Source organism: Salvia splendens, chromosome 21 (assembly GCF_004379255.2).
Source record: "Salvia splendens isolate huo1 chromosome 21, SspV2, whole genome shotgun sequence".
NCBI lineage: Eukaryota > Viridiplantae > Streptophyta > Magnoliopsida > Lamiales > Lamiaceae > Salvia > Salvia splendens.
Window position 1 is genome coordinate 25,312,995 of NC_056052.1, and position 111,342 is coordinate 25,424,336.

Below are 111,342 nucleotides of genomic sequence, written 5' to 3' on the forward strand. Positions count from 1 at the left end.
CAAGCATAGTTTTCCTAATATTACGATTGCTAGTGAGTATTTCATTTCATAAATGTTAGTTTTACAATAGGCAATTCTAACCAAGTATTTCATGTCTTCAAATCCAATTAGTAGCTCCATCACTCCATGTCGCGACAAAAATCCATAAATACATGCTAAAAGTATATATAAAAAAACAATGAAATCATGGAGGGACCATATTCCAATTAAGGAAAATGACTAAATGGTGATAATGGTGCAACAAGAATCTTTAAAATAGAATAAAATTGGAAATTGAAAAAAAAAACTGAAGGGGTTAGTGTAGTCACCGTCGTTGAAATGGGTTGACACTATTTTCTAAATCATGTGAGAAAATTATCAAACTGATTTACTCCACTTTACTGGATTCCCCACACATGGCTCCCACTTTTAATTACATATGTATATAACCAATTTATCATTAATTTACATAAATTAAGTAAAAATAGGGAAGATATCAACTATATTTTTATCCTTGATTAAAGTATAACTTGATATTAATTTTAAGATATATATAATTGTCATAAAACGAGACATTATTATTGTTAAAAAGGTAACGTGGAAGCGAACACAATACAAAACGGAGATGAGCTTAAGACTAATGAAATAATGTAGGAATAAGAAATAGTTTAAAGAAGAATACGACTAAAGTCGACGATCAAATTTAATAGAAAAAAATTAATATTCATTATTCACGTATTTTTTTCATCAATTAATTAATCTAGCACCTTAATTATTTGGATTAATTTTGTAATTTATCTTTGAATAGGATCATGTCCTTGAATTCAGCAGAATATACTCCTTAGTAGTAGTTACTATAAATAGTCAATTATGCATGTGAGATGCCATTGAATTTTATGGAGATGAAATTTGACCTGAAATTGTGGAACATTAATTTGGCTTGTTATCGTATTTTTATTCATTTCTCTTGAGTCAAAGGAGAAGATTTGTGTTTATTCAATATATTCATAGTATTTTTTTTTCTATGTGAATGATATATAGATTAAAGTATTGAAGACAAAAAGACAAACTTTGATATTAGGGCTGATGGAATCATTAATTAAATAATACTAACATCTTGATGTAGCTAGTTCGACCAATCAAACAGCAGTGTCTACTCATTACACCTGAAGTTTTGTAATAACAAAAGGAGACAGTAATTATGAATTAATTAAATAATAAAACTACTTCCAGAACCCTCCCTCTCAATATTTCCACCTATATGGAGTAGTATAGAGAAGGGGAAATAAATAAATAAATAGACGAATGAATAAAACAATTATTAATAGTAGTAAAAAATATTCCAAGTGTGAAGGGTAGACTTACTCTTGAAGTAATGAATGAGTAAATTTTTATGAAAGTTTGTGCACTGACAAAATACCTATGCAGAGGTGTGAATTCTCACACTAGGTATCCAATTTGTCGCGATCTAACAAAGATGATAGTAATAATATTTTCTTTTTTATGCTATAGTTTGATTGTTTTTATGAAATCGAAATTTAACTATTACTATTTGTGACGTACACTATTACTTAGTGGGAAAATGAAAAACGTTTGTAATGAAATTGTCCGAATCCACCTTAGTTGATTAACACGCCCACATACGCCAAATAAACCCAACATATTATACTTTGGAAAAAATTAAATCACAATCTTTTATCAAAATTCAGTCTCACAATTTTAAATTATTCTCTGTTATCTCACGCTAACAAATATGACCATCCAGATATAACGTATAAATGATATTTTTGAACCGAATAACATCTTTTTGTTTATATCTAGTCAATATATCTTTCACCAATTACAAAATTGCTAGTGGGTATTAAAATACCAATTCGTTTAAATCCATTAAATATTTTAAAAATCGAATCTGACTCACAGTTAATTATAGTACATTTGAAGAAAGGACGCTAGTTAAAAAAATGAAAAAAAGAATGTCAATGTGGAATAGTAATTAAATAAGGGCGTGACCATTATATTCCTCATCATTAGCATCATACCCCTCAATTATATTCCAAAATATACTACAAGTTGTAAGTAATAATTTAGAGATGGGCAGTGGACATCATCAAGATTCAAAGATGTAGCACATAGTTATAAATATGGAGATAAGTGGTAGGTCCAACTAATTTAATTGGCTAGTGTCATTTTATAATATTACGTACTATAATAATTTATTGGGAGCATAATTGAATAGTGGCTTAAAGGTCAAATCTGCACTCTGAATTATTCTATTGAACACGAAATTGGAATCACTTGAAGATTTATGGAATCACTTTTTATTTTGAAATATTTTTTAGCCTAGATGGGATCTAAATTCAATGAAGCACCAGTGAAATTACAAGAGCTAGCCAATTCATTAATACACGACATTTACTTTTAATATGCCAAATTTGAAGGGGCCACTCAATCACAGTGAGTTGGTCTCAGCACTTTGTGCGTGGATCTTTTCGCACTCTAAACGACTCGTTTGCTTTTATTCATAAACACGATCACTTTTAGTTGACGATAGAGATGGACTGTGTTGAAATGTGACCTGTGTTTAGCTTGTTTGCTAAACAAGTTAATCCCTTCCACATTCTTCAGTGATACATGAATTTAGGAGAAGTTGTCAGGTAATGTAAGTAAACGTAAGTAAAAAGAAAAAGGTACACTTGAATATTTTAAATATGGACAAGAGAGGAGACAAAAACTTATTTCTAAATATATAAAGTGGACATTATGAATAAGACAATCTAAAAAGAAAAGGTTGATATTTTAGTTACTTTTTCTTTTTATATCTCTTACTTTATAAATTATACATTAAAACTCGTGTCCAATAAAAAAAATTGCATACTCTTGTGGGACGGAGGTAATAGTAATTAATAAAATCATAGAACCCCAAAGAAACCCCTATGATTTCTATTTCTCTAGTTTTCTATCAGTAGTTAATTGCAAAAGAAGCTGAGACATATCAATATCCAAATCCATATTTTATTACACAAATGATTAATAAACTAAAAATCATATAAAATTAAATAAAATAAAAAAATTCCTCTAGCAACTTCGTTGTTAGACAAGCATTTTTTTGTACAGCATGCCCTGTTCAAATCAATGCAGATACATATAAAAGTTTTCTCTACAGTTAAGTGCTTAGCCAAGAATAAAAATTAAAATAAAAGAGGCCAAAAAGGAACAAATGAAGTCTGAATATAGCAAAGGCTGAAACTATATTACATGGAAGAAGAAGAAGAATATGTGGAGAAAAGCACTGAAAAGGAGGAGCATTATACAGTCGTCCGACATCGGATAGTTAGTGGCTCTACCTGTTAGATTACTTCCTGTGGTTGGTGTCTGAGGCGCGTATGGCTTTGTCTTCTGCAACTTTGGTTAGAGATGTATGTATACGAGATATCACATCACACGGGCATGCTGTTAAAACACAGGGGGTGGCGAGTCCTCCACTGGATTTTCTGAGGTAAAATGTGGAACTGTTGCGGTTGGGATGAATTTGTCAACCCTCATGTATCAAGAGATCCTTGGATATCAAGGCGATTCTCTGCTTAGTACTGTCTGACCGGAGAACGTCTCCTTTGAGTCCGAGCTGGAGCCAATTTCATGTTCCGAGAAAAATCAGAAACACATACAGCGGTCTAATGGATTGATATTGTATAAGCCCAAGTATGGCATCGTAAGCAAGAAGAAAAGGAGATGGGGGAAGGGAAAAGGTTCTATCATTAATTCATTATTACCTCAACTTGACTTTCGGGAGAAAACCAGCGCAACAAGATACCGAGGTGCACGACTGCTGGTATGAGCTTGAAAAGCAATGGAGTAGTTACCTGCAGAAAGATATTCGCCATTAACCATCTATGAATAGGTTGAGAGGCATATTAGCAGCAGCGGACATAAAAATAGTTATCAGCATATGTACTAAAGCCGTTGGCCGTCTTGCAATCTCAAGTAAGCGTCCATAATGCTCAATAGGAGTACTAAATGAACGAGATTAAGCAGGAGATTATTATTACCAGACTGAGTGCTGTAGTTCCAAGAAGCAGCAGGTACACTTTCCCCTAGATATTAATAAATAGAAAAGAAGAAACACCTAAATTAATATACAGTAGTACTAATTTCTAAGGAACACCAGAACATCTCATAGTAGGGAGACAGCATAGTATATAGTACTAGTATTTACCTCAACGAGATGCAGATTTGAGGCACGACTAAGAAGCACAAAAGCGAATTCCCCTATTTGCGCCAAAGACATGCCGACCTACATGGCTCAAGGACCAAGGTTACTTTTGTTAATGAGTGGTATATGTGGATTAAATTCAAATTTTTACAAATAAGAAAGCAACTTACAAGAAGCGAAGTTTTGTTGTTGTAGCCGAATCCCTTGACAACAGCAGAAATTACTATTGTTTTCACAATTACGACCAGTATAACTGAAGCCAGCAGGATATCAACATGATTCCATAGAAAATGAACGTGGATGAGCATGCCAATGCTAGCCAAGAAAAGAGCAGCAAACATATTGCGAATAGGTTCAACCTGGGCCAAAAAGATCAGCAAATCAAATGTAGCCAAGCAAATGATAACAGTAGATGCTATAACAATCACAAAAGGTCTTCTTATTTACATAAGCATGAACATTTGTGAAAGGAATATCCAGCTACATAGTAAGAACAGATATGAGCATCAGAGCATGTAGTAATTTTGTCCACTAATACGAGAAGTGCGAAAATCAATATTACTTGTTCAAGGGTGTGCTGACCAAGATCAGTTGTAGCTATCATTACTCCCGCTGCAAATGAACCCAATTCTAAACTGAGACCAAGCTTGTCGCTAGTCTGAACACATAACAAGTATATATGATCCGTCAACTTAGAGGTTTCATGGCAAACTAATGATCAAGGACAAGATAAGGGACAAAGCTACAGAAAGAAAATTGTCAAGGAAACTAACCCAAGCAACAAGAAGGCAAAATGCAACTGATGCCAATTGATAAAGTTCATTGGTCTGCGAAATGAGAAAAGTAATCAAGTATGTTATGGTAACTTTGACCAATTGATGAAGCTTGCATGCATGTATTCGTGCTACACAACTTGTCTTGGTGGATGAAAACATCTCAACTCAATAAAGAAAACACAAAGAAACAAAACAGTAGAGCATTTCAGTTTACCTGTGATGACAAACTTATCATGAGTTTCAAGAACCAAGGCACACATGTCCGGGACAATATTGTTAGAGCTGCCAAGAATGCAATCAACACTACCAACCTGGCTAATGGATATTGCAGTTTTTAGCCAACGAAAAGAAGAATGCATTCAGCTCAAATAAACAAAGTATAAGGATGACATTGGTCAATCAAATATGCAAGGAATAGATATCAGGACCAGCTTCAGAGAGTGCTCTATTAGCATGGTTTTCAAGGTCTGATAAGCTGACGTTTAAACACTCTTAGGAACAATCATGGAAATAAGAAATATCCTCTAAATACATCATTTTCTGCTAATCTAACTATTCATATAACTTATTATGAAAGCTTGAAAACGTCCTCCAACTTAAAACGGGAATATTTTCTCTCTGTTGTAAAATATACTATAGCTCTTTCTTTCATTTAACCAAACGGAAATACTCAAACTTCCATTCCTTTTCCAAAATTAACTTTTTAATTGCTGACTAATAGTCCTTTTAAATTAGGCATGCTAGTTACTCTGGCTCTTTCAAGAATATCCAGTGCAAGGAAAGAAGAGGATTGAACTTACGATTTAGTCATAGAAATTACCCCCTGCATAACACCAGAAGTTCCACCAAGTACTGGAAGCATAGCAAAAAGCAATCCCACAGCACAGTCCTGACGATAAAATAGTAGATTTTATTTTTAAAACATTAACCCTTGCAGACAAGATATGGATTAATTTTAAAAATAACATGAGAGCACAGGAAGCTGTAATTAGACTATCAGAGCTGCTGAATAGAAGCCTTCAACTGTTATGCCAAACAAGGACATATGATATTCCTGATTTAGGATTGGAGTAACTAAGGAAACACAAAGGCTTTATAAAAATTAGATTTGTGGGACATTAATAAGAGAGCCACGCAGAAAGGAAACAGTAGTCATCTTACCTGTAAGATCAGTGTGCCAATAGTCACTTGACCATGAAGAGCATTTGTACTATTCTTCTCCATCAGGAACTTATATACCTAATAAAGGAACCCATGGATAAGGAAAGAAACTACATGGACAAGGAGAGTGGAAGATGTTATCCCCACCATAGCATTTTATATCTTTACAGAGAGAAATTATGTTTGCAGCAATGCTCAACCAAGTGACTGGGTGCACTGAGCTTACCACTGCTGTAGACGACATTGACAGGAAAGCGCCAATAAACACACCCTCAGAGGCTCTGCCACCACATGCCTGGAAACAATGACATGAAAATTAGTGATTTCAAATTTTCAATGATAGGGTCTGAATTTTTGAAGACAATAGATTCCAAAGATAAGATCTGAACTATCTCATGCCACTATGTTGCTATGTAGTCAATTATCAACTTAATGGATATACATTTCAAACTTTTGGCAAGCAATAAAGTAGTAGCAACTAACACCCATCTGATGAACATACCGAGGCTATAACTCCACATAGGCACATGAAAAAGAGAATTTGAAGTAGCCCTCCAAGAATAGCAACTGCCCGAACAACTCGTAGCTGTAATGTTGAATATGTCGTTAGCTTAAAACAGCTAATTGCTTCATATGTAAATACAAAGGGACAAAACCTACTAGTACTCTGTCATTTTAAAGCAGCTAACCCTACCTTTGTTGTGGAGAACTCCAGGCCCAGAGCAAACAGAAGGAAAATTACACCAAACTGAGCCACTGTCTCAACCTGTATGGATAAGTTAGCCCAGAAAGAAAATGAACGATCTCAAAATATCATCACATGATAAGTCAATAAACTAATTATGAATGACAGGAAACAGAGCAGTTTATGGGCGATCCATAAAAAAACTACTCTAGAATCCCTGCTAAGGCATCTATATTGCAAACTATGGCATTTAACTGTCAAGAGTTGGTTTAGAATAGTAACATACTTGCACCATTTCACTGATGACATTTAGACCTCCAGGTCCAACAAGCGATCCTGCTAATAAGTATCCAGTAAGCACCTGCAAAGGGTTCCATGGGATTAGGAACTATAGTTGAAGTGTTGAACACAGAGAGCATAAACAAAGGATCCAAAGTTCGAGATCAGACCGGTTGTCCAGCACAAGCAAAAGCAATTCCACCGCAAGTTGCAGAGACAATGACGACAACCAGGTCTGATATGAGCCTACAAGACCATTGCATCAGATAATCTAGAACCCAAAAGGATGAGATAGGAAAGACTTATAAAACTTGTTACTATACCTCAAGTCTAGCTGCAGCACAGGGTATTTGGACTTGAAATTTGATATGATAAATACATTATCCTGAAAATAAACAAAAAATGTTCATTCACACGGAGCATGGTTAGATTGTTTCTGACTTAACAGTCAGTATATCTCTTTTAAGTGTACCCTATTTCTTTTGAACTCTCTTAGAGATAACAATGCTACTACTACTAGAGAAAGATTCAGAAATTAATGTCACTATGGAACTAAAAGAGCAATAACATTGTTTACCTTTCTATCGATTAATGTAGGGGTCTCTTCAGCTCCATTGTCATTATCCAGATTGAAAACTTGATTAAATTTAAAGGATCTATAATTACAAGAGGATAATGCATATAAATAAAAGGAAACCAAATATGTTAGGAGGAAAAATATGGTGCAAGAATGGTCATATACGTACTTTTCTTCTTTCGTTTCATTTTTCTTTGGCTTGACTCTAGCTACTGTTTCCAAAACAGCCTGATAATGAGATAAAGTAAGCCAGAAATAAACCAAAAGCAACATTCTTTGCAATTCAAACCGTGTCAACATGCCAGTGTTTACTCATCATGATTTTATTTAAAAGTTTGGTTCATTACAAAATAACCAAAATTTGGATCCTGATAGCTTCAACTAACGCTACTCACTTTTAGCCTTCCATTTCCCCTGGGTCAATCATATGGATGTCAAGTTAACCTAAGGACCTCTATTCGAGAAATATTAGTCTTTGAGGACAATGACACTGATACAAGGCTGAGCAAAGGTCTCCCAGCTACATTATCCATAAACATAATGTGTGTGAAATGATAAGAGCTTAAACCCAAATCCAGACACCATTAAGTCATTTCTGTTTCTGGAACAACTAAATGCGGCATTAAAGAAGACAGCTACTATCCAAAAGAGATGTAACTTAGCTTTCATACCATACCGAGACAAGAGATTACTATTTACTTTTTCCCACTTATTGTGGAGTCCTACTCTTTTGCACTTGTTATTAAATTCTTAGTCATTGATGACAAGCATTTCCAAATCCCCAGAACATGTTGCAAAATCCAATTGAACCCTCCAAGTCCAGGGTCATTTGTCATATGCAATTAAATCCATAACTCTCTTAACTGAGTTAATCAAGTTATGCTTAAATGAATAGAAACGCTGTTCAAAGAGCTGGAGTTGCAAGGCACAAACCTGCTGCTCAGCCACACTGTTGTTGAAGCTACCAGCATCGTTCACTGTCATGTTAAATCAAATTAATTTCAGGCGGTAAATCATCAACTAAGAATCCACCATCACATTAATCATATGAAACTCACAACAACCAGTGGAGCTGTCTTAGTCTACAGTAGAACACAAACAAAATGCTATCTAGATTCGAAAAAATGATTAAGATAGTAAAACATAAACAAAAACTTTAGCTCAACAATGACTCTTACTGGATCAATAAATAGATGAAAACCTATAGTAGCCGAGTCCAACAAACGAACTACAGAAACCTTCCCCCAAAATAATGAAAAAAAAGCAGCTTAAAATATCACATAAATCTCATAAAACCTCTAGAATCCAAACTTTACTTTAGTATACTACTAATAAGAGTACATTAGCTTCAAACAAATCTCTCATTTCTCATTTAGAAAAACCAGAGCCGAATACTAACCCTAAGCGAAACACGTATCATTAAAAAAACAGAATCCGAGCAAATTCAGAAAATCAACCAAGCTAAGTAAACGAGATCTAACAAAACCTTCATTATGATCCTCATTCTCCGTGAATTCCTTCTCGAGCGCGCGATCGATCATATCAGCAAACGTGTCCTCCTTCGGCCTGGTCCCATTCCCACCGAGCTCAGTGCCGGTCGCATTGGAGAAGGCAGCAACCTCAACATCCCCCTCCTCGACCAGCTTCGAATCCTCCGACGCGGCGGCTACCAGCGCCACTGCCAGTAAGGCAACGGCGGCGGCGGCTAGCGATCTACTCATCTGGAGGCAGCACCGGGAAGCAGGCCCCCGGCGCTCGTCAGATTCAGCTGCGGCGAGAAGTGTCGGTTAGCTTGGTTGTCGCTATCCGCAGCGCAGGCGCAAGTTGTGATACAGCTACTACACTATACCCCGGAGCGTGGGGATTTCTAGAGAGAGAGAGAGAGTGTATGAGTGTGTGAGGTGGTGAGATGTAGAGAGAGAATTTGGGGAAATTGGTGGGTGTGTTGTGTAAAGGAATTTTGTAGTAGTAGTAGTTGAGTGATTAGTTAATGCAGAGGAGATTATGAGTGTAATTAACACGATAATGAAGGGATGTTTTTTTAGTCTGCGCGGCGCCCACCACGTGACTGTTTTATTTGTGTTTGTTTTTTTGCTATTTTTTGGTAGAAATTGTGATAATTCTTTTTGTTGCTATAATTGGGGACCTGTGGATGTAGTAATTGTAACTATATTTTGTTGCATAGTCTTAGATTTTGATTTTGATTTTGATTTTGATTTTAATTCGTTTTGTCATTTTTTTTGTTGCAATAAATTATAATCCACATTTGGTTAGATTTCCAATAATGATCCAATAAAAAAAATCAATTTTTAAAAAGCGGAACATAAGCATTTTCTTTGTTCATTTTTTACTTATTATCTTGTTATATCCTGTATAGAATATGGAAAAATAATCATAGAAAAGTTCAACATTTAATCTATCCGTATACTTTTCAAGATATCACAAATTAAATGATCTCTGTACTTTCCAAAATATCACAGACTAAATGAATAATTTTTTGAAACCAAATCTTTTGATCACTTTTATTTTATTTTTTATTATCTTTCACATGCATGTTTTTTTTAATTTCTACTTTGTTCTTTTTACACTCAACTCACAAACACAAATTTTTAAGCTTCTTGTCGAAAATTAACACTTCACTTAATTTGAGACCAAAGGAGTACATACTATTTTTAAGAAAATTAATATAAGTGTCATTTTATTTCTTGAAGGTGGTTGGGTCAGTTCATAAACTCCGAATTAAAGTCATTGCGTAAAATACAATTAATCTATTTTTAACTATAATCAATTCTATCTATGATAGTAACTTGTAATGTTGTAAACAAAATCGTGAAAACTAATTAATGAAATTCGGAAAAGTAAATAAGCTCTTGAGAATTTTGAAGATAAAATTACACTCACGTAAATAAAAATAAATGGAACAATAAAACAAATCAATGATTTGAGGTTATCCAAATTCGTCAAAACAACGCAATTAATCAATCCAATAAATAAACGACATTAGTCAATCGACCAATTTAATGTCCCATACTAACATGGAAACCTCGTAGCCAGAACAGGGGATTATAGATCTAATCATAATGTCAAAACTTGCAATCAATATCGATTACATGATCAATCAACATTCACTTTCAAATGAAACCAATTAATTCAGTAGGCTTCCTAATATTACTAATCATTAGTGGACTTAATTAATTATTAAATCCTTAGTTAACATTTTAATTTGAATTTGTTAATTATAGTTTAAATTCAGCTAAAACATATTCAATCCTACTTCAAGTACTGACACTCTGGAAATCAAAAATCTTGTCGACAAAACAAGTATATACCTATTACTTGTACCGTTTCACCTGCTCAACGCAACACACCTCATCGAGCCCGGTTTGTAGCTCGGTTTGCTCAGGAGTCGAATTTCAGGAAACACGAGCAGAGGTCTAATACCACTTCTGTAGGCACAGAACAAGACTACACAAGCACAAAGTTATATTTACAGTGGCAACATATGACAATTTATTTATTTTTGAGCAAGTAGTTGAAGTTCGCCACCGTCTCGGAGGAGAGCTTCATGTGGTTGTGATGTTTTGATCATTCCCGATGGTTATCAGTGATTTCTTCGACAAATTTATGATTGAATCTGCAATCACTCTAGCACTAGATTTCATGTAACCACCTGAGACGGAGCTGGTGTAAGAGGAGTACCTAGCAAACAAAGTGTATTATACGAGAAAGAAACTGAAACCTGATGTGAGCATTAGTAGAGGAACACCCCTCTCGCGAGCAAATGTGAAAATCTTTTCATCTCTCGTGGCAATTCCTTCAGGGCTGATCTGCACGCAGATTTTGCATACGTCACATAGAATGATAGACAAGTGAAACGTGCAAAACATGGAAGATACAAATTCTTCCAGCACGTATAGGTAGTATTGCAACGTGCTTTTATCTGTTACAGAGACATCTTCACGATTCTTATATCAATACATTTCTATTGACGCATGAATATCACAACTGAGCTCTCGCAGACATCTCTTTTTGTAAGACGAACATCCCAAAGTTATTGTTGCAAACTTACACACATAACAGATGCTCACACACACACACAGCATCTTACCTTCAACTTGCCCAAAGGATCTCCATCAAGGATATCAGTTCCAGCATTGTAGACGATCAATTCAGGGTCAAATGCGCCAGCAGCAACCTACAGGTTCGGTACAAAGCAACAGAATCTTATATCTCAACGAAAGAGAAAATTCAGACCATGTTCCTTCAGAGTGCAATTTCAGTCCAATACAAATGTTCTTGTCTGAAATTAGAAACAGGTGAGTAGAATGATGGGCTGCCTGAAGTACCTTGAGTGCCCCATCGAGTTTTGACAAATATTCGTCAGTATTTGTTCCACACTGTAAAAAAAGAGTAACAGAACATATCAGTCTCAGTAAAAAGGGTAACAGATGAACTCTTCTCACTTCCTATAGATGATCATTCTTACCGCTACTTCAACTTTCTGAGTGATATACCTCCTGGCTTCATAATCCTTAATGTAAAGAAAATTAAAGTTTAATCATATTGATAAAAAAAGGTATTGCTCATGTAGCATTGATCTTCAAAGACCTCAGGAAAATATATAAACCAAAATATAAAGAAACAAAAAAATTAGACAGAAAATAGAGATGACTGTCTATTGAAAAAATCTTTCCTATAGATATTTTTCCTCTTTAAATTTTCAGAGCAAAAATGGAGAATATTATGAATATATTATTAGGTTACCTACCAACGGATATATATCTGGATTGTAAATATCAAGGATATAGACTCTTCCTGCATTAAAACAAATACACACCATAAAGAAGTGTCACTGCAAGCTAACCGAAACAAAGCACTTGAAGAGTATATGATGAAGGTGAAGCTATAATATCTCATACTATCGTTAGAAAAATCTTTTTCATGGCCATTTCCTTGGTGCGCATCAAGATCAATTATCATCACCCTGTGTGTTGATTAGAGCTAATGAGCAAAAAATGAGTCATAGTTTTGAATTCAAGAATCTGCTTCACTTTGGGGGGGGGCACTATTTAGTGAATTGTTGAATACCTGGAAATATCTAAACGGGTGAAAGCAAACTGGATACAAAGAGAAATATCAGCATAAGCACAAAATCCACCGCCGTTTGCTGCTGAACAGTGATGGAACCCACCACCGACATTGATAGCCCATCCTCGTTCTTTCGCAAGCTTAGCAGACAAAATAGTTCCCCCAACCTGCATGTAAATTAGGTATTGTCAAATGGATCCTGAAGGATCAGAAGTGAAAAAGAAATTCAAATAAGTGGAGTACCTGTTTGCGGAAGGGGTGAAGGACGTTCTTGTCCACAAGACAGTTTGGCAATAATGAAACTGGCGGAACCTACAATCCACGGCCACAGAGGTGTTAAGAAATCAGGATCAAATAGAAAAATGAATAGCTGATAAATCGAATTTCATGCTAAAAAATTACAAGTCTGGCAAGAGCTACAATGTGATCCTAATGTGAGACATTTTTCTTTTCTTTTAAAGTGGAAACCTTCACAAGCTCACCTCAACTATTGTTGCCACATTTAAGCTGCTTTTTAAACTATCCAAGTATGATTCTGGATGCACCTGTCCCCAAGTAGCAAAATAATCATCTAAACATAGTACATTGAAGGTAGCCAGACACGGACAATGTGAACAAGAATAAATACCACTAGAAGATCTTCCCGCTTAGCCTCCAAAGGCTCAACTATGTGCTTCTTGTCCAGAATGCCCTCTGCTATCAGAAACCGACATATGCGACCCCATTTAGATGAATCAAAAGGGTGCCTGAAATATATTCACAAACATTCCTTAGCAAATGAACATTCATTTATAAATGTCATCCAAGTGAACTGATGCATATCACTTGTCATATTTTTCTGAAGGCCTGAATAATAGTACTCTCTTCAGATCATGGACAAACTCTAGAAGACTGAGACGAACACGAGGGAAATCAAATAACAGACAAAGCACAAAGCAACACAGACACACACTAAGACTACAGAAGTTAAAACCAAATATTCGTTATCTTGTTCAGAGGCATGCCACAGATGTCGCTTCCTTTTCCCACTCATGGTATAATTTTGATATTATACGTAAATAGTCACTACAAATTCTTCCTGTTATAATCATGATTAGTTATTTAAAACTGATATGAGCTGAATAAGAACAAATGCATAATGCATACAAGGAAACCTCTATAAATCCTATTTTGTTTTGCCACGAGCTAGATTAACAGAAATTCGATTGCTAGGTGGCGAAGATTACTTACAACTTTTCCATGCCGAGAAAGGCGATATCGTACGAAGACGAATAAATTACCGGAACCTATACACACCAAAAAACAGCAATCGAGATAAATTACCTAAAAGTTTCATGGTCCAGCACTATATGAAGCACTACAATAGCGATTTGAATCGAACTTCAATCGATAAATCTGCTATCAACACTCAATTTTTATGAATTTACCTTAGAATCAGGCACATCGAAGTAGAGCTTGCTCGAGAGAATTCGGCTGCGGCGAACGGACTCGCCGCCGTCGTTATCGGGTGCTGCGGTATTGGATGATCCGCCGCCGCTAGAAGTCGCCGCTGCCATCTCGCCGCCGGAAAATCCGATTTTTGATCGAGTGGCGGAGGTTGACGAGGTGGAGGAGAATGGCTGAAGATCTGATCGGTGGAGAAGTGTTGTGGATGGACGCCACGTGGTGCACTCTGTACATAGTAGGAGTACTCCATATATCTGGGCGTGGACTCGCTGACCAAATTTAGCAAAAGGTTGCGAATTAGGGGTAGGTTATCTATTTAATTTTTTTTATAAAACTATTACTCCCAACATCCCGAATAATTCGTCTCATTTTGACCGGGCACGGGTTTTAAGAAATGTAATGAAAAGTGAGTTGAAAAAGTTAGTGAAATGTGGGTCCTACTTTTATGTATTAGTTTTATAGTAAAATGTGAGTAGGAATGAGTTAGTGGAATATTAGCTCCACTACCAAAAATGGTAAAAGTGAAATGGGACAAATTATGTGGGACGGATCGAAGTGGAAAAATGAGACAAATTATCCTGGACGGAGGGAGTATTTATATTGGAAACAATGATCTATATATACAATTGTATAATTCTGAAAATTTATGTTTGCGTTCTAAGTTCCAAATATATTTAGACGCTGCAATAATAATGTGACATGACATTTCTCGAGTATAGAGTATTTTAATAACATATGTTGCATTCATCGTACTTTCAATCGAGAGACATTTTCATAATCTTCTTGGATTTCGATGATAAATAGTAACAATTTCATGTTACACTAATCTTTTATTGAATTTTTGAAATTTTGAATACTCATTTGTAGTAACTTATAATGGACAACATAATATATAACTGCGAGTTATATCGGCACGATCGATTTTCCTTGTTAATAGAGATGGGGTTGGTACAACATACAGGAGTATTATTATGTCATTTTAGTCACCTAGCCGAATGATTAATATTCTTTAGTAAAGTGTTTACAAGTGGTTGATCTTCCTTAATAGTTGATTTTACTCTCTTGTTTGATTCTTACTCGTTGATTTGTTGGTTTTTATATTGAGTTGGGGTTGTTTTGTGGCTTAGTTGGGGCCTTGCAGGTCACAAGCTCTTGTGCGTTGTTTGTTGGTTGTTGCCGATTTCGGCTCTTTATAAAACTATCTTGCTCACCACTCTATTTTGGCTTTGAGCATTTTTTCCTCAATCAAAATAAATTATTACGCCATTTTGAGTTGCCAATATTAAATTATTACGCCAAGTCGCCAATATTATAGACGAAATATGATAACCCATTCTCTAAAAACTTAGCTTATTATAAGAGACAATTATCTTAGGCATATTAGAGTTCGTGGAAACTGGAAAAAACATTTTCAAGATGTTTTCAAGTATTTCATTTGAGCAGGATTCTTCGAAGTGGCCACCAATAATTTTGAGTTGCCTAGAATATATAATTAATATCATTGAAAAAATGTTGTGTCACTCAATCTAATCACTGTTTTGTCTTAAAAAATTATGACATAAATGAATATAAACTAAGTTAGAATCACGCAATCAACAACTGTTTTTTCTTTTATTGAATAAATGCTCCTTAGCCATAAAAAAGTTACTACTAAGAAAGATAGTGAATTTAAAATTTGATAATTTAACGGTTTTATTGCATAACATTTTAAAATTGGAAATTGATACTCACGAGTCATGACAAAACTATTGAAAAGGTGAATATTTGAATGGTTTATTTTCGATTTATCTTGCATCTTTTAAATCAAATAACAGATTAAGAGAATTTAAAAATCTTCAATTATTCTGTCTCTAATCAAATTACTAAGGCCCCCCACAATAGGAATAGCCCAGTCATAGCCTAGCCACTGCCACATCATCAGCACTAAAAATCCTCCTGCCACATCATAAATAGCTCAGCCACATCAATAGCCACATCACTAATAACAATTATATAAAATGACATAATTAACAATCACACAATATACGGAATTAAATTTACGCCACAAAAACGAGAAAATTCACTAATATTAATAAAATTTAAAAAGTACATTAATTAAAAAAATTACATAATTAAAAAAAACGTCGTGCAGTCCTTCGCGCCCATAACTCTTCAATTAAATCCTTTTGGAGTCGAATATGAGCCTCCGTTTGGCGCATGTCGGCATGTGCTTGGAGGCGGCCGTCTTCATCGTGGGGTACCCCACTCCGTACGTTAGGGGCGGCTACGCCGTGGCTTGGACCAGCTTCATTATCGTCGTTGGCCCAATCAGTCAGTTGTCCACCTTCATCTTCGACAATCATGTTGTGCATGATTATACAGGCGTACATTATATCAGCAATGCAGTCGACGTGCCACAAACGCGTTGGCCCCTTAACTGCCGCCCATCGAGCCTGGAGCACACCAAATGCGCGTTCCACGTCCTTGAGCGCCGACTCCTGCCGTGCCGCAAAGTAGGCCTTCTTCTCATCTCCTGGGCATCGGATCGTCTTCACAAAGACGGGCCACCTAGGGTATATCTCATCCGCCAAGTAGTAGCTCATATCATGTCGGTTGTCGTTGGCGACAAAACTGATGGCCGGACCGACACCCTGACAATGCTCGTTGAAAAGTGGCGACGAGTTGAGGACGTTGAGATCGTTGTTCGAACCAGCTATCCCAAAACACGCATGCCAAATCCACAGCCGGTAATCAGCTACGGCCTCGAGGATCATCGTGGGATTCTTTCCCTTGTAGCCGGTAGTGTACATCCCCTTCTAGGCGGCGGGGCAGTTCTTCCACTCCTAATGCATACAATCTATGTTGCCTAACATCCCTGGGAACCCATGCTGTTCCTCGTGCATCCGCAGCAAATCCCGGCAGTCATCGGTGGTAGGGCTTCGAAGGTACTGATCACCGAATATTTCAATCACGCCCTGACAGAAATACTTCATACACTCCAGGGCAGTCGTCTCACCGATGTGGAGGTACTCGTCCCACATGTCTGCAGCGCCTCCGTAGGCCAACTGCCGGATTGCCGCAGTGCACTTTTGAATAGGAGTGTGGTCGGGTCTGCCAGCCGCATCGTGCCTAAAGCGGAAATACAGATATCGTTGCTCCAATCCGTTAACAATACGCATAAACAGGGACATGTGCATCCTAAAACGGCGCCTGAAAAGGTTGGCGTTGAACCGCGGCTCCTGTGCGAAGTAGTCTTCGTATAGGCGTTGATGTGCAGCTACGTGATCACGATCAATCACCGCTCGGCGGTGTACCACTGGTCGAGGTCGAGGTACTGCCGGCTGCAAGGCCCTCTGCATCCATTGATCAATCTCACGGTTCGTATAAGCCTCTAGCGCTTCGTTCATTATACGCTCGTACTCCTCAGCATCCCCACCACTCCCACCACTACCACCGGCGTTACTCATTTCTAGGTGTTGATCTTGTACAGAAATTAAGATAGAGAGAGTACTCGTTAATACAAGTGGTGCGAATGAAAATGACGGGCAAGTCGCGTATATATAGTGTTTCGGAAACAAACAAACAAAAAAATTAAAAATTCGCGCTAGGCGATCCGGACGCTGCAATAGCGCCGCGGAACCGCCGAGCGCTAGGCGGTTTTTTTCCGCGAAATCGGCTAGGCGGCTGCAATAGTTTGCCTAGCGCACCGCCTAGCGCCGGCGCTCGGCTAGGCGGTGCGCTAGACGCTATTGTGGATGCTCTAAGTAGTAGCAATATGTTTTTTTTTTTGTTTTTTTTTTCACTTTTTAGCATTACAGGTTAGAACAATCCTTCTACAACACTAAAATTTTGTATGTGTACGCCCACTCAACACCGAAGTTGGCTAGAAAAAATCTCATAGGATAGCTTTAAATTAAAAAAAAATGTCATTATATTTTTAAAGATAATAAAGCACACTCCTATCATATCTAGACCAAATTTTGTGCTTTCACAAACCAATCAACCATTTTCAAAATATTAGTAGTACAGTATAGTACATTAGTATTTTAAATATACAAAAAAAGTCATAAAAATGAGCATGCACACAAGGATCTCTAGATAAAATTAAATTAAAGTGAACCACAATAATTATAATTTTAGGATAATAAAAAGAATCAATAAATTATAAAAAATGGTGTAGCGACAGTTCATTCGATGGCATGTAGTAACCAAATAAAAACAAGCACACAAACATATAAAATGCGCACTCGAGAATATTTTATTAGTATAGTTAAATAATACCTGATGTTTCATTTTCGCACATAAATGATACATGGTCTTTTTTTATATCGTTTTTGGTATCCCATGATAAAAATAACCCTAGGTACCAAACATACGATTTTTTTGTCATGGAGGATATTTTTAAAAATTTCAATTAAATAGAACCAAATATGTGATTTTTTTTCTTCCTTTCTTATTTCTTTTTTTTCTTCTTTAGTTTATTCTTCTTTCTTTTTTCTTCATTTTCTTCTTTATTTTTAGTATTTTATCTTCTTTTCTTCTTTCTTTTTTCTACTTACTTTATGTTTCCTCTTTTTTCTTTTCTCCTCATAATATAAATCAATAACAAAACACCTAATTAATTTAATTATTTAAAGTAATTAAAATAACTGAATATTTTTAATTAAATTATTTATACTCATTTTAGGGTTGAAACACCTAACTAAAAATATTCAACTCTTTATCGTTATGAATACTATTCACAATTTTAAATTTTGATTAAGACTATATTGATTAGTTATTAATTTAATATAAAATAATTATTATTTATTAATTACTACTAGTTTTTACTATTATAAAAATAATAGTATAATAATTAAATATAATTATAACTATAATTATGATTAAGTATATTTAAATGATATTAAAAAATAAATTAATTATTAATTTATAACATCAAAATAATAATATTAATATTGATTAATAATAATAGTAGTATAAAGAGCTAGGAGAATGAGAGAAGATATTATAATATCATTTTTGGTACTAGTTTGTTAATGCCTAAAATATCCTTTATGACACAAATGGAAAAATAAATTTGTTTAGAAGGTATTTTGGGGTGAAAATTGCATCAGGTACAAAAAATGTGATTTATAGGTACAAAAACTGATATAAAATAAAGATCAGGTACCATTTATGTGCAGGAGATTGTGCACCACAAATAGGAACTAATAAAGAGACCCGCAATCCCGTAGAAAGACATCACGATCCCCTGTGGAAAAAAAAGGATTTGCTGAGACGGAACAAAAGATATCAAATTTCTACCAAAAAAATTGGAAGTTCCAACCAATAAGAATCCTAATGAACCTAAAAAAACAATAAGGGCCCAGCAAAAATTACTTTGTTTTTGAGAGCCCATTATAAGTTCTATCCATATATGTTCTGATTGCCAACTCATACTTCATCCGATTGGTCAGGTACCGTTTATATCATTCACTCTTATTCATAAAATTCGAGGAAGCGCGGTTCTTCGCATAGCGAAAGTGTGAATTCCAGTTGACATTTTCCTCCCTCGCGCTGGAATTCGAATGGATTCAACCGCCAATTCGCTGGTAAGTTTTCCAATTCAACAACTGTTGAGATCTAGTTTTTGCAATTATGCTAACGTGCATCGATAAAATTCGTTTAATTTAAATCGTTGTTGTTGAATGTTAACGGTGATGATAAGCAGAGCTCAAGCACACTGAGTACAGAGAAATTCTGCGCGGCTTTGTTTCCTATCGTTGCGATGATCGACGCGCTGATAGTCGCGGTTTCCGGCTGTTTCGGTTGTGAAAATTGGAGTCGGAAGAGGAAGCCGCGCTTTGGATGTGAGGAGATTGCTCGACTCTCAGAAGAATCTCGATGTAAAGTACTCAGATCTTTTTTCTTAATATTTTATTTTCTCTGCTTGTTTAACTCTGGTTTAATCGGTGCTGCACACGTCTACATGATTGTTGTGAATTTAATTGATTTTTACAAACTGCTTCATATTTATTTTTGGTTAAATTTGCAGTTTCCTTTAATGAAGTGGAGGCATTGTATGAGTTGTTTAAGAAGCTAAGTTGTTCCATTATTGACGACGGATTGATTCATAAGGTATAATTACTGTAGATGATTGCTGTATCTAAGCACTCTTGGAGGCAACTTTTAAGAGCAGTTGTCTAACTTATATGTTCTGATTGTGAATCCATTAATTAGTTTTTTTACATCTTTTGCATCACTTTTTAACAGATCCACATGTATAATATCATCACATGGATCCACTCACAGATTTTAGTTCACATGTAGGAAGAGCTTCAGCTAGCTTTGTTCAGAACTGCAAGTGGCGAGAATCTTTTCGTCGACAGGGTAATCGCAACATTCTTGATCTGTCATGAATTAGTAATATACTGTATAAAGTATAATAAGTGCTAGTGCACTGAGATGGTTGACTAGACAAAACATTTGAATATAGAGGCAAACAGGTTTGTTAGTTTATGGCTTCTGTAGACCTAGATGCATACTGTGGTGAATTCATGTGAACCCAATGGAAGTGGGAAAACTATTGAATTCAATAGGGGTATTTCTTGATGGAAAAATTTGACCTATCTGTTTGTGCTACGGAGAGTTACCAGGTTTCCTGTTTTGCTTGCAGGTTTTTGATATTTTTGATGAGAAAAAGAATGGAGTGATTGAATTTGAGGAATTTGTCCACGCACTTAATGTGTTCCACCCTTATGCCCCTGTGGAAGAGAAAATAGATTGTAAGAATAGTAGATAAGAATTTATTTCTCTATTTCTATCTTCACTAACCTTGAGCTATATGGCATTCCTCATCTCGCAGTTGCATTCAAGCTGTATGATTTGAGACAAACTGGTTTCATAGAGCGAGAAGAAGTAAGCGTCTAGCTCTATGGAAATTGAAGTTATGTTTGTTAGAATCATGAAATGTTAGTTTGTTAATAATTAGAGCATGAAAGTTGATGAGATATTTAGCCGAACTGTTTTCTAATTGATAAACGTGTGTGAAGATTCACAAGTGTTCAAATATATCGAACAATTGACATATACATATCAGAAAATCACAGTTGCCCTAATTATCTTCCAGCTATTTCTAATCAAATGTTCAACTCATGTTAAGTAGACTTCACATGTTACTTCAGGTCAAGCAGATGGTGGTTGCGCTATTTGTTGAATCTGAAATGGAATTCTCTGAGGAAGTCTTGGAGCAAATAATTGATAAAGTAAGACTCTTACCAAAAGTTTACATAAGTCTATAACACGCCTACTCAAAAAATGCATTTTTATCATTACATCTTTGTTAACAGACATTTGAGGATGCTGATGCTGATGGAGATGGCAGAATTAGCAAAGAGGAGTGGAAGGCTTTCGTGCTACGACATCCCTCCTCACTCTTGAGGAACATGACTTTACCCTACTTGAAGTATGCCACTTTGTTCTTCCTCTGTCTAAGTTATCTTATTCCTTCCACCTTTCTCTGTAAATGGTGGGCTCAGTCCTCTCTCATGTTAATGATCTTTCAGGGACATCACCACTGCTTTCCCAAGTTTCGTATTCAACACTGAGGCTGATGATTGAGATGTACAGATTGTTTCTTGGATCAGTAATACTACTCGAGCCCTTGGTTGAGAGAATGGTCGCATTGTGAAATGATTGATTTAGCACAGGTTGCTTCTGGTAATTCTCTCTGTCGTTGTCAGAGACGGAAACACCGCACCACTCTCTCTCGGGATAACCGGAAGGGCAAGGATTCTTTGACCGCTCATCAGGTCCAATCAACAACAGAGCCCATGGTCGCTACTGGGAATTGAATTTCAACTTCGGTGGCAAGCTTTGGGTTTAGCTTAGTATATTTGATGCATATATCAGAGCAATTTTATGATTAGTAAGAATCAATTTTTGTGTTGATGCGATTCATGAAGCATAACCTTCTTTTTTGATATTTTTGCCTTCCCCGCTTATAACAGGTACAACTAACAAGAGAGTTTGCCTTTCTCAAATAAAACGAAAAAAACAACAATCGTCATTTTTTTCTTCTTTTGGTACAAAACCTACTGAGACCTTTTTTTTACAGTTGCTTCTTTTATGGTCTCAACAATACCCAACAACCCCTCACCCGCCCAACCCATCCATCTCTAGCTCTCTCTAAAGTAAGAGATTTATTATACATATATACTCAGCTACATTGGTGAACCATAAACCTTCTAAACTTTTCTCAAGAATTTTAGTCCCAATGTTTTTCCCTAACTGCACTTAAGAGCCACCGGTTGATGTGAGGTGAGGTGAGGTGGGTTTTGATTCTGGTTGCATTGAGCTTCACAAATGAATCACTGCCGAATCCAATTATGTTCCTCAGCAGCTGTAGCTCTGACAATTTCTGAAAACCCACTCCTGCTCTACTGGTTCTTTGAACAAGTTCCGAGCTATTGTTACATCGGAGATGTGTTTTCACGACTCTCAGTTGTTCTCTGCATGCTAAGGCGATGCACACCTTTGAGTCGAGCAATAATCTGTGCAAACGAAGGGCGTCCCTGTGGGTTTCTACAGACACAAAATTAAACTCACTTCTTAGTGTGAGTTACAATTTTATCTTCTATTCTGAGTTTGTCACATGCACACAGGAAGAGTGTGTGTAAATCATGACAAGTATGGCCAGAGAATCAAGAAAAGTTAGAAACATTACCTAATCCAGCAGTCGCGTATTATATTTGCCACAAGTGGATCAACCATGGGCGGGATGTCAAGGTGTCTGTCTTGGAATCCAACGGCTCCAACAACTTGCATCGAGTTCATTTCTGTCCATGGCACTCGGAGGGTTGCCAGCTCCCATAAAATAACCCCAAAACTATATACATCAGATCTGCAAAGATGAAAAACTGAACCTATTTAGTGAGGTGTCATTCATAATTGCTCTACGATTAAGATTACAGATGGGTCACAAACTCACTTTTCATTAGATGGTTCATTTCTTAAAACTTCTGGTGCCATCCACTCTGCCTACATATAGGATTAAATTGCGGAGTTAATATTTTTTTCATAGATATTCTAGCTTTTAACAAAACATTGGGTCGGTGTGTCTTACCGTCCCAGCAGTTGATTTAGAAGATAGGAAAGTATTGTGCTGCAGGCGTGACATCCCAAAGTCACAAACCTAAAAATAGTCAGTTATTAGCATAGATAGGAAAAAATACACTCTGTAGTTTATAACTGACGGGAAGTAATGCACAACGGACCAAACCTTAACAACCCAATTTTTATCAACAAGGAGGTTCGGAGTCTTGAGATCCCGATGCACAATGATTGGATGGCTAGTGTGTAAATAATTCATTCCCTTGGCCTGTGGAATACTAGAATATTAACAAAGGGCAAGAAACTTGATAGGAGAAACAAGTGGAATGCAACACCTAAAACAATACCACATCCATGGCCATTCTTATTCGCCTTTTTTCATCGATTTGGATATTTGGACGGTGCAGCAACTTATACAAGCTACCCCTGAAAGTAGCCAATGACTATATAAGATAGAAGATATCACTAAAGATGTTCCATTAGCCAGCGAGAGATTTTAACCTTGGGAGAAATTCCATCAGTATGGACATATTTGGGGGTCGTAACACAGCGCCCATGAAAAGAACAATATTTGGATGTCTCAGCCTCAACATAATCTCAACCTAAAACAAGCAACAAGCATAGAAGAAAAAATAAATCATTGGAAATTTTCTCTCTAGCATGTAGAATGTCATGCATAAGATGCATGATAAAAAATTCTTTGCTTACCTCACATCTAAACTGTGCTAGTGCATCACCTGATATATCTTGTTTCATAAACCTCTTCACTGCAACTTCCTGTAAGGAAATAACAATAGATAGATACATTAAAACAAGTATATTATGTGCATACTTTTTAACTTCAAGAAGAGTTACTCATTGAAAAAGAAGGATAGTGAAAAAACTCACTGTGCCATTCCATTCTGCTCGGTAGACCTCACCATAAGATCCTGTAGGATAAGCATGAGTTCAGAATACAAAAATAATATATGAACTTGATCAAAGATTCCATAATCTGAAGCATGAGCAAAATTCCTTTAACATTGCAAATCCAAAGCAACGCATTATTATAAGATGAATCAAATCTCTACACTTAGTTAGGGAATCAGTACATCTCTGATCGAAAAGCTTCAAAAAGGTAAAGCATCGGAGTTTCCAATATAATATGAGAGAAGTACATTGACTCACCCACATATATCACAAGAAAGCCACACCTTCAAAGAAGGATAAAATCTATAATAATAGAACTCTTACCTATACCAATGCGTTCACCAATCTGAAGATCCTCCCATAACATTTCAGAAACTCCATTCATTGCCGAATCAAGTTGCATATTTTGAATCTTGTTAGCATTAGACTGGTCAGTGCACGCTATGTCTACAGCTTCCTTGTTTCCAGAAGCATCAATAAGTTCGGTACCAATTGCCGCACTGTCATTTGGAATGACTTCATCCTTTCTGTCTTTGAAAGTCACTCTTTGATCATGTTGGGTATCAAAAGGTGACATATATCCCACCAGATCTAGTGGCACACGCAATTGTTCAGCTGCGTGTTTCCTGCAAATTATGTAAAATGTTGTCAGCACTACAAGGATATCCTTAACCCGTGGTCAGCTTCACACTCACCAAAGTAAGTTTTATCCTGATGCAAGCAATAAAAACATAGTACGAAGGCTCAAGAAAAATTGGTTTGCTAGCAGCAATAATATGTACCTGGGAACATCTTCCACTCGCAACTCTACTAAATTTGTGTTCTTGCCAGCAACCAATGGCATTTCACATGTTTCGCTTGAAGGTAGATAATCTCCAGTAGAATGCACCAACGGGTCCGGCTGGATTATTCCAGCAAATCTGCTTCTGTTTCTATTTGATGCAGTAGCAACCTGAGATGAGTCCAAACTTGTGCTTCCAGTTTTGGCCGTTTCATCTCCAGAAGTTGAAGATGATTCAGCTCTGGCTCCTTGGTCAGGTGCTGAAAATGAACCCATGCCGTTTGCTGCAGCAGTTGTGATATCCAACCCAAGGTTTTGAAGACGCCCACTAGGTGCTTCAGCAGGAATGAGAGCCCCAGGAGCGCCCATTAGATCAATAATATATTCACTGCACCCATTCAGAAGCATTATGTGCTATTAAGGCAACATCATATTCAACTAAAAAAGCTACTCCCTCCGTCCCCTAAAAATAGAAACATTTGAAACGGCACGGGTTTTAATGCAAAATTGGTAAAGTAAGGGAGAGAAAGAAAAGAGTGTTAGTGGAAAATGGGTCACACCTTATTAGAGAGAAGGAAATTTCCTAAAAAAGAAAGTTTCTATTTTTAGAGGGCAGACCAAAAAGGAAAGAATTTCTATTTTTAGGTGGTGTTCGGTTTCCTAGATAAAATAATACCAAGATATAATCTAGAATTGAGTTGCGAGATTATTTTAATCATAAGTGGTAAGCTACGACTAATTATCCCATGATTATCCATCTAGGATTGAGTTATCTCATGAACCAAACACACTACATATTTAATCCGGTATGCAATCTTGCAATCCGAACACCCCATTAGGGGATGGAGAGAGTATTTTTTACCAGGATAAACACGAAGATAACTCGTTCAGAAAGTCAATCTATGGGCTGACAATACTTTGTAATATTTAGTCATAACATTCAAAGGAATTCAAACTTGAACGAAAAAATTTCTTCCGTAATGGGTTTAATGGCAGGGAATTAATGATAAAATAGAGCAAATAAACGCAAAGTGAATTTGCAAAACAACCTAGGATCCTCACAAAATATTTTAGGCCTTCTGGATTTTTCCCACAAGGCAAGACCTATATGGTGAAATACAGAAAAAGCATAAAACCAAAATTTGCAAACTAGCAATAATCGAGCTGTTACCTTCCACTATCCAATTTTATCAAGTTTACAGCTCCTTCATCGGTGCCAGTATGATAACTCCCTTTGACTAGCTTACATGGAATGTCAACCCTATCAGCAAGTACCTAAAAAGGCAACCTTTTTATCAGAACTTAGTTCAGGTATTGGAAAATTCTAATCTGTAAATAGATAAGAATAAGAATCAAGAATCAGCGGTTCACATATACTGCATTACAGTAAAAAGGGGAGAGAATATCATTTACAACCTTAAAAAGTAAGGCCCTTTGGCGTGAATGGCCAATGTCAAGAGAACCCAGGGGAAGGACAACTGTATTGAAGTTGAGTCTTAACTCCTGACTCCGTGCCCTCCACCTCCAAAACATTTCTTCAACATCACTAACCGGACCTCCCATTCTTTCAACAATAAGATCAGCAATTTTTTGAACTAGAGAACTTGTTCTCTGGCTCATATTTAGAGCAAGATACTCCATGGACATAAAATGCACTATTTCTTCAAGTCTCCGAAGTTCCGTATCAGCGCTACGATTGACTGAAACCACCTCAAAGTCAACATTATTCAAAACAGATATCGCTTCGAGATCTACTAGGGATGGCATTTTGGTTTGGACCATCGAGCTGGAATCAATTCCACAAACATCATAGAATCCATCTATTACTTTCTCATCATAATTTACAACATTACAGCTCTGCATTAAGGAAAGACAAGTATTTCATCAATAGTTTGATAAACAATTCAAGACTATAGCATTATATAGGTTTTCCTTCCTTTGTTAGGAAGGGATGAGCTTTGACTAGCGCATGAAATGGAGATGAAGCAGAAGATGATTGTAATCAACTATACCATATAACTAGGAAAGAAAAAAAAATGAAACCAGAAAAAATGAAAAGATAGAAGAAAGACACAATTCAAAAGCATAAAGGCCTTTGAAATTTACCCTTAGGTGCAAATCTCTAAATGAATGTCAAATGTATATGGCAATTTTAGCAGGTTTATCAACTAAACTGTTCCCAAGAATCATATAGTAATATATTCTGGAGATGATGCGTGTTATATAGTTTGCAACAAAGTAGATAGAAACTATGTGTAACTTGATTTTCATATTACTCCAATTGAATTAATCAGATGCAAGTTTAGCAGGTTGTGACCAAACTACCAGAACAATATATATGTGTCTTCTTCATTCCAGAGAAAAATACAACCATCCCATACATGACTACATAAGAGAAAACTAGCATGCAAGCTTAGAATCATGACACTTTCACAAGTTTCTAGTCAAACACACATATATAGCATTTAATAAACGGTGTACCATAGATGACGGTAAAAAAGGTAGAAGAAAATCTTTCCCGTGGCTTGATTTTAGCATCATTCCTATAATGCCGGGACAGTTATTGTCATTAAACATATTACCAACAATGGGATATGTTAAGAAAACTCCTTTCTCCACTACTCCATTCCACAACTCATACAAACATAACATAGCAGCCTAGTCCCAACAAAATGTAGTGTACTAAAGTAGAATCCATTGCTATGTTCCCAGATTTAACTCTTAAGCACCAGTCCATCTCGCAACTCAGGCACAATGAGAAGTGTAGAACCAATAATCGTATAGCAATGAGCAAAATATGATCTGCTAAAAATAATCCACCCTTAAATAGCAAATTCACTAACCTGAATATTATAATACAAATATCACTAGCCAAAATATAGCTGACAACACTCAAAGGATCAACTCCGCAGGTATCTAAAAATTTTAGATACACTCCCAATCAACGATGCATGTAACAACTGAAACACCTAAAATTCACCTCCTCCGAAAAAAAGGCACAAAGCTAGAAGATCGATTACTCACCCAATATCGGAGCGCTAGAAATTCAGCAAGGCTCTGCGAAGGAGAGCGGCCGAGACTAATCTGCTTAACCGCGTTGATTTGAGCGGTTTCCGAGTCAACGCAGGTTTGACCTGGATCCGAGACGCTAATTGCCAGCGCCAATTGCATTTGGAACTCCTCTTCGAGGTAATTGAAATTATTGCCCGTGCCCGTTCCATCGTTCTCCGACGAAGACGCCGTCTGCGGCAAATCTGGAAGCGGAGAGGGAGACGGCGACGGCGACGGCGACGGCAAAGACGACGCCGTTTGAGCCGGCTGATCGAGCACTGGAGGCGGCTGCCGCTCCAGATTTTGGTGATCGCCGATGTGCAGCTTCCGCAGCAGGTGTTTCATCTTCGACATGCTCGAAATTATCAATTAATTTACAGAAATTATGAATTAGGAATCAAAATTAATCGCGGAACAAGGAGGAATTAATCTATAGGTTGTGAATTGGATTAAGGTTAGGGTTTATGGAGGTGTGATTTAGGGGAGGAAGTGGGGAGCGGTGGGTGAAATGGAGAGGAGTGAGAGAGCAATGAACCTTCATCGTCAAGCTACACGAGTATTTTCTTACTGCTTCCCTCCAAACCAGACACACTCTCTCTCCTCTCTCTGTATATAAACGTGTATGTATTTATGTTTGATTATTAGTACTCCCTCGTATTAAACGTTTTTCTTTTTGGTCTGTCCCATTAAAAATGAAACGTTTCTAAAAATGGAAACAATACTCTCTCTACTTTTTCTTCTCTCTTACTTTACTCTCTCTTCATTAACTCACAAAACAACACTACATAAAATCTCGTGCCGAAAAGCAAATGTTACATATTTAATGGGACGGATGGAGTATTTACATCCCCAAATTATTTTTTTCATTAATTTTGATAGATTTTATAAGTATATATTTTTGTCGGTTTGCAGCAAGTACTTGAAGTTATATCCACTTAAATATTCTAAATAATCTCTAATTTTTTTATTAATTTGTAAATATGTGTGTGTAACATTTTCCATGTCAAGAATGCCCATAACATCATTAATAATTTTCAAATATTAGTAATGAAAATAGCACATAAATACAACGAATTCAATCAATTAAACAACAAATTTTGTTTTCCAATCCGATTATTTTATCACCAATTGTACATTAAAAACTAAAATAAGATAGATAATTAATTTCAATAGTACACTAAAACCAATCACCAATCACGTTCTTGGTTTTTAGTAAAAAAATACTTGTTTTTAGATTTACACTAAACCAAAATTCAAAACTTTTTCAAATTTTATGACTAAAAAAGATACTCCCTCCATCCCAAAAAAGATGACACACTTGAGAGATGACACGAGATTTTAAGAAATGTTGTTTTGTGTGTTAAGTGATGAGAGAAAATATAATTTTATAATTGATGTGAGAGGAAACTTTTTTCAAAAGAGAAAATGTGACATTTTTTTGGGACAAACTAAAAAGGAAATTGTAACATCTACTATGAGACGGAGGGAGTATAATATAGAGATAATCTTTTAAGTTTGAATTTAGTGAAAATGTTTAGAGTAATATGACATTGACACTGAAATAGTTTGGCCTCGTTTGATTGGTCTGATTGGGATGGGTCAGATAGTGCTATTGCAATCAGTTATTCCATGACTGTTGTTACTTCACCATATATCATGTGAGTTTTGGTTGGTATGATTCATAGGACCAAGACAGTTATACTTGGTTTGATTCAGCCTTCACAAACCCTTGATAGCATATGGATTGGACAAAATTGTCCTCATAAAAACTGCTTTGTTCCAACTTTGTCCTCATCCACCCTAATTCACATACAAATTAAACACGGTTCCCCCAAATTTAGATCTACGCGCGCCAAACTCCCGCTTCACAAAAATCGGAGGACCGCTTCTCCCGAATCAACTTCCGATAACGGGCTACGTCAAGGTATGTTTTCTATCAACATTCACTTCGGATAGGGCGACAATTTCGATATGTTTTGTATCAACATTAACTTCGAATCAATTTGACTGCAATATACTTGTCTGCAAAATCCTTGAATCACCAGCGGATCCCTCCCATCCTGGCAGAATGTAAGTGTAGCGTAGGTGTGGGTCACATACGGCAAGTGTGTTTGTCGTGATTTGCCCATTCCTATTTCTGTAACGAGGTGCGTCAGCAACCGGAACTCGGACGTTGATATAGGTTCCATCTAATGCGCCAAGACATCCCTGTATTGAATAACCAAAATTAATTACACGGAGATATATTAATTCTGCATGTTTGACTAATCAAAAAACATTGTGTTTTAGGGTGCAAACCTGAAACCAATTCCAACGCCGGTCAGAGCAAGCCTCAGCTATAGGAGTGGGCTTCACTAAAAAAAGATTGTGTAGCGTCAGCAGCCCCCGTAGCACAGTGTGTATGTACTTTGACACGGTTTGTGATGACCGCATGAATCTGAATCCAACTATCCGAGCTTTTGTGTGGTGGGAAAGAACACACAGAAACATAGCAACTTGTTCTTCTACAGTGACGAATTTCTGGTCTATCAAGCCTACACGATCACGAAAAATACGACAAAGACGCCCAAATGTGTTCCTATCCATCCGTAAGTTATCCACACATGCCCGATCAGTGACACGAACAAGTCTGTCTAAATGCTTAACATGAGCAGGTATTGTGTCGAGCACAGGAGAAATTCCAACCCTATCCAATCGTTTGCGCTTGCGAGTTTCTGGGCCAATGAGGGTGATTATAAAAGATATGAGCACCATATTGATTTGATGATTCAGAAGTATTTCCTCCAATAAAATCAACACGGTTGTCAATTCATGACGCCTACGTTCACCCTGATAAAGCCAAACACAGATTTGTAACTGAACGAAAGGTGTCGGAATTAGCATAAAATCTTTAAACATGTTCGATATCAGTACAAGATCCTAGCTTCAATAAAAAAAAGACCGGCACCATTCAGAATAATGAATATACATAAGCACATAGGTGCAGCCAGTCAGTAAATTACAATCCAAAAAACACAATCGAATACAACAATCATTTATAAAAACTGCGGTTCAAACAAGTTCAAACTAGCACGAATTAGACATTCATTCGGGAAATTTCCTGAACTAATTCACAAAATCAAATTAGCGACCCTTCAGAAGGTTGAGATGAAGACGTGTATAGCAATTGAAAGCCCGTAAAATCTACAAATCAATACAGCCCATGAACCAAGATCAACGTGTGCATCCTAATCTACTGCTTCGAATAAGTTCAACCAAAACCACGTCGAATTGGGAAAAATTGGGTACGTATCAAACTAATAACGAATTAATGAAATAACGACGCACAGTGAGTACCTTAGGTATGTCGTCCTCATTAGCCATGAAGAATCGAGCAAGATTCGACGCACAATTTGAAGAGCTTTCAATGCAAAACAAAGTAATACGCTTTCAGAGAGGAATTGCAGTAAATGGGTGCCCCTCGATTCGTTGGCGTCGTTGTTATTGACAGCAAATTGCATGTCGTCGTGGGAAAAATTTGCAGCGATTTCAGGATCTTGTTTTAAACCCCCAATTGAATCGATTTCAGGACCTTGTGTTATATCAAATTGAAGTTGAGGTTAAATTCGTAGAATGAGGGAACAAGGAGAGGGATGTATTGGTCATTTGAGCAGAACACGCCTAACCAGAAGACCGACATAGTTCTTTATCGGAGAGGGAGGGTGGGATTGAAAAATATGGTTTTGGTAGGTTGCTGTCTTAATTTCTATCGGGTCAGTGGGTATATCCCGGGTATTTGGGGTTGTGTATCATACCAAACAAACCTATGATAGTGGTAAGATTGTGTGGCCTATCAAGGCCTAACAGACCAATCAAACAAGGCCTTTGAGTTTAGTGTAAATGATTGGAGATGCTTTAAGGTAATGTGGTTGAAACCTATAATTTTTTTTAGAGGGAACATCATTTTTGGTCCACCAACTTTGCCAAAGTATCATTTTAGGTCCGTGAACTTTGAAAATATCATTTTAGGTCCGTGAACTTTGAGTTAGTATCATTTGAGGTACTTTTTACTATTTCCAAATTTTTTTTGACGAAAATACCCTCAATACCTTAAAGTGTATATATTTTTAATAAATTTATCATATACTCATAATTTTTTATAAATATCTTTACAATATATTTTTGACAAATTTTCTAAATATAATTTGACCTTAAATTTTATCACTTAATTTTGTGACATGAAAGTAAAATTGCTTCTTCAATTTTTTATATTAATTTTTTTTAATTGAATAAAGAACTTTTCTTTAATAATAAAAAATTAAATAAAGATCTTTTCTTGTATGTCACAAAATTAAATGATAATATTGAAGGTCAAATTATATTTAGAAAATTTGTCAAAAATATATTGTAAAGATATTTATAAAAAGATCTTTATTCAATTTTTTATTATTAAAGAAAGTTCTTTATTCAATTTAAAAAAAATAATATAAAAATTTGAAGAAGCAATTTTACTTGCATGTCACAAAATTAAGTGATAATATTTAAGGTCAAATTATATTTAGAAAATTTGTCAAAAATATATTGTAAAGATATTTATAAAAAATATGAATATATGATAAATTTATTAAAAATATATACACTTTAAGGTATTGAGGGTATTTTCGTCCAAAAAAACTTGGAAATAGTAAAAAGTACCTCAAATGATACTAACTCAAAGTTCACGGACTTAAAATGATATTTTCAAAGTTCTCGGACCTAAAATGATACTTTGGCAAAGTTCGTGGACCAAAAATGATGTTCCCTTTTTTTTTATTATATTTTGTACTCCATATATTTTTAGAAACCAAATTATACAATTAAATGGCTAGGATATCTATCGTGTGCCGCAATTACAAATTAAAATCATTTGCTGTTATAATCAGCCTTTAAACTTTATTTTGATTAAATATTTAATTAGTTAATAGTGTATGTGGTTTTTCCAGCCTTTTAAATATTTCAAAACCTTTAAGAGCATCCGTAATGGGCGGACAATAGGCCGCCCGGTGCCCGATGCATCGTCCGCGGACTATACGCGGACGATAGGGCATCGTCCGCCCATTGTGAGCGACGCGGACGATGGTGCGGACAATGCAACGCGTAGGGATGTCAATCGGGCCAGCTCGTCGGGTTTCGGGCCAACCCTACTCGGGTTGCGGGTCAATCGGGTGCGGGCTAATCGGGTTGTGATTTCTTTCGGGTTATAAAAGCTCAGCCCTAACCCTAAAAGCTCGGGTTTCGGGCTAGCCAAGCGGGTTAATCGGGTTGCTACCGATAATATTAACATGCGATCAATCCAATAAATTATTATTAAAATTATTAATATTCATATAATGTAAAACATTTAATTATGATATATTTGAGATATATGCTTAAACTCAATCATAAACATGATCAAATACTAATATTTGAGATATTTCGTAGAATTTTAATGCATGTTTTAGAAATTTAAATATTTTTTTTGTGAATTTGAAGTTTTTAATTTATTTATCAATTATTATATTAATAAAAATTCAATATATAATTTGTATATTTAATATAAAAGTGAAAATTATTTTTTTAGTTAAAATTAATCAATGAAATGTCGAATTAGGAGTAAAAAAAAAGAATAATAGAAATTTTATCGGGTTTTCGGGTCTGACACTAATGTGTTGCGGGTTAATCGGGTGAGGGCTAATCGGGTTTTGATTTTATCGGGCTAGAAATTTCCAACCCTAACCCTATAAATTTGGCGGGCTATTCGGGCTAGCCCACGAGTTACGGGCTACATTGACATCTCTAGCAACGCGTTTTTGTTTTTATTTTTTATTTTTTAATTCCGAAAAATTTATTTATATAAATAACCCCCTACCTCACATTCATTTGTAACATTTCCATTCACTTTTCCACACTCAAATTACACTATAAAATGGATTCCAGTGAATACTCAAGTCCGAATAGTCCGATGTTTGGGGGTGGTGCATGTTGGCCGGGTACAGACCCTGACGAATATCCTTGCTTTTTTAATCAATGTAGGATTTGCCGTTTTTAATTAATCATAGTATTTTTTAATTATTTTGCATTGACATATTTGAAAACATTTAAATTAATTAACAAAACAATAGTGAAACCTATAGGGCGGCTTATAGGACGTCCCACTCCAGGTGGAATGATAGGAGGATAAAATGCTGACGTGACGGTGCATAGGGCGGGCTTTAGGGCGCCCCACTGCTAATGCTCTAACATCATTACTTCATTACTTCATTACTATTAGTATTATTAACACAATAATTATTTTAATTATGAAATAGTAAAATAATACCGCAAATAAATACAAAAAGCACATGTAAATGGGATGGGATCACTGCTGTGCAAAATGTCACATCCAAACCATTCATTTGTAAAATGAAAAAAATAATACAAGTAAATGAAATTAATCTATGGTGTAAATCACACGGCATCTCCTGTTCTGGCATTTTGCAAAGTAGAGGATCCCAGCCCATGGAAATAGTAGAGGATCCCACGGCATCACACGGCATCACACGGCATCTCCTGTTCTGGCATTTTGCAAAGTAGAGGATCCCAGCCCATGGAAATAGTACATTCAATTTAAACACCAAATTTTATTTTAAGCCGATTATTTTCTTGCTGTATAAAATTAGTTTAATAGCGAAAGGGAGGGTAGACTTTAGAAAAATAAATTTCCATTTTAATATTCCACTAGAACCATTTGAGAAAAACAAATCCACTAGAACCATTGAAAAACAAATCCACTAGATCGATGCAACATGACTTCAATTACATCATGTTTTCATTTATTCTTTTTGAAGTTTGTAAATCAACTTGTAATTGTATAGTAGTATATGATTATATTTCTAATCTAAAGGAATATAATAGAAGTGTAAAAAAAGTCCTCACCGAGCACTGATTGTACGCCCATTAAAATACAACTTAATTCATAAGACATTTTTCTATTTTTCACTTGGGGATAATTGAGAAATTATTATCAACCTTCAATTATGTACAACAATTAAAAGATCAAGAAACAAACAAGTGAAGCAAGAAATTCTTGGTCATAATCATCTCAAGAAGTTGCTCCATGTATAAGAATAAAGATTTAAATTACAACAACAATTTTCACTTCACATAGCTTCTCATCAACTAACTAAGCCCACAATGCTAACAAAGACATCAATGCAGCCCCCAAGAACAAGAGCAAATACGAAACAAACTGCAGCCTCGCGTTGCAGCTCATTCGCTTGCTCAAGAAATCAGCCGCGATCAGATCGACGAGCGCCATGTACACAAGGATCCCAGCAGAGATGGAGTCCAACACGCCCTCGATCACCAGCGCTCTCGGGCTTCTGGCGTTGTAGAACGAAGATATTCCGATCCCAATACCTATCCCCATCGGGGTTGTTATAGCGAAAAAGCATGCCATCAGGGTCGACTGGAGGGTCCGTAGCTTCGCCTGAGAGATGCAGCCTCCGAGAGCGAAGCCTTCGAAGAACTGGTGGAACGATAGTGCTCCGATCAGAGGCCTAATCGTACACGGACTGTGTGAAACTCCAAGCGATAGGCCGATGATCACCGAGTGTGAAACTATGCCGAGTTCAAGAACCTGCATATGCAAATTTAGTCAGAAACAGAGCGTTGTTTTACAAAATTTGATTTCCCAGTCATGTTAATTGGTAGAGATGAACATGCCTGTGAAACAACAATGTGGCGAGCGGTATTATCTTCGCCGTCCCCGCCCCGAAAGTTGAACGAATGCGAGTGTGAGTGACCGTGTTGATTCTCGCCCCGATGCCCTTGGCATGACCCTTGCTCTTGCGAATGACTGTGCCTGTGATGCGCCGCGTGCGCGTGCATCCCAACGATGTGCATGACACCCCCTTCCTCTTCTCCAAAGACCTTTGCGCCATGCCCACTCGTCTCGACCGAAACTATCCCGGATTCGTCTCCGGTTTCCGACAAATCAGCCTTGGCAAGTTGGCTTTCTTCCTCCTGTTTCCTCTGCTTCCTCTCGTAGTACTGTGTCCCGACAAAATCAGCTAGCAATGTCCCCAGAGCGGCCATCATCGCGATGAATCCCGAGAAGGGGAACTTCAAAAATGGGGATTTCGGTAGGCAAGCATTGGTTAAAGCCTTGGTGGCATCCGGTAGCATGTGTACGAATCCCGTGGCGAGGATGACGCCAGCAGCAAAGGCTTTGGCAGCAACGAACAAGTTAGAATCTGTGCGCAAAAACCGACGCTTCTTCCCAACTAATGGAATGGCCACGCCACCGACTCCCATAATTAGGATGGCAGCAATCGCAATGAGCTTAAGGATAAGAGAGAATGAGTCGTCTCGACATCCTTCATCGTCTTCCCTGTAGGATTTACACGCAGCACTCGACAAAGAATGGGATATGTTCTGCACAAATGAACCTTCACCTCCACCAAAACGAGTGGAACAAGTGTCAGTCTTTCTAGTTCTACAATAATTCAAAGTAAATGCAAGAATTGCGTTTGCAACAAGCGAACACCGGTTCAATCACAGATAAACAGAACACATAGTTACTAATACTAAAGGAACTACAAACAACCTGACAACATTGCCCGATACAAAAGGATAAGGCTATATAAACAAAAGGCAAAAGAAAAAAACCAAAATCTCATAAATCACAAGCCTCATCCAGCCAAAAATCCAAAGAAAAAATCACCAGAGTAGGAAGAGGGCCAAAAGTGAGTACTACTAGTTCTAGTACGAGAGAAACAGTACATATCACAAAACTACGCCGGAAATAGTAACTCAGCTAGATACACAATCAAGTTGTAATCTGCACTAGTGAAACAATGGAAATGCTAAATTCCAAGAAGAGCAAAATTGACCCAACAAACGCTCAAGAATGTACAGGAACGATTCACTAGTTGATTGTGAAGGTGTCCTACAAAAGCAGAGGATTCAAGCAAGAAAACAGCAAACTCAATAATCAAAATCATTTCCCAGATTACATATTAAAAGACCTAAATATGCATATACTCTTTAAAAGGAGTCACTCAGCTAAGCTACAGTCTCACAGTTGTGAACTTAAAATCAGACTTTTCACCTCAAAATTCACCACTTAAGCCACACCATAAAACACTATATTCCATGATCAAAAGCTGCAGGTTTTCATATGTCAAGCATAAACTTAAGCAAACAACATAAACAAAATTAAAATTCACTATTTCCACATCAAGCACAAGACCAAAACCCAAAGAAGGCAGCTTAAATTTACCAGAATAAACCCGAACCCTCTCCCCAAATCCCCCTCCCCACACAACCGGCAACTGATCCTGCACCACAATTCAAAAATCAAGCAAACATCAAAACCAATCACTCATAAATCCAATTAAACCAAAACCCTCTATCGATTGTAACGCCGAAGGAATTTACCTCGAGAAGCGACATCAGAAGCAGGTGAAAACCCCCTATAACCAAGATTTCCACCCTTAATTTGGAGCTTTCCAATTCAATTCCACAAAAAACGCATCGATTCAAACAGCAGAAGTCGTAGCGAGTCGCAAAACGCACGGAATGCGGCGAAGGAGATCGTTGAAAAGCGGAGGAATAAAAGTATTTATAGAGATGACGTCGAGATGCGAGGATGTAGTAGAGATTTGCAGAGGGAGAAATGTTGACATTTTTAGAGAGAGAAGGCAGAGGAGAGGGAAGAAACAGGGGATGCTGAGAGAGAATTAGAGAGAATGTGTCGACACTTTACGTAATGTTTATTATTGTTTTTATTTTATTTTATTTTATTTTATTTTATAATCATTTTTGGCATTTTCAGTTTGGGTTTATGTTTATCTCACTTTATCTTCTGCATTAGTTATTTTCCTATTTTATGACAATCAAATCTAGTTTTCTCAGATATAATTTTATTAAAAACGATAATTATGTGTATAAATGTTTAAGAAGTAGTAGTAGTAGTGTATATATGGTTATTATCTCATATTGTGATAAGAAAAATCTCGTTTTTTTAGGATACAGTAGTACATATTTTTCTTGAAAACCATAATTATGGGTATATATATTTTAAGAAATAAAATTGAACTTGGCATTGGTTTGATGGATAAGGTAGTCATTTTAAAATTAATTTCTCAAGGATGAGGGCTAGTGATTAGTTATCTATGATTTTAACATGTACTTAAGTTATGAAATTTGATCACGTTAATCTCGTAAAAATAGAAAAATAAAATAGGAGTATTCAATTAAGGAATTTAGTTTTTCATGATTTTCTAATTATATATTCCACGTCTTTTGATAATGTTTGAAAAAACATTATTTTGGTAGAAATTAAAAAAATTGTGAATTTTCACAATAGATAAATAGCATTTAAATTACAAATTCCGTAACTGAAACACTATATCCTTCCATTCCAGCTAAGATGACACGTTTATTTTTTGCGCGTATTTTGAAAAAATGATATAAATAGTTAAAGTAAAGATAAAGTAAAGTAAGAAATAAAATAATAAAGAGTAGAGTCTCTTTTATACTATTTTCTCTCGTACTTTAATTTATTTTCACTTTAACTATTTATTAGTATATTTTTTAAAAATAAGTGTGAAAAATAAATGTATTATCTTATATGAGACAAATTGAGTATTATCTTTTTTAATTGTGTGCAAGATTCCTTAACTCAATTTATAAATAATTTATCTTGTATCTTGGATCCTCTTAAGCTTATTGGACGTCCACTTAATCCAAATGAGCACTGACTAATTTTTAAATACACATAAATAAAAAACTTTGATGTAACTTGCGTCTAATTTGCGTGATTTATTGACTTGTCACTTGATGCCAAGGCACAACTAGCTAAAAACAAATAATTACCCGTTATATATATCAAATCTCATCCTATAACATGGTTGGTGTGACATCATATTATTTGTGAAAGCAAATAATAATATATACTTTAAAAAATATTGGATGCTCATAATTGTAATGTTAGGTCTCAAAATTAATAGTGATACTTCAAATCAAGGAGCAATTATTGTAGTATAGGTATATTCCATGCGTGACTAAAAATAGTACTCCCTCCGTCCCGGACTACTCGCACATTTCCTTTTCGGCACGAAGATTAAGGAATGAGTGTATAGCAAAGTCAACAATTGCGGCTGTAGGTGATAATTTTTACTAAAAATGGAAATGGTGCAAATAACTTGGGACGCCTAGAAAGGAAATAAGTGCAAGTAGTTCGGGACGGAGGGAGTACGTTGCTTGTAATAAAAGTCAAGTATGCGGATGGTTGCATTAATTTTTTATTTACAATGCTAGCTCTAAACCTAATGTGGTTTTAGTGATTAAGATATGTGTCTTCCCACCATTTAAAAATTAGGAAACCATACTAGTTTTTTAATGCATAATTGTATATCACTTATAAAATCACATATTTGAGTAAAAAGTACTAGTACTAAGAAATATAAGCTTCAGTTTATATATTTTGGCTTTTAAGTCATGTGTTATTTCTCACAAATCTATATCGATAAGATAATTAAAAGAAATGTCAATACTATGATAGTAATTGGTTATTTCGAAAGTTGCAAGATCAACTAAAAATTGGTCGAATTCGTGATTTTCTTCTGATATATCCGAAATTAAATATATTGAATTTGGTGGATGGAAATAAATATTAGGCTCAAAGAAATTAATTAACCCTGGTCCAAATAAATATTGGGCTCAAGATGTTCATTTAATTTGATGTGTCGATATAAATTGGGGCCACCCTCAACATAAATTACAGGGCCTAGAAATAATTCAGATTTTTATAAACGAGAGTATAATGGAGTAATACAGAGTACTATTATCATTTTTAAATCTAATACGAATATGATTTATAAAAATTTGTTTTGAATCACAGTAGTATTTAATTAAACCTTAAATTTGACTTTATATTAAAAATACCATTTCTCCATTATTTTAACCTCATTTGTAAATGAGGTTAAAAGGGAAGCGCAATATTCAATATATCATTTAGAAGTGACTCAAATGACCATGAAAATATGCAAATAATAAAATATATGGAGTAACAAACAAAACAACAAAGGGACAACAAAAATAACAAAAAAAACTAGACAAAATGTCAAGTTAAATGTATGCTGCAGTAAAATTCGATAACTTTAATTTCTTGAAATGAATATGCATAGTTATCATTATTTACCAAAAATTTGGACTATTATTGCTCTGTCCAGTATAGATGATACTTCAAAATTGTTTCCTATGTCAAAATGTTGTCAATTTGAGGGGAAAGTAAACGGCTATTGTACAATGATTAAAAACAATAAAAATAATTATGAGTATGTAAAATTCAGTAGAAAAATACTGAAATAATAATTTCTCTCTTAAATCAATAAAAGCCAATGAGGGTTTATCTAAAAAAACAACTCAAATCAAATAAAGTTCAATTCCATTAATACATCTAGTAATTATCATTATTTCATTATTCGTGTGTCTTATTGCTTTTTTACAGCGCTCATAATACTTCCAAATTATTACCTTTATTGTCAAAATATTGTTAACCCTTAAATAAAGGGTAAAGTAAACGGCAGGTGTTTTACTATACATTGAGCAAAATCAAAATATATATTTATAGATATTTAAAAATTTTGTAGAAATATAAAGAAATCATAATCTCTCACTTATACTCCGTCCCAAAAATATAGACAGTTTTTCCATTTTGGTTCATCTTATAAAAATAGTCGATTTAGTTTTTCTATTTTGTTTGGTCCTAGAGAAATAGTCGATCTTTAATTTGCAAAGTTTTTCTCTTTAATAAGTTGAGCAAATTCTTAATTAACAATGCTTCAATCATTTTTCTTCTATATATGTCTCCTACTTTATCATTGGATTAAAACATGTGTTTCTCAAAATTATATATTTTTATGGAATAGGGAAGTATCAAACTGAAGTGGGAGAAGAAGCTTGGATTAAAACATGTGATAGTGGAATAAAGTCTTTTGTATCGGAATCGGGAGGGGAAGAAGGTAGCGATACTCTATCTAATGGCAACAATCACAGTGTTGATTTATCAAATGATAGTGAGGAATCACTAGACTCGGATTTGGAGTATCAAAAGGAGATTACACCAGAGTTTACACGATAGTTAGTAAATAACAGATGTAAAGCTCAATTACAAACGACTACTATAAAACCCATAAAAAAGAGCAACCAACGATATGACACTTTAGTAATTTTTTACAACATTTAGGCCATCCACAGCGCTGTTCCCCCACCGTTCCTGAACCGTTCCTTAAACTACTATTTGCGGCCCTACTGTACCTTTTTACTTCATTCCTTAACTAAGGAACTAAACCTGCAACCCTCCGTTTCTTATCCGTTCATTAACCGTTCCTTAAATTACTATTCATTCAATTTCATTTTTTATTTTTATTTCCAACCCAATTAATTAAAACAAACACACTTCTTTAAAATTAAAATAACATTACAACTTAAAATTCAAAAAAATAGAAAAAGACATAATTAAAATCCTAAAAAAATAAAAAATGACATAATTTAAAATACAATTTTATAGAGACAACCAAGAATGAGTTTGTCCCACATCGAAAGTGGAACATAAAACATTCAAGGATGTCTCTATAAAATAGAGATAACCAAGAATGAGTTTGTCCCACATCGAAAGTGGAACATAAAACATTCAATGATGTCTCTATAAAATAGAGACAACCAAGAATGAGTTTGTCCCACATCGAAAGTGAAACATGAAACATTCAAGGATGTCTCTATAAAAGAGAGACAACCAAGAATGAGTTTCATAAATTCGCAAGCCCATCAAATATATATGGGCTAATACGAATTTCTAGTATTCATTTATTTGTAAAAATTGTTTTTAAATATAAAAAATAATTTTTATAAATAAAAATATTTTTTAAAAAAATGAATTTATTGCGTCAGCATGACGACGCCCACTCGCGGGCCGGCGAGTGGACGTCACGCACGACGCAGGGCGAGCCACGTCGCCGAAGCGCATGGCGGCACGGACCGTGCCGCGGGTCGTGCCGTCGGCACCCGGCACGGCTTGGGAACGACACGGAGACGGAACGCACCTCCGCAACGCGTCGCGCGCCGGTTCCGTTCCGCCGGCACGAAACGCGGAACGTGGGCCCGCGTTGCGGGTGCTCTTAATATTGATTCAACATAATTCTTGGTGATAAACTTTTCTCTGTTTCTTTCTTTGACCGTGTACAGAAAAAATCATTTCTTTTATTTCTTATTAATTAAAACTTCACATATAAATATGAGGTGATGATGTAAAAAGATAGATAAATGATTCAAAACAGATTAAATTATATCAAATCCAAATCTAAACAATAAGTATATTCTAGATTTATAGAGAATTATATCAGAAAATAATCTAGCAATATATTTTAGATTAATGTAGAATTATCAATTATATATGCTATTTTACATTTCCACATAGTTATATGAACAAGAAAACACGTATATTCAATACAGTAATGTCACATTACGGTTATTCTTTTTATTTTATCTTATTGTAGTGGAATTTGTAAAATATTGGTGATAGAAAAGAAGTCACTTTGATCGGCCATTACGAAACAAAAAAATATTCATTTTTGATTACCAAACAAAATAAAGATAGGGGATACCTTGCCCTTATAAAAAAAGAAGTGACATTGATTTCAAGTAAAAAGTTCCACAACAGAATCATTTTGTCCAACTTTATGTTAGTGATATTTATTCTTTCATCTATTTTTAATTATCACTAGTACGCCCTGCAATAAAATAAAAGAACACTTCAATTGACTATTGAAAAAGGAAAAAAATATTATGGCTATTTAACAACATTTGATAATTTTCTTCTAAAAAGAAAGTTTCATTTTGAAATGTTTATATCATTGTGCTCTCACTCTAGTAGTAGGAGTAGTGGAAGCTCTACTTCTAAATTTCAAGTTTGAAATTTAAAACAAACTATGGAGTATGTATTATCATAGGATTTGATTAAGGGATTTAGATTATATTGCACAATAATTTACAAAAAATTTCGATAATTTAATGATCATATAATTAGCGGGAGTTTCCTCTCGATTCTACTTTGCTCTTACGATAATAAATTTAACGTAGATTCATATCTGTAATACACACGTATATTTTCACTATCGGATCTAGCATGTCATAAAGATTCTCACTTTAATGTGTCGTCTAAAATACATTCGATTATCGTCTAAAATACATTTGATTATCGTCTACTTTTTGCCACAAATCAAATAATATGAATAAGATTACTCAAATAAATGCAAAATATTAACAAAAATAAACTACTGCTACTACTGTACTGTACTTGATACATACATATGCATTTTTAATCCCCTCATTTTTTGTTACAGAAATCAACATATTTAATAGTAATTATCTCTTATTTTAATCTCTTTTTTTACTTTATCTTTTTTGAATTATATTTTTTTCTGTTTTATTATTTTTCTACTTTAATCTTTTTCACTTACAAAATTTAGTAAATTAAATAATACCCCACTTTCTTAATTATCAATACTAAAAAAAAATTATGATGAAAGGAGTGTTTTATTTATCTAACCACCCACTATACACCATTTCACCATCCAATCTCCCACAAACAAAAATCTCAAACACACACACACACACACACATACTCTTTCTTTCTTCTCTCTCCACCAATTCAAGACAATGCTGGAAGATTCAGCATCTGCAATCCAATCCTCATCCCTCTGGGCCTCCATGAACAGCTGGCTCACTCCCACAGTCCTCTTCCTCCTCCTCAACCTCATGATCGCCACCATTGCCTTCACTTCCTCCACCTTCTCCCACCCCCCAAATCCCCCTCCCAGATCCCCCTCCCTCCTCCACCGCATCAAATCCATCAACCTCCTCTCCTCCCCTCCCCCCCAACGCTCCCCCCTCCTCCACAAACACATCCCCGATTCCGACACCCACTACTGCTTCCCCAACCCCCAAGAATCCCCCACCTCCGCCCAAACCGGCCGGGAAACCGAGGCCCACTTCGATTTCGAGGAAAAAGCTCCGATCTTTGCCGATTTCGAGGCGGCCCACGAAGGGGAGAGTGAGAATCTTGAAATGAGCTTGGATGAGGTTTGCAGCCCGCTCAATAAAGACAGTAGCCACTTTAACAGAACGAAATCCGACACGAAGCCCGCCGGCGGCGAGATTCCGGCGAAATTGGCGGCGAAGATGCGGAAGTCGGCGAGCGTGAAATCGCCGTTCAATCACTTCGAGGAGGGGGACATCGTGGAGGCGCGGCGGCCGGCGACGGTGAGGGAGGTCCGCGCCGCCGTGGCGGACGAGGGCGGCGTTGATGCGAAGGCCGACGACTTCATCAATCGGTTCAAGCAGCAGCTGAAGCTGCAGCGGCTGGATTCGATTATCAGGTACAAGGATATGATTGGAAGAGGGAGGTAAATTTGATTTAACCAAAAATGGAAAAAAGTTATTAAAAATTATTTTGAGGGGTTGTTCTAGAATTTATGTTAAGTTGTGGGGTTCTTTTGTAATTTTTGGATTTGTTGGAGTAAATTGTTGATGGTGGAAGTTGGATATTGTTGGTGTCTTATTACCATGTGGTTGGATAGTTGGAGCTTTGTGTTGTGGCTTGAATTTGGGATGGGTATTTTGGTCATTTCTCTTGGTGTTTTTGCATTAATTTGTAGTGATCATATATGGTTGGTGAATGGACGGCTAATTATTCTTATTTACTAGTATAATTGTATTTGCTTTTTAGTGATAGAGAACATGTTTTCATTTCGAAATGGGAAAAAAGTTGAATCAGTTTTAAGTAAAACAAAGAAAGTTCTCCTACATACTACTCCATGAATTTTGCTTTTGTAGCTTGATCTTGAATTGAATGAGTTTTTTATTTCAAAATTTTACAAGAAAATGATGCTAATAGAGTAAATTTACTTGTTCTTTATGCATACTGTTTATTCAGCAATGGGGAAAGCATATTTTAATTGAATTAGATGTAATTTAATTGTCAAATTATCCCTTTAGAATTAAGTTATGAGATTATTTTAGTTGGTGAGATATTGCTACAATTAATTACCATATAATTATTTATATATAATTAAGTTATGAGACTTAATTTTATAAATCAAAAGATATATTTAATCACGAGATACATTGGGTGAAATATAGTATGGTTGTGTTGATGCTATGTCGAGTGAAATATAACATGATTGTCGGTGCTATGATGAGGGTAAAATACCGTTTGGAGAATAAATAATTCTGGTATGATAATTTTGAAATTGGATAAAGTGGGCATGTGCAATATAAATGTTGCTATAAATGCAATTACTAGATGCCATGCCACTATCGACTGTGGTCCAATAGGGATTTAAAGATGATAAAGGTCGAGACAAATACAAATCATACTTTTTACTATTTGACCAACATGGCCCCACCATTACAAGAGATTTTACTTCTATGATTAGTTTTATTGTCCCAAATCTTTGGTTTGAAATGACATAACAAAACAACTTTGTCTTTGTGTATTTGTTAGGATTGGAGAGTTTTTAGGCATTTAGATATGAAATGTACACGAATATGGAAACATTCATGATTCAACTATAGAAATATAGAAACATAAGTTGCATGATGTTGGAGCTTCCACCATATTTTTCACAATTTATCGAATGAGCTATTTATAATGATAAATAGGATACTAACTTATTATAACAAGTTTTTCCAAAATCTACCATTTGTGTTTTTTTTTCCCGATAAGTAGAAATGCTCAAGCCACAAAAACGGTGAGCCGCGAATACATAAAAAAATCTACCATTTTTGAGAATAGATAATTAATGGTTCATCATTTAGCTTAATTACAAGGCCAATGGCCGGAAAATAGATTAATTATAGGCTAATTATGGTTTTTACCCACCAAATTTAAATATTGTAAAAGTATAAGTAAAACTTCAATCTCTTATAAAATCAATTTCCATCCAAATTGAATCCTAGATGAAATGTCAGAATGATCAAAATATTGTTGCCTCGGTCTAATTTGAATTTAGACCGAGGCAACAATATGGCATGTTAGAATGTATAGAATTAGTGAAATCGATGTCATCTTGACACAAAATACATAAAAAAATTCAAATTAAATATAAAAAAATCCTAAGACATTGTCAGACTGTATTAACTTGTCATTTCAAACATTAACTGTGTCATATCATTTTCACGTCATTTAAAATTGCCATTTTAGACACGCATATATGCTTTAATTTCGTCAAAATACATGATCTCGAAAACTTAGCTACACATTAAAATTAGCGTAAGGATCTAATTGACCTATAATTAATTTAGTATTTTTCCAGCTATTATCCATTACTAAGAGTATAGTCATGTGGTTTGAAATTATGCTTATTTCCGCCTCTCAAAATGTACACTAATAACCAACTTATTGGGCCGTAATTAGGCCCATTAGTTTCTATGTAAAAATTTCAAGCCCAAATTCGGACTGCCATTTTGGTTTTTGGGGTCATCTTATAAATAAAAATAGAACATGGGCTTTTCTGCAACAAGTTTGAGAAATTAAGAATATCAACTAAAGCAACAAAATTATATATAGGGAAAGATTTTAATCAATTACAATCCACTAATAATATAGACCTCACAATCCACTAATATTACTTCTATTATCTCTCTCTTACTTTGTCACGGCATTCTCTTAATTTACCAATTGCACATTAAAATTCGTGTCATTTACAAGTTTGTCGATTGTATTTATGCGTTAACCTATACATGCAAAAACTTTTGGTAGCTTAGTTGCTGACTTACTGCGGAAGAGACACGGTTGGTACTTGGTAGGAATGTAGGGGATGAACCTTCATTGAATAATTTTTAATTTGTTTGTATTATACACGAACATATAAAGTCATATGTTGGAGTTGGGTTGCATTTCTTGAAATATTAATACTAGCAAATCTATAACAACAAAATCTTTTATTTTCTTGAAGTGAAATCACTTCTGAAATGAAGTATTGAGTCGAAAGGGTAAAACTAATTATGGAATGTTTGTTGTTTTGCTAAGTTTTTGAGTAGGTTATGTCAATTGCCTGTAAAACTACTACGAATAGGTGAAACTTACTTTTCACAAAATGAATGATAAATCAAGTTCATGATGGACTTTTCTAGGCAAAGGGTCCATCAGTCTTATCAACGTCCATTAGGTCGAGCACGAGGGCTCGATTAAGATGCCACCGGGGCGGTACCTTTTGCTTGGGCTGCGGCCGTTGCAGCAGCAGCTGCTGCCGCTGCTGCTGCAGCGGCCGGATTGGGTAGTGACGGTGGAGAGGGCTTTGACGTCGGAGTCGTGACATTCTGCTGCTGCTTCTGCTGCTGTGTATCTTGAGCTTTTAGGCTATCAAGTAGCGCTTTAACCTGAGCACCCGAGAGAGTCTCCTTATCGAGCAATTCATTGGCAAGGGCGTGGAGCTCCTTGCTATGCGTTGTGAGGATGGTCTTGGCATTGTTGTAAGCATTTTCGAGCAAGTCTTTCACTTCCTGCTCGATGAGGAGTCGGGTCTCGGTGCTCATGCTCCTGCCGTTGTCATTGTAGTCGTGGGTGACGAAGCCAACCTGTTTGCTCATGCCATAACGGGTCACCATTGCTCTTGCAATTCTGGTTGCACCTTCCAGATCGCTTGATGCACCCGACGTCACTTCACTTTCCCCGAAAATCAGCTCCTCAGCAACTCTACCGCCCATGCTGACGTCGAGACGGGCAAGCATCTGCTTTCTTGATATGCTAGTCTCGTCTTTATCCGGCAATTGAGAGACCATTCCAAGAGCATTTCCCCGTGGAACAATAGTAGCTTTGTGCACTGGTAATGCCCCATCGGTGAACATGGCTACAAGGGCGTGACCGCCCTCGTGGTACGCTGTCATCTTGCGTGATTCATCAGATATAACTGCAGATTTGCGCTCGCTTCCCATCAGGATTTTATCCTTGGCATGCTCAAGATCAGCCATACTCACTGCTTTGGCGCCATCCATAGCAGCCTTAATGGCAGCGACATTCACCAAGTTCGCAAGCTCCGCACCAGAAAAACCTGGGGTACCTCTCGCGATGATCTCTATATCAACATCCTCTCCCTTGAGAACCTGTGAGATGCACCAAAAATCTGCATTAGTTTAACAAGAGGAACTAGACAATCAAATTATACAACTACTCTTTTCGAATTCCTGATGCATTTATCATCACCAGCATATGCATCACAGCAAATCAATTACTCTTAACATTGGCGGGGTATTATAGATTATTAGAAGCTACGGCTGATTTAAGATGCCGCAACAACACATTCCAAATTAGCAACATGAGATATAAAGAACATTTCAAAAACATCAAGAAAATTCCAGCCGCAACCCTGTTACCTTTGACATGTGAGACTCCAAGATCTGCCTCCGCCCTTTAACATCAGGATTTGGCACGACAATATTGCGATCAAATCTTCCAGGTCTCACCAGTGCCTTATCCAATGACTCTGGAAAATTGGTTGCACCTATCACAATAATCCCTTCGTTCTGCTTGAAGCCGTCCAGTGCAACAAGCAACTGGTTTAAGGTCATCTTCATGTACTGCTGATCCCTTGCATTACGCTTACCCCCTATGGCATCTATCTCATCTATGAAAATAATACATGGTGACCTCTTTTTTGCAGCAGCAAACAGGTCCCTAACTCTACGTGCTCCAACACCAACATACATTTCCTCAAATTCACCGCCACTGCTACAAAAGAATGGAACACCAGCTTCACCAGCTATGGCTCTTGCCAGCATAGTTTTACCAGTGCCAGGAGGGCCAACTAACAGAACACCTTTTGGAAGCTTGCCGCCAAGTCTTGTGAAACGCTGTAATGAAAAAGATAACAACCATGAAATCAACAATCCTTTCATAACCTAGCAAAAGCATGTCCCTAAACCAACCCTTCTCCCAATAAAGGGTGAATACTAAGCATCATTTTGTAGATTAAGAGAGAATGGGGTAAAAGCCAAAATAATGTAAATAAAATTCAAACAAGTCATCTTAACTTAAGACAGCTTTCTAACATACTTCAGGGTGGCTATCAGGCTATGAAAATATAACAAGCTGATAAAACACTAGATGTAAAGATTACTTTTCCAATTTCCAGGTATCTCCACATTCTCGCTCTGTGTACTGCACATTCATAATAGGCTCATGCAGTTACCTTGGGATCACGGAGGTAATGAACAATTTCTTCCAGCTCAAATTTTGCCTCATCAACTCCCTTCACGTCACTAAACCTTGTTTTTGATTCCATAATGGGTTGCACCTCTTCATTTAAACCAAGTCCTGCTAAGTCCAACCAATTATGAAAGCTCGAACACACATAAATCAGTCAGAAAAGCATTAGTACAAACAAGCACTTCTTAAAATGGTAGCTATCAGTACCTTTACCAATTCCTCTATCCTCGATGAGCGCACCAAGTCCTGACATGAGGAGGAAGGCCAAACCTAAAGCACGGATAGTACGCCATATCTGCTCTTTGAACTGCCCTCCTTCAGCAGTCACCATATGTATAGGAGCACTTGAAGTACCAAGATTCCCATCTTTAGAAGATTTCCCTACATTTCTGAAAGCCGAAAGAGCACCACTAGTTTCTTCATCCGCCAATGTGATAGCAGCTCCTGAGATCAAGGATATAAGAAAGGTGCATTAAAACAAAAGGTAGGTCTTTTAGCTGAATTTGCAATCATATGTGGAAAGAGCTCAATTGGTAGTGCCCATTCAAAATGGCAAGTCCATAAAGCTGATTTAGAAAGTTGTGGAGGATAATGTTCTTTTTGAGCTCACCTCTGCGCAATGTCCTAAACAGCTCACTTTCATCAAGTTTATCAAGCCTAACAAGCGCTTTGACATATTCAGCAAGAGCAGATGGATTAGAATGTAATGATGGTGTCTTCTCAAACAGCCTTATGACTTCTTCAGAATCATTTCGACGAGAGAGCTCTCTAAGATATGCAGCATCACTTGATCCCTCTGTATCACGCAATCTACGAGCTAGACTACCAAAGAGACTTGGCTTTCCTAAGGTACTTATTCCCATATGCCTCGAAAGCCCGTGCACTGGAAAAGAAAATTAAAGCTTCACAAACATGGGTATGCAATGACAGATGGAGTTATATAAGTGACCAAAACCACTATTAAAAATTTTCATTTAATGCACACATCTAGACAATGCAATACCGGTTCAACTTTAAGGTGCCTTGTATCAAAATGCAAGCTGTAGATGGAGCTAAAACACCTTATATGAATAATGACAAAGCAAGCACTCATAGAGTGCAAAAACTATGCTAGTATGAACCAATTTCAAAACTATGCGCTATGCCACTGAACCAATCCAATCATATATGCTCAAAATTAAATATCAGCCCAAATGGAAAGATATGCATCAGAATCCAATATATCTGACAATACAAGCAATAAAGGCCTGGTGCATACCTCCTCCCCTAGCATAGGGAGAAGCTCGATATGGTCGATCAGCCAAACTTCCCAGCTGCCTCAACTGTGACTCATGTCCTCTGGCCTGAAGCCGCAAATGCATTTGTCATGTAAGTCTAAACTAGTGAAATGAACTGACTCTTTCCAAAACAAAAGAAATACAACTAATCGTGCACAAGGACTACAGCTTCTAGAGTAACAAAGCACCAATAAAATTACATCAAAACAGAACTTTAGAACAAATAATCATCAAACTCCTACACTTTTGTGAAAGCTAATCATTGAACTTGGCTAATAAAATTTATTTGTTTCTTTCTTCTCCAAGCGTATCTTTTCAATGATTAAACTGATCGCAATAAATGCATATTCATTAATTCATCTAAAACCGCATAATCGAAGAAGCAAGGATTTTAAGATTACATTCGCCAATCACAAAAAATCAACCAAAACGGTGGTGAAACCAATCACGCTAAAATCGAACGACATAACCCCAACATTAGGGTTTTCGATTTCACAATGCAACGAATTTCAACAGAGCTAAAAACTCACACCAAAATCCATAATCTAATACATAAAAATATAAACACAAATAAATCCAATTGACCTGATTGATGAGGCGCCTCAGTACCATCTTTCTCCAACAGTGAAAAAAAATGGTGAAAAAGGAAAATGTTAAATGAATTAAACACACACTATTCAAACAGCTAAATAATTTGGTAACAGAACACGAATTGATCCAAAATGTGTGAGATAGTTTCTCATTATTTTATTTTCTGAAATTGTTTTGCCTTTCAAATGAATTGATCTATTCAAAGATATTTTTAAAAAATTAAAATTTATTGATTGGGTTTATTTATTGTAAATGCAAATGAAATTGGAAGTTACATTCCCCAAATAAAAAGTTAAATCTACGAAGCAACAAACCAAATTTTGAACAGTTATTATTATACTATAGTTATGAATATCGTTTTATAATAAAACTTAGAAATATATTACGGTCAAAGATACGACATTTTTCATTATGAGATTTTTTTATTTATATACATACTGTATTTTATATGAGGCTTACCGCTTACATATTGCAAAATGGGTCAAGACTAAGACAAAATATAACTCCATATTCTGGCCATGTTATAAAAATCATGAGTCCATAAGTAAAAAGAAAAAGTAAAATTATTCACATATGGGTTTGGGTTGATTGTCATTTCATATGAAACTTCTTGGAGCATATTAAATCTTAAATTGCAATCAGATTTATAGAATGTGAACATATTTTACTTTAAAAGTTGATATAAGTATATAGATGTATAGTAATTTGTTTCTTTGCTACTTTATTTAACCAAATTGGACTAGTGACACCAATATGGGTTCATGTAGAAATATTTATGTAGGTGATTTGGTAACAATGTCTTTTTATAGTAGTATCTAATAATTCTTCGTTACTAATGATGATAAAAAAAAACGTTTGATCTATAGATATCCTATAATATAAATTTTCTATAAAAATGTCTCAACACAAACTTTTTTTTATCAATAATTTCCCGATTCTTTACTTTTTATAGCACAATCATTGAATATTTTTTTACTAATAATTAATGACAAGCTAAATTCTCTATTGTAATATAGTATGTTGTTGATTTGGCATACACATATTTTAAATTGAGGATGTAGTTGAATTATTTACTAAGTGTGTTGAGAATGATGATAAAATTAATGGGCGTTGTTATCTTCATTGATTTTTTTTGAAAGTAACATTAGATACAATTTCATCCAAATCAGACCTTATGGAAAAATTGAAAGGAATGTCAATATTCATTGATTTTATGATTGGATATCAAAATTTCGGGACATGTCAGATTATGATCTTAAATTTATGATTTTTCCACTTGTTTACCTGATTTAAATATATTATTATATCAAAATTAATTTTTGGGGCATGTGTACGAAGTATGAGACCCCAAAGAACATGTGAAGTGTGAACCTTAGAGCATAAACAACAGTGCTCTTCCCAGCGGCACGGTTGTGGGCCCGGCTCCACTTTTTCTGCCTGCTCTCTGGCAAGAGCACAACACCCACAGCTGTACTCTTCCGCAAGTACGAGCACAATTAATTTAAAATTCAATTAAACAAAAACATTTCAATAATACTAAAATTCATTAAAAAAACCTAAATAATATTACAAATGACAAATAAAATAAAAAAGACATAATTAAAATCCTAAAAATTAAAAATTACATAATTAAAATACTAAAAATTTAAAAAACCACTAAGCGTTGCCGAATTTCGCCCACATGTGTTTGATTAGGTCTTCTTGTAGTTGATTGTGGATTCGGGTATCGGGCATTGTGTGCCTTGTCTCGATTCTCTGGCCAACCGTCGTATGCTCGCCTCGGCGTGGGGGAGACCTCGCTGTTGAGTTTCCGGCTTCGTCCTCGTCGTAGAAGCTAGCCGCCCTCGACCCTTCGTCGACTATAATCATGTTGTGTAAGATAATACACGTGAACATGATGTCGGCGATATTATTCACGTACCATAGCCGAGCCGTGGACTTAACAATGTTGAATCGGGCTTGAAGGACCCCGAAAGCTCTTTCGACGTCTTTCAGTGCGGACTCTTGACGCTGCGCAAAAAGAACCCGTCTCGGGTCGTGCGGGTTGTTGAACGTCTTCACGAAAGTCGACCACCGTGGGTAGATACCATCGGCGAGATAGTAACCCATGTGGTATCTATTTCCGTTGATGGTGAAGTCGATCGCCGGTGCTACACCATTCATCACATCATTGAAGAGTGGTGAAGAATATAGCACATTCAAGTCGTTGTTGGATCCAGCAACGCCGAAATATGCATGTCAAATCCATAGGCGGTAGTCGGCGACCGCCTCAAGGATAAGCGTTGGGCCGCAGCCTTTGTGACCGCTCAAGTGTTGCCCCCTCCAAGCAGTCGGGCAATTCTTCCACCTCCAATGCATGCAGTCAATGCTGCCAAGCATTACGGGAAAGCCATGGACTGATTCGTGAAGACGAAGCAGTCAATGAGAGATGATTTGATGTGATAAATGGATGATGAATGTGTGTATTTATAGATGATTTTGGGGGGAAAAATTAAAAAAAATTAAAAAAAATTCAGAAAAATGGGAAAAAAACGGCCATATTTTTGGGATTTGAAAAATATTTTTTTTTTATTTTTTTTATCATTTTATATAATTAAAAATTGAATTTTAAAATAAAAATAATAATTCAAAAGCAACGGCTTTGCCGTTGCCCAATCGTAAGCCGCCACGTTGCCTGCTCGCTGGCACGGTGCGAGCGCAGCGGCAGCGGTATGCGTCCTCGCCGCTGGCACGGACGGACGCCGGACCGCCGTCCACCGTTGTGGATGCTCTTAGGGCATGAAAGTGGTAGTACAAATGTTTGAAGAATCTTACTCAATAAAATAGCTCAGAAAGTGATGCTACTAACAGATGTGACTCTTCTATCTTGTTTCTTCACTTAAATCACTTAAATAAAGGTGGATATCTTTTCATTTTATTTTGTTTTATTTTTACCTTCGTCCATGTTATGTAATGCTATATTTCAAAGAAATTACTTCATCTTTCAAGTAATCGTTTGCTTTCCCAGGACTTTTTTTAAAAATTATTTTTTTATATAGGGAAGGAATATAATGGAGTACGAACACTTAATCTCCTAAAAGAATAGATTGCACCGTTTAATGTCACTAAAATGACAAGATATTTTTTTTCTTTGAATGACAAGATAATTTCAATTTGATAACATGCGTACATATTCATGAATCCGTGTATTACTATTGTGTGTAGCTAATTGATTGAAATAGCGAATTACTAGTAAAACAATGAAATTTGAGTTCTACAAAAGAACACAAACTAAACTAATACCAATATTTCTATACGTACACATGTGCTTTCTATCTCCTACAAGAAAGGATACGAGTTTTAATGCACAATTAGTAAAATAAGAAAAAGATGAAAAGATAAAGTAGTTAATATTCTTGTACGAGGCCGCAAACTCGTAGCACGGTGCCAGGGCCACGGAAGAGGTGGCACAGAATCCTTGTACACTAATTTGATGATGGGGCCGGATTGCGATGATAGTCTAATCCTCGTGATCCAGTCCCATGGTAGGGCATTTCCCCATTTGCGCTGCCTTCTAGAGCAGGGTCGTGGTTGACATCAGCAACAGCGTTGCAGCCGAGAAGGCGAGGGGTTTTGGGGAAGGGGTTATCAAGGACGGAGAGGCATGGAGGGAGGGTGAAATTTAGGGTTTCTTGCTTGAGTTTTAGCATGTATAGTTTTAACCATAAACACAATCAAACTGTCTCAACATCGGTCTTACCAACGTCCTTTAGGTTAAGCAAGAGGGCCCAATTAAGATGCCACCGGAGCGGGACCTTTTGCTTGGGCTGCGGCAGATGCAGCAACAGCTGCTGCAGCGGCCGGATTGGGAAGTGAGGGTGGGCAAGGCTTTGGCGGGAGACTATTCGTAGTCGTGACAATCTGCTGCTGCATCTGCTGCTGCTGCGTATCTTGAGCTTTTAGGCTCTCGAGTAGTGCTTTAATCTGAGCACCTGAGAGCGTCTCCTTATCGAGCAATTCATTGGCAAGGGCGTGGAGCTCCTTGCTGTGTGTCGTGAGGATGGTCTTGGCATTGTTGTAAGCATTTTCGAGCAAGTCTTTCACTTCCTGCTCGATGAGGAGTCGGGTCTCGGTGCTCATGCTCCTGCCGTTGTCATTGTAGTCGTGGGTGACGAAGCCCACCTGTTTGCTCATGCCGTAACGGGTCACCATTGCTCTTGCAATTCTGGTTGCACCTTCCAGATCGCTTGATGCACCCGACGTCACTTCACTTTCCCCGAAAATCAGCTCCTCAGCAACTCTACCGCCCATGCTGACGTCGAGACGGGCAAGCATCTGCTTTCTTGATATGCTAGTCTCGTCTTTATCCGGCAATTGAGAGACCATTCCAAGAGCATTTCCCCGTGGAACAATAGTAGCTTTGTGCACTGGTAATGCCCCATCGGTGAACATGGCTACAAGGGCGTGACCGCCCTCGTGGTACGCTGTCATCTTGCGTGATTCATCAGATATAACTGCAGATTTGCGCTCGCTTCCCATCAGGATTTTATCCTTGGCATGCTCAAGATCAGCCATACTCACTGCTTTGGCGCCATCCATAGCAGCCTTAATGGCAGCGACATTCACCAAGTTCGCAAGCTCCGCACCAGAAAAACCTGGGGTACCTCTCGCGATGATCTCTAGATCGACATCCCCTCCCTTGAGAACCTGTGAGATGCATCAAAAATCTGCATTAGTTTAACAAGAGAAACTAGATAATCAAATTATGCAACTACTCTTTTCAAATTCATTATGCATTTATCATCACCTGCATATGCATCACAGCAAGTCAATTAACTCTTAACATTGGCGGGGTATTATAGATTATGACCATATAGAAGCTACGGTTGATTTTAGACGCCGCAACAACACATTCCAAATTAGCAATATAAGATATAAAGAACATTTCGAAAACATCAAGAAAATTCCAGCCGGAACCTTGTTACCTTTGACATGTGTGACTCCAAGATCTGCCTCCGCCCTTCAATATCAGGATTTGGCACGACAATATTGCGATCAAATCTTCCAGGTCTCACCAGTGCCTTATCCAATGACTCTGGAAAATTGGTTGCACCTATCACAATAATCCCTTCGTTCTGCTTGAAGCCGTCCAGCTCAACAAGCAACTGGTTTAACGTCATCTTCATGTACTGCTGATCCTTCGCATTACGCTTCCCACCTATGGCATCTATCTCATCTATGAAAATAATACATGGCGACCTCTTTTTTGCAGCAGCAAACAGGTCCCTCACTCTACGTGCTCCAACACCAACAAACATTTCCTCAAATTCACTGCCACTGCTAGAAAAGAATGGAACACCAGCTTCACCGGCTATGGCTCTTGCCAACATAGTTTTCCCAGTGCCAGGAGGGCCAACTAACAGAACACCTTTCGGAAGCTTGCCGCCAAGTCTCGTGAAACGCTGCAATGAAATCCACAAAACATTCATAACCTAGCAAAAGCAAGTCCCTAAACCAACCCTTCTCCCAATAAAGGGTGAATACTAAGCATCATTTTGTAGATTAAGAGAGAATGAGGTAAAAGCCAAAATAATGTAAATAAAATTCAAAGTACCAAGTCATCTTAACTTAAGACAGCTTTCTAACATGCTTCAGGGTAGCTATCAGGCTATGAAAATATAACAAGCTGATAAAACACTAGATGTAAGGATTACTTTTCCAGGCATCTACACATTCTCGCTCTGTGTACTGCACATTCATAATAGGCTCATTGTTGCAGTTACCTTGGGATCACGGAGGTAATGAACAATTTCTTCCAGCTCAGATTTTGCCTCATCAACTCCCTTCACGTCACTAAACTTTGTATTTGATTCCATAATGGGTTGCACTTCTTCATGTAAACCAAGTCCTGCTAATGCCAACCAATTATAAGAGCTCGGACACACATAAATCAGTCAGAAAAGTATTAGTACAAACAAGCACTTCTTAAAATGATATATCAGTACCTTTACCAATTCCTCTATCCTCGATGAGTGCACCAAGTCCTGACATGAGGAGGAAGGCCAAACCTAAAGCACGGATAGTACGCCATATCTGCTCTTTGAACTGCCCTCCTTCAGCAGTCACCATATGTATAGGAGCACTTGAAGTACCAAGAATCCCATCTTTCGAAGATTTCCCTACATTTCTGAAAGCCGAAAGAGCGTCACTAGTTTCTTCATTCGCCAATGTGCTAGCAGCTCCTGAGACCAAGGATATAAGAAAGGTGCATTAAAACAAAAGGTAGGTCTTTTAGCTGAATTTGCAGTCATATGTGGAAAGAGCTCAATTGGTAGTGCTCATTCAAAATGGCAAGTCCATAAAGCTGATTTAGAAAGTTGTGGAGGATAAAGTTCTTTTGAGCTCACCTCTGCGCAATGTCCTAAACAGCTCACTTTCCTCAAGTCTATCAAGCCTAACAAGCGCTTTGACATATTCAGCAAGAGCAGATGGATTAGAATGTAATGATGGTGTGTTCTCGAACAGCCTTATGACTTCTTCTGAATCATTTCGACGAGCGAGCTCTTTAAGATATGCAGCATCACTTGATCCCTCTGTATCACGCAATCTACGAGCTAGACTACCAAAGAGACTTGGGTTTCCTAAGGTACTTGTTCCCATATGCCTCGAAAGCCTGTGCACTGGAAAAGAAAAAAAAAGCTTCATTAACAAGGGTATGCAATGGCAGATGGAGTTATATAAGTGACGAAAACCACAATATTAAAAATTTTCATTTAATGCGCACATCTATGCAATAACGGTTCAACTTTGAGATGCCTTGTAGTACTAAATTGCAAGGTGTAGATGGAAGAAAGGAATAGGAAAATCTCAAATAAAGAAATTCAACAATTGTAAGCTGGAAGGTAGATGATTATTGTTGAATCATGTACCAATAGCGTAGCATATTAACAAGAAAATAGGAAGTCCCTATCAAATAATTTCAGTGGATCATTATGGAGCTTAAACACCTCATACGAATAATGACAAAGCAAGCACTCCTTGATTGTGAAAACTATGCTAATACGAACCAATTCCAAACTTATGCGACTGAACCAACCCAATCATATATGCTCAAAATTAAAAAATCAGCCTAAATGGAATCAGATGCATCACAATCCATTTCATCTGATAATACTAGCAACAAAGGACCACCAGTGCATACCTCCTCCCTTAGCATAAGGAGAAGCTTGATATGGTCGAGCAGCCAAATTTCCCAGCTGCCTCAACTGTGACTCATGTCCTCTGACCTGAAGCCACAAATGCATTTGTCATGTCAGTACAGACGAGTGAAGCGTAGTGACTCATTCTAAAACAAAACAAATACTACAACTAATCGCACACAAAGACGATAGCTTCTAGAATAACAAAGCACCAATAACAGTGCATCAAAACAGAACATTGTAATAACAAATAATCATCAAAATCCTAAACTTGTGTGAAAGCTAATTATCGATATTGGCTTATAAAATTTCCTTCTTTCTTCTGCAACCTAATTAAAGAACATCTTTTCAAGGATTAACTTGATCGCAATATATGCATACTCATTAATTCATCTAAAACCGCATAATCGAGATATTTTTCTGGAAGTCAAGCAAGGATTTCAAGGTTACATTCGCCTATCACAAAAATCCACCCAAACGGTAGTAAAACCAATCACGCTAAAATCGAACGGCATAACCCCATAATTAGGGTTTTCGATTTCACAATGCAACGAATTACAACAGAGCTAAAAACTCACACCAAAATCCATAATCCATGGAAATACATAAAAATATAAACACAAATAAATCCGATTGACCTGATTGATGAGGCGTCTCAGTACCATCTTTCCCCAACAACAGACTCGGAAAAAAACGGTGAAAACAGGAAAATGTTAAATGAATAAAACACACACTCTTCAAACAGCTATATGATTGGTAACCGAGCACGGATTGGAGGGCACGTCAATTGATCTAAAAATGTGAAGAAGAGAGAGCGCGACGGAGAAGAAAGAGAGAGAGAGGGCGAGGACAATATCGATATATTCTCAGAAATTAGTTAATGCTCGCTGCTAAAATGTGCATCGCGTTAAAATGCGCACCTAGGACTTTTCTCACCTTATTTTATTGCATCACGATAGGGTGGATATCCCGGCGGACTAGCACTAGGACTAGCCAAAAATATCTCTTGTCACGTCACTAGGACATCCGACTGCACAATAGTATACTAGCACTAGACATCCAACAAACAAAATCACAAATTCAGAATTAAAATTTCGACACGAATACGGGAAAAATGCAACCATTTTATATAAATTTAAAAAAACATACATGATTAAAAAAATATTTCATAATAATAATAAAAAAATACATACTTCATGAAAAAAAACCATCCTACAGCTTCGCTTCGACACCCGTGGCCACCCTCTCACTCCACGTCGTCCCTTTGGCCAGACCCGGCGGCATCAGGGTCCCCAGAGGCTCCCTCTGTGCCGAGGGGTGGGAGCCCCAAATCGCGCCGCATACTGTCGATGACTCCCTTGAGCGTCTCCTTGTGTAAGGGGTCGTTCGTCATACTCCAATTTTATATGACGTCTATCATGCTCTGCTGTTGCTGCATGCACGCGAGGTGGGCGAGCTTGGGACTTGGCTGGACACTAGAAGCTACCGATTGGACCTCCTGGGACCCGCCGGCGCCTCCCCTAGACATCAATTGTGCTGTCTTTTGCCCAACCAAGCGACGCGGCGGGAAAACGAGGGAGGGGTCGGAGCCTCTTCGGCATCGTCGGGGAAGTCGTGGGAACCGGCGCTGCTGCTGTACTCGCTGGCGATGTTGACCCTCTGCCGCTTCGACCAGCCAGCGTCAACACCCGCACGAAACTTGGCGGAATCCATAAGCACCATATAGACGTCCCAGTATTTAAACACGACATACTTCTCGCGCTCGGGGAATTGCTGCATCGGCAACCTCTTCACATCCTCCATTGTCTGGCCGCTAGTTACCATGCGGTTGTTGTTTTCGTAGATGCCGACAAATCGGGAAACCGCGACCCTTATTCGGTCCCATTGCTTCCGACACTCCTTAGACTTGTATGTCTTCCCATCCGGGAAAAACACCTTATAGGCTTTGGCGATGCGAAACCACATGTTGTCAATTTTCTGATTGTTCGACACAATTGAATCATCGCAAACACTGATCCAAGCCTTGGACAGCGCGACGCACTACTCCTCACTCCAAACGATCCTCATTTCCTCCTCCCCATCGTCCCCCGCTATCGCCTGCGAAGACTCGCCTGTCACCCCTTTGCCCTTGCCGCGGCCTTTGCCCTTCTTCTTTGAAGGGCCTCCACGTCCTCCGGCTGATAGACTCTGAGTGGGAGGCAACCCAATCGGAGATATACCCAACTCCTCCAGTGAGAAAGTCTCATCAGAAGTGAATTGAGACTCCAATGGAGTACATGTTTGGGAAGCACCTGTCAAAAAGTCAAGAGTGGGTTGATAGACATTGTCCCCGAGGACCCCCACCCTACTACCCCCGTAGCGGCAGGCTGCCCCTGCATCATCCCCGTCATCCCGCCCATCCCCGCCATCTGGGGCATCATCCCGCTCACCCTTGTCGTCCCCGCACTCATGCCCGCCATTTGGGGCATCATCCATGTCATCCCGGCCCAATGGTACATATTGTAGTACTCGGGCATCATCCCAGCCATTTGGGGCATCATCCCCGCCATCTGGGGCATTAGTCCGGCCATCCCGGCGGGATTCCCGCCCATCCCACCTCCAACGGGAACGTCGGAGTTTGCTATTCGCTCGTGGCTGGAGAGTTGTTGTCGTGTTCCATTTATCTTGATTAGAAATGAGAGTAGAGAGAAAGAAACACATTAATACAAGTGGTGCAAATGAAAATGAAATTCAACGAGCCGTATATATAGAGTTTTGAAAAAAAAAATAAAAAATCGGGCTCGCCGGTCGCTCGTCCGTCGGGAGCCCACAATAGCGGACGGACGAAACGATGGACAAGCGCATTATCCGACAGACGACCTCTCGTCTGTTTGGCTCGTCCGTCTGCCTCTTGCCGGTCGCAGTAGTGGACTAGCGCGACGGATGGGCGGCTCGCCGGTCGCTAGTCCACTATTGTGGATGCTCTAAGGGAAATATGGACTTCTTCATTTTTCATTAAAATGAAGTGAGATATTCAAAGCTATTTTAAAAATTTAAACTTTCTTGATTGGGTCTATTTATTACAAATGCAAATGAAAATGAAAGTTACATTACCCTAATAAAAAGTGACATCTACGAGCGGCAAACTAAAATTTGAGCAATAGTTATAAATTCTTCTGTCATAATCGCATTTTTTTAACAAACTTGATTTATCATGATTGGTGAAGGAGACCATGACTCAAATAATAGAAGGAACTTTGAATAAATCTAAGTATCATCTAAACATAAATACCTCAAAAGTAATAGTATCTTAGGAATAATATCTCTAACATTACGTGAACTCAAAAGAAGCGGAAGCATTAAAGAACGAATAATAACATGTATGAAGACATGACACATTCAGAATAAACGAGACATACAATTAACAAGTGACCTCGAGGTTCTAACTTTGAAAGGACACGAGACACTAAAACATTTCATTGTATCATCCATCAACAGCAGCATCAACATACCGTATATGAACATACATGACATGGAATGTGGCCACATCCCAATCCACTAGAACGACCAACTTGAAAAATGGCACACGATCTACGAGGTGTACACTAGCCTGAGCAAAGACTCACTCCCTAGTCAGATTCAAATTCGATTTTAAACACACATGGCAAAGCCACTTTAGATTCATATTACCCTTCGAAATTTCTTAGAAAATTCTGAGCTTCCTATCTCCATTGACCCAACACTCAGCGTTATTTATCTCGGCCTAACATGAACAATGACAGCCTAAATTCTTTTCTCCTTTTTGAATATCAAAAGCCCAAACACTGACTATTTCATTTTCATCCCAAACTCTTGATAAACTTTCACAGCCCAACACTTTAATTTAGTTAATAGAAAGCCCAAAACACTCTCCTCTTTCTATTTTGCGCATCGATTCCTTCCGCCGCCTTCCATTGTATTACCCAAAATCGATTTTCCCCAAATTCGAACCTTCTTCTCTCTTCACAATTCAGACTCTCACGGCTGTCACCTCACCATAGCCGCTGCTACAATCGGACACACCAGCTCATCATCTATCGGTCTCTCTCTCTCAATTTGTTCCCAATTTCAGAAATAACTCGTCGCCTAATTTGATTGTGAAACAGGATAGTGAGAGAGATATGTGGTCTACATCAAATTTTTGTTGAGATTTAGCCGAAATTTGCTCTTACCGTTGAATACTGTTTCTCTTTCTCCATCAATTGTGGTAACCGAACAACAAGTGGCGATTGGGCTGTAAAATGGTGAGAGAAAAAGATTGGAGTAGGAGCATCATTTTATTTTTTCTTACTTATATGCTGTGCCCAACAAATTCCTCTTCCCAAAACTTACTCCCAATCAAGCCCTAGTGTATATATTTTTTATGATGTTTATGTATGGGCAAATGGGTCCTAAAAAAGTAAAATTATTTCGTTGTTAATGTAATCCTCACATGGGTTTGGGTTGATTGTCAATTCATATGAAGCTTCGTGTTGCTTAGTGACACCAGTATGGAATCATGTAGAAATATCTCTATAGGTGATTTGGAAACAATGTCTTTGTATACTAGTAGTATGGATATCCAGCTATATACTTATAAGAATGAACTACAACAACAGAATAGTAGTATGGATATCCAGCTATATACTTATAAGAGTGAACTATAAAAACAGTATAGTATCTGAACTATGCGTTTATCTCTTTCTTACTCCATGGACTTTTAAAATATTCTCAGACAACCCTGAACTAAGCGTTTATCATGAAAATGTTCATTTTTCGCTGTTTTGGGTCGAAAATATCCTTTTGAGCATTTGGGCAATTTGGACTTTTTACACTTTTAACATTTTAAATATGATATTATTTCAGTGTTGTACTAAATCTGATATTATTTCAAATTATCATTCTTCTTCCCTTTTGTCATCCTTCACTTTTTTTCTTTATTTCAATATTAGATTTAATTTTATAAAATTATATTTTAAATTTCAATTTTTAAATATCAATAAATTTTTATTAATTATTAAAATTATTAAATAACAAAAATTAATAGTTTTAATCAATATTTGATAGTGTCTAATATTTAATCAATAAGGTATGACGACACCTTAGTTTTAATCAATATTTAATAGTTTTAATCATAAATAGATCATATAACATGATTTATTCTGAAATAAATATGCATCTAATGTAAGACTAATATAATTTTCAACAAAAATACTCCTATATAAAATTTTTAGTAGTACTATCAAATTTTTAGTCAACTTCATAATATTTAATCACAAGAAATTATAATAACCGAACGAAGGCTAAATAGAATAGCTCTTATTTTTCCATCACAATTAATATTAATTTTCTGTACTTCTTCAATTCAACTGAATATTATATTAAATAACAAAAATTAATAGTTTTAATCAATATTTATAGTGTCCACGAATTAATAGTTTTAATTAAAAAATTTATTAATATTTAAAAATCAAAATTTAAAAGATATTAAATCTAATATTGAAATAAAAAAACAAAGTGAAGGATGACAAAAGGGAAGAAGAATGATAATTTTGAAATAATATCAGATTTAGTACAACACTGAAATAATATCATATTTAAAATATTAAAAGTGTAAAAAGACTAAATTGCCCAAATGCTCAAAAGGGTATTTTCGACCCAAAACAGTGAAAAAGACCATTTTTTAGATAAACGCTTAGTCCATGGTTGTATGGGGATATTTTGAAACTCCAAGGACTAAGGGCGAGATAAACGCATAGCCCAAGGACTGTTTTTGTAGTTCACTCTGCTTATAATTGAATTTTTTTAAATGTCTCAAAACAAACTTTTTTCTCAATAATTTCCCGATTCTTTAATTTTTACTTACACAAGCATTCAACATTTATCAATAATGTCACAAGATAAAAATTTCTTTTCATAATATGTTGGTTTCTTTTGGTTTATATATTGATGGTTTTTGGATTACTATTTTTTGTTTTGGTATAGACATTGAGTGTTAAACACGCATAAGGCATGATTTACAAGGGTAAGCAAATTCTGACACATTGGCAAGCAAAAAAAACTCTTGTAACAAATTATGACATGCGCAAGCAAATTGCCATACGAAATTCTGATTTGAGTATAAACAACTTTAAGCACTAATCTATTTAAATCCTTGGTACTACCAAGCACTAAATTATAAATTAACATGCAAATGTGATGCAATTAAATTATAAAGAATATGGAATTAATGACAAGATACGAAGCAAGCAATCCAACACATTCAACCAATCAATTACAGATTTTGAGGCAAGCACTAATCGAATTTTTATGATAGTATGTGAAAACACTTGTTACAGAAAAGTAATGCCGGGAAGTTGCTCCCAACTCTTTCGATGTCTGAACTTCAATTACATACGGTCTTCCAGTGAAATAAAATTCTTCTTCCACTCTTTTCCTCTTTCAGTATCAGGCAAGGCCGGGGAGTTGCTCTCAACTCTTTCCCAACTCTAGCATTACAACTGAAAACTGACATGCAATTTAATACCTATAAACAAGCAATATCTCATATTTAAACAAGCAATCAGACATACAAAATCTGTACGGTGAAATTAAAATAATCAATCAATAAATTACAATTAGTCTTTAAAGAACTCCACGAAATTTAATTACAAATACATAAATTTTATTTGCAAGCTCATGAAATCAGATAATTTCTTCAATTGATCATTAAATCATCTGAGACGGTGACATGCAATTTAGTAAACATGAGCAAGCAATATAACATATTCAATCAAGCAATCTGACTGAGAACCGTTCAAAACAACATGGTAAGTCAAAATAATAAAACTCCATAATCTGAAGCAAGCAATACTAAACAAGGGCTGGTTTTAGTTTGTCGGGGCACTCCAGCACACAAGTCACTTCGTCGCATATGAAATAAATGACATTAGGTAATTAATAATGCAAAATAGTATGTACGGAACATTAATCAAGAATAGTATGATGAATTGGCAGATAAAAAGCAATTTCTATCAAAGAGGCAAGGCACAAAATCATATCTACTAGTATCTATTAGTAACAACCAATAAAGTATTAAAAGCAATGCAATTGGGCGTCTATTATTATTTTGAGGAATGTAATTAGGAATAAGGAAGCTCTAACACTACCATGCAATGTCAGACTCATAAGCAAGCAACATAACATATTTAACTAAACAATCTGACATACTAAATCTGGTTAACGGTTCAATTTGGTGGTACATTATCACTCTAAATGTGGTTGTCATCTTAACATAATCCTACACACATTTGTATTATTTCTATATATACACACATATGTGTTCGATTTCCTAGATAATAATACCAATATATAATCTATTATTGAGTTGTGAGATTATTTTAATCATAGGGGGTTAGCTATGACTAATTATCCCATGATTATCCATCTAGGATTGAATTGTGAGATTGAATCTCATGAACCAAACACACTACATATTTAATCTCAGAATACAATCTTGCAAACCGAACACATGAGTACAGTTTATGTACTAGTCCGATCCACACCTAATAAAATCATTATGATTGTTAATTGTCCTGCCCCTGTGTCTTGTTATAAAAATAATTACTATATAATTATTATTATAATTATTGGGACTATCTTGCATAAGCTCGACACGTTTGTAAAATATATCATATATGCTTCAGCTCAAATAGAATAATCTTTGATAAATGGCCAGAGCAGAATAAAAATATGCCAATATATAATATATATAGTCAATAAATTAATCAGTTTTATTGAACTTCTTCAAATAATTCATCAGCTTGCCTCTATTATTTTTATTTCCATATCTATCTATAATGCATGATCATATACAATTATAAATCACATGCTGATTAAACTTGTTTTTAGTCACATGTGTGTAGCTGTGCATATTTATTTGATGGGGTACGAACTAAACAAGCCCAACAGCAGTGACGACCCATCAGCCCAAAGCCCAAGGAAGAGTATGAGTTCGGCATTACCAAAGAGTTCGGAGGAGTTCGGCATTACCAAAGAGTTCGGCCTCAGCCTACAGCTCGGTAAAAGCCAACCAATCAAGCTCTGCTCTCAGGTCGGCATCAAGCTCTACTCTCAGATCGGCAACCAAAGCAGTTCGGTCTCAGTATTCGACCGAACAAGGAGTTAGTGGACCCATGCAGGATTTCCACAACTTCCAACACACCCACTACCACGTGGCGTCAACTCAGGCCACGATCTTAGGCCATGACCTACACGACCTCCACGACCTAGAGTGATGATGTAAGCCACGATCTTAGTTCAATGTATAAATAGAACTTAGATCTGATAGAAAAGGGTTAGAATCTCTCTAGAGAAATAATCATATAGCAAGTCTGTGTTGTAAGCTGTAATTCGCAGATCAAGCAATACAAACCTGCCCCCATTTCTCCCCGTGGACGTAGATTTACCTCAGTAAATCGAACCACGTAAAATTCTCTGTGTCGTAATTTATTTTTACGAGCATTTATCATCATCAAAAATTCGCGGAATCATCACTGGCGCCGTCTGTGGGAAACAGAGAACCAAATTTGTGATAAAGCGAATTTTTGACCATTTTTTCAACCCAAAAAATGCATACCAGATCGCAGAGTACCCGTATTCCTGCCCGTGAGAACCAGGAGGAAGCCAATCCATCCCATAGGTCGGGAAAACAGCCTAGGGATAAATCCACCACCAGTTCTCATGGTGGAGGAACAAGCCGCTCCAAAAGCCGTCACACCGAGTCTTCCCAGCAGCCCGATTTGAACGAGGCTGTCAAGCTGTTTTTGGCGGAAAAGCAGGAGGAATTCTTAACCTTCCTGCAAAAAAGCCAAAAGCAGCCGGGGACAAAAACGGCGGATTCTCCCTCTCCCTCCATACGAGACAGTCACTACCGCAGTAGTGTCATGTCTTCCAGAAGAAAGAATCCTCGGTACCGGAATCACAGGAGAACTCCATCTCCTCCATACCGAAGAAATGTCGGGTTCGCCATGTACGGAGCATTGAGGACTCCGTTCTCGGACGATATTACCCGAACTCCCCTTCCACAGAACTACCGAACTCCGTCGATAACCTATGACGGACTCGTGGATCCTCATGACTTCCTGGGACGCTATCAGTATAATATGGCGAACCAAGGTCTCAATGAGGTCCATATGTGCAAGCTGTTCCCCGAGCTGCTCATCGGGAACGCCAGAAGGTGGTTCGACAGCCTTCCTCAAGGCAGCATTAGATCCTACCGAGATCTGATGGATGCTTTCCACAGGAGGTTCTTTCAGAAAGCGGAAGCCCGAAATACTTCGGCTCAGCTGCTTTCTATACGTCAAGGTCGCGACGAAAAGATCAGCGACTTCCTGACGAGATTCCATAAGGAATGCCTACAGGTAGATAATCTCAATGATCTACTTGTCATTTCGGCATTCCAAAATGGAATCCTGCCCGGAGCTCTCTACAGAAAGCTCGTGGAGTGCGGTCCGCAAACAGCTCAAGAGATGTGGGACATTGCGGACAAGTTTTCTCGTGCCGATGAGGCAGACCGTCGAAAACGGTCTTTAGACAGCTCATCTAGAGAAGACAAAAAGAAGCCCGGTCATAGCGATCAGAGGCATCCTCGCCGAACACCTTCTCCACTAAAGGAGAGATAGCGGTCATCCGAGGTGATCGAAAAAGAGCAAGTGTGTTCGCAGATTGCGCTTAAAAGTGCCGAGCAATCAGTTCGGCACCATCAAGCATAGCAATCACAGCAGCCGGAATCAGAGGCCGGCGAAATGACCGAAGTCACACCGGAGCCGAACTCGATGGTGTACGGCACTGAAGCCGTGATTCCGGTTGAGATCGGCATATCCAGTCCCCGAACTCAATTTCTCCTCAGAAATGAATGGTGACGGACTAAGAGCCGAACTACATCTGGCCGAAGAAAGAAGAGAATTGGCCTGCATAAAAGCAGCCAAGTACAAGGAGCAAGTAGCCCGGTATTATAACCAAAGGGTGAAAAAGCTGCAATTTCAAGTGGGAGATCTCATCTTGAGAAACAACGAAGTAAGCCGAGCAGAAAAGCTGGGCGAACTCGAACCCACATGGGAAGTTCCATATCGGGTGTCAGAAGTCCTCGGCAAAGGGTCTTACAAATTGACTCACGTGTCAAGAGCACAAGTACCCCGAACATGGTACGTTTCCAACCTCAAAAAGTTCCATTTGTAAGAGACAGTCCGGTCAATGTGCTTTCTTTGGTTTGCTTGGTTTTTGTTCGTCTCTATGTGCTTTTTATTTGTCTATATGCGTCTTGTCTGTCTATGTGCGTGTCGTCTCTTACAAATGTTACTGAGGTATCTTGTTCTTCGAAGGCTGATCCCCTTCTTAGAACATATACAAGCTAAACGATTGTGAGTCAAAGCTTCTACAGAAGATACAAGACCACAATTCAGCTTAAACAAGCGGTTCGTCCGAAACGAGCTGCAACAAGCCCACGATTGTGCGTCAAAGCTTCTAAAGAGGATACAAGACCACAATTCAGCTTAAACAAGCAGTTCGTCCGAAACGAGCTGCAACAAGCCAACGATTGTGCGTCAAAGCTTCTAAAGAGGATACAAGACCACAATTCAGCTTAAACAAGCAGTTCGTCTGAAACGAGCTGCAACAAGCCCACGATTGTGTGTCAAAGCTTCTAAAGAGGATACAAGACCACAATTCTGCTTAAGAATCAAGCACTTCGTCTGAAACGAACTGCAACAAAAGTCCGATTCTCGCGATAAAACTTGCCTGAATTAGGACAAGGGAAAGTCCAATCCACGCGATAAAACTCGCCGAATTAGGACGACCAAGTTCGGTCAAAGCAGTTTACCTCATAAGACCGAGGACGACCATGTCTAGTCAAAGAGGTTTACTGCATAAGACCACTTCGGTTAACTGGGAAAGTCCGATCCACGCGATAAAACTCGCCGAATTAGGACAAGGGAAAGTTCGATCCCGGCGACAAAAATCGCCAAATTAGAACACAGACCAAAGACGAGTCCGGTCAAAGATGTTTATTTCATCAGACCAAAGACGAGTCCGGTCAAAGATGTTTATTTCATCAGACCAAAGACGAGTCCGGTCAAAGATGTTTATTTCATCAGACCAAAGACGAGTCCGGTCAAAGATGTTTATTTCATCAGACCAAAGACGAGTCCGGTCAAAGATGTTTATTTCATCAGACCAAAGACAAGTCCGGTCAAAGAAGTTTACTTCATAAGACCGAGGACAAGTACGATGAAATTTTTTCGCTAAGCTGTAAATACACAGTGTTAGAAGCGAAAACAAAAACAAAATTTCATTTTCAAATCTTGTTCGGCACACAACTCCGCTACCCTACAAAATGGCGTTACGCTATTACAAAGGACTATTCTACTGTCCAGGGTTGCTGAAGTTAAGCCACCTATCTGCAAAATCCTCTGGAAGCCGAGTTCGGTTGTTCCGAGCAGATGAAGAATAAGCAGGTCGACGAGATGCTATCCTCGACCCAACGCCTCTTCCCCGAGCTCGAGAAGTCCTAACACCTCGGCGATGAAGAGTCTCTGCAATAAGCATCTGCTGATCTTGCTCGCTCATAGTCACAACTCCTCGGCGAATTTCAGTCCGTCCCTGTCTTGACGATTCCGGTTGCTCCTGAGCCCGTTCTCGTCTTGACGTTTCCGGCTGTTCCGGAGTTCGTTGTTGGCTGGGAGTAGGATTTTGAACAAGGGAACCAGAGGTTTGATCTGGAGTGCGAGCATCTGTTGGCGCGATATGCCGAAGGAATCTTTCTATGGAGGGGCGCCGAGAAAGAACAATGTTGTACCGAGAAGCCCAGCGCCGCAATGATGTCACGACTTGTTGGCAAGCCGAGCTCTCCAGCGCATTGTTCCTCCGGAGTACATTATATTCCTCCCACAGTTCGTCAACTCGACTCTGAACATCTGATATGGTCATTCCCCCGCGCACACGGATGTAATCCTCGTACGCAGTCCTCTCAGCAATGGTCGTATTCAGCTCGGCCTCCAGATCATTCTTATCGGACTCTAAGTCCTTATTATCGGCCTCCAGCTTCACTAAACGAGCCAGAAGCTCGTCATTCTTCGTCTGATCGGCTATAGCTCTTTTCTCAGCTTCGTCTAAAGCCGAAGAGTACAGCCGTTTCCAGTGAAGTATCTCCAGCTCCTTGAGAGTTAAGAATACAAAGCAGCTACGTCAGTTCGGCATTTCAGCTTACCGAGCAGGTAGTAAACCACAACAGGAGTAAGAGAGTACGAAAGGCTAAACGAAGACACGAGCAGAAAGAAGAATTTTTTCATTCATAAGAAAAAAAAAAATTTTTCTATACAAGGAGGGCTTCAAGGCCATTTTACATAAAGGAAGAAACTAAACTAAGAGAAGGGAGACGAAATCATACTTCGCTAGCTTCGTCTCCACCTTCTCGGTGAGGTTCAGCTTCCTTCTCTGCTTCAGCTTCAGCCTCTGCCTCCTTGCTCTCCCCAGCCTGCTCGGCGCCACCGTAGCCGATCTGCTGCGTCTCCTGATCGGCTTCCTTCTCCGGATGCCCGGCTCGCTCGACTTCGGCCTCCCGCTCCAGCGGCTCGCCCTCACCCTCTCCGTTGTAAGTCGAAGCGGGTGAAACGGGTCCCACGGAGGCAAAGATAGCCTCCAGGTTCTCGTCCCGATCAGCTCGACAACTCCGGACTCGGTCTGCAGAAAGCAGGACCGAGGATGAAGCGAGCTCCTCAAGGAGCGGCAGATTCTGAAGCCGAGCTGCTATCTCTCGGCTGTACAGAGGCAGCACGACGTCGGCCCCCTGCTCGCCCTTATCGGCAATTAGCCTTACCAGACTACCGACAAAAGCCGAGAACTGGCTACTCAAAAAGAGTTTCTCCGTGTAAACACGGAGAGCCTCCCCCTGGGCAACCACGGCGGCAGCATCACTCCGTTTCGTCTGCTCTCGCTGGATGACGAGCTGGTTTTTGGCAAACTGAGCTTCATCCTGGGCCGAAATCCTAGCAGCTCTGGCTTTCTCAAAGTTTGCCTCGGCCTGCTCGGCCCGGTGACAAGCAGCCGCCAATTTCCTCTGCATCTCAGCATAGTCGTTGGACGCTTTGGAGAGTTCGACGGCGACGAGCTTGGAGAGCATATCGTTCCTCTGAAAATGGATAAGGAAAAAAGTCAACAGAGGGCACCAAAAATACAGGACAGAAGCCAAGCCAAAGAATCAAGAAGACAATTCACCTCGGCGAAGTCCGTGGGCCATAAAAATGGCTCACAGATATGCTCCGAAGGAGGCGCCAAGACCACGTCTTTCTCTGGCGCTCTCGGGGGCTTCTGGGTCCTCCCCTTCCTACTTGCCGAAGTCGACTCCGGCTTCTTTGGACCCGAAGAGGTCTTTTGCCTCTTCGGATTCTTCTCGGCATCAGGCGCCGAGCTGGTAGCCTTCTCTTTCTCCGGCTCCTCAAGCTCGGAGGACTTTCGGATAGCCTTATTCAGCATGAACACTGCCAAAAAGCAAGAAAACAAGGTTAGTTTTCTTCGTTAAAGCAGTAGAGCATAAAGATAAAGAGAAATCCTCACCCTCGGCCTCTTCGTCCGAAGACGAGATATTGAACACGAGGTCGCCCTTGACGAGCTCAGTTTCCGAATACTGTTTCCTAATCATAGGAATCTTATTGAGCTCGCCCTCGAGCTCGGCCAACGGTTCTAACCGAGGATGGGGAATCACGGACTTCGGCCTTCTCCAAGGAAAGCCCGGAGCCGAAGTCCTATTATAAAAAAAGAAACGGTTTTGCCATTTCGGCCACTTGGTTTTGCAGAAGGCCCTAAAAGGCTGTAAGGGGATCAAGTAAAACCAAGATCCCTTCCTTTTAAACTGGAAAAAATTAAGGATTGCCCTCAGAGACAGATCCTTATCTAGCCTACGCAGTTCGGCAGCAAAAGCCGATAAGTGCCTCCAAGAGTTCGGAGTCACCTGACCTAAAGGGAGTTGAAAAAAATCAAGAAGCTCTACAAAAGGTGGGGGAAGAGGAAAACGAAGCCCGCATTCTAAGCAGGCTTCGTAAACGGTGGCATAACCCTCCGGCGGGTCGTTAGCCCTATGATCATCGTCGGGAACCACCGCCTTCCCCCCAGGTAAAAAATATTTCTCGTGAAGGGATATCACAGTATCCTTACTCAAGATACTGTGAAAATACTCTACGGTCTTCTCCCCGGATTCTTTCCGGCTAGAAGACCCCTTATCCCCTTTCCTACCGCTACCCGACACCGAAGAAGAAGAAGAAGACATTTTTCTTACTTTTTGAAAGTGAAGAAAGTCTGAAGAAGCTCTTGAAAGCGGAAGAAAATTTCTCGAGAAAGAGAGAGTATAGAAGACGCAACAGCAAAGGTGTTCAAATGAGGAAGAAAGAGCATATTTATCAGATTCGGCGAAGATTTCAAAATCGTCGCACCGTTTCGAATCCCACCTTTTCAGGATTCAACGGCCGGATTTTACTGTCGCATTTAATGCAGTCACATGCAAGGCACGTCCCCTGACGTCAGCCTCCCCCGTACCTTTATCCAGAATGCCGAAGTGACTCGCTTCGCCGAAGTGATTCACTTCGTCTTTCGGGGGGGGGTAGTGATGGGGTACGAACTAAACAAGCCCAACAGCAGTGACGGCCCATCAGCCCAAAGCCCAAGGAAGAGTATGAGTTCGGCATTACCAAAGAGTTCGGAGGAGTTCGGCATTACCAAAGAGTTCGGCCTCAGCCTACAGCTCGGTAAAAGCCAACCAATCAAGCTCTGCTCTCAGGTCGGCATCAAGCTCTACTCTCAGATCGGCAACCAAAGCAGTTCGGTCTCAGTATTCGACCGAACAAGGAGTTAGTGGACCCATGCAGGATTTCCACAACTTCCAACACACCCACTACCACGTGGCGTCAACTCAGGCCACGATCTTAGGCCATGACCTACACGACCTCCACGACCTAGAGTGATGATGTAAGCCACGATCTTAGTTCAATGTATAAATAGAACTTAGATCTGATAGAAAAGGGTTAGAATCTCTCTAGAGAAATAATCATATAGCAAGTCTGTGTTGTAAGCTGTAATTCGCAGATCAAGCAATACAAACCTGCCCCCATTTCTCCCCGTGGACGTAGATTTACCTCAGTAAATCGAACCACGTAAAATTCTCTGTGTCGTAATTTATTTTTACGAGCATTTATCATCATCAAAAATTCGCGGAATCATCATTATTCATATGGAAACATCATCCCATATAATATATATGTAGCTAACACCATATTATAATAGAAAAATGGTTACAAAAATTTTATGATAATACGAAAATTCGCGTGACGATCATATACACAATAAAAAGGTATAATTAAAAATAATAAGGTACAATCATATGGAAATGCAACTATTTAATATTCTGTCTCTGCATATAGAGATCAAAAAATAAGGGAATTAAATTAATACCAAATTCGTATATACAAACAATTTCAACTTGAAGATTAAAAAACAACTAAGCCTAATTAAGATTCAAGCGCGCACACACAAAATACTATACTACTAACATATATATATATCGTCGATCAAAACAAGTCCATATAAATTGCAATAAACAAAAAACAAACATGTTTAACTATCTCTTCTTAGAGTAATTTCCAAAATTCAAACAAATCAACACAACAAAAACATCAAAACTAAACCAACCAAAATCCCTCCCTAAAAAAAGGGACACACGAAAACAATAGTACAAAATCCAAATCATTGATCAACTTTGCCATGGCCCTTGATTTTGATGATCAAACGACGTCGTCGAACTCCCCATTTGATCAAGCCCAGCCATATTGCTAAAATCCCTATGTGGGAACGCCCTCAACCCTAAAAAATCCCTCGTCATCCCGTCTTCGCCGCCTCGTCCGCCCCCGGCCACGATCGCGCCACCGCCCTCTCTCCTCGACCCCAAAAAACCCCCATCTTGTTGAAAGCTCTCCAAATTCCTCTTCCCATTGAACATCCCATTGAAATTATCATCAAACCCTTGAAACCCGCTCGTCGTGGTGGCCGCCATCGCCATATTCTCGTACGCGGCCGCAAACTCGTCACGAGGTGCCAGGGCCGCGGACGAGGCTGCAGTGAATCCTTGTCCGCCGCCCATTTGATGATGGGGCCGGGCCGCGAGGATAGTCTGATCCTCGTGATCCGATCCCAAGTAGGGCATTTTCCCTCTCATTGCAACCCCCATTTGCGCCGCCTTCTGGAGCAGGGCCGTCGCTGACATCAGCGATGGCGCTGCAGCCGAGAAGGCGAGGCTGGGGGTTTCGGGGAAGGGGTTTTCGGGGACGGAGAGCCACGGAGGGAGGGTGAAATTTAGGGTTTCTTGCTTGAGTTGGGGGAAATTAGGGTTTTGGAAGGGGTGGATTTGGGGGTGGGGGTGGTTAGGGCCTGTTTGGGGGATGGTTCTTGAGCTCTCTTCGGCTAAGGCGTCGCAGAAGGCTCTGTGCGTGATGAAACTGTCGCGCCTGTGAAGAATACAAACAAATGAAAACAAACAAGGCGCTAAACAACAAATGGAACAAAACGAGAACTAGAGAGAGAGAGTAGTAGTCATCATAATTTATCTCTCTCTCTCCAAATACAAATAGTACTACACTGTTTTGCAGTCATCATAATTTATCTCCAACAAAAGAGAAAACAACTCTGCTTGCTTTCTTGCTTGTTGCTGCTACGTGCATGTGTGTTTTCTCTCTCTAGCTTTCTCTCACACACACAACACGCATTGATTCAGAAAAATCGTCAACTCCTTTGTGTTTCAGCTATCATTTTTTAGCAGCAATTTGCTTTTGTAGCAGAAAAGTAGCCATGGATTAGTTTTGCTTTACTCTCCCAACCCCCACACCCCACCCTATCAAAAAATTGTTTTTTTTTTATTTCACAAAATAAAAATTATCCAAATTTTAAAAATTATACTAATAATTAAATAATACTCCCTTTGTCCCAACTAAGTTGAGTCACTTCTTTTTTGCACTCGTTTTGAAAAAATCATAAAAAATAATTAGAATAGATATATAATAAAGTACAAACAAAAATAATGTAGATAAGACATTCTCTATATTATTCTCACTTTTAATTTACTATATATTCACTTTAACTATTTATTCAAAACGAGTGAAAAAAAAGTGACTTAACTTAGTTGGGACACATAAGTACTATTTGAGAATTAATTATAATTATTAATTTATAAATTGATTAAAAAAGTGTGTTGCGAGGTCAGTCATAATGTGGCCGCATAGATTTATCGAAATAATAATTAATCTAGATTACCTGGAAAAGAGGGTACCGCAATCGCATCGGTACTCACGGGTGCCGCATATCTTGGAATGGGCCTTCCAATCGGATTGGACAGCGTACCGCTTCGAGCATTTCTCGCACTTCCACTTCTTCTCGCCGTGCTTCCTAAAGAAATGCTTCTTTATCCCAGTCAAGTCCCCCAGGGCCCGAGCCGCGTCATGATGGACGCAGCTCGGCTCGGGGCAAACATACACCTTTTTCCTCACTACATCTTTACTGCTCTGCTTGAGCTTCCAAGGCAAGTTGTGGCCCCGCCGGTGCAGCTGCAGGTTCTGCTCCCGTTGGAAGCCCTTGTTGCAGATCTCGCACAAGAACCGGTTCGTCGCCATCAGCGCGTGTGGCGACAGCGCCACCACCTCCGCGTCCGGATCTAAAATTTTTCGATCCGGATGCTAAATTCACTATAATTATTCTAAATAAAAATTAAAAAAAAGTTATGAGAGATTTATTGTACCTGGATTGCCAGGTAGGTTTCTTCTCCTCTTGTTGGGAGGAGGCTGTGATGGGTTGTACATATGCTGCTGTGGGATTGTACCTCCAACCATTTCATTACCATTTGAGCTTGAATTGATGCTTGCTTCATTCGATATCGCCGAAGTTAAATTCGACAAAGAATCATTGCCTTGTAACATTTTTTTTATTCCTTCCTAAATATTTTTTTAAAAATTTTTGTGGTGTATGTGAATCTAAAAGGGCTACTACTACTACCTCTACCTTTTAAAGAGTCAAGAAAATTCAGCTTTTCTTTTTCAATGATTTCGAAAGTGGCAATGATCAAATATTATCTGGAGATTAAAGAAAACCCTAAATTGGGGAAAAAAAGTTTCACAAAAAGTGATGAAACCTATTACACAAAGGTCAATCAAAAAGCTTTCATCACTCCAAATTCATCATGCCTCTCTTCTTCTTCAATTCACAAACCCTAGAAAGAGATGGAAATAGCAAATAAAATCATCAAATTAAAATCAACACACACACATAGAAACTGAGGCAAGACTCATGTATGTGTGTATATATACGTTTTCGTGTGTGTAATTGTGTATATATATATTAGAAATGATAGAAAAAGGGTAAAAAAATAGTACTATGAAATTGGTAGAGCTCCAAAATTCCAAAAGCTTTTACAATAAAAACATCGACTGTTGCTGAGAACAACAAGATTCGAAAGAAGCCATACATATGAAAACAGTAGAGAGAGAGAGAGAGAGAGAGAGAGGGTGTGGATGAGAAGGTATCTTTTATTTCTTCATCTCTACATCGAAAAAAACCATCGGCCTATTAAGACAACAGGCATTTCATACGTTTCACTTTGTCTTATCCTTTGTTTTCTTTTCCTCCTTCAATAATTGTAGTTTCTAAGCAATTAACTAAAAATGACTTCAATTATTTTACTGCTGATATTACAAAAAGTGGCTGTTTTTTATTCAGTGACACTGTATATTTTTGTGGTAATAATTAGTGAATTTGACCCTCTTGATTTGATAGAATTAATTAGCAATTAATTATGTTTTCTACGTAGAATTAATGGGTGGATTAACTAATTATTCCAAGTAGGATCTGAGGGTACATGTACTCACGGAAATGTGTAATAAATATTCTTTCCTACTCAACTATCGATGAAACCATAAAAGATCAATTTAATAAAAATGAAAAGGTAATTAATATCACACACAAACATAAATTAATAATATATGAGTTAAATAATTAAACTATATTTAATAATAAAAACAAACATTAATATTATCCCCGTATAAAGTGAACCAAACCACCCGATAGTAGCGAACGCAAAAAAAATTTCTTTCTCGGGTGCTAATGACCAAACACTTCTCAATGTTTGGCACTGCCACTCGATAATGAGTTTAGGCCAAAAAATAAATGTGGATATAGAGTGCATCGACATAATTGTTAATCACGCTCGATTGACTCGGCTAATATTCGAACAAATCCATACTTAATTTTGGATAACTACATTAAATTTGAATGAATCTGTAACAGTAGGCATCATCATTTTTCAAAATGTATTGCAAATTCCTATTTAAGAGAGTTTGTCAGGTTACTTTCATTTTAGGATGTTGTCACATTCTTGTTTCAGTAAAAATAATTCTCCTAAATTTATGATTCCGTTTTTATAGGTTTATTTTCGTACAATTTGTGTTTTTTGGAACTAATGATTGAGAGTTAGTGCACGTCGTTATTATATGGACTGAAACTTTCATTATTCAAAATTTATTACATATGGTTGGAAGTTAAATTTATTTTCCACTTTTCATCATGAAATAGTAGTACTAGTAAAGAAGGAGAAGTAATTTTGGACGCCAATATTATATATTCCCCTTTTTTATGATAAGTTTTTTTTTTTGGGAGTTTAGAGGCATGTGATAACATGGAAGAATTTGTGACAATATTTGTCTCTGTACACGCGTACACATGTACAAACCCATAAACATATAAAACATAAAATAAATAAGAATACTATATATTTCATTTTTTAATTTTCTTTTCTTATATATCTCATGAATTATAATTATAATCATCAAATTTACGAATTGCATAAAGATACTGTTTTTAATTATAAGAGTACACACTATTGAAAGTTTATTTTATTAGCAAATTATATTCTTAATATTGTTCACTTTATAAGTAAATATATTTAATTAGATAAACAATCACTTCCGACGTGTGATATTTAGGTAGACATATCAAATTAAATAAAAGGTGATAAAAAAATAAAGGGGAGTGGGTTTGATGAAAATGCCAATTTAAGTACCAAACAAAAGAACGTGACTTGCTATGGAGCGATGCTGCCTCTGCTAAATCATGTTCTCAATAACTTGAAAATATGAATATATTCTCTTAGGATTAAATAAATTATAGATTTATGTAAGTTTTCATTTGTCATTTTACTTGCAGCAATCCACGCCTTATTATTTTATTTTATTTTACGCATTTTCCAACTACTAGTATTTGTTACGCGTGTGGGCCCATAATTATAATTTAATCACCAATTTGTAATGTTTGGCTAATCTTTATACAGTTTTTTATTTATTGATAAAATCTTATAAGATTAGAATCACAGTCCATCAACACATTGAAGTTTATAATACATGGTAATACTCATAAAAATTAAGGTGTGCATAAATTTCATTTTTTGCGGTTGCACTCCAAAAAAGAATGAACATTATAATATTTTAATAAATACATATGTTTTGAACCTAAAATTAATAAGTTCGTTCCTTCTGTTATATTCTTTGGCTCACCACTGTTTTGGTTTGAGCATTTTAGCTTATAAAAACGAATGTCTTTCATAGACTATATCAATAAGCAATTATTCTAATATCCAATTACGCCCAATGAAGAATTTGTACCACAAAAACTAGCATAAAACTACTCCTTTCTCCTCAATTTGAATCGTAAAAATTCACCACGAAAAGAAATTAAAATTGAACTAAAGTTCTAAATTGGCCGCTCCATACCCAAACAAAACCGGCTCTAACAATTAGATAATTTTAAATCAAAAAGATTTAGTTCTCAAATCGAGATATGACAATTGAAAGTAGCAAGAAAAAAGAAATTTACGAAGGTAAGCATTTATATATAGTCTTAAATTGAATGCGGCATATCCGAACATAAAAACACTTAGGTGACGTTCGGTTGTCATGCCTAATATCATGAGACTATTCATCTAGGATTAAGTTGTGGGATTATTTTAGTTGGAGGGGGGGGTATGACTAATTATCATGAGACTATCCATCTAGGATTAAGTTGAAGGGTTCGATCTTATGAACCAAACATGATACATATTTAATAATGAGATTTAATCTTGGCAACTGAACACCCCTTACTATATAAAAAAAATCAACGGAGACAAAAAAAAAGGACAAATTATGACCCTCACGGTTTAATCATGCCTGAAAAGAAAAATCAATTTGAAGGCATTAATATACATCATCGATGAAAAATAGAAATACATTTTTTAGGAGCCAAAAAATCTTAACCCTATAAAAAAAAGACTTGATTTAAATGATAGGAAATTGAGATAATCCGAATCGAAAATGCCAAATATTTCTCAATCCATCCATCCTAATCAGTTTTGGGCTTGGACCACTATGTCATGGACCACAACCCTTATAAATCACCATAATAATAATAATAATCAATCCATTTATATTTTTTGTATGTGAATGAATTCAATAATATTCAAAATAGGCGGAATTTTATTAGACCCGGTTTTAATCCAAAACCTGAAATTAATTGATGATAAACATACTACGGGTGTGTGTATTTATTGAAGGGAAAATAATTAATATTATATATACTTGCTCAGAAATTGAAAATGTATTGTAGTATTTTTTTTTATATTGTAAATCATCACTAGATTTCAATTGGGCCATTCTGGCCCAGCTAAACCCAGATCCAATATTTTAAATAAATTTAAACTTTCATTTACGAAACTTTAATAATTCAAGGCCCAAATAAACTGCAACGGGTTCAGTTGTTTGGGGGCCCATCAAAGCCTGGTCATTTTATCAAATAACTCTCCTACAAATTCATTTTCCTTAGTTTATACATCAAATATAATGTGTTTTTTTTACAACTTATTTCACGAGTTTACATATTATTTCAGTTGAAGGTTTGTTTATATTGTATGTTCTTTAACGTGCAGGGATACTTTGGTGACCAAAATAAAACTAAATTTTAAAGTGGATTTTTTTTCGAAATAATAAAAATCTGTACAATATCTTATTGCCAACTTTAAATAGCCTTATTTAATATGATACCCAATATTCATAAGTAGGGTACAAATTAAATTATTCTCTTCCAATTTAGTTTACATTTTAAAATATCACATGATGGAATCCAAACTCAAGGTCACATGCATATGATATCATCTCTACGAAAATGGAATGACTTTTAAAATTAAAGTCCTTTACAATCACAGACCTTAAAAGCATAGAATAATTATAATCATGGGAGTATTTATGGAATTCCTCATTTTTCACCGTGAATAAAATGTAAAGTTCATGGTTAGTTACTTCTGTTTAAAATCCTAAAAAAAGTGTGTGTGAAAAGGAAAAATAACATGTACATATTAGAAGAAAATATAGGAGGTGTATGATTGCAAAATAAATAATTCAGGAGAGGGAGGTCCTAGCTGGTGAAGCTTTTATGTGATGCATCATTATATCATAGAACACTTTTTTCAATAAAATTACTATGCTAAAAAGCATGCTTTTATAATATTTTATTTTGCCCCCCAAAACATTTCAATTTTGTGTGAAGATTTCACAGCCATAAGATGGCTAGTGCAGCATTAAAGAAATGTGGTTAATGAGTTCATGATGAAATAGTTGCAAGTAAACATGGACCAATTAGACAAAGCTTAGGAGGGAAAATAAATAAATAAATAAATAAATAAATATATAAATAATGGAATACATAATTGTAAAGATAGACAAAAGCAAGCATGACTTCAGCTCTTACAAAGAAGCTTTTTTTAGGACTTTAGACTTAGTTGGAGACAAAGAGTGTGCCAAACACCAAATATAAGAAATGCCCTTTTATTATAAGGGGGATGCATTACCTCATTTCGAGTTTAGAATTTTAAGATAAATAATTTTCTTATATTTCGTTGTGACGATGTGATTTTTTGTGACGATGTTGTGCTAGTGAATAATTTTTTTTTTGGTATATAGGATTAAACCATTTTGTGCTTCTATGTGTGTGTGTCTACTATTGAAATATTGTATATCAAGTTAATTACGATATTATATATAAACATCGATTATTTATTTGTAACTTAATTCATGCCTCTACGAATATAAGAAAAGTTGTAGTAGAATATTGCATTGCATGACGGGAGTGTTACAATATGGAAAAAAAAGAATGGACTTTTTTTAAAGTTATCATGGTTTCGGATATTTCAAAAGAATATACGGAGTACTTATAAATTTTTAAAGAGTCAATATTAATTTTTCTACTCAATATCTTTCAAAACGAAACAAATTGAACTTGAAAAAAATATACTTCCACCGTCCCATAATAAGAGTCACACGTTGCCATTTGGTCCGTCCCACAATAAGAGTCACACTTCATTTTTACCATAAATAGTAAGTAGGTATCATATTCCACTAACTCACTTTACTCACATTTTATTATAAAACCAATATGAAAAAGTGAGTCTCATATTCCATTAACTTTTCCAACTCACTATTATTTACATTTCTTAAAACGCGTGCCCACAATAAGAGTGACTCCTATTGTGGGACGGAGGGAGTATTACTATTAAGAATATTTCCATTAACTGATATTATCCGGTTTAATTTACTTATCCAATTAAAAGCTAGTACCATTTTTTAGATTTGTGTTTATAAATATCAAAATAAATTATATGTAGGTGGATTTTAAGACAAATAAAATCAATTGAATGCCCTATTTATCACTTCTAGCTACACCTGCTAAATTCCTCTATAGTGACACAAGACTGTCCTATTACACACAAATTATCAAATGAAAGTTAGTCATTTAAAAGAAGTTATTTTTATTGAATAATATTGCAAGATTTTGAGATTAAGATTCTCTTGACTCTTGAGGGGTGCATAGTGAAAGATTCTAAATGGGCCCTTTTTAATATTTGTGCTTTGGTGCCCACAAATGGTAGCCATGTGTGATTCCATTTCCATAAAAATAAACACCATATAATTATTAATCTATTTGCCTTTTTATTATAGTACTCCTACTTATTTGTTTTTTGGATTCTTGGGCTTGGTTCATACACCATCAACTGTATACAAACAGTATTAATGATGGTTTTTGCTATTGCAATTCCACAATCACTTGTCTTCTCCAACCCCAGTGGAAAAAGGGCAACTTCAAATAAATATAATAGTAGCTAGTATTATATATATAAAAAAAATTGGAGTCTTTAATCATACTAATTGGTCGCTCTCTTAAAAATAGTTTTTTTAAAAAAAATTTGTGCGTTAACAAAAAATAATCTATTTCTCTACTAACAATAATTTTTTTAGATATTACTGATTAAACTATGCTATACTACTTTGCAATATTGAGTATTATACCTTTCATTGATTATAATTTATTTTAGTTACAAGTATTTATGTAATTGCAAAACATACTCCGTGTGAGGTTTACTGTTTATATATATAAGGGTTGCGTCCTCTCTCATAATTAGTCAGAATGTATAAATCAATTAGTTTATTGTAAAATATTGATTTAATTTGCTTTTATTATAATAGAGCATACAGTGGGTTCACTCATCTCTTCCTTCTATAATGGACTTTAACGAAACAGCAAACCTTCTTTTTTCCTAAATTGGGAAAGATATTTTAAAGTGGGTTTGGCCTTCATGACCTTGATTACTTCCATTTCTGAATTAAATATACTTAATTTGATTAGTGTAATGAGTAATTAAGTCATTAAGTGGGAGGTGAAGACTATAATTTTAGATTTCATTATCAATCGACCATACATGATTCTTGTTAAAGAAGAATAAATAAATAAAGTATATTAGCATCACCTCGATGTCATACAGGAATAAATTCAACTTTATTCACCACCACATATTGAGAATATTCAACAATTTGGATTTCTATATCAACTCTAGTTGTTAACAAATTGCAAAATGGAAACATCACTTTGATTAATGACCGAAGAAAATGCTGACAAAATATTTTTATATAAATAAATGTCCCAATGAATGATTAATCTTTGTGAAGTAGTACAATTTACAACTATAAATACGAAAATACAAAAAAAAAAATTTGGTTTATTATGCCCCAACTTATATTACGCAATCAACTCGCCCAAAAATATCAATCAAACTTTATATTAAAGAATGTACATTTCAAGCAAAATAATTGTTCAATAAGACAAGACATCCCATGATGAGGAGGAAAAAGATCAAGCATCAAAGGTCATTTCATGTATATATATAGAGACCAATAATTATTTCATTAGTTTCTTTATTGTTTCAATTTTTCTCTTTTAGAATGTATGGACCTATTATTTCTGAAAATTCATTTATAGTGTAAATGTTGTACTACAACACATAGTAACATTAAAATCTATAATTTCCTATGACGACATTCATGTCTCAGGCAAGAAAACACCAAAATATAATGAGAATATTTGTCACATTGCAGCGAAAAGGCGATTCCATCGCCTTGGCTGCCCACATCATGTGAGGGTTCAATCAGGGTACGCAGTAGTCCGTTAATATAATGAGAGTACTTGTCACATTGCAGCAAAAAGGCGATTTCATCGCCTTGGTGGCCCACATCATGTGAGGGTTCAATCAGGGTACGCAGTAGCCCGTTAAGGGGGAGGCCTTAACGCACTGGCTGCCAGAAGCTCATCTTCCAAGGTCTCACACTTGTGAGTGAGAGAGGGAAGTAACTACACGACAGCAGTGAGATTCGAACTCAGACTCATTGCAGCAAGATCTGCCGCTCCATTGCCGACTGCGGTACGCCCTTGGGGGCAAATAATAAAGAGAGTATTTGTCACATCGTTGGTCGTGTAGTAGCTTTCGTATTTTTACTAAAGTTCATGGAATCATTTTTTTTTATAGTAATTCAAAAATAGTTATTTATTTTCTGCCTATCTAATTTCCCTCTCATTGTTCACCGTTGTCAAGATTCTATTTGAGTTTGCTACATTTGTTGTATTTTTTCCTTTTTTAATTTTTTTCCCTCCTCTTATTCACATCGCATTTGTGTTGGACATTTGCCACATTCTAAATCAAGAAAGATTTAGCAAATTTTATTTCTAAACTATACAAATAAACATAAAAACAAATGTAACAAATCAACATTTCCATAACTTTAAACAACAAACAAACAAAATTAACGTAAAATGGTACTCCAAAATTTTGATATTTATAAAAATCTAACGACTGTAAATATAAAAATAAACGAAAAAGCGAAGAAAAGGGAGAAGTAGACGAGCATAATAAATCAGTGATTGAGGTTAAGAGTAGCAAAGAAAGATCCAGTGGATGCCAACCATTTGTAGGCAAAATAAAAACTCTTTAAAAAAATAAGTAACAATTGTTTGCTAGTCAAAAGTGGTTTAATTGCAATGGAGCACAAACATAGTGAATCTATGAAGAAAATTCCGTTCCCAAATTCGTCCAAGAATAATTTCCAAGAACTATAATAACAACACTAGAGAATATTCCTCCACAATAATTGGGATATTCATGAGTTTACACACTTTAACATTAGCAAATAATCATTTCCCAATAGTATTTTATTTCATCTAATAATAATAAAAATAATAATGTGTACATATACAAAATCAAAATCACATTCATGTGTACATGATTCCATGTCCATTTCTTTAATCTTGATTCTTTGACCAATGCAACTCAATAATCAAAATCAATCAACATCGAATAACAATAACTCTTGCAAATTTCTCCATTGAAAGTAGATAGTCATAATCACAATTACCAACACTAATTCACAAGCTTACAAAACCCCAAATCACAATACAATCTTATTTCCCCTAATTACCATCTAGAAATACTGTAGCAGCAGTAGCAGTAGTAAATAAAAATGATATATGATTCTTCTTATAATTAAAAAAGCAAAAAATAATTAATCAAAGCTAATTAATTAGGAGGTGATGATTTTTGAGGGCACCAACTTGGACAAGCTTAGGCACGAGATTGTTGCTCAAGTGAAGGGCGACGAGGCTCTCGAGGCCGCCGACGGGGGCGGCGCCGATGTAGAGGTCGGGGGCGGGGCGGGGGGAGAGGGCGGCGATCTCGTCGTCGTCCAATTCGATGACGGTGGGGTGGACGCCGACGGTGGAGAGGAGGCGCTTCATGACGTGGCACATGCAGCAGGAGGGGCGGCTGAAGATGATCACCGGATTCTCCGCGATCAGCCGCTGGATTCGCGTCTCCGCCGATTCGGCCACGTCGATGGCGAGGGGGGAGGCGGCGGAGGGGGTCAGCTCGAGGCGGACGCCGCCGTCGGAGAGGAGGCCGTGCCGGAGGCCTTGCATCGTCGATATATAATTTGTTTGAGAGAGAGAGGTGTTGATGAGAGAGAGACAGAGGGGCATTTGGGGGTTACTATATACCCCCAAAAAAAAAATTGAGGGGGTGGGGTGGGGTGGGGTGGGGTTGGGTGGGGTGGGGGTGATAAAGTTGCAAATAAGTACTCCACATTAATTGAGTTTTGGATTATTTAGAATTGAAATTTAATTTCGAGTTTTGGATTATTTAGAATTGAAATTTGTTTTCTACTGATAGTCCATTTGTGTATGAAAACAAAGTCGAACTTTAGGACGGTACGAGTTTTAATGCGTTGTGCTGATTCATAAATTGAGTTTTGGATTATTTAGAATTGAGTTTTATTTTCTACTAATAGTCCCTTTATGTCTAAAAATATAGACTGCAATTTGGAATGATACAAATTTTAACGTGTAATAGTAAATTATAAAGTATAAAAATAAAAATAATAAATGAATAAAGTATTAGAGATAAAGAGAAAAGATTGATGACAATATTTCTATAAAAAATTTGGAATAATTTTGGTGGATGGGTTGAAAGAAATGTGACTATATTTACTTAATTTTAGTGTATAAGTGTTATTGATAGAACATGAATAGTGAAGGAGTAGGGTATGGGTCAAAATTATTTGAGATAGAGGATAACCTATGGAAATATAGACGTTGTACCGACCATATCTTCTTATTACTTTTGAATTATATACTGCGTAATTGTTATCCATAAGAAGATAAGGTCGGTGCGGTCAAATGTATTGATAGTGAGCGACAAGAATTCAAAATATATTATCTGTAACGGCTGTACAATTAATACGAAAACAAAAAGAAAGATTGAAAGATTGTTCAAACATCACACGGGAAGAATAAAGTGTCGGTGCAGTCAACGCTATAGAAAGCATGGAAAAAAATAAAATATATTATAAGTAATAAAAAAAAGTTCAGGGGTGAATGTTAAATTTTACGATGTACTAAATTGATTGATTTGTTGTAATTTTACAACATTAAATCGCTTCTACATTGTGAAAATAAGAATTTAATGATGAGTATCCTACTCAAATCATAACAATTACATATGTTCAATTAATATTTCACATGTTTTATTGTGATATTATTTCATCCGGTTGCAAGACTCGAACGAATCAAGGCATAAACATGGAATTCATCATATATTTCAATCGCATCAATAATTTCTAATCACACATTAATTACCAAATTAACTTTGGAAAACTCATCAATAAAAACCCTCTTTTAAAATTGATAAGAAACTGCATGAGTACGCCACCGGTTTATATAAAAACCATGGGGTAGTTATTAAACTTTAGGAAAAAAGTTTTTTTAGAATATTGTAAAATGAAATAATTTTAAATGATAGTAATAAGGTCATATGCATCTCAGTCTCTATACCGTCTCTATATCGTCTCATCCCTTCACTATTCATGTGCCCCAATACACCTTTTACCCCATCTTTTAACTAAGAGACAACACCTACATCCCTCCATCTTTTAACCATCTCATCCCTTAACTATTCATTCAATTTCATTTTTTATTTTTATTTCCAACAAATTCAATTAATATTTCATTGAAATATTAAATTAATATTAATAATTCATAAAATCATTAAAAACCATGAAAATTACAACATCGAAAAATACGAAAAATACATAATTGAAATCCTAATATTACAATTTATTGAAATCCGCATAATCATGGAAAGTGATGCGGTGATCATCTAATTGTTGTCAATTTTTGCCCAAATGTGTTCCATTAGATCCTCCTGGAGTTGGGCGTGGGCGATAGAATCACGTGTCATTGCCCGAACACACAGCCGCTCTTGCAAAGACGGATGCACTCCCCTGCAAGGCGGACTACTTGCGATAGAGCTTCCCTGGGTTTCAGGGTCGAACCAATTTCCCGCCTCAGGTCTTTCGTCGGCGATAATCATGTTGTACAAGATTATGCACGTATACATGATGTCGACCATATTCTGCATAAACCACGAACGCTCTCTCCACATCCTTGCGAGTAGCATCTTGCTTCTGCGCAAAAAGAGCTTTTTTTTGTTTAGCGGCCTGTTGAACGTTTTCACGAAGGTTGGCCACTTCGGATAGATGTTGTCGGCAAGATAGTACCTCATTTTATACTGGTGGTTGTTAGCGGTGAAGTTGTTGGCCGGCGCTTTACCATTCTAAACTTCGATGAAGAGGTCGGATTGTTTGAGCATGTTGACGTCGTTGTTCAATTTGGGGACCCCGAAAAACGCATGTCAAATCCATAGACGGTAGTCGGCAACGACCTCGAGTATAACGGTGGGGTGGGTGCATTTATGGCAGCTCGTGTATGATCCCCTCCACGCCACATGGCAATTCTTCCATTGCCAATGCATGCAATCAACGCTGCCGAGCATCCCGGGGAATCCCTGCACTGTTTTATGAAGTCGGAGTAGAAACTGACAATCTACGGTGCTTGGCTTCTTGAGAAATTCGTCGGTGAAGGCTGTCCGGACGCCTTTGCAGAAGTTCATCAAACACAGTCTCTGTGATTTCCCCAATGCGCAGGTATTTGTCGAACAAATCCGCCGTTTGTCCAGTAGCAAGCTGACGGATTGCTGTAGTACATTTCTGGAGCGTCGTGAGATTGGGACGGCCAGTAGCGTTGAACCCTTATTGGAAGTACTCTTCCCGAGCCGCCAATGTATTTGCGATATGCATAAATAGCTCCTGCCGCATGCGGAAACAGCGACAGAATTAGGTATCTCACAAAAGTAATCTCTTACCAACCTCGAGGCGGCTTCCTCCCGGTCACGATGGATATATTTTCGGGGTTGCTTTTGACGCGCCGCGGCTTCCTTTTCCTCCCTACGTCGATTTGCTTCTAGTGATTCTTCGATCCTTCGACGCATTTGCTCAAATGGATCCATGAATGGATTAAATTTGGGAGAAGAATAATGTTTTGAGATGAAGAATGTAGAGTGCTTGAGTGAGAATGGAGAGTTTTTTTACAGTGGATAATTTGTGGGAATGATTTGATATTTATAGAAGTGATTGAGAGCTTAAAAATAGAAAAAAAAATAAATTTTGAAAAAAATGGCTAGTATTTTTAGCGAATTTTTTTTTTCGATTTTTTGATTTAAAAAAATATTTTTCAACGGATAACGGATATAAACGATGCCCACTCGCAGGCCGGCGAGTGGGCGTCACGGACGAACGGGAGCTCACCACGTGGCCGGCGAGCTGCTCGCCAGCTTCATTCCGCGGAGGGACGTGGGACGCGATGGGACGAGTCCCGATGCAAGTGCTCTAATATTTTTATTGGTTGTCGTGGTATTGGGAGACGTAAGAAAGATAATATGAAGCGCAGGTGTAGGGAGTAATTGTGGGGTTACATACACTAGAAGACAAAACAGAAAGATCCTACTGATCTGTTTCTTGGTGGTCTCTTATTAATTAATTAATTAACTAATTAATTAATTAACCAATTTTAATTAGTCTCAATTGCTAGACCGACGTAACTTGAGTTAATTAATGCCAAGTGTGGAACATCATACTTGAAATTGCAACAAGTTAATTACTTGGGAAAAAGGTACTCTTTTAGGAAAAAAGCTTTACTAAAAGTTTATATGAAAATGACATATTTGTAAGTTATTTCAATAAAATAAATGACATGTTCACTCTACATATATTGACTTAAAGTTGATGCTCTCAAACTATTATGTGCAATTCAGAATCAACAAGTTAATAAAATAAATATCCTAAAGTAATTTTTAGTAGACAAGTAAATTTTAGATGTCATGGAGGAAAACACAATTAACATAGGAGTAACTTTATTCTCAACTTTTTAAAAATATTTTTTTCATCTACTAGTATTTTTTAGTGTGAGCATATGAATGTACCTTTAATCTTCTAGGAGTGATTTTTATGAATTGTTATAAGTAAAAAAAATATTCCATATGGTTTCCGACATCAAAATCCACTGAAAAGGAAAAGAAAATTATTTTGTTTAGTAAAAACTAAGTAGTTAATTATTGTAATTCAGTCCTACTAAAAACAAAATAACTGTGGACTCCCAACTTCCAAGGAGCATTCAAAATTGAAGGTTTTAAAATATTGTCCAATCTTTTGGCCAACGTTAGTAGTAAAATATGGAGTACTACTATTATGAGGAGTATTTTATTGAAGCAATATTAATCTATTTTTAAGAGATGACTCATATGAAAGTGGGTTGACCTAACGCAAACTAGTTGCAATTTTCATATACACATACAGATTATAACCAGCCACAAAACGACATCATCATTTAAGGATACACTTAACCTTAATATGAGGGGTATCATTTTAAATAATCACAGTGTAGTAATTAATAGTAGTAGTCTAAATAACAGAATATTATCAAATTCTGGATATATAGATATTAAGGTTTAAAAATGAAATATTAAATTATGAAATTTTCATTTTTATAATTAACAAATTCTTGTATGAAAACGTCTTTAGTGATGCATAAAACAATGTTATTTCATCAAATTATGATTTATTAAACAGTAGTAGTATCATTTTCAACATTATTAAAAGAATAATTTTGTACACGTACAAGCTAACTCCGAAAAAATAAAATTTTATAATTTTATATTTTATTTACTCATATTAATTTAATTAAAATATGTGATTTAAATTACTACAGTCTCCAATTACAGTAACAATAAATCAATAATATTGTTTTCGGTGCAAGTAATTACAAGGTAGTGTGAGTTTGACACAGAAAAATATATCAAATTTTTAATAAGTTTAGTTATAGTCGAAGTTAAACTCAATCGTGTTATAATTTACAAAGAGAAGCTCCATTTTTTATACTTACAACTTATAGTTGAAGTTGAATTCAATCATGTTATAGTAATTTACAAGGAAAAGCTCCAATTTTGAATCGTTCAACATGAAATTGACCCTTAAATAATCCAACAAATTTAATAATCATTCCACGACAGTTAAAGATTTTCAAAAGACAAAATAACAAATAGAATCGACCCAGGTCAAAACCTTTAATTGATCCATCAATTTCAAATAAATATCTTGCCTACAATTCATCAAAAATAAATCCGATCCATCATAATCAACAGTTCAACACCTTGAACGGACTAATCAATCGAGCCACATTATATAATACTATCATAATTATATTCAGAGCATTCACAATGACTTTCGTCCAGCCATAGTCCAGCCACAAATTCCTCCTGTCACATCATCAGCACTAAAAATCATCCTGCCACATCATCAGAATAAGCAAATAGCTCAACAATAGCCTAGCAATAGCCTAGTCACATCACTCCTAATTATATAAAACAAATAATTGACAATCACACAAAATACAGAATTAAATTTACGACACAGATACGCGAAAATTCAATAATATTATTTAAATTAAAAAAAAGTACATTAAAAATACATTAATTTAAAAGGAAATAAAAAAAGAAAGAAAATTTCGCTCGCCGGTCCGGAGCCTGCAATGGCTGCGAGCAGACCGGTGAGCGGATCGCCTAGCGCTCACGAATCGGCGTGCGCTCGCCGATTTTTTCGCCGAAATGGCGCTCGCCGGTTACAATGGTTCGGCGAGCGAATAGGCGAGCGCCGGAGATCGGCTAGCCGGTCCGCTCGCCGCCATTGTGGATGCTCTCACAGAACATTGTCTGAAAATTTATTAAGTTTAGTTAGCAACTTTAAAATTTCAAATGAAAACCATAAAATTTGATTATAGTCCAACTTCCATATTAGATCCAATTTAATAAGAATTAATATGAGATTAATACATATCAGGTATTATTTGAAAAGAGAGTACACAGAGATGAGAGTTGCATGATTTTGATTTCTCCAAGAGGGAGAAATCATAAAGAGAAAGATAATAAATATTTTATTTAATTCTTTAACAATAATAAAATATGTCATATTTATAATAGGTGTGATACAAAAAGATCACCTATAAATTAATTAGGAAAATAAATCAAATTCTAGTACACTTATGAAAAATAAATCAAATGCTAACAATTTTGGAAAATAAATAAAATTCTAACAACTAAATAATAAATCACAAAATAACTAAATAATCATACGGAGAGATTATAAGCTCGCTTTCGGATTATAGTAAAAGTTTAGCACAATCTCACCCTATACTTTTCGACAGACAATAATTAGAAATATATTTAATTTTCATAAATTTTCAATTAATTTTTAAAATTGCGGAATTTGAGCAATTTATATTTCCATTAAATCAATTTCAAGTAATAGGAGTACATATTTTACGAAGTAGTAAAATATTCTCTCCATCTCATAGTAATTGTCACCCTTGATGTTAACACGAGTTTTAAAAAGGTAAAGAAAAGTTGGTTGAAAAAAGTTAATGGAATGTGAGATCCACTTTTTAATATTTGGTTCATAATAAAATGTAAGTGAGGTGAGTTAGTGGAATATGGAACCTACTTATCATTTACGGTAAAAATGAAATTTGACAATTATTATGAAACGGACTAAAATGAAAAAGATCGACAAATTATGGTGGGGTAGAGGGTGTATTTAATTACGTCAGAATTCAATACGGATGGGTGTGGTTTGGTCAGAACGTGGGGAGTGGTGGCAAAAGCGTAATTATAACGCAAAGGTGGGTCCCGCGATGAAGTCACCGTGCATATCTGAAACATGGAATCAATGAAAGCCAGAAAGTGGTTCATGATGAAGGGAGTTCAAGTGGGGTCCATGTGACGTCATGATCGGGTTTCCACGTCATTACTACGTCGAGGCGTCGACAGGTGGCAGCAGATCCTGCCCCTCCAACGATGGGGAGAGAGAGTGTCACTGTAGGCAAGCACATCACCGTAACGGGGCAGGTCCCACACCACGTGGGATGTTCACACAATAATTCATGAATATTAATACTCCATGTTTATATATGATCTCATTTTATAAATTCTATTAGACCATCAGCAATGGCGGACGTCAGCGCAGAATTTCCACCGGCGTACGGGAATTCCATGACGGACGTCAGCAATTGTGCGTCCCTTCTACGGATACGGAATTCCGCGAAGGAATTCGCAGTTCCGCGGGGAATTCCGTGCGGACGTCCGCCATTGAGTTGACGCCCGCGGAATTCCGTTTAATGCATTAAATGTTTTTTTTTCGGTTCCTATATATACATCTCGATGAACTTCATTTCATTCGCATCACTTGTATTAACAAGTTTCTCTCTCTATAAATTTCTTTTATATATCCGTAATGGCCGGTAGTAGTAGTGGTGGTGGTGGTGGTGGTGGTGGTGGTGGTGGTGGTGGTGGGCATTATGAACACATGATGCGGATGATACACGCACGTGTGCGGGAGGTCGCGGAGAGGGAGGAACAAGCGGCCTCGGCGCCGGCGGTGCCTCGACCCATCCATCGTCGCACTATAGTGCCCCGGGATCACCTCGCTGCCCACAGGCGACTGTACGAGGATTACTTTGCGCCGGAGCCACGGTTTGGGGAGAACCTTTTCCGACGACGGTTTAGGATGCATCGGCCGCTCTTTATGCGTATCGTGGGCGCTTTGGAGCGTCGATACGGGTATTTTAGGGTGCGAGACGATGCGGTTGGTAAACCCGGCCACACGCCGATTCAGAAGTGCACTACCGCAATTAGGCAGTTAGTATACGAAGGTTCGGCCGACATGTTAGACGAGTACCTCCACATCGGCGAGACGACGACGCGCGACTGCCTGAAGTCTTTTTGTCAGGGCGTTAGAGAGATATTCGGGGATACGTATCTTCGGAAGCCTACCCCTGAAGATTGTCAGGCTCTGTTGGATATGCACGGGAATCAGCACGAGTTTCTGGGGATGTTATGCAGCATAGATTGTATGCACTGGGAATGGATGAACTGCCCCGCTGCCTGGAAAAGGATGTACACTACTGGTTTCAAGGCCAAGAATCCCACGATGATCCTTGAAGCGGTAGCTGACTACCGGCTGTGGATTTGACATGCCTATTTTGGAGTAGCCGGGTCGAACAATGACATCAACGTCCTCCAGTCGTCGCCCCTTTTCAACGACCAGTGCATGGGCGTTGGTCCGGCCGTCAACTTCGTCGCCAACGGCAACCAGCACAACATGTGCTATTATTTGGCGAATGAGATATACCCTATGTCGCCCGTCTTTGTGAAGACGATCAGGTGCCTAACAGATGAAAAGAAGATATATTTTGCGGGTCGCCAGGAGGCAGCGCGCAAGGATGGAGAGTTGGCATTCGGGGTGCTACAGGCTCGATGGGCGGCAGTGAAGGGTCCCGCACGGCTGTGGTATGTTGACAGCATCGCCGACATCATGTACGCATGTATTATCATGCGCAACATGATTGTCGAAGATGAAGGTCCAGCACTGACTGATTGGACCAACGATGACGCGGATGCTGCGGGTCCAAGCCACGGCATGGCCACTGGCAATGTCCGCATGGGGATACCCCACGACGATGTCGATCGAGTCCTTGCATTCGCCGACATGCGCCAAAAACAAGCCCATGTTTGACTCCAGAACGATATTATTGAAGAAGTGTGGTAGCGGAGGGGTCGTCGTTGATGTGGGGTTGGGCATTATTGAAATGTATTTTTTAATGTGGTGAAATTTTCTTTTCTTTTTTTATTCATGGAATATTTTTCCCTATTTGTGTCGACTATTTAATTTCGTAAATTTCTTACTTCCGGAAATTGTTTAAATTGTGAATTTGTGAATTTTTTTATTGTGGGAATTCCTTCGGGAATTCCGCGGGGAATTCCGCCACTGTGCAGTTTGAATTCCATATGACGTGGCAGTGCAAGGGGAAGTTCGTATGACGTGGCAGGAGGTGTTTTTAACTTCGACTATTTTTTATTTTTTCAATTTACTAATTTTAAATTTAGTTTGCTATCTAAATTATTGAAAACGGATAATAAAGTACTCCGTTAGTAAATTATTTTTCGTAGATAATAGTACACCGCCCATTTTAAGAAAGATGATTCATTACTTGAACCGCACGAGAATTTATGTAATTTTATTTTATGTATGAAGTGAAGAGAGTAAAAATAAGAAATAGAAAATAAAGTAAAGATAAATATATTTCTATGCTGAGCAAAGAGTTATTTTGGTTAGAAAAAATAAAAAGGGAAAGCTAGTTATTTTCTTTTGTGTATACTGTATACAAACTCTTTGACGCCGCCACCGTCTCAATGGACCCCGAGAGAAAAGTTATTAACAAAGTACTTAAATACTTCTATTAATTAGATTCGTATATTTTTAATTAAAGAATCCGATTGGGAACCAGCTCGTGCCACAAAAAATATTTAATTCAAAATTAATGTGAAACTATATATAAATGCATGACACTATCGCCCATTAGTTGCCACTTGTAAATTTTCAGTCACCAAATCGACAGAAAAATCACTAATTTTGTTTATTTATAAGTTACTTATTTCACAATTTTAAAGTTTAGCTGAAAAATCATACTGTAGTACTTTTTTGGATTTGTTTGCAATTAATAATTAGAGGGAACATATTTTTTGGTCCACGAACTTTGTCAAAGTATCATTTTAGGTCCGTGAATTTTGAAAATATCATTTGAGGTCCACCCACTATAGCTTAATATCATTTGAAGTACTTTTTACTATTTCCAAGTTTTTTTGGACGAAAATACCCTTAGTACCTTAAAGTGTATATATTTTTAATAAATTTATCATATACTCATATTTTTTATAAATAACTTTACAATAAATTTTTGACAAATTTTCTAAATATAATTTGACCTTAAATATTATCACTTAATTTTGTGACATGCAAGTAAAATTGCTTCTTCAATTTTTTATATTAATTTTTTAAAAAATTGAATAAAGAACTTTTCTTTAATAATAAAAAATTGAATAAAGATCTTTTCTTGCATGTCACAAAATTAAATGATAATATTGAAGGTCAAATTATATTTAGAAAATTTATCAAAAATATATTGTAAATAAATTTATAAAAAAATATGAGTATATGATAAATTTATTAAAAATATACACCCTTTAAGGTATTGAGGGTATTTTCGTCTAAACAAACTTAAAAATAGTAAAAAGTACTTCAAATGATATTAACTCATAGTTGGTGGACCTTAAATGATATTTTAAAGTTCATGGATCTAAAATGATACTTGGGTAAAGTTCGTGGACCAAAAAAGATGTTTCCTCTAATAATTATCCTATGCTGAGAAATTGGTTCACAATGTATATATAATATATCCTTGACGTTATTAACTACGTGATGTCATTTTCTGTACAAATATAAAATATCGTTTAACTCATCTATAATATCTACTTCTTTTAGTATTTATGATATTTCAGTTGCTATATCCGATATAATTTCACCAAAAAAAAATTGTCCTTTGATAGTTCCAAAATCCAACCCAGTTGATTATTAATGTTGGATCCGAAGACATCAAAATTTGACAATCCATAGAGTTTAAGATATTTTATCTTTTTTAAAATTAGATGGATATAATATTTGAAACCAAGTTCATAATTAACTACACATGCATAGTCTTAGGGTTATTTCTTGGTGCACATATCTGAAGTCTTTGAAAGAAAATGTTGCACAAATTCAAGTACATAATCTTTTGATTAATTATGATTCCCCCAACTAACTACATGAAACAAAGTCGGCAGGTCCTTCAAAAGGTTTAAATTAGTAATTTTCTAATCAAAAGGTTTTCTCTTTATATGATTTTAATACTACTATATAGTACTCCATGTTTGCGTAATAGTAGTACTTCTTACATCTTATGTCATGACGTACGTATATAACCACTTTTTTCTTAGACGTACCTAACTTTGAGATTCCTTCGTATTTTTATTTAATGAGGTTGTAGTTTATATAATGGCGTACATTAGAAGGCTTCTATCTCGTCACGACATTAAAATATGAGATTATTACAAAGTTCGTGAAATCGTATAGTAAATATTACTCCATATATATATATATATATATATATAGGGGAGCGTTATTCTCCTTTTCACATCTTAGATCATTTTTCCTTCTTAATATTACGCGTTAGATCTAAGGCATCAACGGATCAGATTGATTCTATAAAACTGGTTCCGTGTTGCATTATAGAAGGTGGTTGTATGCATTACAGGGTTATTATTGACATTTGACGGAAAAGTAACTGCCACATTTTGGTATCTGCGAATAATGCACCACATGGTCACGAGTAATGCATATAATTGACTATATAATGCACAATATGTGAACTGCAATGCATACGAATAAGATGTACCATGTTATGATGTTTGGACACATGTTTCTTGTTTCCCCTAAGGGTTTAATAAGCTTAGGGGCTAGGGTATAGTACGTAGACATGTATGTAATCTTCACATGGTAACGAGTAATGGATATAATTGACTATATAATGCACAATTTGTGAACTGCAATGCATACGAACAAGATGTGCTGTGTTATGATGTTTGACACACGTTTCTTGTTTCCCCTAAGGGTTTAATAAGCTTAGGGACTAGGGTATAGTACGTACGCATTAATAACAAATTATAAAACGATACGAATAATTCACCAAATTGTCACGAGTAATGGATGTTATTAACTATATAATGCACAATATGTGAACTGCAATGCATACGAATAAGATGTACCATGTTATGATGTTTGACACACGTTTCTTGTTTCCCCTAAGGGTTTAATAAGCTTAGGGGCTAGGGTATAGTACGTAGACATTACTAACAAATTATTGTTATTGGAATATACGTATGTGCATTATTTGGTTTAGGTAGTGCATTATGTAGCTGTTAATTGTCATTATCTCAGTATATTATGCATTATTAGAGGTATTGTGTATATGGGTTAATCAACGGATTGAAGATTACATACGTGCATTTAGTAATGTCTACGTACTATACCCTAGCCCCTAAGCTTATTAAACCCTTAGGGGAAACAAGAAACGTGTGTCAAACATCATAACATGGTACATCTTATTCGTATGCATTGCAGTTCACATATTGTGCATTATATAGTTAATAACATCCATTACTCGTGACAATTTGGTGAATTATTCGTATCGTTTTATAATTTGTTATTAATGCGTACGTACTATACCCTAGCCCCTAAGCTTATTAAACCCTTAGGGGAAACAAGAAACGTGTGTCAAACATCATAACACAGCACATCTTGTTCGTATGCATTGCAGTTCACAAATTGTGCATTATATAGTCAATTATATCAATTACTCGTTATCATGTGAAGATTACATACGTGTCTACAAACTATACCCTAGCCCCTAAGCTTATTAAACCCTTAGGGGAAACAAGAAACGTGTGTCCAAACATCATAACATGGTACATCTTATTCGTATGCATTGCAGTTCACATATTGTGCATTATATAGTCAATTATATGCATTACTCGTGACCATGTGGTGCATTATTCGTAGCGGTTTCCAGCCATTATTAGATTACTATTGTACCCTCATAATGCACAAAATAGGATAAATAATGCAACACGGGATTAATTACCCAATGTTGATCTTGACCGTTCATTTCTCTAATCTAATGGCTGATATTAAGAAGGAAAAAGGAGGAAATATAGAAAAAAGAAATGAATACATCCCTATATATATATATATATATATATATATATATATATACCAACGCATTAAGAAGCATGAATAGTTCATTGTACGTGTCTATGTACTGACGATCACTTTCTACTTTTTCCTCGTATGCTAGGTTGCTAGCTACACTTTTTATAGCATGATATACTAAATTCGAGACAATCAAAGAGTCATATTGAATTTGTATACAAAAAATGATCCACCTTTACTGCCCCACTATAGTTCTCAATGCACATACATACCTTAGTTGAGTCTCGTCTCATGTTACTCGTACTTTTTATTTTATGCCGTAAATTTATGATTGATTTTTTAGTGTAATTAAATTAGAATTTTAAGTGTAATGAGATATCACATAATAAATGAGCTCTTAACTTAATATAACATATTAATTAAATGCATTAATTCTAACTTAAACTATAAATAGTATAAGGAGTTTGTGACGAGCAGAAAAGCAACAGTGCAGGTAACATGAAACGGATGGAGTATTTCTTTTTAAGTCCCTACTATAATTGAATTATTATTTATGTATGAAAAAATCAACTTATTATTTTAATCTACCTTACTTTAGTTATTATCACTTCTACTTTACTCATTTTTCAATCATATTTTTATTTATATTTATTTAATCTACTTTACTCATTTTTCAATCATATTTTTATTTATGTTTTTTCAATCTACTTTATATTTTTCGACTTGACTTGTTAGACATAAGTAATTGCTTACTATTTGTGTTGAAAACAAATGTCACCGTTATTATAGCGGGTGAATGAATATTTGTTTGGTGGTTTATAGTTTTTCGATAGAAAATAAATTAGAATTACTTATTTAAAGACGAAAGAAATTATTCCGTGAAAAGTACACTCTACTACTCTACGTGATGGGACACGTGAACTCGTTAATTCTTTTATTAGATGATCAAGATATTTTGCTTACATACAATACAATTACAAGTGTAGTTTTGAAATTTCCACTATGTGTTGTGTGTGTAAATTAAATTAAAATACTACTAAATAGGGGGGTTTCTTTGCCTTTGCTTGTGGGAAGTGTGTCCCACAATATGCATGAAAGTCATGCATAAGGTTAAAGGTGAGCCGTTGATGGTGCAATATTTGGTGTCTGCCACGTTGGAATATAATTTTTGCAATTTTTGGAATATAAATTTGATCACGTCAGATTTTGAACGTGGGTCCCACTCACCCACACAGAATTTTTAACTTGGGCATCCGAATTTAAATTTTGCATTGCAATTATTGGTTGCACATTCTGTCGATATAATTAATGTTTTCATTAATTTTTATCAAAGACCTGTCGTTATAAACCTAAGTTACTTTGAGCAACCAATAAAATTGATCAACATTTAGGGAAAATAAAATGATTTTTAAATATTTTTATTTAATGGGTGTTGTCGTGTTGCAAATGATGTGGACAAATGACTATGAACAGAGTTGAAGACAGGAGATGGCAGAAATGATTATTTTACTTATATCGAAATTTGACAATTCGAGAATTAATTGAGCTACGTACAATAATAATTCACGAAATTATGAAATATTTTATTAGCTAGACAAGTGAATAAATTAGTGACAACACATTGGAATTTTAAGAAGAAAAGTGGTAGCTTTAGCCTTTGTATTAGGGAATATGCTTATTTGTTGTCATGATGACTGCATTATTAAATTTGGTTCTTTCTCACCAAATCATACTCCTACTTTTACTTTATTTTCCTCTTTTAATTTTTAACTTTTAGTTACCAATGGAGTGTGACGTATATTATACTATAAAGAAAGTTCTATTGACACCTATAATTATTGAAAAAATATTTTTATTAAAAGTTTATTCAAACAATTAGTAATAATTGTACCGAGTTATTGCAGATAGTACATGATGAGGTTATTCATACTATTTTTAAGATTATAAACTATTTATTGACCGATCTATGACATAATTAGTTAAGTTTTAATTAGTAAATGTTAAGTACTACGTATAAATAATAATCTATCCTCCCTTTTTATATTGAACAGTACTACTACTAATTAGTGAGGAATTATATATCAACAATTTCGACTTTGATATATCATCAATTTCTAATTAACTCAACCTTGTTGGGGACATTCCAACACATCATATGATTGTTTGTAGTAATAAAAAAAAGTAATGTTAGTATCATCAATGAGCACAACCATACTAAGTGACGTTTATAATTATGCTTATGTTTTTGTAATTAGTTATTGCACATTATCAGTCTAATAAAAAATTGCTTGGATTTTTAAAAAAATGTCTTTACTTTTTGGATGTCCCCTAATTGCTTATATTTAAATTGAGATGTTTGAACTTCAACTTTGGATTCATACATTATTAATCGTTTTAACTGTCCATTAAAAAAATACTAGTAACGATATGATCTTTTATCTTTTTTTTTAATTTGTAAAAACAATTAATAATATTTCTTCATCTATCCCTGAAATGACTCGAAATCCCAATCTATTAGACAAAGGTAAATGTCTTACCAATTAAACTGTGCTTCAACATGGCCATTCACATCCAATAATTTAATTACTTGTCATGTCACTTTTCGCCAATCTCTATTAATTAATCTTGAACGTTTTCTTCGTTGGAATATTCTCTTTTTTAGTTATTCCTCAAAAACTCTTTCTCTATTCATGATTGATTGTTGGTGGCACCCTTAGAATATAATTAATTAAGTTTTAAAATTTGGAAGTAGTAAAGTAGTAACTTTAATTGTTGACCATAGGTTTACACAAAAAACCATCATTTTTCACTGTGCCTATCGACCGAAAGCACAAATGTGAGACTAAATATTTTTCCAATAAAACATCATTAAAATTGATGTGGCTATTTGCATTATAAATTTTGTCACCCGAAAGCACAAATGTGTGACTAAATATTTTTCCAATAAAACATCATTAAAATTGATGTGGCTATTTGCATTATAAATTTTGTCACCATGCAAAGCAAAGTCTAATAATCTACGTCAAATCATAATGCTTTTATCTCTAGTTACATCACCTCATCAAATCAAAAGAGAGATTTATGCCACCATAACTATATACTGGCAAAATACAATTTTGTTATGTATTTGTAATAAAAAAGTTAATTATTATAGTATAACGTAGGGATGGGGGCATCTTAATTGTTGGGAGTGGTGGGGATCGAAGAAATTATGAGTGGGAGTTGGATTTTATTTTTAATTTTCGAATTTAGTTAAGCCATAGTATTTTCTATGATTCGACTTGGTTATGACTTTTAAAGTATTTTTTCAAATCAATATAAAACTAATACAACCAATTTTAGATTTATAAGAACAAAAAAATTTAAAGAATTTGGTCGGTGGTAGCTTTACTAAATTAAGTAAATCGAACAAAATTGTTGGCTAAAATATGTACTCTCTCTACGTATCCTATGTTAATTGACTGGTATTATTCCTAGCAAGAATAATTATTGCTTAAACATAATTATTGTTACATATTTAAAAGATTATCATAGACAATAAAGATTTTCATAAAAACGGAGTAATATTCATTTACAAACTATTATTCTCTATAATAAAATTATAATTACTCATTTAACCAATATATGAACATTGCATTTTAATTTCTATATATATATATATATATATATATATAGGGGAGCGTTATTCTCCTTTTCACATCTTAGATCCTTTTTTCTTCTTAATATTACGCGTTAGATCTAAGGCATCAACGGATCAGATTGATTCTATAAAACTGGTTCCGTGTTGCATTATAGAAGGTGGTTGTATGCATTACAGGGTTATTATTGACATTTGACGGAAAAGTAACTACCACATTTTGGTATCTGCGAATAATGCACCACATGGTCACGAGTAATGCATATAATTGACTATATAATGCACAATATGTGAACTGCAATGCATACGAATAAGATGTACCATGTTATGATGTTTGGACACACGTTTCTTGTTTCCCCTAAGGGTTTAATAAGCTTAGGGGCTAGGGTATAGTACGTAGACACGTATGTAATCTTCACATGGTAACGAGTAATGGATATAATTGACTATATAATGCACAATTTGTGAACTGCAATGCATACGAACAAGATGTGTTGTGTTATGATGTTTGACACACGTTTCTTGTTTCCCCTAAGGGTTTAATAAGCTTAGGGGCTAGGGTATAGTACGTACGCATTAATAACAAATTATAAAACGATACGAATAATTCAACAAATTGTCACGAGTAATGGATGTTATTAACTATATAATGCACAATATGTGAACTGCAATGCATACGAATAAGATGTACCATGTTATGTTGTTTGACACACGTTTCTTGTTTCCCCTAAGGGTTTAATAAGCATAGGGGCTAGGGTATAGTACGTAGACATTACTAACAAATTGTTGTTATTGGAATATACGTATGTGCATTATTTGGTTTAGGTAGTGCATTATGTAGCTGTTAATTGTAATTATCTCAGTATATTATGCATTATTAGAGGTATTGTGTATATGGGTTAATCAACGGATTGAAGATTATATACGTGCATTTAGTAATGTCTACGTACTATACCCTAGCCCCTAAGCTTATTAAACCCTTAGGGGAAACAAGAAACGTGTGTCAAACATCATAACATGGTACATCTTATTCGTATGCATTGCAGTTCACATATTGTGCATTATATAGTTAATAACATCCATTACTCGTGACAATTTGGTGAATTATTCGTATCGTTTTATAATTTGTTATTAATGCGTACGTACTATACCCTAGCCCCTAAGCTTATTAAACCCTTAGCGGAAACAAGAAACGTGTGTCAAACATCATAACACAGCACATCTTGTTCGTATGCATTGCAGTTCACAAATTGTGCATTATATAGTCAAATATATCCATTACTCGTTACCATGTGAAGATTACATACATGTCTACGTACTATATCCTAGCCCCTAAGCTTATTAAACCCTTAGGGGAAACAAGAAACGTGTGTCAAACATCATAACACAACACATCTTGTTCGTATGCATTGTCGTTCACATATTGTGCATTATATAGGCAATTATATGCATTACTCGTGACCATGTGGTGCATTATTCGTAGCGGTTTCCAGCCATTATTAGATTACTATTGTACCCTCATAATGCACAAAATAGGACAAATAATGCAACACGGGATTAATTACCCAATGTTGATCTTGACCGTCCATTTCTCTAATCTAGTGGCTGATATTAAGAAGGAAAAAGGAGAAAATATAGGAAAAGGAAATGAATACATCCCTATATATATATATATATATATATATATATATACCTACCATCTTTATTAAATGGTACCTGATCTTTCACTTTCGCACATAAATAGTACATGATATTTATTTTATATTGTTTTTGGTACCTATAAATCACATTTTTGGTACATGATGCAAATTTCACCCCAAAATACACTCTAAACAAATTTATTTTTCCATTTGTGTCATAAAGGATATTTTGGGCATTGACAAAACTAGTGCCAAAAGTGATATTATAATATCTTCTCTCATTCTCCTCACTCTTTATACTATTATTATTAATCATATTAATATTATTATTTTGATGTTATAAATTAATAATTAATTTACTTTTTAATATCATTTAAATATACTTAGTTATAATTATATTAATTATTAAAATAATATTATTGTTATAATAGTAAAAACTAGTATTAATTAATAACTAATCAAAATAGTTTTAATCAAAATTTAAAACGGTGAATTGTATTCATAATGATAAAGAGTTGAATATTTCTAGTTATGTGTTTCAACCCTAAACTGAGTATAAATAATTTAATTAAAAATATTCAATAGATTTAATTACTTTAAATAATTAATTTAATTAGGTGCTTTGTTATTGATTTATATTATGAATGCAATTATATGTATGTATAAAACACTAAAAAGAAATAAGAAAAAGAAGAGAAATGAAAAAAGAGGAAACATAAACTGAGGAGAAAAAAGAAAGAAGAAAGGAAGATAAAATACTAAAAAGAAAGAAGAAAATGAATAAAAAAGAAAAAAAGAAAAAAAGAAATAAGAAAGGAAGAAAATAAATCACATATTTAGTTCTATTTAATTGAAATTTCCAAAAATATTCTCCATAATAAAAAAAATCACATGTTTGGTACCTAGGGTTATTTTTGTCATGTGGTACCAAAAACGATATAAAATAAAGATCAGGTACCATTTACGTGCGAAAGTGAAAAATCATGTACTCCCTCCGTCCCTCAGTAGTAGAGGCGTTTCATTTTGAGCACTCATTTTGGAAAATTTATAATAAATAGTTAAAGTGCAGATAAAGTAAAGTAAAAAAGATAATAATATAGTTAAGAGTCTTCTCTATATTAATCTTTCTCTTATTTTAGTATATTTTCTCAATTTTAATTATTTATTATCATTTTTCCCAAAATAGGTGCTGAAAATGAAACGCCTCTACTACATATGAACGGATGGAGTACACTTATGTAGTTCACTCTTATTAAAATAAACAATTCTCAGAAAAGTATCTGACGTGTACACACATGGGTGACGCAAAGGCGAATGACACATCATATTTTTCCAAATGTTGCAAAATGTTAAATCCTTATCTAATGCAAAAATGGGGTGAATTTTAGTTAGAGCATCAGCAATGGAGGCTTAAAAACCGCGACGCCGATTTTTCGCCGACATCGGTTCTGACGCCGAACCATTGCGACCGGCGTCGGCGAAATCGGCGTCAATTTCGGCGTACCCATGTCGATTCGTGCAGTGACGCCGGTTCTAACGCCGATCCTCACAGCGCCATTGTAGGCCCCGGATCGGCGTCAGAATTTAATTTTTAAATTTTTTTTTTCGAAAACACTATATATACGCGCGCTTTGAATGTCATTTTCATTCGCACCATTTGTTTTAACGAGTACTCTCTCTATCTTTCTTTCTGTACAAGATCAATAATGAGCAATGGAGAACAACTACGCAGGAACTCCAGTGACTCCCGGGGGATGGTCTCAGACTCCCCCGACTCCCGGGGTAGGGTCCCAGACTTCCCCGGCTCCTGGGAGGCGGTTGGCCTCCGATGACCGGGTACTACAACATGTACCCGTGGCAGCAGATGATGCCGGGGTGGGCACCCGGCATGCAACCCCCTATGCAGATGATGCCGGGGTGGGCACCCGGGATGCAGCCACCGGCGCAGCAGATGATTCCACCGCCGCAGGGGACGCCCGGGGAGGACAACGCTTATCGGCCGACTTTTGATTTTTCCACCGGTTCTTCGCACACATCGACCCCAACGGATGCACAGTATACGAAGACCTTCTCCTTAGCGGACTTGGGTTTTGATATTAACAAGGTTCCGGAAACTCTCATTCAAAGCCAGGGAGTAGGGCGGGGTAAGAAGAAGGCAAGGCCTAGAAGGTCGGCGAGTCGTCGCAGCCGGAGGAGGATAGCCGGGTCCGGAGGAAGTGGACGGACGCGGAGAACGTTGCGCTTGCCAAGGCGTGGGTGAGTGTCTGCGACGATCCTCTCGTTTCGAACAACCAGAGGTTAGTCAACTTGTGGGCCAAGATAGCCGCAGCCTACAGGGCATTTCACCCTAAAGGGAGACCGCGCACCTGGGAGGAGTGCCGGAAGTGCTGGGACCGAATCAGGTCTGGCGTCACTCGATTTTCGGATTTGTACGCCAACGCCCTCCGCATGCAGACCAGTGGCCAAACAGAGGAAGACTGCAGGAGGATTGCGGAGAGAGCCTACCCCGATCCGCAGAAGAAGTACTATGAGTTCACCTACTGGAACTGCTACGTTGTGCTCAACGAGTCGGAGAAATTCCGGGCAGGTGTCGACGCTGGCTGGCCGAAGAAGCAGAAACTGAACTATACCGGAGATTATAGCGGCAGCAGCGGTGGTTCGACAGACCTCCCCGAGACGGCCCAGGAGGTCCCAACCCCTCGTTCGTTCGGTCGCCGACCTCGCCCGGTTGGCCAAAGGCGGGCGCAACCGGTTGCGAGGGCGGGCACCCCGAGTTCCCAGGGGGTCCATTCGGCATCCCCCCTCGGCAGGTCTACCGAGGAGCTCAAATTCTTCGCGCGCCAACAAACGCGCGCTCAAATGGTGAAGACCTTAGCTGACTTCCAATCGGCGGTGGACCCCGAGGTGAAGGATTATCTTCGTTTATTGCTCTAGATCCAGCGTGAAGAATTGGAGGCGATGAGGAGGGAGACCGGCGGGAATAGCCGCGGCGTAGGTGGCGACAGAGGCGGCGGCGACGACAGTGAAGAAGGGCTGGGCGACGACGGAGACGAGGACGGCGGCGAGGATTGATTTTTTTTTACTTTTTTAATTGTACTTTTTAATTTTTGTATTTTTTTAAAAATAATTATACTTTTTTTTAATTAATGTACTTTTTAAATTTTAATAGTATTATTCGAATTTCCCGTATTTGTCTCGTAAATTAAATTTCGTATGTTGATACGATTGTAAATTAAATTATATAATTGTTATTAGTGATGTGGATAGGTAGTGGGAAGGCTATGTGAGGGCTATTTGATGTCCAGTTGATGTGGCAAGCTGATGTGGTAGGAGAATTTTAGTGCTGATGATGTGGCAGTGTGAAGGCTATGTGAAGTCCAGTACTACTCCTTATAATTTAATTCTGTATATTGGTATATAGAAATTAATTTTGTCGGAATATTGCGTGCACGTCTTCTAATTCTTCTTGTCTATTCCTTTTCTAGCATTCAAATTTATTGCACAGATTTATCGCATGCGAATTTATCTCCCAATTTATTGCGTGTTCATTAAATTACCAGCCTTTTTACTTGTGTACGTGCACAAAGTTATCAACAATTTTATGCAATGATAGTTTGTGACGTTTATAAATACAATTATTCCTCACTTTAAACAATACGTATTCTTATTTTGTGTACTTTGTATTCAAGTACTTAATTTGTATGCGATTATACATCTTATTTTTCGTCGGCTTGATTTTAAGAATATGAAAAATATTGCTACAAGAATACTTAAATATGTAATATTTTTTATATTACTATATTAATTTTATAATAAAATATGAGTGAAATAAGACAGATAAAAATGAATAATAAAAATGACAAAATGCAATATGTAATCGCTGACGGAGAAAATTTACATTATACATGAAATAGTATATTTATTTGAATTTTTTTACAATTTTATTGAAATATATAGTTTATATTGTAATCGATCAATCAGTTTTATTTTCTCCACACATATGCAAACCGACAATCCAATTTTATTTTATTGTGGAACATTAATAAAATAACTTATGAGATTAATTCATACATGAGCATCCTAGCTCCACACATACTACATATAGGACATGGGAGAGGATCAAATAAAAGAATTTCATTCTATTTCTATTGATGATCTTATTTCCTTTTCAAACACACATCGGTAAAGGATTAAAAGACTCTCAATCTGTCAATATCAAAACAACAATCGAAATTTTGTACATGTAATATACGTAAAAGTGACTTATTTTCACAACAAAATATCCAATTTCTCTCTTTTTTTATTCCATCACCTACTTTACTCTTTTTTTTTTCTATTTTAATCCCTTTTTTACTTTTTAATATAATTTCTTAATCTCAACTTAATTGGAAAGGGGAAATTTTATATTTTCTATTTTAATCCCTTTTTTACTTTTTAATATAATTTCTTAATCTCAACTTAATTGGAAAGGGGGAGTACAAAAGAAACAAGTCTACTTAAACGTGACAAGTCACATACCTACTGTATAATAAAAAAATACCTTACATATAAACATATATATTAGGACGACACAAAAATGGCAAATCCTAAGCAAAATACAATTCCATGTGGGAAATCCTTGAAAGTGGAGGAAATCTTATGTCAACAAATGTAATGAGAACCACGATTTGTAGAGTGACTTTATGATGATGAAATATGCATATAAATGCAATATTTTTGTATACTTTTGAATCATTTTAGAGCACAATGTAACCCACCATTTGTACATAACATTATTATGGTTTAGGATTCCTATTTCTTGTTTTTGAATCTTTGACCAACTGAATCTGATTCTAGCCTTGACTATACATTAATTATGAACTATTAGTATTATGCTATTACTTTTTTTCATTCTTTGTAGATTTCGTTCAAAATATACACATTCATGAGTGAGTTTAATTTGTTTGCACTTATATATACGTGGCAAGTAAAAATATATGTTGTCCAATAGTTTTTCTTCTCTTAATAACGTACTACAAATTTTTATAAAGCTTGTTATTGTTGTTTTCATGTCAGTTAATCAATAAATAGTTGGGCATATTAGTTTTTCTATAAATAGACGTGTGACATGAGGGTAAACTATGATTTAAAAAAAAAGAAAAGTTATGGACAATTGCAAATGACAAAATATGCACTACTGTATTTTATAAGACAAAATATGCCATATATATGAATTGGACCACATGTGACGAAATAGAAAGGGCTTAATTTAGTGTAGTTATTTATTACATACAGGCCCATTAAATATATTGCTCAAAATATATCCTATGATTCTTTCATGGGTTAACCATTGTTTATACTATTATTATATCCCAAAAGTCGAGATATATTTGAAAACAAAATTTTTTCCATATAATTGACTAATAAAGGAATTTTATATTTTTTCTTTTATTAAGAAATTTTGAAATTACGAACAATATTCTTAAGGTCGTTTTGCCGAAAGCTGGTCGTTTAGATCTTGGTGATATTATTGGTGGTTGTAAATTTTATTTATATGTAACTAAATCCACAAGAATACATGGAACTAAAAAAACATGCATCTATATTACATCGAAAGCAATATATATATATATACATGGAAATATAGAATCCCCTATTAGCTTTCCATCAACCAAAAGGGTGGGATCATCTACCCTGCTAAAATGCACGTCCGCCTCTCACAAAAGAATTAAATAATTAAATAAATATATATTATTTAATAGATTGTGAGAGGCAGCCGGGGCTGATGTGCGTTTCAGCAAAGCAGAGGATCCCACCCCAACCAAAAACACTAAATCCTTCTCTACAATCAAGAATCTTACAGACTTCCCAACTAATTCTTGGGATGGGATCTAAACCGGCGGACCTACGTTGGTGTCTGGGGGATCCTTGGAACCGCCCAGCTATTTTCGACATAGCTATATATAATATGTTCATACTACAGTTAATAATCCATCACGTAGCGCAGATGGTTTGCAAATTGAATTTCATGCTGGGAATGTGAGTTCGAAATTCATTGTTGTTTATGGTAAATTTCTTCTGTATCAAGTTTAATTTATTTATCTAATAAGGAAATCATTTTTCTGATTCTTATAATTAATTCATTGTTTAGTAGTAATTACTAAATAATTTATATTTTTGGCGTAATTTTTGTTTATATTTCTATTTATGCAAATGTTGTTCTTTATAATCTAAGAATTTTTTAAAAATAGCTCATAAAAATACATATATATATAATACTAATATTAGTAAATATAAATTTAAAATTATGTTTTCATTTTAAAAAATACATTCTTTAATTATTTTGACATTGGCACTATTACTATAGGTATCTTTAATTTATATTGCCCATTTTCAAATTATTTATCTCTTATTATCCATCTCTATATTAGCTATGCATTGTTTAAGTCGGATTTGTTTTTGCCGTAGTTAACATTAAAAATATGAAATAATTGTTAACAGTAATTTGGACCTCCAGTCTTAAAATCCCGCGTCCGCCACTGATCTAAACACACCACATAAAGAATGAAACACAACAAATAATACTCCATTCGTCCCATAATAGATGCCACACTTTCCTTTTTAATTTGTCCCATAAAAGATGTCACATTTCCTTTTTTGAAAAAAATTATCTCTCACATTAATATAAATATATTATTTTCTCTTTCCACTTAACACACAAAACAACACCTCTTAAAATCTCGTGCCAATCCCCAAGTGTGACATCTACTCTGGGACGGAGGGAGTACAAATTTGGGTATTATTATTATTATAAAATACTTTCTTTGTCCCATTAAAAATGAAACGGTTTTCCTTTTGAAATTGTCCCATTAAAAAGGAAGCGTTTCCTAAAATAGAAATAATTTTATCTCTACTTTTCCCTCTCTCTTACTTTACTCTCTCTTTTTTAACTCACAAAATAACACTGCATAAAATCACGTGGCGAAAAGCAAACGTTTCATATATATTGGGACGGGGGAGTACTACTTTTTAATTTGTACATTAAAAAATACTGTAAATTTTAGTTAGAACCATAAATAAAGAATAAATTATCTAAGAAATCATGAAGTTTGGTCGGTCCAATAACTTTTAAAATCAGTCAAAAAAATTTGAAATTTGAATTCACAACCACTTCATAAATACTCTCTCCGTCCCAATTTAGGAGTGCAATTTAGTTAGGGCACGAGGTTTAAGAAATTGTTGAGTGTGTAATAATTGAAGTGACGTATTGGTAGTTGGAGTGTGTAATAATTGAAGTGGGGTAGTGGAAAGTGAGATCCTTTTGACTTTTTGTATATTTAGGATTTTATTTTTGTTTTATTTTTATGAAAACAGTGACATTTGAGTGTAAATTTCATCAACAATGAGGTTAAAAATTATGTCCAAATATAGTAAATTATAAATGAGATTCTTAAACTGAGACGGACGGAAATGACAAAACATGACTCTTAAACTGAGACGGAGGGACTAATATTTTTGTTAAATTGACAGTAAAAAATTATAAGTGAATGTCTATACCTATAAGTTAAACATTGTAGTAATCCAAGCCCCCTAGCTCAAGTGGTTAAGAAGGGAGGCAAGGATATGACATCATCCTGGAGGTCTTGAGTTTGACTATTGGATGGCGCGACTTTGGGATTAATCTCCCTGTGGGCCTGTTCAAGGTTGTTTCCTTGGGGCTTGACAAGCTTTCGAGCCTGGACGCGTCTGAGGGTGGCGGGTAGTCTACCGGGGCTGAACTCGTCGGAGGGAGT

General features: G+C 36.4%; 10 protein-coding genes, 1 long non-coding RNA gene and 1 pseudogene across 16 annotated transcripts; 2 read left to right on the forward strand and 10 right to left on the reverse strand.

Moving 5' to 3' along the window:
* Positions 1-3,006: 3,006 nt before the first annotated feature.
* Positions 3,007-9,641, reverse strand: LOC121785146 (K(+) efflux antiporter 4-like). Of its 2 annotated transcripts, XM_042183519.1 has the most exons (20): positions 9,154-9,641; positions 8,601-8,644; positions 7,837-7,895; positions 7,668-7,746; positions 7,414-7,475; positions 7,261-7,336; positions 7,098-7,172; positions 6,821-6,892; positions 6,629-6,712; positions 6,353-6,421; positions 6,127-6,204; positions 5,766-5,854; positions 5,180-5,276; positions 4,963-5,016; positions 4,752-4,847; positions 4,360-4,548; positions 4,193-4,270; positions 4,026-4,070; positions 3,750-3,839; positions 3,007-3,601 (listed from the first exon to the last, which is right to left on the reverse strand). In XM_042183519.1, the coding sequence occupies exons 1-20, from the start codon at positions 9,386-9,388 to the stop codon at positions 3,512-3,514; spliced, it is 1,761 nt and encodes a 586-aa protein (XP_042039453.1). In that variant the 5' UTR covers positions 9,389-9,641; the 3' UTR covers positions 3,007-3,511. The 2 variants fall into 2 exon arrangements, 1 of the variants encoding a protein (XP_042039453.1); XR_006046929.1 differs by lacking the exon at positions 3,007-3,601 and having other exon boundaries at positions 4,193-4,278.
* A 1,315-nt stretch (positions 9,642-10,956) lies between these two features.
* On the reverse strand, positions 10,957-14,469 carry LOC121785118 (annotated as a pseudogene).
* Positions 14,470-19,598: 5,129 nt separating this feature from the next.
* Positions 19,599-22,143, forward strand: LOC121784681 (calcineurin B-like protein 10). The gene is made up of 9 exons (XM_042182881.1): positions 19,599-19,771; positions 19,891-20,065; positions 20,215-20,297; positions 20,490-20,549; positions 20,836-20,944; positions 21,025-21,077; positions 21,344-21,424; positions 21,509-21,624; positions 21,725-22,143. Exons 1-9 carry the CDS (start codon positions 19,748-19,750, stop codon positions 21,777-21,779), a joined length of 756 nt encoding a protein of 251 aa, XP_042038815.1. The 5' UTR covers positions 19,599-19,747; the 3' UTR covers positions 21,780-22,143.
* Positions 22,144-22,169: 26 nt separating this feature from the next.
* On the reverse strand, positions 22,170-28,591 carry LOC121784680 (probable serine/threonine-protein kinase SIS8). The gene is made up of 14 exons (XM_042182879.1): positions 27,985-28,591; positions 26,377-26,817; positions 26,132-26,235; positions 24,962-25,348; positions 24,504-24,805; positions 24,159-24,199; positions 23,979-24,047; positions 23,772-23,872; positions 23,618-23,696; positions 23,440-23,538; positions 23,284-23,352; positions 23,149-23,198; positions 22,885-23,061; positions 22,170-22,742 (listed from the first exon to the last, which is right to left on the reverse strand). The coding sequence occupies exons 1-14, from the start codon at positions 28,363-28,365 to the stop codon at positions 22,631-22,633; spliced, it is 2,412 nt and encodes an 803-aa protein (XP_042038813.1). The 5' UTR covers positions 28,366-28,591; the 3' UTR covers positions 22,170-22,630.
* A 1,418-nt stretch (positions 28,592-30,009) lies between these two features.
* LOC121784428 lies at positions 30,010-31,374 on the reverse strand. Its single transcript, XM_042182566.1, has 3 exons — positions 31,348-31,374; positions 30,310-30,840; positions 30,010-30,219 (listed from the first exon to the last, which is right to left on the reverse strand). The coding sequence occupies exons 1-3, from the start codon at positions 31,372-31,374 to the stop codon at positions 30,010-30,012; spliced, it is 768 nt and encodes a 255-aa protein (XP_042038500.1).
* A 3,685-nt stretch (positions 31,375-35,059) lies between these two features.
* Positions 35,060-37,732, reverse strand: LOC121785430 (zinc transporter 4, chloroplastic-like). Of its 2 annotated transcripts, none has more exons than XM_042183848.1 (4): positions 37,429-37,732; positions 37,271-37,328; positions 35,713-36,437; positions 35,060-35,626 (listed from the first exon to the last, which is right to left on the reverse strand). In XM_042183848.1, exons 1-4 carry the CDS (start codon positions 37,441-37,443, stop codon positions 35,171-35,173), a joined length of 1,254 nt encoding a protein of 417 aa, XP_042039782.1. In that variant the 5' UTR covers positions 37,444-37,732; the 3' UTR covers positions 35,060-35,170. The 2 variants fall into 2 exon arrangements, with proteins under 2 accessions (XP_042039782.1, XP_042039781.1); XM_042183847.1 differs by having other exon boundaries at positions 35,713-36,443.
* Positions 37,733-43,610: 5,878 nt separating this feature from the next.
* Positions 43,611-44,781, forward strand: LOC121783292 (pathogen-associated molecular patterns-induced protein A70). Its single transcript, XM_042181319.1, has one exon. The coding sequence runs from the start codon at positions 43,714-43,716 to the stop codon at positions 44,461-44,463; it is 750 nt and encodes a 249-aa protein (XP_042037253.1). The 5' UTR covers positions 43,611-43,713; the 3' UTR covers positions 44,464-44,781.
* Positions 44,782-46,981: 2,200 nt separating this feature from the next.
* Positions 46,982-51,314, reverse strand: LOC121783263 (ATP-dependent zinc metalloprotease FTSH 4, mitochondrial-like). 2 transcript variants are annotated; one of them, XM_042181289.1, is made up of 7 exons: positions 51,124-51,314; positions 50,520-50,604; positions 49,872-50,144; positions 49,469-49,705; positions 49,245-49,369; positions 48,430-48,906; positions 46,982-48,159 (listed from the first exon to the last, which is right to left on the reverse strand). In XM_042181289.1, the coding sequence occupies exons 1-7, from the start codon at positions 51,148-51,150 to the stop codon at positions 47,245-47,247; spliced, it is 2,139 nt and encodes a 712-aa protein (XP_042037223.1). In that variant the 5' UTR covers positions 51,151-51,314; the 3' UTR covers positions 46,982-47,244. The 2 variants fall into 2 exon arrangements, with proteins under 2 accessions (XP_042037223.1, XP_042037224.1); XM_042181290.1 differs by lacking the exon at positions 51,124-51,314 and adding an exon at positions 50,940-51,070.
* Positions 51,315-54,337: 3,023 nt separating this feature from the next.
* Positions 54,338-59,202, reverse strand: LOC121785020 (ATP-dependent zinc metalloprotease FTSH 4, mitochondrial-like). 2 transcript variants are annotated; one of them, XM_042183344.1, is made up of 7 exons: positions 58,946-59,202; positions 58,310-58,394; positions 57,516-57,788; positions 57,114-57,350; positions 56,892-57,016; positions 56,094-56,570; positions 54,338-55,815 (listed from the first exon to the last, which is right to left on the reverse strand). In XM_042183344.1, the coding sequence occupies exons 1-7, from the start codon at positions 58,970-58,972 to the stop codon at positions 54,901-54,903; spliced, it is 2,139 nt and encodes a 712-aa protein (XP_042039278.1). In that variant the 5' UTR covers positions 58,973-59,202; the 3' UTR covers positions 54,338-54,900. The 2 variants fall into 2 exon arrangements, with proteins under 2 accessions (XP_042039278.1, XP_042039277.1); XM_042183343.1 differs by having other exon boundaries at positions 56,892-57,019.
* A 2,437-nt stretch (positions 59,203-61,639) lies between these two features.
* LOC121783804 lies at positions 61,640-63,006 on the reverse strand. Its single transcript, XR_006046651.1, has 2 exons — positions 62,498-63,006; positions 61,640-62,411 (listed from the first exon to the last, which is right to left on the reverse strand). It is a non-coding gene; the product is annotated as an uncharacterized LOC121783804 (long non-coding RNA).
* A 10,882-nt stretch (positions 63,007-73,888) lies between these two features.
* On the reverse strand, positions 73,889-76,918 carry LOC121783600 (protein indeterminate-domain 7-like). 2 transcript variants are annotated; one of them, XM_042181725.1, is made up of 4 exons: positions 76,745-76,918; positions 76,114-76,581; positions 75,633-76,029; positions 73,889-74,830 (listed from the first exon to the last, which is right to left on the reverse strand). In XM_042181725.1, the coding sequence occupies exons 2-4, from the start codon at positions 76,289-76,291 to the stop codon at positions 74,080-74,082; spliced, it is 1,326 nt and encodes a 441-aa protein (XP_042037659.1). In that variant the 5' UTR covers positions 76,292-76,581; positions 76,745-76,918; the 3' UTR covers positions 73,889-74,079. The 2 variants fall into 2 exon arrangements, with proteins under 2 accessions (XP_042037659.1, XP_042037658.1); XM_042181724.1 differs by having other exon boundaries at positions 76,114-76,918.
* An 8,154-nt stretch (positions 76,919-85,072) lies between these two features.
* On the reverse strand, positions 85,073-85,724 carry LOC121783699 (glutaredoxin-C6-like). Its single transcript, XM_042181846.1, has one exon. The coding sequence runs from the start codon at positions 85,686-85,688 to the stop codon at positions 85,287-85,289; it is 402 nt and encodes a 133-aa protein (XP_042037780.1). The 5' UTR covers positions 85,689-85,724; the 3' UTR covers positions 85,073-85,286.
* Positions 85,725-111,342: the final 25,618 nt, after the last annotated feature.

Excerpts from the sequence above, each read along its gene's own strand:
- LOC121783263 (XM_042181289.1), bottom strand. The coding sequence starts at position 51,150 with ATGGTACTGAGGCGCCTCATCAATCAG. Across the intron at positions 50,605-51,123 it reads TGAGGCGCCTCATCAATCAG|GCCAGAGGACATGAGTCACA; the intron begins GTCAATTGGATT and ends TTGCGGCTTCAG. Across the intron at positions 49,370-49,468 it reads GGATAGAGGAATTGGTAAAG|GACTTGGTTTAAATGAAGAG; the intron begins GTACTGATAGCT and ends TGGACTTAGCAG.
- LOC121784428 (XM_042182566.1), bottom strand. The coding sequence starts at position 31,374 with ATGGCTAATGAGGACGACATACCTAAG. Across the intron at positions 30,841-31,347 it reads ATGAGGACGACATACCTAAG|GGTGAACGTAGGCGTCATGA; the intron begins GTACTCACTGTG and ends TGGCTTTATCAG. Across the intron at positions 30,220-30,309 it reads GGCGTTGGAATTGGTTTCAG|GGATGTCTTGGCGCATTAGA; the intron begins GTTTGCACCCTA and ends TATTCAATACAG.
- LOC121784680 (XM_042182879.1), bottom strand. The coding sequence starts at position 28,365 with ATGTCGAAGATGAAACACCTGCTGCGGAAGCTGCACATCGGCGATCAC. Across the intron at positions 25,349-26,131 it reads ATAAAATTGGATAGTGGAAG|TGAATATATTATTGATCTAA; the intron begins GTAACAGCTCGA and ends GAATGGGTGCAG. Across the intron at positions 23,873-23,978 it reads TAGCACAGTTTAGATGTGAG|GTTGAGATTATGTTGAGGCT; the intron begins GTAAGCAAAGAA and ends TGCTTGTTTTAG.
- LOC121785020 (XM_042183343.1), bottom strand. The coding sequence starts at position 58,972 with ATGGTACTGAGACGCCTCATCAATCAG. Across the intron at positions 58,395-58,945 it reads TGAGACGCCTCATCAATCAG|GTCAGAGGACATGAGTCACA; the intron begins GTCAATCGGATT and ends TTGTGGCTTCAG. Across the intron at positions 57,351-57,515 it reads GTTTAGGACATTGCGCAGAG|GAGCTGCTAGCACATTGGCG; the intron begins GTGAGCTCAAAA and ends CCTTGGTCTCAG.
- LOC121785146 (XM_042183519.1), bottom strand. The coding sequence starts at position 9,388 with ATGAGTAGATCGCTAGCCGCCGCCGCCGTTGCCTTACTGGCAGTGGCG. Across the intron at positions 6,422-6,628 it reads TATGTGGAGTTATAGCCTCG|GCATGTGGTGGCAGAGCCTC; the intron begins GTATGTTCATCA and ends CATTGTTTCCAG. Across the intron at positions 3,602-3,749 it reads CTCCCGAAAGTCAAGTTGAG|CTCGGACTCAAAGGAGACGT; the intron begins GTAATAATGAAT and ends AATTGGCTCCAG.
- LOC121783292 (XM_042181319.1), top strand. The coding sequence starts at position 43,714 with ATGCTGGAAGATTCAGCATCTGCAATCCAATCCTCATCCCTCTGGGCC.
- LOC121783699 (XM_042181846.1), bottom strand. The coding sequence starts at position 85,688 with ATGCAAGGCCTCCGGCACGGCCTCCTCTCCGACGGCGGCGTCCGCCTC.
- LOC121784681 (XM_042182881.1), top strand. The coding sequence starts at position 19,748 with ATGGATTCAACCGCCAATTCGCTG. Across the intron at positions 19,772-19,890 it reads ATTCAACCGCCAATTCGCTG|AGCTCAAGCACACTGAGTAC; the intron begins GTAAGTTTTCCA and ends GATGATAAGCAG. Across the intron at positions 21,078-21,343 it reads GTTTCATAGAGCGAGAAGAA|GTCAAGCAGATGGTGGTTGC; the intron begins GTAAGCGTCTAG and ends ATGTTACTTCAG.
- LOC121783600 (XM_042181725.1), bottom strand. The coding sequence starts at position 76,291 with ATGTTACAAGGCAATGATTCTTTGTCGAATTTAACTTCGGCGATATCG. Across the intron at positions 76,030-76,113 it reads AAACCTACCTGGCAATCCAG|ATCCGGACGCGGAGGTGGTG; the intron begins GTACAATAAATC and ends GAAAAATTTTAG. Across the intron at positions 74,831-75,632 it reads TGCGGTACCCTCTTTTCCAG|GCGCGACAGTTTCATCACGC; the intron begins GTAATCTAGATT and ends TATTCTTCACAG.
- LOC121785430 (XM_042183847.1), bottom strand. Across the intron at positions 36,444-37,270 it reads GAGGGTTCGGGTTTATTCTG|GTGAAGGTTCATTTGTGCAG; the intron begins GTAAATTTAAGC and ends GTTTTGGTGGAG. Across the intron at positions 35,627-35,712 it reads GCCACATTGTTGTTTCACAG|GTTCTTGAACTCGGCATAGT; the intron begins GCATGTTCATCT and ends TTGCATATGCAG.